Below are 144,179 nucleotides of genomic sequence, written 5' to 3' on the forward strand. Positions count from 1 at the left end.
GCTTTAAATTCCCAATAATATAAAACTGCTTTTCCTATCTCATTTCAAATAATGAATCAGCGTAGTTTCTTTCTCTCCTTCTGGCCCCATGTGGCCATTATTCCCAATGGACGACTCCTAAATTCCAACTTAGCCAGAGTTGAAGCTTTCAGAAAAGTCAGATTTCTTTTGTTACATACTTTACCTAATTAGAGGCCCATGACCTCTTTCAGGCAAGTTAACAGAACTTAACAAGCTATTGTTCCTTTAAGATCTTATACTTAAAGATAACCAATTCATTTCCCAAATTTAGAATCATCTTTAAATTCCTAATCAAATGTTTTCTCCAGCTGGAGTTCAGTATTGAAATAACCAATTCCCAAATTTGATCATTGTTCTTAAGTTTAACAGAGCTCTTAAATTAACAAAATAGACAAACAAATTACAAACAATTTAATACAGACAAAAATCACACAGAGCATAACTAGACTGTCTAATAACATACAAGCCATACAGAACGCTCATCACACTTAGATTGCACAATTATAACATTCAGTAGGACACTAACATTAAAACCAAGCCAAATGGCATTTTAAAATCCCTAGTCTTTGTAGGCAGCCCCCTGAGCATGCAAAAGCTTAATTCTGAGGCTTCTACAGTTAAAACTCTGTGATGGGAGGGGCATTACTGTAACACAGGATGACCAAATCAGGGAAACAAGAGTCCTGTTTTCAAATGTATATACTCCCCACTTAATGGAAGAAGTGGGAGTTAAGGCCAGAGCGAGGGTGGAGAAGGAAAAGATGCCATCTTACCCGCCTCTGTGCGTCCCAAATGGTGAGGGCTCCTCTGGCGGTTCCATGTTGGAACTTGAGGGTGGGATAGCCCACCTAAGCCCAGACACTTCCTCTCATGTCTCCAAGTCCCTGCCTGAGAGCAGGGCTTTCTGGCGATGAAAAAAAGATTAGAAATGCATTGAGATGCAAAGGAAGGGCCTTTGTCTCTGGAAAAGGATTTGGACAGAGGGAGTTTCCTCAAGCCAAGAATCTGTTCCAGGAAAGATTTTAGAGGCAGCACAGTAGAGTGTCTAGATTGTGGACAGGTAAAAACTTTGTTTTCCAAATCTTTGCAGCCTCCCTCGTATTTCTTAGAGACAGAGCCAGACAAAAGAAAGTCTTTTGTCAATCCGTAGCAATTCCTAAAGAATTGTGCCAGAGCTCCCAAGAGCTCCAATGACAACTGTAAGTCCCAATTCACTTGATGGCTGCAATGTCCACTGCAAGATAAGGAAAGAAAAAAATCTTTTACCTTGTCCAGAGTTCTGGATTTCTCAAGGACACCCCAATAGTGACTACCACATCCAGTTAGACACTAATCAAGAATCAATGGCGTCTCAAGGACACCCCAACAGTGACAACCACATCTGATTATTCACACACAAGGCTAAGCCAATAGTATCTTTAAAAGACACCCAGGTAGAGTCCCCTGCGTCCAGAAGACCCTACTCCCAGAATCTATAATTCTGGGAATCCAGATGCTAGCATACCAAACAACCAAACAAAACAAGTCTTAAGACATAACAAGATGATACCCCAAAAGGTACCCAGAGAGACTTATTCTCCTGTGGCCAAATGGGGGTGTCTACCATCAGGCTATTGTGGCTGGAAACTGCTCTTTCCCAGAGGCTCTGGGAAAAAAAATCCAGGAGGGCCCAATCTCTCCAGGCCAAGAATTCAGATCCGCAGCCACCCTGCCCAAGCAGAGACCCAAAAGTTTCTTATCTCTAATCCTGCTCATTTTCTAATTATCTCACTGGGGAGCTCCAAAATGTAATGCCAAAGAAACTGAGCAAGACAGAGATTAGAGACCAATTCAATAGTTTATTAAATGGAGAGAGATACTAGGACCAATGGATCCATGGTTGGTCTCAGGGCTGGACGAGACCATCATCTCAAAGAGTCCAGCCCTGAAGTACTCAGAGGGCAAGTCTTTTATGGGATAACAAGAACAAGGACACAATGGGGGAGGTACCTGGGTGGGGATAACCTAATGTGGGGAGGCCCCTAGGATGACACAATGGACGAGGTTACTGATATTCTAATGACATCTAAAATGGATAAACCTTTATCCTGTCAAACATTAAGAAGGAATGTTTATAACCTAAAGATATAAAACCTTTATCTCATCAACCATTTAAGAGAGAATGATTATAGCCTGGGGTTTTGGAGCAGAGCAACTGAGATAGATCTTTATCTCATCAAACATTAAGAAGGAAAGGTTATAACCTGAGGCAGAATAACTGAATAGGACAATTGGAGAAACTGGGTCACAACATTAAAAGAAACTGGGTCATGATATTAAAAGGGAACTGATACAACAAGATCATCAGGATTTGAATGTTATTTCTTCTGTTGAGTACCTGAGAAATCATTAAAGATTGGTGTCACCACTTTCCTCTCTTTTGCTTCTAAACCTTTTGCACCTTGACTTCTAATCATTTAATTGAAATTGCTTTCTCCAAAGTTACCAATCATCTCTTAATTGCCAAATCTGTTGACCTTTTAAAAATTCTCATCTACCCTGATTTCTCTGTGATCTTTGACACTATCACCCTTTTCTTTTGGAGATTTTCTTTTTTTTTGGGTTTTGTGACACTTCCTTATTTATCTCCTTTGTCTGATTTTCATGTCCATCAACTGAATATTCTCCAAAGTTTTGTCATGAGCCTTGTTCTCTTCTTCCTTAATCTCACTTCGAGATATTAGTTTTGTTGTGCCATAGTTCTCTTTTAATGTCCTGACCCAGTTTCCCTGATTGTCCTATTCAGTTATTCTGCCTCAGGTTATAACCATTCCCTCTTAATGTTAGGATAAAGGTCTTATATCTTAGACATTAAGCTATAATTATTCCCTCTTAATGTTTGATGGGAAAAAGGTCTTTATTCATTTTAGATGTCATTAGAATATCAGGAGCCTCTCCAGTACCACCCAGTCATCCTAGGTCCCTCCCCCCATTAGGTCATCCCCATCCAGGTACCTCCCCCATTATGTCATTGTTCTTGTTACCCTATAAAAGAATCTTGTATCTGAAATTGTTGCTGGATTCTTTGAGACAAGAGTCTCATTCAGTCCTGGGGCCAAACCATGGATCCATTTAGTCCTGGCAAATCTCTCCCATTTAATAAATTATTGAATTGTTCTCTAATCTCTATCTTGTTCAGTTTCTCCGGCATTAAAGTTTCCATGATTTTAATAATCATCTCTACCCAAATAATTCTCAGATCTATACAGGGTTCCCCAAAGTTTTCTGTTAATAAAAGCTTATGACTGCACTGAGGCTTTGGCAGTTGTATTCTCTCCACTGAGCTCCATCATCTTCTTCTTAGACATCTGAATTATATATCCTATAGTGATCTTAAATGAAACATGCCCTTTTCCTTTAAACTCTTTCCTCTTTCATATATACCTACTATTGATGGAATATAGCTTCTAAAGGAGAATGTAGTTGGGAGGTCCCCCTGAGTGCTTCTGTTCTAACAATGTCAATGATTCTAAAGTCTTCTGACCTTGGGATAGTCCTATGATAACCAAATTCCTGAGACCACTACTCAGTTCTGTCTCTAGGCCATAAAAATAGCATATCAAAGATATCAAGAACTGAATAAATGTGTCTCCTTTCTCTTGGTCCTTTGCTAAATATTTCTGAAACAGTCTGCTTCAAGCCTGCAGGTCCTTTTGAGACACCTGGCAACGTTGGTCTGCTATCCTCAACCTTTTGGAGGTCTCTTCTGTCATTATCAAGGTCATTACTGTACGCCTAGTTTCTATTTGCCATCTCAACCTCTCATTCCCGTTCACCCCACATTTCCAAAGTGTTACTAAATCTTGTTTCTACCTTCACAACATCTCTCCATTTATGTTCTCTTCTTTTCATGCACACAGATACCTCTATCCTAGTGTAGGCCCTCATCACCTGGACTACTGCAATAATCTTCTGTTTAGTTTCCCCAATTCAAGTTTCTCTCCACTACAATCCATCTTCTACTAGGTAATCAAAGATTTTTTAAAAAGAGCAGCTCTGACCATATTACCTCAAGAACTAACTGGATGGAGGAATTTCACATGTGGTTAAAGTGGTTAAGTAAACAAAGTCAATGCTAGAGTAAAGAGCAATGAGAACTTTTACATCTTACATAGAAGGTGTAAAATCATTGATAATGAAACAAAATACTGTGAGAGTTGGATAAGAAAGTATATTTGGGAGCACACACAAACTTCAAACAAATCTTCCTCTGCGAACAAAGTCAAAATCCAGCCAAATAAACTCACTCCAATGAAACTTTGAATACATAACTCATTCACTTCAGGTTTCATCAAAGTTTGGGTCCCTAGGTGGTGTCAGTCCCTTGGTGCTGGACATGACTCAGAAAGGCCCAAGTTCAAATCCTTCACTTGATCTTTCTCAGCTGCAGTTTCTTTTTCTGTAAAATGGAAATAATAGTAATTGCCTCAAGTTGTTGTTGTGAGGGGAAAAAACTCACAACATATACTTTGATATATAACACATATAAAATGCTTTGTAAAACACAATGTATTATGTAAATGCTAGTTATTATTATTAGCTATAATCATAAATATAAAATCTTATAAAGAAAAATTGGCACCATAATGGGTTACATGATTAAAATTCTTGATAAATGAACCCAATTTTTTTTTTCCTGAGGCAATTGAAGTTAAGTGACTGGCCCAGGATCACATAGCCAGGAAGTCTTAAGTGTCTGAGGCTAAATTTGAATTCAGGTTCTCCTGACTTCAGGGCTGGTGCCCTATCCACTGTGCCACCAAGCTGCCCCATGAACCCCACATTTATACAAATCTTTCTCTGATGTGAAAACACTTCAGGATTTCATGCAAGATCATTTTTTGTTTAGTTGGGATTTTCCAGACCTAATGATTTAGTGGCATTTCACATATGTCACTATTTCGTCTTGATAGTTTAATTTGTAAAATTGCTGTTTTTCATATTTTATAAATGCCAAAGTGCTTGTCTAAACAATATATTGAGGAACTAAAAACAAAATTTTTTTGGGGGGGTTATTAAAGCTTTTTATTTTCAAAACATATACATGGATAATTTTTCAATATTAATCCTTGCAAAACCTTGTGTGCCAATTCCCCTTCCCTTCCTCCACTCCCTCCCTTAGATGGCAAATAATCCAATATATGTTTAATGTGGTAAAAATATGTGTTATATCCAATATATGCATACATATTTATAGTTATCTTGCTGCACAAGAAAAATTAAATCAAAAAGGGAAAAAATGAAAAAGAAAATAAAATGCGAGCAAATAATAACAAACACACAAAAAAAGAGCGAAAATGCTGTGTTGTGATCCACATTAAGTTCCCATAGTCTCTATCTGGGTGTAGATGACTCTCTTCATCACAAGATCATTGGAAATGGCCTGAATCATCTCATTGTTGAAAAGAGCCACATCTATCAGAATTGATCATTGTATATCTTGTTAAAACAAATATTTGAAATATGTTATTGCTATAACTGAGAATGGGGACATAAGAGTATAAAGAAAAATCAGTAAATTGTACACATTTTCAAAGGTGGCCAGTTTTTTTAAACAATAGAAAAAATATTCTTCCTGTAAGAATGTAAACTAATATTTTTATAAGTATATGGGCGTAGCAACCATTGCAAAGATGCAATTATTTCTTGATAAAAACCACTCTGTAGGGGACTGTCCTACAGAGATATAGAGAAGACTTAGAAGGAAATCAATGTAATTTTGAAATATTGCTGGAAGATGACAAATTAGAGTAATGTACAGAGAAATGGCAACTTTAGTTTAACAAAATCTTAGAAAATATTCTCTGAACATTCTTCTGCTGATGCAATGGATAGAACAAAATCTAATTAAAATTCAGCCTCAGACTGACTAACAGTGTGTCCTTTGGTAATATTTGCGTCAGTTGGATTGTTAGGCTCAAATGAGACAACTGAAAAAAATGCTTGGCACAATGCCTGGCACATTGTAAGTACTATATATATATATGTTTTTTCTCTCATAAGTATCCCATGCTTCAAAGCTCAGAAGTTTTTGATGTTGCTCAAAGAAACTGTAAGTTCTATTACCACTACTAGACAGAAATTCTGGGATACTGGAGACATACCTGCTTGTTCCCATTGTGCTACTCCTTGGGAAGCAGGGCTCACTTCCACTGTCCCCAGAAACAAGAGGAAACTAATTTGAAGACTGACCACCCTTTAGAGTGATGCTGATGGGTCTTTTTTTTTTTTTTTTTTTTTTTTTTTTTAATAGCTGTTGCATGGGAAAGCAAGTAACTAATACATGGAACAGAGAGGCCTATAAAAGAGAATATGAAAAGGATTACAGAAGAGTATCTTTTATTAGAAAGGATAACAAAGAATTTTGTATATAAGTCTGTGTAACAAATAGTTTGGACAACTAACACATTCTGGTAAAGAATTAATATGGCAATTTTGTAATAAGAACCATCAGTCCTGATATGAGTATTCTGGCTGTTCAAAGTTATTTTTAAAAATGTTTGGCAGATGAAAGCTTACTGGGACACACTGTAAGATAAGTAACTTTAAAAAGTATCCCTTAAATAACATCTGTGACTGTTATTCTCCTTGAAATAAGTGTTACTAGAAGATCATTATACACAGCAACAGCAAGATTATAGTGATCAATTCTGATGGATGTGGCTCTTTTCAACAATGAAATGATTCAAGCCAGTTCCAATGGTCTTGTGTTGAAGAGAGTCATTTGCACCCAGAGAGAGGATTATGGGAAATGAATGTGGATCACAACATAGTATTTTCACTCTTTTTGTTGTTGTTTGCTTCCATTTTGTTTTCTTTCTCATTTTTTCCCTTTTTGATATAGAAAAATGCACAAGAAAATGTGCAGCCTGATATTTGTGGAAATATTTATAGAATAATTGCACATATTTACCATATATTGAATTAATTGCTGTCTAGGCAAGGGAGCCAGAGGAAGGGAGGGAAAAATTTGGAACATAAGGTTTTGCAAGGGTAAATATTGAAAATTATTCATGCATATATTTTGAAAATAAAAAGTTTTAATAGAAAATAAAAAAGAATTAAAGGTAGCTCTGCTAAGAAAAAAAATAAGTGTTACAAGTGTTGAAACATTTAATATGAACTGCCAGGTGGATTTCCCCCTAAAATATGCAACAATGTGGTAGCAAAATTATGAGGAAATATGTAGCTGTCACTTCTATTAACTAAGTCAACAAGACTCTTAAATGGCAACCCGTAGCCTAGTACACTCATCTTCTGCAAAGTAAAAGTAACTTTTGAGCCATAAAATTTTAATGTATAAAACAACTTTGAGCTAATGGGTTCCAGGGAAAGCATCAATAAATGATGGAGGGTAGATGATCACTTGTCAGGAATATTAAAGACAAGATTCACATCAGACAGTAAGCCAGGGAATTTGATTAATTCCCTATGGAATCCTAGCTCTAGGATTCTATGATGACAAGTCTAGAGATGTACCCCTGGCCTTGTTTTATGAATTAATTTCTTTCTTTCAGAGTAAAGCTTTTATTAGGGATATAATACAAGAATGAAATAGCCTCATTTGAGCTTTACCTTTTTCCTCTTTTTTCCCTAGCTAAAGTTCTATGGGAACTGAGGACTGCAGATAATCTGCAAACTGGATAATTAGTTCTCAATAATAGCAGTGATTGATTATTCAAGAGGCTTCCTACATAATTACTTGGGTTAAGAATCTTCTTCCTAACAATATTGTTAATAGTTGGTTTATCCCATAGGAGGATGTCCCTTGGGGATGTGCAGCATTTCTAAAAGATAATCAGACTGAAACAAACTAGTTAGTGTATAAGCAGGCTGGAATGGCATTCTCCAATCCAAACACTTGGGCCAAAAGCAGTATGATGACTCTCTCTCTCTCTCTCTCTCTCTCTCTCTCTCTCTCTTTCTCTCTCTCTCTCTCTCTCTCTCTATATATATATATATGGAATAAATGCAGGAGTATGGGCAGATAGACCCTGAGAGCATCCTGGGTCTTTTCCCATACTTTTAAAATGATTTCTCCCCCTCTCCAACAATGAAAAAATACCAGTAAAAGCCAGAAAATGGATTCTATATCACTGAAAATAAAGTATGGCTATATTTATTATATAAAGGTTCTTAACTTATTTTTTGCATCATGGACTCCTTTGAAAATCCTAGAATACTACTTTTAATATAATATTTTATATTCATGGAATAAAATATATATCATTACAGAGGAAACCAATTTATTGAAGTACAGTTATCAAAATATATCACTTTTCATGGACCAAAGATTAAGAACCTCTATAGTGATATATTATGGACCAGAACTCTGAAACAAGGATTCTTATAAGGTGTTATGTCAGTGGAATTGATAAAGACAAAGGTTATCTAATTTAGCATGGTGCTTAATAGTTCTCTAATTCAGTACATATACTTAGTACTTAATATAATTTTATAAGATTCACACCTATGATAATGTAATTATAAGAGAGTATATAAACTGGGACAAACTCAGCCAGAGTGAGAGCCAGAGAAGATAAGAGGACTGGAGGCTGAAACCAAGATTCTGGAAGGCCTCTAAGAAAGCTAATCCCGGGCCTCAGGAAAGGAGGAGACAAGATTGTGAAGGAGATAATAAAGGATTTGGACTTTAACACCTGACTACTTTTGTGGTGATTACAGAACTGAAATGAAGGCTGGTCCTAAGGCCTCCAGAAAACCAAAGAAGAACATTACAGTGGTAGATATCAGAGAAACATTTATGACTTGCTTATGACATACTTATGACTGATTAGAAATAATACAAAATAAACAAAATGCCCAGTTATGCCTGATATTTTATTGAAAAGAAGACAGATTTATTCATCCAGGTCAGTCAGTTGGACTACATTTGATATGAGATATATATCTTATTTCCTAAAACCTCCTTTTAAAAACTGAGGACTAATAATATGGGTAAATTATATGGTGATTATTATACATCTTATTCACATATAACACCAGTTCTTTGTATTAGTTACATTTCTGAGTATGTGATTCAATAACCATTTTTATCTAACCAATTTATTTCACAACCAAACAAGGTTATAGGATTTTTTTTATCTAGGGAAATGCATATAATCTGCATTCCAACACTTTCTAGGGGCAACATATTATTATCTACATTAAATAAGCTACTAGCTACTCCTCCCCCCCTCCCTCTTTGAGAATACTTGATGGTATGCTATGGTAAGTGGTAAAGGAGATAGCAAAATGCCTGCTTACTTTTCATAATTGGATACGCACACATATCTCATCAGTATAACAGGGCAATGTATAGTGCTGATAGGATATTAAATAATTTATAACAAAAATGACTGAAAAATAGATTCACCATTAGGCACTGGTGGGACCAGAGCTATTTTTAAGATTTAAGCTGTTACATTTCAAAAATTCAAACTCTCAGCAGTATTTCAAAAGAATGTAGCTATTAATATTTTACAAGTTCTCATATTCTCTGTTGTTTTTTAAACTGTACTTGTGTATAAGTGAAAATATTTTTTTATATGGTTTATACTTCTAGTAATGTAGAAGGGTATACCTGTTAGTATAAAAATATTTGCAAACTCAATGTAAGCACACAATAGAGTACAAAGACCTCTTGTAAAAATAAAAAAGTCATAAATTTAAAAAAGTAAATATTTAAACAAATACATTGTATTTTTTTTAACACCCTATGGCTAAGATAGTCTGATTTAGCATTATGTGCTCTTATATTTTCCATTACTTTTGTTTCCCCAATTAGAGGATTTACAGATTTGATCTTGTTGCATGTATAAGATTGATGATTAAACTCCAAATTTAACTGTTTCTTTAATATTATACATCTATTACACACACACACACACACATACACATATACACACACACAACTTTAGTCTTTTTTTTTGTAACAAGTTAGGGAAAAAAATACTCCACTGTTCATCTAAGAAACAGATTTTGATTTGTATCTTAAAGTAAGCAGTTAAAAAAAGAATTATAAAACTGTAAAAGTTGTGAAAAATACAATGAAAGTGCCCCATGGAAAATTTAAAAAAAAATCAAGCTTGTTGGATAGAAAAAAAATACCACTTTAGGCATGTGGTATTAGGCATGTCACAGGATAGGTATGTAGCCACCTGAGTATCTACTACCAGACTCTTGTGGCTCGTGGATTATCAAAGAATTCACCAGCACCAAAATTCCTAAAACTTTCAATGACATACTGAAGTGGTTTCTGGACCTAATGAAGTTTCATTCCACTTGGGCAGTTTCTCTATTAATAGTATATGTCTCTGTCTCTGTTTTTATCTCTGTCATCTCTTTCTCTCTTTTTGACATTTGGAAAATGAGCTAGAATGATTAATTTCTATCATAAGAGAAAGATAAGTCAATAAAACCAACTCTCATTTATACATGGGAATAGGAATGGCAAAGATAACTGAAATCCAACAATTGCCAAATGAAAATGGGAATATCTGGGAAATGATCTTCAAGTAAAATAGCTCTTTAGCTTTTTTCTCCCTAAATGATTTAGAAGGAATAAAACTGATAGCTTTAAATGTGATAACCTTTGTTGCAGTTTTGGGTAATAGTGTTAGTCATTAGTGAGAAACAAAGGGTTTGGATTACTTGAAAATTAACCCCTAAATAATGAAAAGCTGACTTTATTTTCTATTTTCAAAGAACATTCATTTATAAATTTAGTTAGAAAATGGCTGACATAATTTGTAACAAAGCAGATTTCTGTAGCTCTCATTTTCTTAAATATTCATCAACATATAACATGGCTTCCATATGCCATGCCAAACCAAGCCATGGGTTAGCTATGTTTTACTCTTGTACATAAATAATGACAATGCAAAGAACAGCAACTAGTCCGAGGGCTTGTAGGCCAAGAAACCAGAGCATAAACCAAAAAAAAATGACTATTACTGGTTCCACAATCCGTTCCCCGAAATACATCCTTGTGAAGCCCATGCTGATTAGGCTTTTGTTTAGTTCACCAAAAAGAGTTCCCATCTTTTTGCAGTCATCTATAACAGGTTCCACACTATGATTTTGTGATTCTTCTATGTCCTGTAAATAAGAAAAAGGGAAAATGAAAACAGGGTGTCTTAAAATAGTTTAATGTAATTATGTTTTATATATAATCTTTTAGCATGGTTCTAAGCACACTCAATAAACACTAAATGAATGATAGTAAATGTGTCTATATATTTTTTTATATTCAACTAGAATTATTAATATAGTTGCTTTTCAAAAGGTAGAAAACAACCACATTTCCAATCCAACATTCCAGTTGTTATGCCACAGTTCTCTTTTATTGTCCTGACTCAATTTCCCTGATTATCCTGACCCAGTTCTGCCTTGGTTTTCCTAATTGTTCTTCTTCAGTTTATAATTGCTCAATCCTGCAAAACCTCCCCTCCCTCTTTATCAGAATATTTGATAAGGATAAAAAATCTTATGTTTTAGAACAGGGGTCCTCAAACTTTTTAAATAGGGAGTCAGTTCACTGTCCTTCAGACTGTTGGAGGGCCGGAATATAGTAAAAACAAAAACTTTGTTTTGTGGGCCTTTAAATAAAGAAACTTCATAGCCTTGGATGAGGGGGATAAACGTCCTCAGCTGCTGCATCTAATGGGCCATAGTTTGAGGACCCCTAAAATTTAGAATATCAGAATGCCTCTCCCCATCCCAAGCTGTCAGAATATCAGATACCATCTTATCAAGATGCCTCCCCCTATCTCTGGTGGCTCACTCCATCTTGTCAGAGTTCCGATCCTACTCTCAGCACCCAGACTCCTCCCCTGTCTCAGTCTATCTCCTGAGTCTGAGCCATGTGTGTGTGTATGTATGTATATTTATGTATGTATATATATATATATATATATATATATATATATATATATATATATATACACATGTCATTGAGAACTTACATTGTTTGCTGATTCTTGGAGGCGATAGTCTCATTCAACCCTGAGACCAAACCATGGATCCATTTAGTCCCCGTAAATCTCTCCCTTTTAATAAATTATTAAATACTCTCTAATTTCTATCTTTCTTCAGTTTCTCCAGTATTACACAATAAATATTTATTAAGCACCTACTACCATGAGCCAACCACTATGTTAAATTCTGGGAATATAGTTAATAAAGAGAAAGATAGTCCCTGCCATCAAGGAACTTATACTCTATATAGGCATGATGACTTTGGAGAAGTAATCTATCTCCTTCTCATAGTTAATCTTTTTTATGCTAGATAAGCATTGACTCACTTATTTCACTAAGGAGTTTTGCTTGACAATGACCAAGGAATGGGCCAGAGCTCAATTATCACACAGATTGTTAAAACAATTCAATTCAATTCAATAAGCATTTATTCAGCAACTACTAAGTTCAAGGCACCCAACTAACACTGGAAAGACAAATTCTTTTATAGTCCCTGCTCTCAAGGAACTTATATTCTAGTGAGAAAAAACAACTATGTTTAAGTAGCAAAATGGAAACAGAGTTTGTTGATGAGTAGAAGAAATCACAACAATGGCATCTCAGCTTCCCTTTGCATTGGTGGCAACAGATTTATTTAGAAGATAACATCTCACCTCTTTTTTGGTAGATAGAGTAATTCCTAAGAATTTTTGAAAAATAAAATCAACCTTTTGATGAACACATTACTAAGTAGGTTTTTATATAACTACAAAATAAGATTTGGTGATTTTCTTTTTTTTTTTTAATTAAAGTTTTTTATTTTAAAAAATATGCATAATTCACCCTTGCAAAAACCTTGTATTATGAATTTTTTCCTCCCTTTCCCCCGACCCCCTCCCCTAGATGGCAGGTAATCCAATATATGTTAAACATGTGCAATCCTTCTATACATATTTCCACAATTATCATGCTGCACAAGAAAAATCAGATCAAAAAGGGGAAAAAAATGAGAAAGAAAACAAAATGCAAGCAAACAATAACAAAAAGAGTGAAAATACTATGTTGTGATCCACAATCAGTTCTCATAGTCTTCTCTCTGGGTACAGATGACTCTTTTCATCACATGACCTTTGGAACTGACCTGAATCATCTCAATTGCTGAAAAGAGCCACATCCATCAGAACTGATCATTGTCAAATCTTGCTATTGCTGTATACAATGATCTTCTAGTTCTGCTCATTTCACTTAGCATCAGCTCATGTAAGTCTCTCCAGGCCTCTCTGGAATCATTATGCTGATTGTTTCTTATAGAACAATAACATTTCATTACATTCATATACCAGAACTTATTTATCCATTCTCCAACTGATGGGCATCCACTTAGTTTCCAGTTTCTTGCCACTACAAAGGGAGTTGCCACAAACATTTTTGCACATTTTGCTTTCCCTTTCCCTTCTTTATGATCCCTTTGGGATACAAATTCAATAAAGACACCACTGGATCAAAGAATATGAAGTTTGATAGCCCTTTGGGCATAGTTCCAAATTGCTCTCCAGAATGGTTTAATCAATTCACAACTCAACCACCAATGTATTAGTGTCTCAGTTTTCCCACATCCACTCCAACATTTGTCATTATCCTTTCCAGTCATCTTAGTTCACTTCCATTTGTTCAATTCTAATTTTTAGTGAATTATTTTCTTTAGTTAGCTTTTTTTTTTTTAATATTTCCTTTTGTATTTGGCCAATTGAACTTTTAAATGAGATGTTATTTCATTGGAATTTTTTTTCCATTTTACAAATTCTGCTTTTCAGTGAGTTGATTTCTATTTCAAATCTATTTTGTAAGGAGTTGCATGACTTTTCCATTTCACTAAATCTATTTTTAAAGGAGTTTTCTTCAGATAATTTCTGTGTTTCAGTCCCTCCTGCAAAGTTCTCATTTCCTTTCCTCATTTTTCTTCTAACTTTCTTTTCAGATCCTTTTTGAATTCTTCCAAGAGAACCTTTTGAGATTGGGACCAACTAATATCACCCTTTGGGGCTTCATCTGGAGATTATGTGCCTTTAGGATACTCAGGGTTTGAGATATGCTCTCTTTTCCTATATACACTATTTATGGTCAGAGTTCTTTGAGGTCTGCTCTTAGGTCAAAGGGGAGATTGTCTCAAGCTTCTGACACAGGCAACAGTGGCTTTATGTTGCCCTGAGCTGGTGCTGCTGACTTTCTTCCAGTGCTGGGTGGCTGTGGCCAAGTCTCAGGTTATTCTGGGATTCAGAGAATTGCAATTATAGGGAATCCACTATCTCTCAAGACAATCTATTTCAATTGATTAGTTCTGATTATTAACAAATTTTTCTTTATATTTAGCTAATATGTGCCATCTTTAGTGTATATATTTGCTTCTTGGGACCAAGTGAAACAAGTTGAAATCCTCTTTAAATTAACATTCCTATATATAAGAAGATATATATGAGCAGATAGCTGTCATGGTTCTGTTCTCCAGGCTAAACATCTTCAGTTCTTTCAAATTAACTTTGGTAGTATGGTTTTGAGTACATTTATAACACTGATAGCTCTTCTCTGGAACCATTCCAGTTTGTCAATATCCTTATCAAAATGTTGTAATCTGAATTTAATATTTTAGATGTGGTTTGAGTTGAGTAGCAAATAATGAACTATACTCTCCTATTTTCTGGACATTAAACTATATGGTCACTTTTTTTTTTTTTGATTTTCTCATTAAACTGCTGATTCATATTGAATTGGTATTAAATGAAACTCCCCTAAATCTTGTTAAAATGAATAATCTATCCACAGTTTCCCTTCTTCCCTCTATATATACACATACATACAGTTGAATTTTTGAACCCATTTGTAAAACTTTTCAATTATATTTATTCAATTATATTTGTGCTTTTCTACAACATCTTTATCCAATGCCTCATTATGCTGTGGAAATTTTTCTGGTTCTTAAAGTTGTTTAGATAAATTTAACTAGGCAGGAAAGGTTTCAAGTACAGTCTCAGCAACTGGTTATCTGCTTTCCAAGGAACATTTTGGCTAAGCATGGAAAGAATCACCAGAAGTGGGCTAGGCACATAATTATAATTTTTTGGACATGACTATCGTGAAATAAAGAAAAATAGAAACTACTAATCATTTCTTTAGCCTCTAAGCTAATGATGGCAGTGACAGAAAATGGAGTACACTATGCTAAGAATCACATTTTTTTAGACTATAAAAATTAATAATAAATGTGATTATCTTTTCCAGTGATGGATGAGTGAACATACAACTAGAATAATTGAATTACAGGGGATGGAGCCAAGACTGAAGAAAGCAGATACAACTTTCTGTGACCTCCTCTGACTTTCTCTCAAACCAACAGCAGATTAAACTTCTAAACTGGTTTTGGAGTCAAAGAATCCACAAATATTTGAAGTACAACACATTTCTAGAAGCAATTACCTTGAAAGAACTTCAGAACAGGTTTATTTCAAACAAGCAGGGAGACAGTCTGCCAAGCCCAGGCACAGGGAGACCAGAGCAAGAAACAGGGGCCGGGAGTGAGAGCTTTGTAGCTTCCACGCATCTGAGAATTTTCTGTCAGCCTCTTAGGCCACCTGTCCTGGTTGCATGCAGGTGGTTTGGCAGATTTGCCTTTTGTAAAAGGCAAATTGTAAACCACTGAGCCCTGGAAGAACATTGGACCTAGCTGCCATTACCGAGCACTGTAAATCAATCAGTAGAACTAGCCCAGGGCAAATTAAAGCAGCCATCATTTCTCAAGGCTTAAAAAAATGAATAAAAAACAAAAAAAGAACTCTCACCATAGACAGATTTTATGGAGAGAGAGAACAGACCTCAAATCCTGAGGTTCCTAAAAACAAAAACAACTTCAGATGAAGCCAAAAGGGAGAGATGAGCTGCTTCCCATTTCATAAGGCTTTCTTGGAAATTTGCATAAAGGATTTTAGAGAGAAGAAAAATGGGAAAATGAAATGAGATCATTGCAAGAAGGAATGGAAAAAGCACATAATGCCCTACAAAAGAGATATGAAAAAGACACCAATTCAGTGAAAACAAAATTTGTGAAACAGAAAAAGAATGCAATGAACAAAAATTTTCAATTGGCCAATTACAAAAGGAGCTAAAAAAGGTAAATGAAGAAAATAATACACTAAAAATTAGAATTGAACAAGTGGAAGTGAATGATTCAATAAGACTTCAAGAATCAAAACAAAAAAAAAAAAAAGAAAAAAAATAGAAGAATATATGAAATACCTCCTAGGAAAAACAACTGACCTGGAAAATACATCTAAGAAAGACAATCTAAGGATTATTGGACTTCCTGAAAGCCATGATGAAAAAAAGAACCTAGACATTACAGGAAATAGTAAAAGAAAACTGCCCTGATACTTTAGAATCAGAAGGTAAAATAACCATTGAAAAACAGCTGACCTGGAAAATAAATGTGGGAGATAATCTAAGTATTATTGGACTTCCTGAAAGCTATGATGAAAAAAAAGAACCTAAACATTATCTTACAGGAAATCATAAAAGAAAACTGCCCTGATGTTTTAGAATCATAAGGTAAAATAACCATCAAAATAATTCACCAATCACCTCCTGAAACACATCCCAAAATTAAATACCTAAGAAACCATTTAAATACCGAGGAGCCACAATTAGGATTAACCAGAATTTTAGCAGCTTCCACCTTAAAGGATCAAAGGGCCTGAAATCTGATATTCTGAAAGGCAAAGGAACTTGGATTTCAGCCAAGAATAAGCTATCCAGCTAACATGAGCATTATCTTTCAATGATATAGGTGAGTTTCACCTATTTCTAATGAAAAGACCAGAATTTGATCTCTAAACACAGAACTCAAGAGAACTGTATTTCTGTTATGGGTATAATTTGATTTTATTATATAATATGAAAAATAAATTAGAGGTGGATCATACTGGAAAAGAGGAATAAAGAGGTAAAATAAGGGAAATTACATCTCAGGAAGAGGCAAAGAAAACCTATTATAATCGAGGGAAAGAAGGGAGGGAGATGAGCATTGTGGGAATCTTGCTCTCATCAGATTTTGCTCTAAGAGAGAATATCAGACATATTTGGTTTCACCGAGAAACTTGTCTCACCTTATAGGGAAGTAGGACAGAAAGGGGGAAAAGGAAGGGAAAGATCAATAGAAGGGAAGAAAGAAAATTTGGGGGAAAGGTGTAAAAAAGGAGGAGGGACTCTAAAGGGGAAGACTTTTTGAGGGAGGAAGTCATCAAAAGCAAAATACTGGGGAGGAGGGAATGGGGAAAGAAAAGAGAAAAGCATAACAGGGTAAATAAGGTGGCAGGAAATACAGAATTAGTTATTTTAATTGTGATGAACTCTCCCCTAAAATGGAAGCAGATAGCAAACTGGATTAAAAGCCAGAATCTTACAATATATTGTTTACAAGAAACACATTTAAAGCATAGTGATACATACACAATGAAGGTAAAGGGCTAGAGCAGAATCTATTATGTTTCAGGGAAGGAAAAAAAAAAGGGTAGCAATCCTGATCTCAGATCAAGTAAAAGCAAAGATAGATCTAATTTAAAAAGATAAAGGCGGAAACTATATTTTACTAAAGAGTACCATAGATAATGAAAAAATTTCAATGCTAAACATAAATGCACAAAGTGGTATAGTATGGAAATTTCTAGACGAGAAGTTGAGAGATGCAAAAAGAAATAGCAAAATTATTATAGTGGGGAGATCTCAACCTTGCTCTCTCAGAACTAGATAAATTGAACCACAGAATAAATAAGAAAGAAGTTAAGGAGGTAAACAAAATGTTAGAAAAGTGAGGTATTATAGATTTTTGGAGAAAACTGAATGGAGATGGAAAGGAGTTTATTTTTTTTCTCAGTGGTTCATGGAACTTACACAAAATTTGTCTGTGTATTAGGGCATAAAAACCCTTAAAATCAGTTGCAGAAAGATAGAAATAGTAAATGGATTTTTTTCAGATCATGATTCAATAAAAATCACATGTAACATAAGGCCAGGAGAAAACAGAACAAAAAGTAATTGGAAATTAAATAATCTAATCCTAAAGAATGAATGGATGAAACAGTAAATGATAGACACAATAAATTTCATCCAAGAGAATTGACAATAATGAGACAACACACCAAAATTTGTGGGATACAGCCAAAACAGTAATAAGAGGAAATTATTTTTAGGTGCTTACTTGAATAAAATAGAGAAAGAGAAGATCAGTGAATTGGGCTTACAACTGAAAAAGCTAGAAAAAGAGCAAAATAAAAACCCTCAATCAAATATCAAATTTGAAATTCTGAAAATAAAAGGGGAGATTAATAAAAACTGAAAATAAGAAAACTATGGAATTAATAAACAAAACTAAGAGTTGGTTTTATGAAAAAAATAAAATAGATAAACTTTTAGTTAATTTTATTAAATAAAGGAAAGAAGAAAATCAAATTGTTAGTCTCAAAAATGAAAAGGGACAACTTTCCACCAATGAAGAAGAAATTAGAGCAATAATTAGGAGTTATTTTGCCCAACTATATGCTAATAAATTTGATAACCTAAGTGAAATGGAAGAATATCTACAAAAATATAGATTGCCCAGGTTATCAGGAGAGGAAATAAATTATTTAAATAGTCCCATTTTAGAAAAAGAAATAGAAAAACCGATTAATCCCCTCTCTAAGAAAAAATCTTCAAGGTCAGATGGATTTACATTCCAGTACTATAGAAACTATTCGAAAAAATAGAGAATGAAAGAGTCCTAGCAAATTCCTTTTATGACACAGATATGGTGCTGATAGCTAAACCAGGTAAGATGAAAACAGAGAAAGAAAATTGTAGACTAATTTTCCTAATGAATATTGATGCAAAAATCTTAAATATAAAATATTAGCAATAAGATTACAAAAAGTTATCCCCAGGATAATACACTATGACCAAGTAGGATTTATAATAGGCATGCAAGGCTGGTTCAATATTAGGAAAATAGCAGCATAATCAATTATATAAATAACCAAACTAACAAAAATAGATGCAGAAAAAGCATTTGATAAAATCCAACAACCATTCCTATTTAAAAAAATAAACCAGAGAATATAGAAATAAATGGACTTTTCTTTAAAATGATAGCATCTATTTAAAACCATCAGCAGGCATCACATGTAATGGAGGCAAACTAGAACCACTCCCAATAAGATCAGGAGTGAAACAAGGTTGCCCACTATCACCATTACTATTCAATATTGTATTAGAAATGTTAGCTTTGGCAATAAGAAAAAGAGATTAAAGGAATTAGAGTAGATCACGAGGAAGCCAAATTATCACTCGTTGCAGATGATATGATGGTATACTTAGAGAACCCTAGAGAATCAACTAAAAAACTCCTAGAAACAATTCACAATTTTAGCAAAGTTGCAAGATACAAAATAAATCCACATTAATTGTAAAGGGCTGAGGCTTGAGTTGATGCACTCAGGTCCCAAGCACGTGAGGCTAAATAGTAATTGGACTATACCTTATTAATATACATGATTGGATAAAGAATGGCCCCCGCCCACTCTCTGTGCAAGTCCTGATATGTTGTATAGGAGATGACGATTTTGGTGGGTGGAGGCAGAGAGACAGGAAGAGAGGTTGGGAGAGATTGGGCCTGGGTTCGATGCTCCTAGCTGCTGGTCATGTGGCTGCTGGTCTAGCTAGCTTCTTGACTCAGCTGCACACATTGCTATTGCCCATTCTCTTCCACCTCCGATCCTTCTTCACTGAGAATAAAGACTGACGATTTTCCCCTAACCTGAATTCCTGATTCCGGCTGATTTAAAATATGTGGTCTTCACATTTGGTGCCCAATGGTGGGAACCAAGGACTGAAGAAGTCTCCAGTGACCAGGAACTTGGGTGAGTATTGTTAATAGACAAACAGGGAACTTATTTTCTTAAAAGCTAAACAAGTAATCTTTTTTTGGCTGAAATGGGACAAATGCTAGCTAAAGACTCTCCATCCCCGTCCCCAACCCCTTCAACCCCACCCACAAGTGGCGCTATAGAAAGCATGCTTAAGCTGATAGAAGGACAAGGGCTACTTATAACTTGGGAACAGGTAGCTAGACTTCTGGGTACATTAAAACACATCTCCCCTTGGTTTGTAGAGCAGAAGCAGCTCTCTCGAGCTAACTGGTCCCTGGCTGGACAATAAATGTCTGCATATTACAGTGAAAACGGTCCTCATTCAATTTCCATCGAGGCATTCTATTTATACAATATAATTCAGTTAGCACTAAGAAACCCTATCCCTAGAAGAAAGAAAAAAGTTGCTGCTTAGAGTAGCCAAATAGGGAAGCCTGATATTAAGGAGGAAGACAACGAAGAGATTAATGACCTATCCCCACAGGGCATGGAGACTTAAGTGAGCAAGGCTGTGGTGACTTTCCACCTCAGGAGGCAGCTTCAGCTCCACCTCAGGAGCAAGTGATTGACTTTCCTCCATCAACTCCATCCTCTGGGATGGAGGGAGAAGAGGCAGTGGGGGGGGGGTGACAGCACCAGCACTTCCCCCTCAACATCCAACTACTCCTATGAATAGATTGCAACAAGGCTTAATGAAGGCCAAAGAAAAGGGTATAGATGTGGGAGAACTACAGCCCCATATTTTTCCTGTAATTTCCCAGTTTAATTCCTCTGGTCAAGAAAGTCAAAGATAAGCTCCTTTTAACATAGAAATCCTCAAAGACCTGAAAAAGGCTTGCATTCTTTATGGGGCTACATCAGCTTATGTTAAGATGCTATTACAGAATTTGGCTTTTGAAATCTTGACTCCTAACGACTGGAAATCTATAGCAAGGGTATGCCTAGAATCTGGACAAAATTACATGTGGCTTTCTGAATATAGTGAGGTCTGTACGATACAAGCCCAACAAAATAGTCAAAATGCAGTTCATGCTGCAATCACCTATGACCTACTAACAGGTGTAGGTCCCTATGCAGATGTCACAGTACAGATTAATTATTCAGTAGCAGCATATGAGCAAATTGCTGCGAATGCTATCAAAGTGTGGGCTTCGATTCACAATAAAAATGACAAAGGTGAGGCCTTCACAAAAATAACACAAGGACCAAATGAACCCTTTGCTGACTTTGTGGGACGTTTGCAGACTGCTATCACAAGAACTAATGGGGAAAATGCATCAACAAATGTTTTAATAAGGCAACTTGCTAAGGAAAATGCTAATGAGGTCTGCAGAAGAATTATACTAGGACTGGGCAAGGATGCTCCTTTAGAGGAGTTCATAAGATGCTGTGCCACAGTGGGCACAAATGCCTTTTATAGTCAGACTATGATGCAGACTTCCCAAGATCCCAAAATGGGTAGACAGGGTCCCTTCTGGCAAGGGACTTCCAGAGAGACTCGTCAATGCTTTCAGTGTGGTAAAGTAGGGCATCTGAAAGCTCAATGTTGGTATAGAGGAAGAGTGAGAAAACAGGGTGGGAGAACAAGACCCAGTACCCCATGTCCAAAATGCAACAGAGGCTTCCATTGGGCCTCAGAATGTAAACAGGTTCAGGGAAACAGGATGAGGGGCCCAGCCCCAAGGCCCCAGGCAAAAAATACTTGAGGCATGATGGCAGCCAATGGTGCACCCAGAGAGTGCCTAGAAGTCCAATACCCCAATATGATCAATCAGCTAGGAAGCCAAATGATGGGAGAAAGGGATTACATAATCAACAGCCGGAAGCAACCTGATGGGGAGAAAGGGAACAATGAAGAATAGAGTTGTATGCAGGAGACAATGAGATACCCGAGAGGGTGAAATTTTCCTCTTCAGCCTATGGATCCCTTGCCTCCAGGCACAGTAGGTTTTGACCATTTTTCCCCTGAGAGTACGATAAAGCAGTGTCCATCCACACATGATGGGGAAACTGGGGAATGTAGATAAATCCCAGCACCAATAAGGCAGACAATGTGTGACTTATCACCCAGGAGAAATAGTAGCATCAGGTTTACCCTACAGAATCCGAATAAGCCATTGGTGATAGTCACCCAGATTCTGATTCCATATCACAAAATCCAAAATATACTGGACAGACCTGTAAACTGGACCGATTTGCTCAATCTATATAACAGCCTTCCATTGGAAGGACTGGTGACACTGGTGCAGATGGAATATTAGAGGAAAAGTTGGCCCAGTCATCAAAAAGATTAAATCAGACATACATGTTGAGGAGGATCAAAGGAAGTTAGTGCTGCCAGAGATGGACTTTTGAAGGCACAACAGGAGTTTTTACCCTTTATAGTTGAAAAACCCACAATCTGTGGGGAAGAGACGCTTTACAGCAATTAGGGTTAAAATGAGTACTTTTTTTTAAGCAGGGCTGTTGGGCTGCCAACCTTTTTACCTGTTCCTATCCAATGGAAAACTGATACACCAGTGTGGATAGAACAGTTTCTTAGGTAAAAAAAATTCAGGCCTTATTAGATATAGTACAGGACAGCTTGACCAAGGACACTTTCAACCTTCTAAGTCCTTAATTCTAGTGTTTGTTGTAAAAAGAAATCTGGAAATGGAGGATGTTAAAGATTTGAGAAAGGTGAATAAATAGATGGAAACTATGGGAACTCTTCAGCCTGGACTTCCATTCCTACCATTGCCTAGAGAATGGCCCTTGGGTTAGATATTAAGATTGTTTCATTCTATCCCTCTGGATAAGGAGGATATAATTTGCCTTTCAATGCCCGCATTAACTTATGAGCCTTATAAAGATATAATGGACAGTTTTCCAAGGAATGAAAAACCCACATGTGTCAAATGTATGTTCTGTTTATCTAAAAGAAAAGCATTCCAAAAGTTACTATTAAATTATATGGATGAATTGAAATGGTCAAAGGAATGAAAGACAATTTAGATGAAGAAAGAAACTATTTCTAGTCATAGAAAAGATGCTCCAAGTCATTATTAATCAGAGAAACAAATTAAGACAACCTCTAAGATACCACCACACCTTGTCAGATTGGCCAAGATGACAGGAAAAAATAATGGTGATTGTTGAGGATGGGGAAAACTGGGACATTGATCCATTGTTGTGGAGTTTAAAATCCAACCATTTTGAAGTAGTTTGAACTGTGCTCAAAAAGTTATCAAACTGGATACCCTTTGATCCAAATGTTACTACTGGGATTATATCCCAAAGAATTAAAAGAAGGGAAAGGGGACCGTAGTGCACGAATGTTTGGGCAGCCCTTTTGTAGTAGCTAGAAACTGAAACTGAATGGATGTCCATCAGTTGGAGAATGGAAAAATTGTGTATATGAATATTATGGAATATTACTTTCATTAAGAAATGACCAACAGGATGATTTCAGAAAGGCCTGGAGAGACTTAACAACTGATGCTGAGGAAATGAGCAGGACCAGGAGACTTATACTTCAGCAAAATACTATTGATGACCAGTTCTGATGGACTGGCCATCCTCAGCAAATAGATCAACCAAATCATTTCCAATGGAGCAGTAATGAACTGAACAGCTATGCCCAGAAAAAGAACTCTGGGAGATGACTAAAACCACTACTTGAACTCCCAACCCTATATTTATGCCCCAATGCATTTTTGATTTCCTTCAAAGCTAATTGTACAATATTTCAGAGTCTGATTTTTTGTACAGAAAAAACGTTTTGGTCATGTATATTATTGTGTATCTAATTTATATTTTATATTTAAATCTACTGGTCATCCTGCCATCTGGGGGAGGGGGTGGGGGGTAAGAGGTGAAAAAATGGAACAAGAGGTTTGGCAATTGTTAATGCTGTAAAGTTATCCATGCATATATCCTGTAAATAAAAGGCTATTAAAAAAATAAATAAATTATATGGATGATATATTGTGATGTGCACCTGAGGAACAAATGTTAGAAGCATGTCTACAAAAGACCATAGAAACACTAAGGAATTATAAATTATAATAGACGAAAAATTAAGAATGTTTCTTCAATATTTAGGATATGAAGTAAACTGGTGTTAAGTTCAAAAACTGTCCAAGAACAGAGGTAAACACATTGAATGATTTTCAGAAATTGATAGGAGATTCCAATGGATGCACCAGGTTAGGGCTTTACCTACGTTAAAACTGTATATGACATTTTAAGGGGAGACAGTGTTTTAAATTCACCCCTAGCTACAAAAGAAGCTCAAGAGGCTTTGAGAAGTTGAACTGGCTTATCCAATGTGGTTGAATGAGTCACCAAAAACCCTTGAAATATCAGTTTTTGCCCCACAAGAGGCACCCAGCAGTCCTTCATCAAGGAGAAGGGATAGAGGGGTGAACCTCCTGCACAACCAGAAAAAGTTTTCCTTTACCCAATGCTTGTGGTAGAATTTTATTAAAGGCCACTTTAGCAGTACAATTATCTGGGGACAAGACCTGACAAGATATACATTTTTATACAATATAAATTAATTTGTGTTGTGAGACATCCCGAGTGAAAATTTTATTAGCCATGGCTCCAAATTTTATACATGGGTCTCCATTAAAGATAACCAGACTATTAATAATTCAATTCTTAAAGAAAAATTTCAAAGTTCCTCTTAAAGGAAAACTATTTCATGGATGCATCCAAACATAAATTTGTGCTTGTATCTCATGATTAACTATAAAGAGAGACAGAACTCCTTTTCATCACTGCAGAATGAATTGTAAATTTTAGTTTTATTATCCAGGAGAATAAATAAATCTGATTTGGCCTATTAGTGGTGTGGTACAAAGAATTGCCACACCCAAATAAAATTTTTGGCCTCTAAATATATCAGCTCTTAAGAAACTTAAAGAGCAAGAGAAAAATCCAGGACATGTCCACTCAGTGGACTGGTCCCATTTTTGATGGCAATTCAAAGGCAGATAGCCTTCTAACTATGTTTGGCCCTTTATTCCAAGAAGCCCAGGCATCCATTCTAAATATCATCAGGCTGTTTTTACGAAATTTGAATAAAAAGAGGAAGTAGAAAGTGCCTGTAGGGCTTGCTTTTCCTTTCCACGCCCACACTGCCCCAGGGAAGAACCCTTTGGTTTGAGACCCAATGAAATCTGACAAATGGATGTGACCATTATAAATCTTTTTTGTCTATCTTTTATCCACGTTGGTAGACATTTTCAGGGATTACTTTGCAATACAGCAGAAAAGAGACAGTCGAGTGGTCACTGAATTCCTACAAACATTTGCCATTATGGGGTGCCAAAGCAATAAAGACAGACAATGGTCCTTTTATATTTGAAACATTTTGCAATTTTGTACAGTATAAGATTTTACAACCACAGGATACCTTTAATCCTCAAGGACAGGACAGAGGAGGAGAAACAGAGATAAAAGATGTTCCTCCAAAACAAAAAGAAAGGGGGGAGCCAGGTAACCCTAGAAATTTCTAAATTAACCCTTTATACTATTAACTTTTGAAAAGATGCATGGCTTCGAGACAGGTTTTATAACCCACCGAAGGTGTGTCCAGTGTGAGCAGCTCCCTATCTTTAGATAATTGCCAGGTGATTGGAGAGACCCAGAAAGTGTGTGGAAAGGACCAGATAGACTAACTGCTTGGGGAGAGGGTTTATTGATTCACAGGTGGAGAAGGAACGATGGTGCCTACGAGCCATATTTGCTTTGTCCATCGCAGACCCTTGAAACAAAGGAGAAGACCCAAGAAATATCGGGTGGTTCTGTTGCTGATTGTGCTCACCATTGAAAGAGTGTGGCAGTATTTTTGATTTCCTTCACAAGCTAATTGTACAATATTTCAGAGTCTGATTCTTTTTTGTACAGGAAAATAACGGTTTGGTCATGTATACTTATTGTGTATCTAATTTATTAATTTTAATATATTTAACATCTACTTGGTCATCCTGCCATCTGGGGAAGGGGGTGGGGGGTAAGAGGTGAAAAATTGGAACAAAAGGTTTGGCAATTGTTAATGCTGTAAAGTTACCCATGCATATAACCTGTAAATAAAAGGCTATTAAAAAAAAAAAAAAGAAAGTGTGGCAGTTATGGCGTTTGACTCATGGACATCAAAGATTGTTGGACTTCAAAACCCTCAGGAATCATTGGATTCTCTGAGACATAGGACTTGAAAACTCTCAGGAATCATTGGATTCTCTGAGAAATGATAAGACTGTTACAGGACTTCAAAATCTGCTGGAATCATTGGATTCCCTAACACATAAAAAGACTTTTGCAGGACTTCAAAAATTCAGGGGGTCATTGGATTCCCTGACATGTGAAGCAATGGACAATAGATTGGTTTTGGACTATCTCTTGGCTGCTGAAGAAGGTGTATGTATGACTGTTGTTTACATACCCTCCTTCTAGGACTTCTGGTGATCTTTTCCAGCACCATGTTGATTTATATTGTTTGTTATTCTGCTACTTGTGTGTACAATTCATGTTTGTTACACTACATCGAGCCTGCACTGACTGTGGGGAGAGTCATCCCTAATAGCCTCTGCGTTATTGCTATGTGCTTGTGTAATACCTCGCATGCTGATGGGTTTGTGCATAATAAGACCCTTCAGCCCAGAAACCCACTAGCAACCCCCACTTCCCTTTGGTGCTTTTCATCTCTCTTCCTGAGATGTCAGGGAGGGTGTGATTATCTCCTTTTTAGTGCTTTCACCTCCTTCCCTGAGAAGTTAGGGAGAGTGTGATCACCTCCCCTTGGGGGCTCTGACCTCCCTGAGGAATCAGGGATGGCATGACCACCTGTGTTCTAAAACAAAAGAAAGCAGGAGATGTAATGGGCTGAGGCTTGAGTTTATGCACTGATGTCCCAAGCACGTGAGGTTAAATAGTAATTGGACTATACCCTCTTAATATACATGATTGGATAAAGAATGGTCCCCTCCCCACTCTCTGTGCAAGTCCTGATATGCTGTATAGGAAATGACAATTTTGGTGGGTGGAGGCAGAGAGACAGAAAGAGAGGTTGGGAGAGATTGGGCCTGGGTTCGATGCTCCTAGCTGCTGGTCGAGCTAGCTTCTTGACTCAGCTGCACACTTTGCTATTGCTCATTCTCTTTCACCTCCGATCTTTCTTCACTGAGAATAAAGACTGACGATTTTCCCCTAACCTGAATTTCTGACTCTGGCTGATTTTAAAATATGCGGTCTTCACAATTAATCATCAGCATTTTTATACATTACTAACAAAATCCAACTGCAAGAGCTACAAAGAGAAATTCCATTTAAAATAAGTGTCAATAATATAAAAGATTTGGGAGTCTATCTGCTAAGGGGAAGACAGGAACTAGGAACTATATGAGCAAAAGTATAAAACACTTTCCACAAAAATAAAATCAGATCTAAATAACTGGAAAATATCAAGTACTCTTGGATAGGTTGAGTGAATATAATAAAGATGACAATACTACCTAAATTAATCTACTTCTTTAATGCTCTATCAGTCAAACCCCCAAGAAGCTATTTTACTGACAGAAAAAATAATAACAAAATTCATTCGGAAGAACCAAAGGTCAAGAATTTCAAAGGAAGTTAAAAAAAAAAAAAAAAAAAAAAAGCAAATGAAAGTGGCCTAGCTGTACCAGATCTAAAACTATATTATAAAGCAGGGTCATCAAAACAATTTAGTACTGGCTAATAAACAGAGTGGTTGATCAGTGGAATAGGTTAGGTTCACAGGACAAAATAGTTAATGACTCAGAGAATCTAGTGTTTGACAAACCCAAAGACCCCAGCTTTTGGCATAAGAATACACTATTTGACAAAAAACTGCTATGAAAATTGGAAACTAATATGGCAGAAACTAGGCATTGATCCCACCTAACACTGTATACCAAGATAAAGTCAAAATGGGTTCATGATGTAGACATAAACAATGATATTATAAACAAATTAGGGCAACATAGGATAGTTTACCTCTCAGATCTGTGGAGAAGGAAAGAATTTGTGACCAAAAAGAACTAGAGGTCCTTATTGATCACAAAATAAATAATTTTGATTATATTAAGTTTTTATACAAACAAAACTATTGCAGACAAGGGAAGCAATAAACTGGGAAAACATTTTTATATTCAAAGGCTCTGTTAAAGGCTTCATTCCTAAAATACTTAGAGAATTGACTCAAATTTATAATAGCTCAAGCCATTCTCCAACTGATAAATGGTTAAAAGATATGAACAGACAATTTTCAGATGAAGAAATTGAAACAATTTCTAGTCATATGAAAACATGCTCCAAATCACTATTCATCAGAGAAATGCAAATTAAGACAACTCTGAGATACCACTACACACCTGTCAGATTGGCTAAGATGACAGAAAAACATAACAAATGTTGTAGGGGATGTGGGAAAACTGGGACACTGATATATTGTTGGCGGAACTGTGAATGGATCCAGAACCAAGTGTTCTGGAGAACACTTTGGAACTATGCTCAAAAAGTTATCAAACTATGCATACCCTTTGATCCAACAGTGTTTCTACTGGGCTTATGTCCCAAAGATCTTAAAGGAGGGAAAGGGACTTACATTTTTAAAAATGTTTGTGGCAGTCCTCTTTGTAGTGGCTAGAAACTGGAAACTGAATGGGTGCCCATCAATTGGAGAATGGCTGAATAAATTATGGTATATGAATGTTATGGAATATTGTTCTGTAAGAAACAATAAGCAGGATGATTTCAGAGAAGCCTGAAGAACCTTACATGAACTGATGCTACACAGTAACAAGACTATACGATGATCAATTCTGATGGACATGGCTCTCTTAAAAAATGAGATGATTCAAACCAGTTCCAATTGTTTAGTGATGAAGACAGCCATAAACACCCCAGAGAGAGGACTGCAGGAACTGAGTGTGGACCACAACATAGCATTTTCTCTCTTTCTGTTGACATTAGCTTGCATTTTGTTTTCTTTCTCAGGTTTTTTTTCCTTCTTGATCTATTTTTTTTTTGTCCAGGAAGATAAACATGTATACATATATTGGATTTAACATATATTTTAACATATTTAACATGTATTGGACTACCTGTCATCTAGGGGAAGAAGAGGGGAACGTAAGGGAAAATTTGGAACAGCAAGTTTTGTAAGGGTCAGTGTTACCCATGCATATGTTTTGTAAATAAAAAGCTTTAATAAAATTTTTAAAAGCCCCAAGAATTGAATTGCATTAAACATAAGAAAATACTTTGGTATTTAGTACTTCAATATAACAGAAATGGGCAAGGATGCCAAAAAGAAAAGTTAGAAAATATGGTTTCATTAGTCAGACCCTTTCAGTATTATGCTCATTGTTCGTCATTTTTCCTGATTTTCTGGGTGTGACACAGGTGAAAATGAGTTGTTTTAACTGAGAGAAGTGAAACTGGTCAGATGAGGCAAGAGGGAATCATAACAGCTGTCTTAAAGCACTTGAAGGACTATTATTATGGTGGAAAAATTAGTCTTTCTCTGTTTTGCCCCAGAAAGCAGAATAAATGGACATAAGTTACAAAAAAGGTAAATTTAGGTTTGATGCCCTTAACAATGAGAGTTACCCAAGTGTAGAGTGACTAGTTTGGAGAGGTGGTTTCCTGCTCCTTAGAAATCATCAGGTAATGTTTGAATTTAACTAATTGTCAGGTGTATTATAGTGAGGATCTTTTCCTGTCTACGTTATACTATAGAGTTGCTAAAGTCTTTTCCAATTCTCAACTTCAATAATGAATTTTCTTTCTATTCATTAGTGATTTGGATCACAATTTCTTAGAGGGGCATTGATAATTTGTAATTCTTTTGAAAATTGTTCATCATTTAGGAATGGCTCAGTCTAATATACTTGTGTTAATTGTCTATATCTTGAATATTAGACTTTTATCAGAGATACCTCACGCAAATTCATCAGTTTAATTAGTTGTTCACTTCACATGCTACCTCTTTTTTCTTTAGCTCCTGCCTTCAACTAATATTGGTAATAAAAATAGTACATGTGTTCCAAAGTACTTGTGCTTCCATACCCAGAACTTTACAAATAATTACACCTCCATTACTTCTACTAATATCACCAGGAGTATCACCAGAAAGAAGATCTGAGTTTAAATGCAGCTTCAGATATTTATTTGCATTGGACAAGTCTTGATTTTTTTTTTTTTTTTTTTTTGCTGCAATCTCCCTATATGTAAAAATAAGGATAACTAATAGTACCTACCTACAAGTAGGATTCTTGTGAGGATCAGTAAGTAAAATTATTACTGTGAAACACTTAGTACAGTGCCTGGAACATAGAAACACTAAACAAATATTAGCTATCATTATCATATGTCTCAAGGTGGCATGTCTCAGGTGACTCTTTACATGTTTGAGATATATTCCCGGAGGCTGGGAGACACTTTCTCTTCACTCCTTTGCAGAAGTAGGAGGTCCATGAGGCTAGAACACATTTCAAACTTTTTTATGTAAGTTTGCATTTGTTGATTTTTTTCTGATTCCTCTTTTTCTTTTCTTTAAAAAGTTATTTGTTATGTAGATTGACTCTCTGGGAAGGGAAGGTAGAGGGATCCTGGGAGAATTTCTGGTGATGTAAACAACAAATGCTAGCAATACAATATTATTTTAAAAAGGCAAAGAATTGTCACCTACTATGATCTATCCTTTCCTTCTGTGACACATACTAAATGTGTTCTTTATTCACCATCAGTACAAAAGAGGAAGACTTCTATAAGAACCTTAAACTTACTGTAGAGTTACAGCAGTCCAGGGGCCATTCTTTTCTTCCTTTGTTCTACTGACCAAACTAAACTTTTGGGGGTGAGTCTGGATTCCCTTCTGTGCCTCTTCAGTTATTTTCCCCCTCATTTCTCTCTTATAGTGCTTCTTCTTTTTTTTTCCAAAGAACATTTCATTCACTCTGATAAACCAACAACACACAGGGAACAAAGAGGCATCCCTTCTCAACCTTTCCTTCTTTAAGAAAGTAACCTGCATTTTATGTACATGTAGTTATTGTTTAACACTATAAGAAATACAAACAATGCAATCTCTTCTCCCTCCTCCCCACTTTATTTTTTTACAATTACATATAAAGATAGTTTTCTACATTTATTTTTGTAACATTTTGAGTTCCAATTTTTTTTCTCCCTCCCTCCTTCACCTCCCCCTTCCCAAGACAGCAAGCACTCTGATGTAGGTTATATATATGTACAATCAATTTGAACATATTTCCACATTAGTTATGTTGTGAAAGAAAAATCAGAACAAAAAAGGAAAAAAAACACAAGGAAAGAAAAACAAAAAGAAGGTGAAAATAGTAAGCATCGATCTGCATTCAGTCTCTGTTTGACATACAGGCCCACCTGACAGTGGCTGCTGGAGATCCAACCCAGACATGCAGAATGGATCTCCTCGTGTGAGAGGATGATACAAGGACCCTGAGAGGCCATTGTGTTGTCTGACCTCTCTCTTGTTTCCTCTGCCTCCAAATTATTTCACTCCCAGTCCACAGCACTTGTGTCAGCAAAAACTGCTTTGCAACTTCTTCAGATGTTATGATCCACAGCTGTGGAACTCTCGATAATTGACCTGTCCCTTAACAATTCCCTGTTATTGTTTTTGTTTTTGTTTTTCTGTTATTTCCCCCCCACAGCATAGTGCGCACTGTGAGGAATGCAAGCAGCACTATCACCTCTGAATGGTTGTAGCAGGTATTGATCTTCTGAGATATCATGGAGGCAAACTTTCAAACTGAGAAGAGGACTAGAGTCAGAAAAGCATTATCAGTCACCTTATCAGTCTCTCTTATCAGTCTCCTGGCTCAGCCCTTTGATGTGTTGGCCCATTTAATTACCCTGACTAAAAAAGTCTTACTGAGGCTCTTCTTCCTTTCCTTCCCCATAGATTACTGAAGGAACTCCAGAAGGATCCTACTCATGAACAGCTCTCGAATGCTGCTGCTTCTTCTTGTATGCCCCACATTCAGGAGCCAAGTCTCCATAGTTTTTCCTCTGGATAGAGATGGCATTTTCCATGCTAAATCTATTAGAATTATCTTGGATCATTGTATTGCTGAGAAGAGCTAAATTTATCAGTTGATCTTCAAACAAGTTTGCTGTTACTGTGTACAATGTTTTGGTTCTGCTCACTTCCCTCAGCAACAGTTCATGTAAATCTTTCCAGGCTTTTTTTGAAATCAGTCTGATCATTATTTCTTATAGAACAATAGCATTCCATTACATTCATATGCCACAACTCATTCAGTCATTTCTCGTTGATGGCATTGGAAACTGAGTGGATGTCCATGTGGAATGCCTGAATGCAATCTCTTATGTCATAGGAAAATTCTATATTTGTAGAAATTTGTAGAAAATGAAAGGTTCAGCAGTTCTTCATGACTTTACAATTACATATAAAGATAGTTTTCTACATTTATTTTTGTAACATTTTGAGTTCCAATTTTTTTTCTCCCTCCCTCTTTCACCTCCCCTCTTCCCAAGACAGCAAGCACTCTGATGTAGGTGATATATGTACAATCATTTTAAACATATTTCCACACTAGTTATGTTGTGAAAGAAAAATCAGAACAAAAAAGGAAAAAAAACACAAGCTAACTAACTAACTAAAGCTGACCTCTTTTTGTTGTTGTTGATCAGTTATTTCAGTCATGTGACTTTTTTGGATTCCATTTGTTAAAGATACTGGAAATGGTTTGCCATTTCTTTTTCTAGCTCATTTTACAGATGAGGAAACTAAAGTTTGAGTGACTTGCTCAGGTCACACAGCTACCAAGTGTCTAAGGCCAAATTTGAATCAGGAAGATGAGTTTTCCCGATTCCATGCCCAGTGTCTTATCTACTACGCCACCTAACTGTCCCCCTTTTTTTTTTTACTGTGCCCTTTTTGGGAACAAGGTTGGTTGGTAGAAGGAGGGGTGAAGGAAATTCTTGAGAAATTTTTTAATGAAATCAAATTTCCATCCACTTCCTTTCTTTTCTGTTATCACTGGTCAAATATCAGATGTAATCAACTTATAATTTTTGCCTTTTCATTTTATCTTTTGTGCCTTTGCTGTCAGTATAGTCCTGTACCCCTCTTCTTTTGATCCCCATTATTTTTAAGGCATAAATCTAGTCTCACTTCTTCCATTAGGCTTTTTTTTGGACTATGCTAATCTTAGGTCTTTCTTCCTCAAGCTTAAGCATATTGCCCTTATTCCTTTAATAAATATTTCTTGAACACTTGTTCAGTTCAAGGAAGTATAAGAACCACTGTATTCTCAGGAAATAAAGACCAAGATACCTTGGTCCCTTCTCCTCAAGGAAACCATAGTCTGCTAGGGAAAGTTGAAATGATTACATAATATATTAGCACAGAAGGAACATCTCTATTTTGCTGCATGGCTTTACCTAAGTGGGTTCTAAGCCTCTTCTTATATCAAAATTCTACAATATCCCTTGATAAGAATAATTCTTGCTATATATAGTTCAGTTTCTTTATCATTAATTTTTATAATTCATTATTAGAAATATAGTTAATCCCACAAGAGTTATTCAATGTTTAAGAGCTTGATAAAGTCCATAATATGTTTAAGAATAAAGATTTTCTTTTGTTTGGTGTTTAAAATGGAGAATCTTGCTTAATACACTTTTCTAATACTAGCAGAAAAAGTTTAATGCCTCTTCACACATAAACCAGGAGGGTAAAATTTATCAAAAAATATATTTTTTTTAGTTCTTGGGATTAAACTCTTATCCTGTAGTCTGACTAGGAAAAATAAGCAATTTAAACTGCTGAATTTGGTCTTAAAGGAAAAAAAAAACTTAAAAGGTGGCAGCAAAACACACAAATGCTACCCTAAAGGTTTCCATTTTGGCTTATATTGACTAGCATGTCTATGGTATGGCTTTTTTAAAGGCTTAATCAATCAATATTCAGTCTGTTCATAAACTTTTAGAATTTCCAGCAGGCTTCAGTAGAGACCAGAAATTCTGGGAACTATCCAGGATATAGAGAATGTTTGAATTTAATTGACTGTAATTTGATTGATTATGCCATTTGATCCAAAATAGCCTGGCTCATGATACTTATGCTTACATTCTTATGAAGTCTTTCATAAATTCAATCTTCTACCTCTGACTTTCCCCAAGATATTAGCTATTAAAATGAAACACTTTTAAATGGGCATCCAATATTTCTAATTTTTCTTCCTCTGAGAATCATAGCATCAGGGACTCGAGAGGTCATTCTGTCCAACATATTTTTGAACAACAACAACAACAACAACAACAACAACAACAACAACAACAACCCTCTACATCATCTCTAATATGAAGCAATCATAATCTTTTTCAGGACTGCAGAAAATCAATTGCTAGTCTAAACTCTCTCTCTTCTGTGACCTTCCAACTTTATTCCCACTCTGCTACCAATTCCTGGAACTGCCCCCAGTCCTGTTTAGTAGGGCAGTCCTCAATCTCCTGACAACCCCACAAATGTCTTGAAAGACTTAAAAGGGTGGTTTTATCAATCAGAGTACAAAAGGAAGGCCTCTCAAAGAACAGATTCTGAATTGGTTTGGATTTCAAAGATATTTGAGCCTGAAACCTATTTGGGGTCTTACTGGACCAGGACAGTAAGAAGAAATGTGGGTGTCAAGGACCTAGGCTCAAGTCCTGTATCTTCTACTTACTCTTTGTGTAACTGAGGGCAATTAGCTGGATTTCTGTGAACATCAGTGAGGGAGCTGAATCCCTAAATTTTCTTCCAACTCTAAATCTATGATAATCCTATGAATATTTCTATTTGTGGTCCATAAGATTTATGAATTTAGGAACATGGCATTATCTATCTTCATGGCTAAACTCTGGATTCTGCAATAATGCCTAGAAAGAAAAGCAACAATTAATCAGGATGTTTTCAGTGTGAATAATTTATTCATTTTTTTATACATCTTATCACAGTGCCTTGTGCATAGCTGACACTTAATGCATACTTGAATGAATAAACGAAGGATCAACCTTCTCTTAGGTAGGGTTAGGATTAATTAAGTAGGTTAATGTTTTAGGCTAAATTATTAGGTTTAACTGCAAATGTTAAAAAACAACAACCATCGTCCAACAATTCTTCTTGGTTAAGAATCAACAACACTAAACTCAAGCAATGCCTACAGGGCAGTCAGTAAGTCAACTAGCATTTGTTTAGTACTTACTATGTAGCATGTGGGCAGTTAGGTGGTACAGTGGATAGAGTGCCAGGTTTGGAGTCAGGAAGACTCATTTTTATGAACTCAAATTTCAACCTGTGAACTTAATTGTGTGTCACTTAACCCTGTTTGCCTCAGTTTCTTCATCTGTCAAATGAGCTGGAGAAGGAAATGGCAAATCACTCTAGTACTTTTGCCAAGAAAATTCCAAATGAGGTCAAGAAGAGTTGGACATGACTTAAATGGCTCAACAATAACAAAATGTACCAGGTGCTATGCTAAGATAATGTAGATACAAAGAAAGACAAAACAGTTTTTACTCTCCAGAAGTTTAGTTTGATGGCAGAGATAATATTAATAACTATGTACAAACTATAAATAACACAAACTAGGGGTAGTTTCAGAGAAATGGTACTAAAATTAAGGGGGATAAAAGATAAGATTTTAGCTGAGATATAAAGGAAGCTAGAAAAACCTGGAGGCTAAGAGAAAAGCCAGTGAAAATGCCTAAGTCAGATATTGAGTGTCTTGTCTGAGGAACAGTAAGGAGGCCAGTGTCACTGGATTGCAAAGTACATGGAGGGGATTTGTTGGAGAGGGAATATTATGAGGTATAAGAAGGCTGGAAAAGTAGAAAGTTTTATAAATCAAACAGAGGAATTGCTTCTATAATCAGAATCCCAGAAGTTCTAGATTGAAACTATTCTATGTGAATAGCTTCTTCTCAGTAAAATGGTCTGATTCTGAGTAAAAAAAAAAATCATATTTAAATTTGAGAGATAAACTAAAATATAAAAAAAACTTCCATTAAAATTTTTTTAGATTATGTTCTTTACATGTACCAACATTAAAGAGAGTTTCTTCCTCCACATAGAGAATTACACAAATGATATTCTAACTAGTTAATCTAAGTGTAGCCTATCTGTAAATCAAATTTCAAAACAGTTTGGCTTTAGGACTAGTTGCAAAATAATAACTATTATGACTAAAATTCATCATTTAAAATCATTTTAATCTGATATAAACTTCTTATTCACATTTACTTAAATCATACCAGGTGACTTTTTTTTTTTTTCAGAAACATAAGCAAATTCTGACTTTAATTACATTATATGAATGGCAATCATCTTTCTTGTTCTTCTTCTCCTCTTCTTCTTTCTTCTTCTACCTTTTCCTTCTCCCCCTTCTCTTTCTCCTTCTCCTCCTCTTCCTCCTTCTCCTCTTCTTCTTTCTTTCTTTCTCCTCCTCTTCTTCTTTCTTTCTTTTTTTTTTAAATAACTTTTTATTGACAGAATCCATGCCAGGGTAATTTTTTACAACATTATCCCTTGCACTCACTTCTGTTCCGATTTTTCCCCTCCCTCCCTCCACCCCCTCCCCCAGATGGCAAGCAGTCCTGTCCATGTTAAATAGGTTACAGTATATCCTAGATACAATATATGTGTGCAGAACTGAATAGTTCTCTTGTTGCACAGGGAGAATTGGATTCAGGAGGTATAAATAACCCGGGAAGAAAAACAAAAATGAAAGCAGTTTACATTCATTTCCCAGTGTTCTTTCTTTGGGTGTAGCTGCTTCTGTCCATCCTTGATCAATTGAAACTGAGTTAGATCTCTTTGTTGAAGAAATCCACTTCCATCAGAATACATCCTCATACAGTATCGTTGTTGAGGTATATAATGATCTCCTGATTCTGCTCATTTCACTTGGCATCAGTTCATGTAAGTCTCGCCAATCCTTTCTGTATTCATCCTGCTGGTCATTTCTTATACAACAATAATATTCCATAACATTCATATACCACAATTTACTCAACCATTCTCCAATTGATGGGCATCCATTCATTTTCCAGCTTCTAGTCACTACAAACAGGGCTGCCACAAATATTTTGGCACATACAGGTCCCTTTCCCTTTTTTAGTATCTCTTTGTGGTATAAGCCCAGTAGAAACACTGCTGGATCAAAGGGTATGCACAGTTTGATAACTTTTTGAGCATAGTTCCAAATTGCTCTCCAGAATGGCTGGATATGTCCACAATTCCACCAACAATGTATCAGTTTCCCTGTTTTCCCACATCCCCTCCAACATTCTGTGTTATCTTTTCCTGTCATTCTAGCCAATCTGACAGGTTGTAGTGGTATCTCAGAGTTGTCTTAATTTGCATTTCTTTGATTGATAATGATTTGGAGCATATTTTCATATGGCTAGAAATAGTTTCAATTTCTTGTTTGAGAATTGTCTGTTCATATCCTTTGACTATTTATCAATTGGAGAATATACCAGGTGACTCTTGAAAATCTCACAGAGTCTAAAAAGTAGACCAACTAATGCTATAATAAAAAGAATACACAGTTTTCTTTCTTATTTCTCACTTTGTCATGAATAATAGGACAGAAGAAAACATGGGAGGAAAAACAAACTTTTAACATTTTTTTGAAATTTTATTTGTCACAAATTTTATAATCTTCTTTTAACTTTTTTATTTTATAGAATCATATTCAAAAAACTAGCTGACTTTGCCATCATCTAAAAATAATACTAAAAGAACTCCATCCCCCAAGTATTATCAGGAGACATTCAAACTCATTAAGAAGCAGTTGTTATTTAGAAAAAAAAATGTTTAATGTTGTATGGGATATGTTTAACTTGCTCTCTTCTCATTACTAATAGGATCAGTGTTTATAACTAAAATATCACAGACTGATTTGCAGTTATCAAAGATATCTTTGTTTTATTATTTAGTCATCTGTAGAGACTCATTTCTTTTCCTCTTATCCCTCATAACTACACAATCTAAGACATGTCATTTAAAAACAATGGCTTCCCAGGGTATACATACAGCTAGAAAACAACGATTAGACAATGACAAAATTAAATATTTGACTTTGGAAATATCACATCAACATGTTTTAAATAAAGATAAAACTTTCTGCATCTTAACTGCAATGTCAGGGATAAAACAGTTGTGACTGTTTCAATTCATTTGTTTCCTGAATCTTTTCTTTGCAAGGCTTTTAAAATTAAGGTTCTTGGAGGAACCATCCAATCTGAGGATTAGGCCCCAGAAGTGGAGAGTACTTTAGTATGAGAATTGTAGGGGTGGTGTGAACTTCCAGGATAGAGGTTTCATGATAGGGAAAGCCTGGACAGCCAGGAGAATATAATAGAATATTTATTAAGTGCTTAACCACTACTGTGTTAAGCCCTGAAGAGACAAATGCAAGCAATTAGGACATTCCTTGCCCAAACATGGAAAGAGGAGCTACAAATGATGGTGGAAAGGTTTCTGATTAGGACAAGATGGTTGGTGAAGAAAGGTTCTGAGTTCAAATCTAAGTCCTATTTCTTACTACAAATGTGATTTTGGAAGGATCAGGAGGTCTAGGATCTATGTTGGCCTAAACCATCCCCTAGATATCTTGGGTAAATAATTTATCATCTACCCATAAATTGGAGAATGGCTGAATAAATTATGCTCTATGAATGTTATGGAATATTACTGTTCTGTAAGAAACGACCAGCAGGATGATTTCAGAGAGGCCTGGAGAGACTTACAAATGATGCTAAGTGAAATGAGCTGAACCAGTAGATCTTTATACATGGCTGTAGAGAGCCAGAATTCTAGAGAAGCATTACAAGGTGTTAACTCAGAGGAATTGATAAGACAATGAGTATCTAGTTTAGCATGATGATTAATCGTTCTCTAGTTCAGTATATGTACTTAGTACTTAATATGGTTCAACAAGATTGACACCTATTCTACAAGATTGATACCTATGATGATGTAATTATAATAGAGTATATAAGAGCCAATAAGGACTGGATGAGAGACACTCTATCTTTGATTAGGCTCCTGGTGGCTCTCCTTCATTTCTCCACTGAACCCAACTTCCATATGAAGGCCCTCCAGAAACCTAGCCAGGCTCCTAGTGAAGGAGACAGACTATGAAGAAGACATTAAAGATTTTTGAAATTTATCATCTGACTATTCTTGTGGTGATTATTCAGCTGAAATGAAGGCTGGTCCAAAGACCTCCAGAAAGCTAACCACAACATTATATTTTGGTGTCCAAATGCAGGACTAAGGATTTACACTCAGCATTCCAGACTGACATGATCCTGAGTTCAGTGGGAAAGTCTCTGATCCCAAGTACAGTGGGAAAGTCTCCGATCCTGAATTCAGTGGAAAAGTCTCCGTGACCCAGAAATTAGGGTGAGTACAAAAACAGACAAGAAGGAAACTTTGTTAAGGGCTAAACTAGTGTTTCAGCTGAAATGGGACAAATGCTTAGAAAAGAGCCTTCTCCACCCCAAGGAAAGTGTGTAGAAAGCATAGTTAAATTAATAATAATAATAATAAAAAAACAAGGTTTGATTGTAACTCGGAAGCAGATCATTGAACTTGTCAAAACATTAAAATACACATCTCCTTGGTTCTCTAAGGAAGAAGAATTAGAGCCACACAAGTGGAAACTAGTAGGAAACTAGAATGCAACTAATTGAATATTACAATGATAATGGTTCTGATTCAATTCCTAAAGAAACATTCTATATATATATAACTTAATATAATTGGTTTTAAGGAATTACATAAGTATTAGAATAAAGAAAAAGAAGAAAGCAGGAGGAAGAGGGTACTGATTAAAACAATTAGAAAGTATGAAGAATTAGACAAGAAAGGAGTTAAGTACAATGCTGATGAAATTAAGGAATGTGGTGCTTCACAGCAGGAGCCAATAGGGCATTTTCCCATCCCCTGACCTATCCCCCTCAATTAACCCTTCATGAGTGGAGGGAGAAGGAGGGGGAGGGGCAGTGACACAATTAGCACTACCCATGAAGCAGCTTTGTCCACCCCCTCTGACAAGATTACGAAAGATACTAGTTAAAGGTAAAAAAGGACAGGATATATCTGATTTAAGAATAGAAGCATACCCTGTTATTCAAAAGTTTGACTCTTCAGGTCAACAGAGGAGAAGATAACACTCCTTTTGATCTGGAAATTATCAAAGATCTGAAAAAGGGTTGCACTCTTTATGGGGCTACACTTTTTTATATTAAGATGATATTAGAGAATTTGGCTTATGAAATTTTAATCCCAAGTGATTGGAAATCTATAGCAAGGACATGTTTTGGAAATCTATAGCAAGGACATGTTTAGAACCTGGACAAAACTTGTTATGGCTTTCAGAGTACAGTGAACTATGTAGAATACAAGACCAATGAAGTAGGCAAACTGGAGTTAATATACAAATCACCTTTGATGAACTAGCAGGTAAAGGCCAATATGCAGACTCTTTAGCTCAGATTAATTAGCATTTGATAGCATATGAGCAAATTGCTGCTGCTGCTGTCAAAGCATGGGGCATTCCTCCCAGGAAAACAAGACAGAGGGGAAGCCTTCACGAAAATGGAGCAAGGTCCAAACAAACCCTTTGCTGATTTTGTGGGACATCTGCAGACAGCTGTCATAAGAACTGTTGGTGACAATGCAGCAACAGTAATAATGGTAAGACAACTTGCTAGAGAAAATGCTAATGAAGTTTGTAGAAGAATTATACTAGGACTACACAAGGATCCTTCTTTAGAGGAGCTCTAAGACACTGTGCCACAGTGGGCACAAATGCATTTTATACCCAGGCTATGATGCAGAACATGGGAAGACAGGGGCCTTTGTGGCAAGGAACTTCCAGAGAGACTCGTTGATGCTTTCAATGTGGTAAACCAGGGCATCTAAAAGTTTGATGTTGGCATAAAGATAGAGTGAGAAAACAGGGTGAGAGAACAAGACCCAAAACCCGATGTCCAAAATGCAACAGAGGTTTCCATTGGGCATCAGAATGTAGATTGACTCAGGGAAACGGAAAGCGAGGCCCAGCTCCAGGACCGCCAAGCAACAAACAGGTGGGACATGATGGCAACCTAGTTTACACCCAGAGAGTCTTTGAAAGTTTAATACTCTGATATAATCAATCAGCCAAAAAATCAATTAGATGGAAGAAAGGGATTACATTGGGGAGAATACAGGTTTTATAACTCGACAGGAGGACAGTGTCCAGTGCGAGCAGCTCCAATATAATTGCCAGGTGATGTGGTGAGATCCAGAAAGTGGTGAATGGAAGGAACCAAATAGATTCACTGTTTAGGGGAGAGGGTTAGCTTGTATCTCTACAGATGGAGAAGGAATCAGATTGGTGGCAATTAGCTGTATTCACCTTGTCCACTGGAGAGAGACAGAAAAAGAGAAAAAGGTCTTCTTAGGACTGAAAGAGCATGGCTAATAATAAGACTGTTACAGAACTTCAAAATCCAGGAGAATCATTGGATTCCCTGAGATGGAAAAATTGTTGATAAGACTGTTGCAGAACTTCAAAATCTGCAGGAATGATTGGATTCCCTGACACATGATGACACTATTGTAGGACTTCAAAATCTGCAGGAATCATTGGATTCCCTGACACATGACATAATGGACAATAGTTTTGGACTATTTCTAGGACTTATGGATATGTATAATTCCTCATGTTGATGTGCTTATGTAATACCTCCCATGTTGATGGATTTATGTATACCTGTTTCAAGTGAGACCCTTCAGAAACCTGCTAACAAAATCTGGTTTGACTCCCCATTTCCCCTTGGTGTTTTCATCATATGGTGTTTACTTTCATACTAGTTTTCATATGGTGTTTAACTACTTTCATTTGATTTTTCTTGTGCAACATGATAATTGTATAAATATATGAAACACCATGAAATTCAATATATTGAATTTAACATATATTTTTACCATGTTTAACATATATTGGATTACTTGCCATCTAGGGGAGGGTGTGGGGGAAGGGGAGCGAAATTGAAATACAAGGTTTTGCAAGGGCTAATGTTGAAGAACTGTCCATATATATGTTTTGAAAAATAAAAAGTTTTAATAAAAAAAATTATCATCTTTGAGCCTGTTTTTCACTAAAATGAAGGAATTAAAAATAACATTGAAGTCCCTTCCTTACTCTAAAATTCTATTCCTAAGTTCATTTGTGGATTTTATCTTTTTTGAGTACTTAGAACTAAGAAGTTATGTGATATGTCATGGTCTCCTACTACCTCCAGCTCTCAGGCTGGAAACCTTTCCACCACTACCTTTTTTAGCTCCTCTTTCCCCATTTGGGCAGGGATTGTCCTGTTTGCTTACATTTGTCTCTTCAGTGCTTAACATAGTGGTGGGTTAAGCACTCACAATTCTTTTGACAAGACTGTGCTGCTGTTGTACTAAAACTTATTAATAAGTGTAGCTCTATGAATTCAGATATTGTTTCTCTACAAAATCAGTGAGACCTAATTTCCTTGTGGGGCAGCTAGGTGATGCAGTGCATAGAATGTTGGGCCTAGAATCTGATAGACCTGAATTCAATTTTACTAGCTTATGTGATTCTGGTGCAAGTTACTTTTAACCATGTTTGCCTCAATTTCCACCACTGTAAAATAAAAGCTAAGAGAAGGAAATGCTAAACTGCTTTAGTATCTTTGCCAAGAAAATCCCAAATAAGGTCTTGAAGAGTTGAAATGAATGAATGAATGAATGGCAACAAGTGAAATGAGTGACTATCAACTTCCTTATTCTAATGAATGGACTTAACTATGAAATAATTTAATAGCTCACATTTATATAGCATGTGGTATGAGTAACAACTATTTTGTATGGGTTAGGCTGGTTCTTTAAGGAAATAGGGAGGTTTTTGGCTTCTTCGAAGCCTTAAGTACAAGTCCCAGCTTAGGGGAGCTGGTATCAGGAGCTTCAAATCTAGTTGTCTGCTATGCTAGGTAATACTTTATTTCAATTTTTCAGTATTTTTAAAATGATTATTTTAGCCTATTAAGTAAAATTGGTTTTATTTATAACTAACAGTTTCATTTTAAACCTTGGCCTAATTGTTTTAGCATTCATTTTTTTAAAATTCTGAGTTCCAAATTCTCTCCTTCCTTCCAGCCTGCTGGGAAGGCAAGCTATGCAATATGTATTACACATGCAAAATCGTGCAAAATATATTTCCATATTATTCTTTTTTTCCCCATATTATTCTTGATGCAAAAAGCAAGAAAAACAATTAAGTTAAAAAATATGCTTTAATCTACACTCAGAATTCATTAGTTCTCTCTCTCTAGAAGCATTTTTCATTTTTGGACATAATATAGGTTTGTCATGGATCTTTATATCCAAGGAGTAGCTAAGATTTTCACAGTCGATCATCTCTGTACTATTGCTATCAAAGTTACATTGTTATACTAGCCTGATTTTGTCTATAATAGTGTTAAAAGACTTATCAAGCATTTTTGTGTCAGAGGCAATGCATTAAAAATCTGCCTTTGATTTTTAGCCAAGTCATATGAGTCCTAGTTTTCTCAACTGAAAATGAAGGGATTGGACAACATAGTCTCTGAAGTTCCTTCCAGCTCTAGATTTTCTATGATATTCAATCAAGCAAAATTAAAAGAATGAAAAAAAAATAGAAGAAAATATGGAATACTTCATTGGAAAAAAAACTGATTTGAAAAGTAGATCAAGCATTACATACAACAAGATTATATGATGATCAATTCTGATGGATGTGACTTTCCAACAATGAGATGATTGAGGCTAGTTCCAATGATTTTGTGATGAAGAGAGCCATCTACACCCAGAGGAGATCTGTGGAAACTGAGTGTGGACCACAACATAGCATTTTCATTCTTTTTATTGCTGTTTGCTTGCCTTTTGTTTTCTTTCTCATTTTCCCCCCTTTTTGATCTGATTTTTCTTGTGCAGCAAGATTATTTTGTGTGTGTGTATATATATATATACACACACACATACATATACATATACATATATTGGATTTAATATATATTTTAACATGTTTAACATATATTGGATTACTTGCCATCTAGGTGAGGGAGTGGGGGGAAGGAGGGGAAAATCTGGAACACAAGGTTTTAGAACGGTCAATGTTGAAAAATTATCCATGCATCTTTTGAAAATAAAAAAACTTTAATAAAAAAATTAAATAAATTTGAGAAAAAACAATAAAGAAAAGTAGATCAAGGAGAGGTACTTTTAAGAATTACTTGGATTACCTGGAAGCCATGAGCAGAAAAAAGAGCTTAGATATTTTGTTTCCAAAACCTCATGGAAAACTGACCTGGTATCTGAGAACCAGAGGGTAAAATAGAAATCAAAACTACCAGTCACCTCCTAAAAAAGATCCCAAAATGAAAACAACAAAAAATATTAAATCCAAATTCCAGAGCTCCCAGATCAAGGAAAAAATATTGCAAGCAACTAGAAAGAAACAATTCAAACATCATGGAACTATAATCAGGATAAGACAAGATTCATCAGATTCTACACTTGGGATCTTGGAAAGGTATGACATGTTAACTAAAATGTTCTTAAAATATCTAATAAGAAAAACCATCCATTTTTCCAAATCTAAGACAATCACCATGGGGGATCACATTTACAAATTAATCTGTGGCTTGGTGACCTACTTTCAAGTTTGTTTAATAATAGATCAAGCAATCCCACACAAGTGTATTTACAAGTTAGGTAAGCAAATTATGCACATTCCATTTGCATTCTCAATTGCAAGAGAATTGTTTGGTTCTGCACACATATATTCTATCTAGGATATACTGCGACATATTTAACATATATAGGACTGCTTGCCATCTAGGAGAGTATGTGGAGGGAGGGAGGGGAAAAATCGGAACAGAAGTGAGTGCAAAGGAAAATGTTGTAAAAAATTACCCTGGCATGGGTTCTATCAATAAAAAGTTGTAATAAAAAAATTTAATTTAATTTAAAAAAATGCTCAAGAGGGAATAATGCAATGCTTTAGAAAGAATGCTTGACTTAAAGCCAGGAGAAATGGGTTTCAATTTCACCTCTCTTATTTGTTAGTAGGATGATCACGAACAAATTGACATTTAAAAATAAGTTTTTCATTTGTAACACTGGGATAATAAAACTGTATTCTACCCCGCCCCCCCAAAAAAAGTGTTTTGAAAGTAGCTTTATGATTGGTACTATGATAACATTTTTTAGTAAAAATTTAGTAAAACAATCAAGCTGATTGTTTCCGTCTCCCACATATCTAAATTCCTGCCCATTCTGAAACCAAATCCTCTTTGAAAATAAGAATACATAGTATACATAGAGGGTATAGGTGTAAGTGGACTATTATGGGATGATATTTACAAAAATAAAATAAAAGTATGAGAAAGAAGCATGCACAGGGAAAAGGGGGAGTTATGTCAACACAAAAGATGCACTAAAGTGCTTATATAGTGAAGGGGAAATTGGGGCAGTTGGCAGACAATGTTTGAACATTAAATTATATCAAAATTAACTTGGAGAGGAAATAATATGCATACTCAGTTAAGTATAGAAATCTATTTTACCCTGCAGAGAAACAGGAGGAAAACAGGATGAAAGAACTTATAGAGAGCCAGAGACAGAGGGATGGGGGAAGGGATAGGATGGAAACATAATTAGTATTCATAATTGCAAAAAAAATTTTACAGAATTTTTTTTAAAGGGCCTCATTTCTCAGATATATAGACAACTGAGTCAAACTTATAAGAATACAATTATTCCCCAGTTGATAAATGGTCAAAGGATATGAATAGGCAATTTTAAAAGAAAGTAATCAAAACTATCTATTCATATGAAAAAATGCTTTAAATCACTAATGATTAGGGAAATACAGATTAAAACAACTCTGAGTTACCATCTCATGCTCATCAAATTTGCTAATATGGCAGAAAAGGAAAATGGCAAATGCTGGAGGAGATGTAAGATAATTGGAACAATAATATATTAGTGGAGTTGTGAACTTATTCATTCATTCTGGAGAGCAATTTGGAACTACGTATACCCGAAGGGCTTTAAAATTGTGATTTCTTTTGATCTAGCAATATCATTATTAGGTCTGCATCCCAGAGAGAGAAAAAGAAAAAGAAAAGGACCTATGTATATGAAATATCCATAGAACCTTTGTATGTGTGTGTCTGTGAGATGACAATTGAAAACCTAGGGGTTGCTCATCAATTGGGGAATAGTTAAGTTGTGGCATTTATTTTCGATGGAATACTATTATGTTATAGGAAATGATGAGGAGCATGCTCTCAGAAATGCATGGAAAGATTTACATGAATGGTGAATGTAAAATGAGCAGAACCATGAGAACAGTGTGAATGGTCTATTGAGGATAGCTTAGCTATTTCTCAGCAATACAATGATCCAAAATAATTCTGAAAGACTTATGATGAAAAATGCTATCCACAATCAAATAAAGAACTAAAGTAGTTGGAATGCAGATTGAAGAATATTTTTTTTAAATCTGTGTTTTTCTTTTACAACATGAACTAATATGGATATATACTTTCTATAACTGCACCCCAACGAGGAAGGAGAAGAAAAAGGGAGGGAAAGAATTTTCCTTTTTTGAGGCAATTCAAAATTTGAGGGGGAATTCAAAATTTGAGGAGAAACTAAAAATTGTAAAAGATAAATGTTAAATATTGTTTTTACATGTAATTGGAGAAAATAAAATATTAAAAAAAAGAAATAGTATGATAGAGAATTCCTGCTGCCAAAATGAGCATTCATTCTACCATTACTAACAGGAGAAAACTACTGTGTATGTCTATGTATATGTATGTATATGTGCGATACACACATGTACATATATGCATACATATATACACACATGCAAACACACACACACACGTGTGTGTGTATAGTCCTTTGGCCTTCTCTGCTTTTAACACTACTGACAAAGAATAGACATACCAACAATTCCTGAAAGAGTACATAACACAACTTCATATCTGTGGCAAAGGTTGAAAATTCTGATCACAATCAGAACATAACCTCTATTTCCCTGAAGATGAAGTTTTTTGAGTACAGAATAGATATGAACAAATGGCAGAAATGTTGCAACACTGGAGGCTAAATCTAGTCTCTAATGAGGACTGTCACATAGTGACAGAAATAATCTGTCACTAATAAGAAAATTCATCCATTTTTCCAAATCTAAGACAATCACCATGGGGGATCACATTTACAAATTAATCTGTGGCTTGGTGACCTACTTTCAAGTTTGTTTAATAATAGATCAAGCAAACCCACACAAGTGTATTTACAAGTTAGGTAAGCATATTATGCACATTCTATTTGCATGTGCAAATAATTCTTTTTAACATATGTACAAAAATTTAAGAGAGATTCAGCTGGCAGGATCTAGCAACTCTAAGGATCACTAAAAGCTGCCATTTAAACATCTAAAGGATAACTTATTGCCTCCATGTTAATTTTTTATTTACAAGATTTAGAATGCTGTATTTATATCAATGTAGCAAGTTGCACAATTTCTTAACAAATTAATAAATATTAATAAGTACCTAATGCTAGCAACGACTACTATGCTAAGCGTTAGGAACACAAAAGAAGCAAGACAGTCTCTGCCCTCAAACAGAAAATGGTAGGATTAGATTAAGAGGAACTGGGGAAGCCTGTAAAACTTGGGACTTAAAGGAAGCCTGGAAAATCTGTAGGCAGAGTTGAGTAGAGAGAATATTCTAAGCTTGGAGAATAGCCAGAGAAAATACCCAGAGATCACAGATAGAGTGTTTTGCAGGTAGAATTGGCAGCAGGCCAATGTCACTGGGCTGAAGTGTACATGTCAGACAATTAAGGTGCAAGAAAACAGAAAAGGGGAGGGGCAGGGAAGAAGGTTATATAAAGGTTATATAAAGAACTATGAATCCCAACCAGAACATTCTATATTTGCTCCTGGAGGTAAATGGAAGGCAGTGAAATTTACTGAATATATATGCATTGGGGGCTGAAGAAAGAAGGGTGTGACATGTTAACTAAAATATTCTTAAAATAGTATTTTGAAGGTGGCTTTATGATTGTATTATAATAACATTTTTTAGTAAAAATCTAGTAAAACAATCAAGTTGATTGTTTCCATCTCCCACACATCTAAATTCCTGCCCATTCTGAAACCAAATCCTCTTTGAAAGTAAGAAAATGACTCTGGAGATCTTCTAGTATAGGGGTTCTTAACCTGGAAGTCTGATCCTGTCTAAAAAAATTTTTTTTTGGATTAACTGTTTCAAAATAGTTGATGTCCTTTGCATTGTCTTATGCTTTATTTTTTCATGTAAATAAATTATTCTGAGGAGTCTACATACTTGGTCAGAGAGTGAAAGGGGTTCATGACACCAAAACAGTCAAGAACCCCTAATCTAGTCCAAATCACTCATTTTCCAGAGAAGAAATTGATATTCAAAAAAATGAAATGATCCCTGTAAAGTCACTTTAGTATGGTGTTAGTCCATCATTCAAAACAGAGGTATCAACCACACTTGACACAGCTCATCACATTCCTGTGTCCTAAATGATTTAAAATGTAATTGAGAAATAATTAACAAAATAAATGAAAACTAAGTCAACATGTAGCTACATGTAAGCTACACTTACTATTTAGTGACCACATTTCTATTTGAGTTTGACTCCAGTGATTTAGAATACTTTAAAGATGAAGGGATTCAATTGTTTTTCACTAAATAGTGTGCAAGAACTAAGTTTAGTGGATTTTTAAAAAAACATGTAGAGTTATGACATCATTAAGCAGAAAGTACCTTTTTACAATAAGATTCTTAAAAGTTACCTTCTTTCAAATGTGTTAAAATTGGTAGAGTGGAAGGTTAGTTGCCTTAAGGTTTTCATTTTAATAATATATTCCAGAGTGCTGACAGCTTAGAAATGTTTGCACCTGCATGTGGTACAATCTAAACAATGCCCCATTTGTGGCAAATTTGCAAAGAACTCATTGAATTGCTGTCTATTTTCAGGAAACCACACTAAAAGTTTTGAGGTATATGACAAGTTCTCCTCAAGAGCATTCATCTTTGACTGGGTTTCACAATTCATGGCCTCTCTGATTCACAAAATATGACATGCTAAAATACTGTATGTAATAAAACTTCCAATCAATCTCTTGTGACAAATGGTTGTAAAGTCCTAACTCTAACCAATAACAGGTTATAGTTTGATCAAAAAGCCAAAAATATGCAATTAAAATAAAATGGTGGGGGAAATAAAAATGATAGCTCCTAAAAAATCTCTAACTGCAAAATGGGATGGCATGCTAGCAACAAATGCTAACAAGCTACCACCAACTGAGAATATCACAGGGTAAATAAATTTGAAGTCTTTTCATGTATTTCAAAGTATACTGATTAATGGATATCACGATTTGATCACCTTCAGAAACAATAATGAAAAAAGTCTTTTATATCAAGTTATAAAAAGAGACAGAGAGAGACCCAAGTCCTCAATTATAATCTGGTTGAGTTTACAAAATTTATATGTAAACCACTTGTTTGCCTCCTTTTCCAGCAGATGGTGAACTCTAGGTACAGAATGAGGCACAGACATGACCAAGGTTTTGGTTTGTTTTGTCTTGCTCAAAGATTCCTAACCTTTTTTTTGCCTTTCATCCCATTAGCAGTCTTGGTGAAGTCTGTGGGCTGGGCTTCTTCTTAGAGTGTTTTTAAATTCATAAAATAAAATCCATAGGATTATACTGACTATATGTAAATAAAGATATAATTTTTCCCCACCTAAATTTTGGATCCCTGAAATAAAATTCATGATCTCTAATTTAATTATACTATTTTGTTTTTAGAGATAGTGGTGTTGAGGGGGCCAACAAAAGGACTGCTGGGTGACACTGATGGAAAAAAAAACATTTATTTTTTAAATCAATTGTTTAGAGCTTCCCATTTTCTCATAGAAATAATGTTACAAATGGCAATTCTCTAGGTCAGTTCTGTACAAGCTTATTAAATGTAGTTAAAGAAATGTGCTAATATAATTCTGATTAGTAGGGAACATATGAATAGAAGAGAGGATGAAATGGAAGAGCAGGAAAGGGACTTACTCTCTTATTCATGGCATAGGGAAGGTGCCAGGAAAAATTTCAAATAGGCAGTTAATCTTTGGTAGTCTCCACCATCTTTTCTGCATCTATCTCATCACTTTGAACCTAGCTCCCCTTCCCCCCAGATTATTGTTCCCCTCATGTTAACAGTTAGAATCACCACTGCAATGACCAAGATCAAAATGATTTGAATTTATCTAATCAACTCATCTTAGCCAAATTTTCCATGGTCTGGTTAATGCTCAACTCAGTTAAATATTAAGAGGACAAACTAAAAAAAGAAAATTAACCCTGGGAGGATTCTAGGAAGATGGCTGAGAAGGTTTTCCCCACAAATAGAACAAATTTGCACCTCAGGGCAAATGTAGATTCCTGAAAAATCAAAAAGAAGAGCAGAACAGGAGTCTTCCTAATACAAGCCAAGAAAATCTGAAGATCCCAGGACTGGGGATTAAGTTGTATGAAATACAAATACCTCAGGTCTAGCTCTGTGTGTATGAATGTATAGATCTATATATGTATACATAAATAAATCTTTTCTTAACTGTAGATTGCTTGGGAGTGGTGGGAGAATGAAAAGGAGGAAAAGAATAAATAAAGTGCACAGAAGAAACACAAACAACAATTTACAAGTAAAGAAAAAGTGAACATTTCATGAATATAATTTCTATGTAATTTCTTCTACTAATACACACACACACACACACGCGCATACTTTCTTGATTTTGAATCCTCCCTGATGTTCTGCTGGGCACATGACAACATCCTCTTTTGTTTTGCTTTATTTTGTTTCACATTTCATTTTTGTTTTTCTTTTTTTCTTACTCTATTTTTTCAAATAAAATAAATTTAATTTAAAAAAGAAAATTAATCCTAAGGTATGTAATTATTTATCTTTTCTTAATTTCCACAATAGCATCTATTATATAAATTGTATGTTATTATTATGTTTAATATTTATATTTATATTTTAATATTTTGCATTTATATCACGGATACTTCTAGGAAAAAAATGCCCTTAATGTGATGCAGATTGAAAACACTTTGGTGACAGATAAGAACAGAACAAAAATGACCTATGTAGTGACTTGTCTCTTATGATACTTACAAGATTCTTTTCTGGCTGTCTTCCTCCTTTATTATCTGTTCATTGGAATCATCATTATTTGTTTTACCCAATTACTTAGATACTGGATGCTTTTCCTTATAGCATCCCCAAAATTGTGCTGGAGATCCAGGGTCTTTGGAAGTCAGATTAGTGAAATATGGAGATAGTAGAAAATTAATAGGAATGCAAAAACATATTAAATTAAATTTGGTAGTCTAAACAGCATGTAAATACATCTAAAGAGCTGAAGAGTTCTTTGCAATACAAACATTATTGGGAATCTGGAGCAGACTATGTCTTCACTGTGAGAAGTCAGGGTTGTTAAGAATAATGTTTAGAATTAGGGAATGAGGTGAAAGGGAGATAAACCGTGGTAAAGCTTATTCAACCTATTCAATGTAAATTGAACCAAATTCAAATTCAACCCAACAGTTCAAAGATAAGTTAAGGCAGAAGTCATTTATCTTTTTGTGTGTGTATGATGGACCTTTGGTAATATGACATATGGACCACTTCTCAGGATCATGTTTGTATTTGCAGACACAAAATAAAATATCCATGTTACAAATGCAACAAATTATACTGAAATACAATTATCAAAATATTAATAAACAAGTTTACAGATTTTTAAAAAACCTCCCCTTTAGGGCTAGCAGAAGGCAGATAGAAGTAATATTGGGATTCAAAGATGATGGGAATCATTTTTGAGGGATTTGAGCAGGCACAAAAAAATTTCTTTTCAGAGCTTGTGGTTAAGATAGTTACATTTTTTATGCAAATGAAAGCAGACCAGAGACCAACAGACAGTCTAAAACAACTAGGGAGTCATATATTTACAGTTTGCTGGGATCCTAAAGGTCAATTCTAATGCCTTCATCTTAAAGATGAGGAAACTGAGGCCTGGTGACTTGTCCAGTGTCACACAGGTAATTAAGTAGTAAAGCTAGGATTAAAAAAGAGATCTTCTGATTTTAAGCCCAGAGAAAAGATTTTATATTGGGAGAAATGATAATACTGCATGCTTCCAAGTCAGAGGGGAGAGTGGAAGTGAGGCTAGAGTGAAAATGCTATCTTGTGGCCCACAATCATTTCCCATAGTCTTCTCTCTGGGTGTAGATGGCTCTCTTCATTACTGAACAATTGGAACTGGTGTGAATCATCACACTGTCGAAGAGAGTTCTACCCAGCAAAATTATCCATAATATTAAATTTTATTTTTATTTTTTTATTATAGCTTTTAATTTACAAGATATATGTAGTTTTTCAGCATCGACAACTGCAAAATCTTTTGTTCTAATTTTTCTCTTCCTTCCTCCCACCCCCTCCACCAGATGGCAGATAGACCAATACATGTTAAACAGGTTAAAGTATATGTTAAATACAATATATGTATACATATCCATACAGTTATTTTGCTGCACAAGATGAATTGGACTTTGAAATAATGTACAATTAACCTATGAAGGAAATCAAAAATGCAAGGAGACAAAAACAGAGGGATTAGAAATGCTATGTAGTGGTTCACACTCATTTCCCAGAGTTCTTTTGCTGGGTGTAGTTGGTTTTATTCGTTATTGAACAAACGAAACTGATTTGGTTCATCTCATTGTTGAAGAGAGACACGTCCATCAGAATTGATAATCATATAGTATAGTTGTTGAAGTCAATAATGATCTACTAGTCCTGCTCATTTCACTCAGCATCAGTTCATGTAAGTCTCTCCAGGGCTTTCTGAACTCATCCTGTGGGTCATTTGTTACAGAACAATAATATTCCATAACATTCATATACCACAATATATTCAGCCATTCTCCAATTGATGAGTATCCATTCAGTTTCCAGTTTCTAGCCACTACAAAGAGTGCTGCCACAAACATTTTTGCACATACAGGTCCATTTCCCTTCTTTAAGATTTCCTTGGGATATAAGCCCAGTAGTAACACTGCTGGATCAAAGGGTATGCACAGTTTGATAAAATTTTTGAGCTCAGTTCCAAATCACTCTCCAGAATGGCAGGATGTATTCACAATTCCACCAACAATGCATCAGTGTCCCAGTTTTCCTACATCCCCTACAACATTTGTTATGTTTTCCTGTCATCCAAGCCAATCTGATAGGTTGGTAGTGGTATCTCAAGAGTTGTCTTAATTTGCATTTCTCTAATTAATAATGACTTGGAGAATCTTTTCATATGGCTAGAAATAGTTTCAGTTTCTTTATCTGAAAATTATCTCTTCAAATCTTTTGATCATTTATCAATTAGAGAATGGCTTGATTTCTTATAAATTAGAGTCAATTCTCTATATATTTTGGAAATGAGAACTTTGTCAGAACCTTTGACTGTAAAAATGTTTTCCCAGTTTATTGTTTCCCTTCTAATCTTGTCTGCATTAGTTTTGATCGTACAAAACCTTTCCAATTTGATATTATCAAAATTTTCTATTTTGTGATCAATAATAATCTTTAGTTCTTCTTTGGTCAATTTTTCCCTCCTCCAAGGTTGAAGGTAAATATCTTGTTTTTAATTTTTTAAAATCATTTTTGCCTAGATCCCTGAATCTTTTGACCTTATTTGGTTTGCGGTGTTAGGGTGGTTAATGCCTGTTTTAATATTAATTTTGTTTCCCCAGTTTTGCCAAAAGAAATTCTTATCCCAAAAAGTGGGGTTTTGGGTTTAAAAACTGATTATTAAAGTTATTACTTTTGTCCTTTGAACCTAATTTCCATGATCAATAGTTATTTTTTTGCCAAAAACCAAATGGTTTTGAATCCCTCTTTATAATATAGTTTTAGATTTGGTACAGTAGGGACCTTATTTTTTTTCCATTAGTTCCTTTGAAATTTTGATTTTGTTCTTCAGATGAATTTTTGTTATTTTTTTTAGGTTTAAAATACTTTTTTTGGTTTGTTGGTAAGATAAATAAATAGATTAATTTAGGATATTTTTTTAATTTTTTTGACCTATCCAAAATAATATTTTCAATTGTTGCTTAATTTTATTTGTTGGAAAGTGTTTTTGTTTTTTTTTATTTTACTTTCCATGGGAGATAGATTCCCTTTTTATAGTATATTATTTAAAATAATTTCTCTTTGAATCTTTATTTTTTAGTGATATAAAAATTGATGACTTATGTGGGTTATTTTGTATCCTGCAAATTTTGTAAAGGTGTGGATTTTTCTAATAGCTCTGGGGTTTCTAAGCCCATCAACCATCTGAAAAGGTAATTAATTTTTAATTTTTCTCAATATTACCCAAATAACATTTCAATACAATATTGAATAGTAATGGTGAAGTGGGGAAACCTTTTTCCCCTGTCTTACGGGAATGGTTTTTGTTTTCCCCCATAATTCTTACGATGGTTTTAAATAGATGCTACTGATTATTTTAAGGAAAAATCCATTTACTCTCAAGTGTTTTTTAATAGGAATGGATGCTGGATTTTATCAAATGCTTTTTCTCCATCTATTGAGATGCTCATATGGTTTTTTGTTAATTTGGTTATTGATATAGTCAATTATGCTAATAGTTTTCCTAATATTGAACCAGCCCTGCATTCCTGGCATAAATCCTACTTGGTCATAGTGTATTATCTTAGGGATGATTTTCTGTAATCTTTTTGCTAATATCTTATTTAAGATTTTAGCATCAATATTCATTAGGGAGATTGGTCTCTAATTTTCTTTCTCTGTTTTCAACCTACCTGGTTTAGGTATCAATACCATGTCTGCATCATAAAAGGAATTTGGTAGGAGTCCTTCATTCCCTATTTTTTCAAATAGTTTATATAAGACTGGAGTTAATTGTTCTTTAAATGTTTGGTAGAATTCACATGTAAATTCATCTGGTCCTGGAGATTTTTTCTTAGGGAATTGATTAATAGCTTGTTCTATTTCTTTTTCTAAAATGGAACTATTTAAGCAATTTATGTTAATCTAGGAAGCCTATATTTTTTAAGGTAGTCATCCATTTCACTTAGGTTATCAAATTTATTGGCATAAAGTTGAACAAAGTAACTCCTAATTAATGCTCTAATTTCCTCTTCATTGGTGGAAAGTTCTCCCTTTTCATTTTTAAAACTAACAATTTGATTTTGCCCTTTCCTTTTTCTAATCATATTTACCAAATGTTTATCTATTTTATTGTTTTTTTTTACAAAACCAACTCTTAGTTTTATTTATTAATTCAAAAGTTTTTTTTTTTACTTTCAATTTTATCAATTTCATCAATTTCTCCTTTTAATTTTAGAATTTCAAGTTTAGTATTTGATTGGGGGTTTTTAATTTGGTCTTTTTCTAGTTTTTTAGTTGCAAGCCCAATTCATTGATCTTCTTTTTCTCTATTTTATTCAAGTAAGCCTCTAGAGCTATACAATTTCCCCTTATTACCGCTTTGGTTGTATCCCACAAATTTTGGTATGTGTCTCATTGTTGTCATTCTCTTGGGTAGAATTATTAATTGTGTCTATGATCTGCTGTTTCACCCCTTCATTCTTTAGGATAAGATTATTTAGTTTCTAATTACTTTTTCGCCTGTTTATTCCCTAGCTTTTTGTTGAAGGTAGTTTTTATTGCATCATGATCTGAAAAGAATGCATTTACTATTTCTGCCTTTCTGCATTTAATATTGAGGTCTTTGTGTCCTAATATATGGTCAATTTTTGTATACGTTCCATGAACTCCTGAGAAGAACGTATACTCCTTTCTATCTCCATTCAGTTTTCTCCAAAGATCTATCATACCTAACTTTTCCAATAAATTTTCTTTTTTTTTTAATTATAGCTTTTTATTTACAAGATATATGCATAGGTAATTTTTCAGAATTGACAGTTGCAAATCCTTTTCTTCCAACTTTTTCCCTCCTTCCCTCCATCTCTCCCCCCAGATGGCAGGTTGATCAATACATCTTAAATATGTTAAAGTGTAAGTTAAATATGATATATGTATACACAGCCAAACAGTTAATTTGCTGTATAAAAAACGTCGGACTTTGAAATGGTGTACAATTAGCTTGTGAAGGAAATCAAAAATGCAGGCAGACAAAAATAGAGGGATTGGGAATTCTATGTAGTGGTTCATAGTCATCTCTCAGAGTTCTTTCCCTGGGTGTAGCTGGTTCAGTTCATTACTGCTCTATTGGAAATGATTTGGTTCATATTCATTGTTGAAGAGAGTCACGTCCATCAGAATTGATCATCATATAGTACTGTTGTTGAAGTATATAATGGTCCTGCTCATTTCACTCAGCATCAGTTCATGTAAGTCTCTCCAGGCCTTTCTGAAATCATCCTGCTGGTCATTTCTTATAGAACAATAATATTCCATAATATTCCTATACCACAATTTATTCAACCATTCTCCAATTGATGGGTATCCACTCAGTTTCCAGTTTCTGGCCACTACAAAGAGCGTTGCCACATCCAATAAACTTTCTAATAAAATTTATAATATCATACCTAACTTCTTTAACTTCATTCTTATTTGTTTTGTGGTTTGATTTATCTGGTTCTGAGAGTGCAAGGTTGAGATCTCCTACTATTATAGTTTTGCTATCTATTTCTTCTTGAAACTCTCTTAATTTCTCCTTTAGGAAGTTAGATGCTATACCACTTGGTCCATACATATTGATATTGTTTCATTGTCTATGCTACCCTTTAGCAAGCTGTAATTTCCTTCCTTATTTCTTTTAATTAGATCTTGATCTGAGATAAGGATGGCTACCCCTGCTTTTTTGATTTCACCTGTAGCATAATAGATTCTGCTCCAGCCTTTTACCTTTACTCTGTATGTATCTCCCTGCTTTAAATGTGTTTCCTGTAAACAACATATTGTAGGGTTCTGGCTTTTGATCCAGTCTGCTATCCGCCTCTGCCTTATGGGAGAATTCATCCCATTCACATTTATGGTTAAAATTACTAATTCTGTATTTCCTGCCATCTTCTTAGCCCCAGATTATGCTTTTTTCTTGCCTCCACTTACCTCCTTTCCCAGTATTAAACTTGTGGGCTCCACTCATGTCACGCAGCTCTCTCTCTTTAGGGTCCCTGCCTACCCCCTTTGAATTGCTTCTCCTTTCTTATACCTTTCCCTTATTACTCTTTTCTTTTTCCCTTTTCTTCTCCCACTTTTTAATGAGGTGAGAGAAGTTTCTTTGTAAACGTAAACCAAATATATCAATTATTTTCTTTTTGAGCCAAATCTGATGAGAGTAAAGTTCACACAATGTTCCTTCCCCTCCCTAAATTCCTTCAGATATGATAGGTTTCTTTTGCCTCTTTGTGGGATGTAATTTTCCTCCTTTTATCTCCCCTTTTCCTTTTTTCTGATACTATCCCCTTTCCATTTCTACTTCCCTTTTTAATGTTATATCAGTAAAATCAAATTATACATGTAGTCTTTATGTATATCCACAACAGAAATACAGTTCTCAAGAGTTCTTTTACCTTTTTCTGCTTCTCTTGAATCCTATAGTTGGAGGTCAAATTTTGTATTTAGTTCTGATTTTTTCATTAGAAACAAATGGAATTCACCTGTTTCATTAGAAGTCTATCTTCTTCCCTGGCAGAAAATGCTCAGCTTCGCTGGGTAGTTTATTTTTGGCTGCATTCCAAGTTCTTTTGCCTTTTGGCATATCATATTCCAGGCCCTTTCATCCTTTAATGTGGAGACAGCCAGATCTTGGGTGATCCTTATTGTGGCACCTCGGTATTTGAATTGTTTTGTTTTTTTTCTTTTCTGGCTGTCTGTAATATTTTTTCCTTAATCTCATAGTTCTGAAATTTGGCCACAATATTCCTTGGAGTTTTTATTTTAGGATCTCTTTCAGAAGAATTTTTTCTTGTTCAATGAATTCTTTCAGTGCCTATTTTACTTTCTGATTCTATTATATCTGGGTAGTTATCTTTGATGATTTCCTATAAAATAGTGTCTAAGCTCTTTTTTTCATCATAATTTTCAGGACATGCAATAATCCTCAGATTATCTGTTTTAGATCTATTTTCCAGATCTGTTGTTTTTCCAAAGTAGATATTTAACCTTTTTCCCTCTTTTTTCATTTTTTTTTGTTTTTACTTGATTCTTTATTTGTCAACAAATCATTTTTATTTGTTCAGTTCTAGTTTTTAATGAGTTATTTTCTTCATTTGCTTTTTTACTTCTTTTTGTATATGTCCAATTGAGTTTTTAAATGAGTTGCTTTGTTGTATGTAATGTTTTTCCATTTCACTAATTTTTTTTTTTTTTACTGAGTTATTTTTTTTTTCCAATTCACAAATCCCACTTTCCTGGGAGTTCTTTTTTTTTTTTTCCCAATTCACAAATTCTGTTTCCCTGCATTCCCTGGGATTTCTTTACCTTTTTCAATTCACATTTCAGGAAGTTGTTTCTTTTTCCACTTTATTAAATTTTTCTTTCAGTGAATTATAAGTCTTTTTCATACTCTCTTTCAGAACTTCTCTTTCCTTTCCCCATTTTTCTTCTAGCTCTCTTTTAAGATCTTTTACAAATTTTTCTAGGAGAATCTTGTGTGATGGGGATCAAGTTACATCCCCCTTTGGAGTTTTATCTGGAGAATATCTGCTATTAGTCTCCTAATCTGCTATTAGCAGAAAACCTGCTCTCTTTCTATATAGAAACTAGCTTAAACTTGGCTTTTTTACTCATTTTTTAAAAGTCCTTAGGGTCTGCCTTCAGGGCAAGGAGATTACCAGCTTCCTCTGCAGAGCAGGAATAGATATATGGACAGTAGCTGTCCTGCAAACAGGCTGCTAAGAGCAGCGGAGCTGCAGAAATGCCCTGGGAAAAGCCCTACATCAGAAGTGACTCTGCCCTGGGAAGCGCAGCCAAACTTCGGAAGTTCTGTTGCCCTAGGCAGAGCCCTCCTGCTGTGAAGATTTGTGATTGCCCCAGCAGAGGCACTCCCTCCCCACTCCTGCAGATTTGTGGGTGTTCCAGGCAGATCCTCCTGGTCATCAGAAGTGTGACTGCCTTGGGCAAAAGCCCTGGCACTGCCGAATGGAACTGCACAGCTGTGTTGTAATTTGTGGTGAGTCATTTCCAGTGTTGGGTGGGTGTAGTCAGATCCTGTTAGTCTCTGGCATTTTTTGGAGTATTCTCTACTTTTGGCTTTAATTTCTCTGCTGATCTACTGCTTTGCAACCAAAGCAGAGCAGCCAACCTGTGGTAGAATCCTCCCTGCAAATTTTCCACCCATGGAGAGACTGCCCCGCCTCAGTCTGCTCAGTGTGCTAGCTTTTGATTCTACTTCCCTGCCTGTGCTGGCCTGCTCCCGCAGATCAGGACAAACCTTTTCTGGTGAGCTACCAGATTATCTTCGGCTAGTAATCTGTTGTACTCCCAATATTCATGGATTTTACCAGTCAAGCACTATTTCTGAGGCTGTAATTTGTAGTGAGAGGAGAAAGAGAGCTTAGAATGACGCATATGTCTTCTCTGCCATCTTGGTTCTGCCCCCATAATATTAAATTTTTAAAAAGGAAATTCATTGAATTTGCTTATTTTCAGGACTTTCTTGTTAACATAGACAAATTTTTTACATTTTTTTACATAGAAATGTATACCATAAGTTTAAGATTGACATTAGCAATTGAGTAGTTCAAAAGAAAGATTGGGACAGAGTTGAGTATGACCTGACTCTAAAATGCAAAACCATCCAGAAAAAAGGTAAAAATAGGAATTATGTTATACAAATAAGGTACAGAGGAAGAACAGACACAGAAGCATTAGAGAGAAGAGAAGGCCTCATAGTTCTGAAAACATTCTCTCATAGGGAATGGATTAAGTAGGCAACACTACATATATACCTTGAAATATGGAATAGCACCTTATAAAATCTATAAAGAAATAAAGGAGGGCAGATTGGCAGAGGGGAAAGCAAAGGGTGGGGAAAGAAGACAAGGGAAGGATCCATAGATGAGGGAAGGACAAGTTAAAGAGCAGAATTAAAGCAGAGGAGTTAGCAGAAGATAGTAAAGAATATACACAATACTACAACAAGGATGAAGAGTAGAATTTATTAGGAAAAAAAGCATGACTACTAATCACTCATCTTAGACAAAGTCAAACTTAAAGATTCCATCAAGAGATAAATCCATATTATATGTTAGCCATACTAATATTGTTTTAGATGCATATTTACATATGAGTGTTTGTATATATATATATATGTGTGTGTGTGTGTGTGTGTGTGTTTGTGTGTGTATGAGTGTGTGTGTGTCTGAGTATACATACATAATAAGATAAATATGTATGTTGCTTTATGTATGTATATATGTAGACATGTATATGTGAGTAGATCTGTGGATGGGTATGAATGTGTGTGTGTGTGTGTGTGTGTGTGTGTGTGTACATCTGTGCTTTATTATTGTCAGCTAGGGTGAGGTGAGGGGATGAAAAGAGTGAAAAAAGAATAAAGTCTAAAAAATGTGCAGAATAATGCTGCATGCCTGATTGTGCATAAGATTACTGTTAAATGAGACATTGATATGGCTATGCAGGATAAGGAGGAGAGAGGCTGCAGACTTTGGATTCCAGAATCCAGGATACATCTTTGGCAAGCCACATGGCAGCTTGCCTGCCCCCTTCCCTTCTCCTCCTAAAGACCAAGAACTTTGATTGATCCTGACTCTGACTGATCCCGAGGCCCTCCAGAGAGCTAGCTTGGACATTATAGTATACAGTATTTTCTGTGTGATGGGACACTGGCAATAAAGAAAGAAATGCTTTTTATTTCAATTTCTCCCTTTTTAATTTCTAACACTTTCCTGAAAAGTCCTACTCAAAATGGTGGATCCCTACCACATGCTCTAATACCTTTAACAACTAGTGTGCTATAGGAAAAAGAAAAATCATATATAAAATATTCATTATGTGCTTACTATGTGTCAACCATTGTACTAAAATCTGGGATACAAACATATGCAAATAGGACCTACTCTGCCCTCCTTACATTGCATAACAGAAGATGTTAAAGGGGAATTGGAAACCATAAGTAGAAGAGAAAAAGAATGTGGAAAAATGTAGGTAATAGGGAGATATAGAAGTCTATAGAGTTAGTCATCTGAGAGTAAAATGAATATGGATGGGTCCTCTCAAGAAATGGTGTTCCAGGTGAAGGAGTTACCAGTCATGAGAATGGGCTTTAGGGTAGATAATTTTCCACTCTGATGGAGAAGGTAACTGAGAAGTAGGTGGAAAACTCCAGAGTTTAAGTATAAGTAGGTCAGGTAAACATAACACATAAGAGTGAGGAAGAATGACTGGGCCAAAATAAATAGAACAAATCTGATGAAGGTAACACAATTTTGAAGTCAAAAGATTTTCAATGTCTCAAAGAGGGGAAAAATAAAGAATGGGGGAGGAGAAATGACAGACAATATTATTGCTACTGAAAAAAAAAAACATCAACAACTATCAATCAATATGTCAATTATGTAACATTTTTTATGAGAACATGAACATATTCTTGATGAAAATATGAGAAGGGATGAAGGCAGATGATTTTTCCATAGGAAGCCACATGTTCATAGTTATGTAACTGATAGAAAGATGTAGAGAATATAAAAGCCAATTACTGATAAGGATAACAAAACCTGCTTGACTCATTTAAACAAAATAACCTTAAAGTCTCTTTTCCCAGAAGGTTCTTTTATGCACTCATTAAAATTGTTGGAGATTCTTTAATAGATACAACCACGAAGATGTCATTCAATAGTATTATGATTATTAATATGAAGACAGAAAAGAATCAGCAACTGGTCCAACCCTTAAGGAAAAAACCCTCTTCAAAGCATATTGCTCCACATCCTAAAACCTGGAGGAGTAGCGTCAGTGCTTCACTTTCTATCATTTTGTGGTTGGCCTATTCTATCTTCTGTCCTAATACTAGGGGACTTTTATACACTAATGTTCCTTCAAACACCTTGGTTTCCCAGTTTTCAACTTACTCATCTTTCATTATTCCTTGATCTGTTTTAGCTCTATATGAAGCATGTTTACACCTTTCAGTTCACTGTCACCCCTAAGTATTTCTCTTCCATAATGAACAATTTTGAAATTCTGAATATATTTTCTTTTTTAATTAAAGCTTTTTATTTTCAAAACATATGCATAGATAATTTTCAACATTCACCCTTGCAAAACCTTGTGTTCCAATTTTTCTCCCTTTCTTCTCCCCATCCCCTTCCCCAGAAGGCAAGTAATCCGATATGTTAAACATATGCAATTCTTCCATACATATTTCCATAATTATCATGATAAAAAAAATCAGATCAAAAGGGGAAAAAATGACAAAGAAAAACAAAGTGCAAGCAAACAACAAAAAGAGTGAAAATACTATGCTGTGATCCACAATGAGTCCCCACAGTCCTTTCTCTGGGTGCAGATGGTTCTCTTCATCACAAGACCATTGCAACTGGTAGGAATCATCTCATTGTTGAAAAGAGCCACATCCATCAGAATTGATCATCATATAATCTTGCTGTTGCCGTGTACAATAATCTCCTGGTTCTACTTCACTTAGCATGATTTCATGTAAGTCTCTCCAGGCCTCTGTGAAATCATCCTGCTGATTGTTTCTTATAGAACAATAATATTTCATAACATTCATATATCATAATTTATTCATTCTCCAATTAATGGGCATCTAGTCAGTTTCCAGTTTCTTGCCATTACAAAGAGAGCGGCCACAAATATTTTTGCACATGTGGGTCCCTTTCCCTCCTTTATGATCTCTTTGGGATACAGGCCCAGTAGAGATGCTGCTGGATCACATGGTATGCATAGTGTAATCGCTCCTGGGGCATGGTTCCAAATTGCTCTCCAGAATGGTTGGGTCAATTCACAACTCCACTACCAATTAGTATTCCAGTTTTCCCACATCCCTTTCAACATGCCATTAGTGTTTTCTAAATTTGCATTTCTCTGATCAATTGTGATTTAGAGCACCTTTTCACTTGACTAGAAATGGTTTCAATTTCTTCATTGGAAAATTATCTGTTCATATACTTTGACCATTTATCAATTGGAGAATGGCTTGAATTCTTATAAATGAGTCAATTCTTTATATATTTTAGAAATGAAGCTTTTATTAAAACTTTTGAATGTAAACATTTTCTCCAGTTTATTGCTTCCCTTCTAATCTTGTCTGCATTGGTTTTGTTTGTACAAAAAACTTTAACTTATCCATTTTGTATTCCATAAGATACTCTAGTTCTTCTTTGGCCACAGATTCTTTCTTTGGCCTCAGATTCTTTCTTCGTCCACAGATCTGAGGGGTAGACTACCCTTTGTTTTTCTAATCTGCTTATAATATCACTCTTTATGTCTAAATCATGAACCTATTTCAACTTTATCCTGGTATAGGGTGTTAGATGTGGGTAACTGCCTAGTTTCTGCCATACTAATTTCCAATTTTCCCAGCAATTTTTGTCAAATAGTAAGTTCTTATCTCAGAAGCTGGGGTTTGGGGATTTATCAAATACTAGATTACTATGGTCATTGACCATTGTGTCTTGTGAACCTAATCTATTCCACTCATAAACTACTCTTATTTCTTAGCCAGTACCAAATATGAATATATTTTTCTATCATTCATTTTTTCCTGTGGCCTATTCCTCTTTTCCCTGGTACTACAATCATTATACTATTCAGTACTCATTCTATTCTTCCAGGCTACTCCCACTCTTCTGGTCTTAATTTCTTCCCTGCCTAAAGCTGACAACAGTACCTTTATGCTGTTTTCTATTCATGAATCTTTGGCTCCCTTGTCCTATCACCATTCACACCTTCCCAAGCAACACACTTTATTTTTCCTAATGAATGAATGAAAATGAACTTAGTTAGCATTTAATTTATTACACACAAAATAAGTGGAGCAGTAGATAGAGTACTAGCCTGGAGTTGGGAAGACTGGGTTCAAATATGGCCTCAGACACACTGTTGTGTAATCCTATTTGCTTCATTTTCCTCATCAGTAAAATGAACTGGAGAAGGAAATGGCAAACAACTATGGTATCTTGGCATAGAAAACCCCAAATGGGATCACAAAACATTAGATATGACCGAAACAACTCAATAAGCAACATGCAAAATGCAGTGGTGTTAGAAGATAAAGACAGCACTCTTGCTTTCAAGGAGCTTGTCTACTAAATGGAAGGGCAGGGAAGATTTCAGCTCAAAGTCAGATGGATAAACTTAGTGGTTCTTAGGATAAAGCAACAAAGTGGATGGTAATGGAGCTTCTTTAATGTTATTTTCATTGATAAAACTCCATTTCTGACCGTTGAGGGTGAAAACTTGCTTCCCTAAACGTGTTCATGAATTGTGGTTGCTGAGAAAGGGAGCATAGGGGGTAGGGTGTGGTTGGGATGGTGGTGTGACTCCTGTGGAATTTGTTACCACATTCCATCTCTACAAGGGTTGAGAATTTCCTTTGTTTTTTTGTTTTTGTTTTTGTTGTTGTTCCTTATGCTGCTGTAAGATCCTACAGACTGTCACACAAGGGAAGGATGTGGAGGTGGGGAAAAGGGAACGAGAATTTCTTGTATTTCTTCTGTGCCAGGACTAAATTCACTATCAATTTTTAAATTTCAACTAGGTCCTCCTTATGACAAGAAAATTCTTTTATTTATCTTTAATTGGTCCTCTATCATACTCTGCAGCAGCTTTCTCATATTCCTCTTTTCAAGACTCCCAGCTTCTTAGCAGTGGTTCTTATCTAAGAATCAGTTAAGAAAACAGATGTCATTTGATTGGAGTATTATCGTCTTCACCCCCACTATGATTGTCAAACCTCTTGAAACTGTCCCCAGAATTCTCCTCCTTTACTTTTTTGGGGGGTGGGGTGGGGGTGGGGCTGAGGCAATTGGGGTTAAGTGATTTGCCCAGGGTCATACAGTTAGGAAGTGTTAAGTATGAGGCCAAATTTGAACTCAGGTCCTCCTGACTTCAGGACTGGTGCTCTATCCACTGTGCCACCTAGCTGCCCCCTCCTCCTCTACTTTAAACAGATGAAGAAGTGGTCCTTCTCCCTGCCAAGACAATATTCCCTCCATATCCTGCTCTGTGTTCATTCAGCCACTATTCTAGTTCAGAACCTCATAAGTTCTCACTCTCAATCATGTAATGACCTCTTATCTGGTCCTCTTCTATCAAGTGTCAAGTGTCTGTGTTGCCTCCAATCTCCATTATACATGCAACTAAGAGATAATCCTAAAACAAGAGTATGATAAAGTCACTTTCCTACTCAACAAATTTCTCTCTTCTGTAGTTTAAAATTCTTCATATCCTGGCTCTAAGCTACCTTTTTTAGCCTTATTACATATCATTCCCTTTTACACAAACAACAGTTAAGCAAAACTGGCCTTCCTGCTGTAACTCAGCAAGACTGACATTCACACCTAGAATTCCTCTTTTTTCTCATCTCCACTTCCAAGAACCTCTTAGCTAAGATGCTACTTACTACATAAATCTTTTCCTAATCCTCCTAGTACTGCCCCCCCCCCCCAATTACCTTGCTCACATTTGTTACATACTTATGTATGTTTCAGGCCAAACGTCTCCCATTGCATCCAGGACCATCGTGTCCAGTTGTCTTTATCTATAGCTTGCCACTGGACCCAGAGGGCTCTAGAGGGGAAAGCAGGGCACCATCTTGCACAAATCTTTCCTCACTTAAATACATTCACTTGCATGTCTTGGCATCACTTTCCTGATGTCAAAGTCCTCTTCAGGAATGAAGGACAAACAACAAACTGATAGACAATCAATTCCTTGAGGGCAGGGGCTAATTCATTTTTGTTTTTGTATTGCTTGGAACATAGTAGGTACTTAATAAATGCTTGGTTTTTGAAAAACACTTTCCTAAAAATCAGGTAAACTCTATCCATTTCATTTCCCTCATCTCTTAATAATCCCTTCAAAAAAGGAAATAAGGTTAATCTGAATCAATACTGCTTTCTGATAAAGCCATATCGTTAGCCGGATTACTGAGACTGAGAGTTTTTATTGTTATTATTGTTGTTTTTGAAACTAATGCCTGTTATGTTTGTGTTTCTTCTTTTGAAAACTAGGTCTGCTCAAAGTACTTATTCACTGTGGATTGGGAATTATTTCACTGATTTTGAATAGTTCCTCATTTATTCTGTATGTTTTTTATCATTATTTCACAAAAAATCTTTTCATAATCTATTTTTTCCATTTCTAATAATCTTTTTTTGTACAATTTAAATTTTTTTCCCCATGTGGATGACTTGCTATTTTAATACGTGCCCCAAATTCTGCTTCATTCTGTCTTTATTCTGAGGGATGGTGATTTTAGTTTCCTTCTCTCCTTCCTTAGGCTTTTTTCATGGACATCTTCTTTATTTCCCCAAAGCTCTAAAATCACATTTTTTCCCTTTTGTAAGAAGTTGTTAACTATATACATTTATGTACTACTTTATAGCTTAAAAAGTATTTTCCCTGCCTCAAAATAATTTCTCTAACAGGAAAAACATTACATATCTCATAAAGGCCTAAGGCTAGTAGAAATTTTTTTTTTAATGCAATAAGTTGTATAACAAAGGATATAAATAAATATCTACTTAGTAACAGATTTTTCCTGTGTAGAAATAATGCCAAAACTCATTAATGTTGTGGGAGCTACTCTCCTTATACAGAAGTGCCTGAATTTAACCTGAGTAGGATGAGGAAATTATCCTGGGATGGTAAGCAAACCAGAATCCCCAGTGCATAATTTTCATTATAATTTATAATTTGTTGAAAAACATATCTTTTCATGGACAAGGGAGAAAAGATGTCAGTCACATGTGTAAAAGAACAGTACTGCTTGGCAGAGAAGATGACTCCCTGCTGAGAACTATGTATGTGGAGCTGACTTGGCAAATTGGGAAGTGTGCTATCTTCCTGTGCTATGTATCTGGGACGTGATGGAGAGCCTGCCAAGGCACATAAATGCCAAAAACTATATCCCATTCTGCCCTAATTTTTCTAAACTGCTAAACTGATGTTTTTGAACTAATATTCTTTTTTTCTATAATTTTTCATTTTTATTATAGCTTTTTATTTATAAGATATATGCATGGGGAATTTTTCAGCATTGACAATTGCAAAACCTTTTGTTCCAACTTTTCGTCTCCTTTCCCCCACCCCTTCCCCCAGATGGCAGGTTGACCAATACATGTTAAATATGTTAAAGTATAAGTTAAATACAACATATGTATACATGTCCAAACAGTTATTTTGCTGTACAAAAAGAACTGGACTTTTAAATAGTATACAATTGGCCTGTGAAGGAAATAAAAAATGCAGGCAAAAACAGAGGGATTGGGTTTCTATGTAGTGGTTCATAGTCATCTCCCACAGTTCACTGGGTGTAGCTGGTTCAATTCATTACTGCTCTATTGGGACTGATTTGGTTCATCTCATTGTTGAAGAAGGCCATGTGTTGGAATCTTTACAAAATGTTAAGCCATTGGAGTTAATTTAATCTTAGAGTTATTTTGGGCCAGAACTTGAACGAGGTACTAAGTACAACTGATGGAAACAATGCTTGTGTTCACACCTTTAGAGAGCTCATAAGTATCTAAGTACTCAATGGAGTTCACACGTGTAGGGCTTAGTCCGAATTCACACTTCCCTTGAAGTTCTTAGGGCTAGAGAGCACTCTGGGAGATAACCCAGAATCCCTCTCCCTCCAGAAGGTGGAGTTAACCTTTGGGAGATCACATAAATATAGGGAGCTTTTGAAGCTTGAAGATACTTCTTCTCATGGAATTGACTGGAGATACAGAGAGATTCATTTCAACTGAGACTAAGGCTGCCTCCCAGAAAACCTTCACAGCCATGTCCATCAGAATTGATCTTCATACAATATTGTTGTTGAAGTATATAATGATTTCCTGGTCCTACTCATTTCACTTAACATCAGTTCATTTAAGTCTCTCCAGGCCTTTCTGAAATCATCCTGCTGATCATTTCTTACAGAACAAAAATATTCCATAAAATTCATATATCACAATTATTCAGCTAATTCTCCAATTGTTGGGCATCCACTCAGTTTCCAATTTCTGGCCACTACAAAGAAGGCTGCCACAAACATTTTTGCACATGTGGGTCCCTTTCCTTCTTATAAGATCTCTTTGGGAGATAGGCCTAATAGAAACATTGCTAGGTCAAAAGGTATGCACAGTTTGATAACTTTTTGAACATAGTTCCAAATTGCTCTCCAGAATGGGTAGATCTGTTCACAACTCCCCTCCAACAATCATCATTATTTTTTCCTGTAATCTTAGCCAATCTGACAGTGTGTAGTGGTATCTCAGAGTTGTCTTAATTTGCATTTCTCTGATTAATAATGATTTGGAGCATCTTTTCATATGGCTAGAAATAGATTCACTTTCTTTATCTTAGATTTGTCTGTTCATATCCTTTGACCATTTATCAATTGGAGAATGGATTGATTTCTTATAAATTAGAGTCAATTCTCCATATAATTTGGAAATGAGGCCTTTATCAGAAGCTTTCACTGTAAAAATGTTTTCCCAGTTTATTGCTTCCCTTCTAATCTTGTCTGTATTAGCTTTGTTTGTACAAAAACTTTTTAGTTTGAGATAATGAAAATTTTCTATTTTGTGATCAATAATGACCTCTAGTTCTTCTTTGGTCACAAATTCCTTCCTCCTCCATGGATGTGAGAGGTAAACTATCCTATGTTTTTCTAATTTATTTATAATCTCATTCTTTATGCCTAGATCATGAACCCATTTTGACCTTAATTTGGCGTATGATATTAAGTGTGGGTCAATGCCTAGTATCTGACGTGCCTAGTTTCTGACATACTAATTTCCAATTTTCCCAGCAGTTTTTGCCAAACAGCAAATTCTTATCCCAAAAGTTGGGGTCTTTGGGTTTGTCAAACACTAGATTATTAAAGTTATTGACTGTTTTGTCCTTTGAACCTAACCTTTTCCACTGATTAACTAGTTAGTCTATTTCTTAGCCAAAACCAAATGGTTTTGGTAATTGCTGCTTTATAATATAATTTTAGATCTGCTACAGCTAGGCCACTTTCATTTGATTTTTTTTTCATTAATTCCCTTGAAATTCCTGATCTTTTGTTTTTCCATATGAATTTTGTTGTTATTTTCTCTAGGCCATTAAAATACTTTTTTGGGATCTGATTGGTATAGCACTAAATAAATAGATTAGTTTAGGGAGTATTATCTTTATATTTGCTCTCCCTATCCAAGAGCATTTAATATTTTTCCAATTGGTTAGATCAGACTTAATTTTTATGGAGAGTGTTTTGTAGTTTTGCTCATATAATTTCTGATTTCCTCTTGGCAGATAGATTCCTAAATATTTTATACTATCGGCCGTTGCTTTAAATGGAATTTCTCTTTGTAACTCTAACTGTTGGATTTCATTAGTGATATATAAGAATGCTGATGACTTATGTGGATTTATTTGTATCCTGCAACTTTGCTAAAATGTGGATTATTTCTAATAGTTTTTTAATAGAATCTTTGGGGTTCTCTAAGTATACCATCATATCATCAGCAAAAAGTGATCATTTGGTTTCCTCATTACCTACTCTAATTTCTTTAATCTCTTTCTCAGTTCTTATTGCCAAAGCTAGCATTTCTAATACAATATTGAATAGTAATAGTGATAGTGGGCAATCTTGTTTCACTCCTGATCTTATCAGGAATGGTTGCTGTTTATCCCCATTACATATGATGCTCCTAACTATTTTAAGGAAAAGTCCATTTATTCTTATACTCTCAAGTGTTTTTGATAAGAATGGATGTTGAATTTTATCAAATGCTTTTTCTGCATCTATTTAGATGATCATATGGTTTTTGTTAATTTGGTTATTGATATAGTCAATTATGCTAATAGTTTTCCTAATATTGAACCAGCCCTGCATTCCTGGTATAAATCCTACTTAGTCATGGTGCATTATCCTAGGGATGATTTTCTGTAATCTTTTTGCTAATATCTTATTTAAGATTTTAGCATCAATATTCATTAGGGAGATTGGTCTCTAATTTTCTTTCTCTGTTTTCAACCTATCTGGTTTAGGTATCAGTACCATGTCTGTGTCATAAAAGGAATTTGGTAGGACTCCTTCATTCCCTATTTTATCAAATTGTTTATATAGCATTGGGGTTGATTGTTCTTTAAATGTTTGGTAGAATTCACATGTAAATCCATCTGGTCCTGGGGATTTTTTCTTAGGGAGTTGATTAATAGCTTGTTCTATTTCTTTTTCTGAAATGGGACTATTTAAGCAATTTACTTCCTCCTCTGTTAATCTAGGAAGCCTATATTTTTGGAGGTAGTCATCCATTTCACTTAGGTTATCAAATTTATTGGCATAAAGTTGGGCAAAGTAACTCCTTATTATTGCCCTAATTTCCTCTTCATTGGTGGAAAGTTCTCCCTTTTCATTTTTAAAACTAACAAGTTGATTTTCCTCTTTCCTTTTTCTAATCAGATTGGCCAAAGGTTTGTGTATTTTATTGGTTTTTTCATAAAACCAACTCTTAGTTTTATTTATTAATTCAATAGTAGTTGTTTTTTTTTTACTTTCAATATTATTAATTTCTCCTTTTAATTTTAGAATTTCAAGTTTAGTATTTAATTGGGAGTTTTTAATTTGGTCTTTTTCTAGCTTTTTAAGTTGTAAGCTCAATTCATTGATATTCTTTTTCTCTATTTTATTCAAGTAAGCCTCTATAGATATAAAATTTCCCCTTATTATCACTTTGGCTGCATCCCACAATTTTGGTATGATGTCTCATCATTGTCATTATCTAGAGTGAAATTATTAATTGTGTCTATAATTTGCTGTTTCACCCAATCATTTTTTAAGATGACATTATTTAGTTTCCAATTATTTTTTGGTCTATTTACCCCTAACTTTTTGTTGAATGTAATTTTTATTGCATTGTGATCTGAAAAGAAAGCATTTACTATTTCCACCTTCCTTCATTTAATTTTGAGGTTTTTATGTCCTAATATATGGTCAGTTTTTGTATAGGTTCCATGAACTGCTGAGAAGAAAGTATACTTTTTTCTGTCACTATTCAGTTTTCTCCAAAGATCTATTATAACTAATTTTTTCTAATATTCTATTTACCTCTTTAATTTCTTTATTTGTTTTGTGATTTAATTTGTCTAATTCTGAGAGTGCAAGGCTGAAATCTCTCACTATTATAGTTTTGCTATCTATTTCTTCTTGCAACTCTCTTAACTTCTTTAGGAAGTTAGATGCTACACCACTTGGTCCATATATGTTTAGTATTGATATTGTTTCATTGTCTATGCTACCCTTTAATAAGATATAGTTTCCTTCCTTATCTCTTTTAATTAGATCAATTTTTGCCTTTGCTTGATCTGAGATAAGGATGGCTACTCCTGCTTTTTTTACTTCACCTGAAGCATAATAGATTCTGTTCCAGCCTTTTACCTTTACTCTGTATGTATCGCCCTGCTTTAAATGTATTTCCTGTAAAGAACATATTGTAGGGTTCTGACCTTTGATCTAGTCTGCTATCCACCTCTGCCTTATGGGAGAGTTCATCCCATTCACATTTATGGTTAAAATTACTAATTCTGTATTTCCTGCCATCTTTTTATCCCCAGATTATACTTTTCTTTTTCTTGCCCCCACTTATCCCCTTTCCCAGTATTAAACTTATGGGCTCCACTCATGTCACGCAGCTCTCTCTCTATAGGATCCCTCCCTACCCCCTTTGAATCACTTCCCCTTTCTTGTACCCTTCCCTTATTATTCTTTTCCTTTTCCCTTTTCCTTTCCCACTTTTTAATGAGGTGAGAGAAGATTTTGTGTAAAACAAATGTCAATTATTTTCTCTTTGAGCCAACTCTGATGAGAGTAAAATTCACACAATGTTCCTTCCCCTCTCTAAATTCCCTCAGATATGATAGGTTTCCTTTGCCTCTTCGTGGGATGTAGTTTCCCTCTTTTTATCTCTCCTTTTCCCTTTTTCTGACACTATCCCCTTTCCATTTTTACTTCCCTTTTTTATGTTATATCAGCAAAATCAAATTATGCATGTAGTCTTTATGTATAGTCACAACAGAAATACAGTTCTCAAGAGTGCCTTTTATCTTTTTCTGCTTCTCTTGAGTCCTATAGTTGGAGATCAAATTTTTTGTTTAGATCTGGTTTTTTCGTTAGAAACAAATGGAATTCATCTGTTTCATTAAATTTCCATTTTCTTCTATGGAAGAAAATGCTCAACTTAACTGGGTAGTTTATTCTTGGCTGCATTCCAGGTTCTTTTGCCTTTTGGCATATCAGATTCCAGCCCTTTGATCCTTTAATGTGGAGGCAGCCAGATCCTTATTGTGGCACCTCGGTATTTGAATTGTTTTTTTTTTTTTTTTTTTTTCTGGCTGCTTTTAATATTTTTCCTTAGTCTGATAGTTCTGAAATTTGGCCACAATATTCCTTGGAGTTTTTATTTTAGGGTCTGAAAAAGGTGTTCAATGAATTCTTTCAATGCCTATTTTACCTTCTGATTCTATTACATCTGGATAGTTCTCTTTGATGATTTCCTGTAAAATAGTATCTAGGCTCTTTTTTCATCATAATTTTCAGGAAGTCCAATAATCTTCAGATTATCTCTCTTAGATCTATTTTCTAGGTCTGTTGTTTTTCCAAATAGATATTTACAATTTTTTCTTCTAATTTTTCATTTTTTTGTTTTGCTTGACTTATTCTTGATGTCTCAATGAATCATTCATTTCTATTTGTTCAGTTCTGATTTTTAATGAGTTATTTTCTTCATTAGCTTTTTTTTTTTTTTTTTTTTTTACTTCTGTTTGTATATGTCCAATTGAATTTTTAAATGAGTTGCTTTGTTGTATGGAATTTTTTTCTATTTCACTAAATTTTTTTTTTAGTGAGTTATTTTCTTTTTCCAATTCACAAATCCTACTTTCTTAGGAGTTCTTTATCTTTTCCTATTCACAAATCCTACTTTCCTGGGAGTTCTTTGCCTTTTCCAATTCACAAATTCTGTTTCCCTGTGCTTTCTGGGAGTTCTTTACCTTTTCCAATTCACATTTCAGGAAGTTGTTACTTTCTTGCATAGGTTCTCTTTCCTTTCCTTTCTTCTAGCTCTCTTTTAAGATTTTTAATAGTCTCTTCTAGGAGGGATTTATGTGATGAGAGCCAGATTACATTCCCCTTTGGGGTATTGTCTGGAGACTGTTTGCTATTAGTCTCCTCAGAGTTGAAAACTTGCTCTCTTTCTGTATAGAAGCTATCGATTATGTTTTTGATTTTTTTACTCATTTTTTTTTTAAGTCTTCAGAGTCTGTCTTAGGGCAAGGAGGTTACCAGCTTCCTCTGCAGAGCAGGGATAGATATACGGACAGTAGCTGTCCGGCAGTCTGCAAAGAGCCTCGAGGTACAGGAGTGCTCTGGGAAAAAATTCCCCACCGGAAGTGATTCAGGCCTGGGTAGCTCAGGCTGAGCTGCAGAATGCCCAGTGAAGTACTTTGCTGTGCAGATTAGCAACTGCCCTGGAGCTAGAGTCTGAGCAGTGAAGTTTTACTATCCCAAGCCAAAGTCTCCTGTGGGACTGTGGGTATTAGCAGCTGACCAAAGAATAGCCCCGCACAGACCGAAAGTGTCTCTGTCCAGAGAATCTGCCCAGAGTTGCAATGTGGAAGTTCTATTGCCCCAGGCCGAGCCCAGCACTGTGCAATAGATTAGAGGCTGCCCCGGGCTGAGCCGACCTACTGTGCAGATTTGTGACTGCCCCAGCTGGAGCTGCATAATGCAGCTGCACAGCTGTGCTGTGGTCTCTGCGGAATCACTTCTGGTTTTAGGTGGGTATAGCCAGATCTTGTTAGGTTCTGGTGTTTTTTAGAGATCCTCTACCTTTGGCTTTAATTTCTCTGCTGGTCTACTATTAGAATCTTTACAAAGTGGTAAGTCAGCTGCCTAATTTAGCATGGTACTTAGCAAATTCTCTAGCTCACTAATGTATTTAAGTACTCATTGGAGTTCACACTTTTGGGAGATTCACAAGTCAGTATTCAGTCTGAGATTCACAAGTCAGAAACCCATAATCCCACTCTTGGGTCCCATAATCCCACTCTCGGAGGAGGAGTCAACCTTTTACACTGGGCATAAAAAGAGCTTCAGTGAGAGAGCTAGAAGTCACTTCAAAAGATTGACAGTTCAGTTCAGAAAACTGCCAAGAGTCAGAGGTGAGCTAGAAGAAGAAGCTGCTAGAGGCAAAAGATTAGCAACGAGAGCTCTTGGAACCAAAGAAAGCTCAAGTTCAGTTGAGTTCAGTTAAGGAGATTGACAAGCTAGAGACTTCAGTTGAAGCTGCAAGAGCTCTTGGAACCAAGCAGAGAGATAGGCCTCTAAGAAAGCTACCCGGGCCCAAGGAAAGAGACAAGACTTGGAAGGAGAAAATAAACGTTTGGATTTTATCAGCTGGCTGTATTTGAGGTAATTATTACTCTGAACCGAAACTAAGGCTGCCTCCAAAAAATCTCCCCAAGAAACCTGCTCTCATAGAGAACCATCATATATTATATAAAGGAAGAGAACAATGCCAGAGTCATCTCTGTAAATTTTCTAACCATGGAGGCCACCCCCACCCAGTCTGCTCAATATTATCTAGCTTCTAGTCCTATCCCTGTTTGCACTGGTCTGTTCCCACCACTCAGGACAAACCTTTTCTGGAGATCTTCCAGATTATCTTTGGCTGGTAAATTGTTATACTTCTAATCTTCATGAATTTTACCAGTCAAGCGTTAGTTTTGATGCTGAATTTAATTATTGATCATGAGGGTATGAGAGGAGCTTAGAAAGTCGCATGTGCCTTCTCAATCATTTTGGCTCTGCCACCCCAAACTAATATTCTTTAATGGATTTTCATGTATGTATGTATGTATGTATGTGTCTGTTAGTGGAATAGATAAAAATCTTTTAAAAAGAATATCATGCAGTCTAAGGTTAGAAATTAATATGCCAATAACACATTAAAATATTAAGTTAGAATCATTAGTGATTAAGACATATTATAGTGTCAACTTTACCATCTTGTCTGACTTATCATCTCTATTATTATGGACCAATTTCTTTGTACTCTTAAAGCAAATGGTAGTATAACTGTTAAGATGGATGAAATATCTGAAGTTGCTCTAACAAGAATAAAGTTAAAAGTATAAACTAAGTAATTAAACAAGGGGAAACAGAGAGAGACCCAAAGGGACCTCTCTTTAATAAAGGAGAAAGGGAAAACAATATTCAGGAACTGTTTTCTAAGTACAACATCTTTGAAAGTAGAAGATCATGATAAAAGAAAACTGAGTAAATGAAAATTATAGCAATCAGATAATTGTTTAAATTAATTTGAATTTACACAACAAATTTTTCTCTTAATAAATTATAATGGAAGATTAATTATATATTATAATAACAAAATAGGAATAAAGGCAATTAAAACAATCTTTTTTTAAAGTAAGAAACAGGATTCAAAAAGGAAATATGGATCAGAGAAAGTATGAATGTTAACCAACTAACTAACTAAGAAGCTATATGAACCAGGCACTAATTTAGGAACTAGGAAATCAGAGACAAAGAGCTTACTGTTTAAAGATGTATGCAAAAATAGATAACTACAAAGTTGATGTAAGGTATCTTTAGAGGAGAAATCACAAGAGTTGGGAATTTGCAGAAGAAGGCAACTTAAGCTGAGGCTTGAAGGAGGACCTGGTTCTAAGAAGCAAAGGTGAGTTCATTTATGAAATCATGGAGATGGGAGATAGAAACATTGGACAAAAAATAAATAGGCCAGTTTCGATTGACTGTAGCATATTCAAAGTAGAATAATGTGTAAGAAGACTAGAAAGATCAAAAAGGAATAGTTTGTGAAAGATTCTAAATTTCAAACAGAGAAATATGTTAAAAGATATGGTAAAAATTCTTGTCTTATAATGTTATAAAAAAGAAAATAATTAAGTTTCTTATGAGGACAATTTAATGGTCATTCTGAAAAAAAAATATTTTCCCTAATGAGTAAATAATAGCACCTAATTATATAGCATTGAAATTTACAAATTTCTCTCTTCCTCCTTCTCACACTGTGAAGTTTTAACCCCAATTTACAGATTAGTTCAATCAAAAGCTTAAGTGACTTGCCCAGCATAAATAACTTGTTAGTGGCAGACCAAGGGCTCAAACCCCAATAAATGTTCTTTGTATTGTGACAAGCTGCCTTTTCATGAAATGTTTCATGTGAAGCAACTATAACAAAAGGAGGACAGAGGAGATAACTTATTCAAAATCAAACAAGTTCTCTGCCTATGGATAAGATTTAATGAAATATGATGATTTAATGTATAATAAAATGTGAAAATGGTCTAAGCATGGAATGAGGGCAACACTGATTAATACATGAGAAATAAACAGGCTAAGTTTTTTTTGGCAGAAATTAAATACACACATACATATATCACATTACATCTGTGTTTGTTAATTACAAATAACAACAAAATAAAAATGTCCTAAGCAAATGTTGAGATTATTCAAGATTCCTTGTGTACCCAGTGCTATGGAGGATACAAAATTCAAATACAGAGCAATTCTTCTAAGGATGACAAAATTCTCCCAGTATATACACAATGTGTTTCTGTCACATTGTACTGGCTAGTCATAAAGTCCTAGAATAAAACAGCTATTCAAAAGAGTAAATATATTAATTTACACATTAAAAAGTCAAGTAGACGAACAATGCAGACTATTAAGATTACAACATGCAGTGGTAGAGAAGCAGTCTATTGAATTAGCCCATACTACAGCATTTCAGTTGGAAAATGAGAACTGAACAGAAAGAGGAAAGTAGGTTGAACCTCACAGTAGGGGAAGGTTGCACACTTTCTCTTCACCAGAGATTTAAATAAACTGGCTGACCATTTGTTTGGGATGCATTCATGTTCAGGTAAAACTCAGAATAGACTGGGGACACTTTCAAATGACATCCTGTAGAAAACGGCATAGTGTTTGAAATGATCCAAGATGCTCTCTGCTGCAAAACCTTATTATTTTTAAAAGAACAATATTCTTCCAATGATGTTGTGAATCACAGAACACCATTGTAATGCCAGAGAAACCGAGGCAAGATAGAGAGTAGAGAGTATTTAATAATTTATTTAAAGGGAGAGATTTATTGGGACCAAATGGATCTATGGTTTGGTCCCAGGGCTGAATGAGACTATCTTCTCCAAGAATCTAGCAAACAATGTGAATTCTCAATGACCTATATACACATGCTCAGACTCAGGGGGTAGATTTGAGGCAGGGGTGGAGTCTGGGTGCTTTGAGTAGGAATGGGACTCTGACAGGGTGGGGTGAGCCACTGGAGATGGGGCGAGGCATCTTGATAAGACAGTATCTGACATTCTGATAGCTTGGGATGGGGAGAGGCATTCTGATATTCTAAAATATAAGATCTTTTATCCTTATCAAATATTCTGATAAAGAGGGAGGGGAGGTTTTGTAGGACTGAGCTTTGAGCTGATAATTATAAACTGAAGCAGAACAATTAGAGAAACTGAGGACTGGGTCAGGATAATTAGGGAAACTGAGTCAGGACAATAAAAAAGAACTGTGGCATAACACCATGATCTTAAAAAAATTAAAATTACAATTGACTAAAGGGCATTAAAAAGGTTCATGGTGAGGTTAAAGCTTTTTGAATAATCTCAACTAGTGTATGTATCCCAAGCCTGTTTTCAGACTCTTTCTTTTCTCTCTCACTACACTCTCACTTAGTGACTTCATTAACTCTCAGAGATTTAATTTTCATTTCTAAACAGGTGATGCATAGATTCATATTTCTACTCCTAATCAATTTCCTGAACTCTAGTACTACATCACCAGCCTACATCACTAGACTAGTATGTTTTGTGGGTTCTAGAGTGCTCTACTCTGTCATCCATTACAACTCCTTCAATTTGATCCTGATGGGGAAAAAAAAAGTTGATAAAACATCTGCATAGTGTGAAGTGATACAAAACTGTTTGTTGTAGCACATATTGTAAATTTCAAATAGGCATTTCCAATTAACATGTTCAAAATATAACAAAAACAATAATTTGCCTCCTTCCCCCTCAAAAACTATCCCTTTCTGAATTTCCTATTTCTGTAGAAAGTACAGCTATCCTAGCAGTTTGTCAAACTCAGTGTACTCCTCAATTGCCTACTCTTCCTCACCCAATTTATCCAAACATTCTTTCTCCACACACAATTCTTGTATAAATATCCTTCTATCCTTCCACACAGATCCTACCTTAATTCAGGCTATTATCACCTCGTCTGAACTGTTATTACAATCATTTCCTAATCAGTCTCCCTGATTGAAGACCTTCTCTACTTAATCCATTACTGACACAGCTGCCAAAATAATTCTCCTTAAATGCAGATCCAAACATGTCACTACTCTTCTCAATAAAATCCAAATGGTTCTTCTTTTTCTTTAGGATCAAATATAAAGTATTCTGGCTCAGCATTTTAAATCTCTCACAACCTGTCTCTAGTAAAGAGACTTCTTATTGATCGTCATATATGACTACATTTTTGATCCCTGGGCATTCCTGGCAGCTGTCCATGTTTGAAATGCCCTGTCTCCTCACCTATTCCTCTTAAAATTCTCAAGTCTCCTTCAAAAATAATTAAAAAGAGAAAGGATTTTAAGAAGATAATGGAGTGGGTCAGAATATTCCAAGTTCTCCAATGATGTCCTTCTTTCTGCCATAGAAATGACTATATAAATCTGAAAAATGGAAAGAATTTCCTCTCACCTCCTCTTCTCCACCCTCCAGCCATGGCTACTTGCAAGAAGAAAACTAGTAGCTTCCAAATTAAAATGAAGGATGCTATGATAAAAAAGTTATATTCTTATATAAAAATTAAGAAAATTAATTCTTTTAACTGACAACTTAAAATAAAATGGATGAATATTTACAAAAATATAAAATGCTCATATTAACAAAAAGAGGATTTAACTAACAAAATCTCAGAAAAAGAAACTGAACAAGCTACAAATGAATAATCAATGGGGGAAAACAAAATTTTTTTAAAAAGGCAAAAACTTCCAGGACTAGGTAGCAAATAATAATAAGCAAATTCCATCAAATATTCAAGAAACAATTAATTTCAATATTATATAAACTTTAAAAATGGGGAAAGAGTACTATCAAATTCCTTTTATGATATAAATATGTTCTGGATACCTAAAACAGGGAGAGTAAAACAATGAAAGAAACTTACATAACAATATTCCCCAATGAATATTGATACAAAAATTTTATAGCAATAAATCATGATAAGGTTGGATTTATGCCAGATTAGGAAAACTATATGAAGACAACACATATATGATCATATCAAGATTAAAAAAAAAACTTTTGACAAAAAATCCTGTTCTTGTTAACAGCACAAGAAAATAGGAATGGTTCTTTCTTAATATGAATAGTATTTATCTAAACTCAAAAACCGGCATTATATGGAATATAGAAAAAATAGAGCCTTTCCAATAAAATCAGGTGTAAAGCAAAATCACTACTACTATTTGATATAGTATTAGAAATGCCAGACACAGGAATAGGATAAGCATTAGAAATCAGAAACAAAATTATCACTTTGTGTAGATGATATAATTCACTAAGACTTGGGTAAAGATCTGGACTCAGGATAAAGACTGTTACACATTCTTTGGACACAGACAATACAAGAGTTAGTTTTGTTTGTGTATATTTGTTAAAGGAGGTTTGTTGTTTTTTTTTTTTCCCAAGGGGGTGGTTGAATAAGAGAAACAATTGATTTTTATCAAATGAAAAAAGTTAAATTTTTAAAAAAAAGAAAATGATTTACTAAGGCTAGTTACAAATATAAGAAATAAGCCAATAACAACTTAATTATTATGACAAACTCAAGATGATGTTAATAATAAGCAAAAAATACAATAAGAAGAGATTACTGGTTATTAAAAATCTAAAATGAGAAACCAAGTACAGGATACCAAGCCCTTGAAGCTCATGTATTTAAGTCTCAGTAAAATATAATCCTTCTAATTTAAATGCAGAGGAAAGAGAAAGAAAGAGAGGGGTTATAATTAGGAAAAAAAAAAAAAACACCAAACCATTAGTAATATTTTTCATCATGTTCACTAACAAATCATGGAGAAAGAAAGATGGATGGATATGGGAACAACAGGAAGCCAAATGCCATGTTTTTACATTGTTGTGAGGATCAAATGATATTTGTAAAGTGCTTAGCACAGTCCTTGGCACATAATAGATTCTTAATAAATGCTTGTTTAAAAGCATTTTAAAATATTTAATTAGTCATTTTTATTTCCACTACTGGTGATTGTTCTATATACCTAAGAATTCCTTGTGAAAAATCAACTTTGTAGTCTTCTTTAAAATTACTGTGCTTCTCTACTCCCCTGTGTTTTTTTGTTTTGCTTTTTCTGAGCAAGCATGGGCATATATATAGACAACCTCTGAGGTTCTTTCTGTATTTGACAGACTCTGATTTATAAATATGTTGAGGTATAGGGGTAAGGCTGGGAATGAAGCTAAACAAAAACTAACCTCAAATACATTTGGTGCAGCTGTTACTTTAGAATGTTTTTCTCTACAGCAGAAAGAAGTCATTGTATTAATTGTATTCCCAGAACTCAAGTAAAAGACTTTGAGATAGAGAAACCAAAACATATTCTCACACACATTCATAAATGTCAAATGAGCATTCTCCAAATTATAGGATGTTAGCATTAGAAGGATCTAAGAAATTATCTAATCTAAGTCCTTCATTTTACACATCAAGAAATGGAAGTCAACTGAGGTGCAGTGATTCTCTCAGTCATATAACTGGTAAGTGCCAGAGCTGTATTAGACTAGTATGTTTTGTGGGTTCTAGAGTGCTCTACTCTGTCATCCATTACAACTCCTTCAATTTGATCCTGATGGGGAAAAAAAAAAAGTTGATAAAACATCTGCATAGTGTGAAGTGATACAAAACTGTTTGTTGTAGCACAGCACAAAATTTCTATTAGATTAACATTTGTACCAGATCACTTACCCTAGGTAAATGGTGATTCTTTACTGTAAAAGAAAGCAGAGGTCTTTCCTACAAAACCTGTGTTCTTTATGAGGCGGTGATTACTCAAAAAAGTTGCTAATGAAAGGACAGAAACAGAAATATGTTATTCAGTTATTCCTACCACTGCTTTTCCCCCTGGAGTACTTCCTTTTACTTGCCTGAAATAATTGGTGCTATAGTTTAATCAGATGCCAAGAGATACCTGAATACTCATTTACTCATTCTTGGAATATTTATTTAATTCCTAGTCTGCCAAGGCAGATGATAAAAAATCACAGTCTTGATTTAACACTATGAGTCTCATTTACCTACCTATAAAAAGAGCATAGTAATAGCATTTACTTTACAACTGTAAGAACCAAATAACACATGAAGCATTTTATAGACTTTAATGTGCTATGAAAATGTTAGTTGCTATTGCTATTAGGTTAATAAGACATGCACAAATAGCTACAATAGGAGGTAGAATAGGAATAAGTACAGTAAAAGACATGCAGAAAAAAGGGATGGGCCATACTTATGCCAGAGATTTCTAGGCAGAGGCAGGTCGAGAACAGAAGGTGAGGAGAGTGAGCTGAGGGTATCAATATTCTAGAGAAAAGAGGGAAATGTAGCAAATTTGGATACGTTTTGGATATGTTGAGTTCAAGGTATCTATGGGACACATCCAGATGTAGATATTCAGATGGTGGTTTATAATTTGGGATGGATATTCAGGAGCAAGATTGGGAATATATTCATCTGGGAATCATTTTTATTTAGATAAATGAATGCATAAGAGCTGATGAAATCAAGGAAGGAAAGAGTATATAGTGAAAAAAGCTGAGGGACCAGAAAAAAACCCAAGGGAAGCTGATATTTAATGGGCAGGAGAAGTAGGATAATCCTAAAAGGAAAGAAAGAGAAAGATCACTCAGGAGGAAAACCAAAACATCATATAAACCAAAAGTTGTGCATTTTCATAGGTAGTCCACAATCTTAAAATGTGGAAGACAAAGGTGAGAATGCCATTAGACTGAAATCATAGAAAGACAATTAGCTTAACTTTTATCTTGCAGATAACCAAAAGGAGAGACATAATTCAAGTTTTGCTTTAGGGATTTTTAATCTGGTGGAGGCTGGAGACTACTAAGAGTCTGAGTGACAGAGAATAGGCAACTGAACTGGGGTGATCTTCAGGGATTAGGCCATTATACTGTGAGCTCTTTGGGGGCAGGGATTATTTTTTGGTCTTTTTCATATCCTTAGTGTTTAGCACAGTGCCTGGCATATAATAGGCCCTTAATAACTATTTATTGACTGGCTGAGGTTATAGGAAATGTTATAGAGATAGCAAGGCCAGAAACTGTTGGCTTATTGAATATGGCTAATGAAGAAGAAGCAAAAAAGCAATTCAACTTTCGCATTGGTGTCTAGGAAAATAACCATAACATTAACAAAAAGAGAGAAATTTGGGAGAAGAAAGCTTGTAGTCCAGGGGAAGCAAGATAAAGGTTATAAATTCAGTTCTGAAAGTGTTGAATTGAGAACATTGTGATCTTGTAGGCCTAAAAACACCTGAGAAACCCAATACAAGCAGTAACAGGACTTTACCACAGGCAGTAAGAGTTGCTGCATTGTTGAGATCGAAAGCTCTCTACCCTCAGAAGTGTTCAGACTGAAAGTAGATAACCATTTGCCAAGGAAGTTATAGTGGGTTTTCTTTTTTTCATAAAATCTTTTTATTTTCAAAACTTATGCATGGATTATTTTTCAACATTGATTCTTGCAAAACCTTGTGTTCCAAATTTCTTTCCCCTTTACCTTTCCTCTTATCCCCTTCCCTAAATGGCAAATAATCCAATATATGTTAAACATGTGCAATTCTTCTATACATATTTCTACAATTTTCGTGTACAGTGTTTTCAATGGAAGATAAGGTTGAAATAGATGACCTCTAAAATTCTCTAATAATAACTGTTAAGATTATATATTCCTGAAGATAAACTCATGACAGAAACTCAGAAGAGAGAAAAACTAATTCCAAGTAACCCCCCACCCTTAACGCATAAATATGCACCTTTCACCTTTTACTATGACTATTTAAATATTTGCTCTGAAATTTAAAACTTGAATGAAAACTCTCCTTTCCAATCCATAAGCCTCTACAAAGCAATAGCCCAACTGTATATACGTATTTATTAAGAAGAATTGTTTTTTTTTTTCTTATAAATTTTGAAAAGAAGTGAGATAAGCAGGACTTTTGGGAAAGAGCATAAGTGTTTGTTAGTTAAAAATAAAATTTTTTTAAAGTACTGAATTTATAAAATGCTTAAGGTTTTCAAAGTTCTTTTTTTTTTTTTTTAACAATTATAAAGTTTTTATTTTTAAGTTAATTCCAAACTTTAAAATACAAATATCTACAGGGAGGATTAAGTGTTAACTTGAGACTATTTAGTAGAAATTTTTTTTATCAGCTTGCTTACCTGATAGCTGTCTGAAATCAGTACTAGTCATTAGATATGTTTTTTGCGGGGATAGGGGAAAGATAGAAAGGGATATTTTTAAACTGGAGCATTTCTGGGATAACAACCATCCAAACAGCAAAATGAAGACTCTGAGTGTCTGGAGGTAGAATGAGATCGGAGTGGTTCTTGATGTTGGTACATTAGCACTGGAAGCCTTTTGATACTTGTCACAAATTACTAAAACCAGTTTTTCAATTTCAAAAAAGGATTGAATTATAGCAGAAATGTTTACAAAGAGAACATTCAAATGGAGAGAGAATAGAAACCAAGGCAGAAGATCCCTAGAATTTTAGGACTCTTTAACAACTGTGCTGAAGGAACTATTTGAGGGAGTTCTTGGGCCTCTCAATGGGGGACCAATTGTCAGTAGATTGTTATTCCCTGGATTGGAGGTGACCACTGACCAGATGGGGAACACAAGAGCTGGCATAACTAGTCAGAACTGTTTGGAGTTGCCTCATCCAACAGCAACAAAGGAAAAATTCATTTGCCATTTCTTAGAAGGTCTTAATGTCCAACTTGGGCAAATTAGTATCATGGAAAAGAACAGTGAACTTGAAGTTCAGAGACCCAGGCGATATTTTATAAGCAACTTAACTACTTTCATCTTTGCCTGGGCAAGATGAACAACTATATCCTTGAGCCTGCTCATCTCCACAACTGTAGTCCTGTTCACCAGCTAATTTTCTCTTGAATCCATAAAAGGCTCTCTTCTTTGATGCCAAGAATCACACACCTTGTTAACCTCCTTCACTAATTTTTCCTTTATTGATTAGACCTGTACTATTGTGGATAGAGTGCATAAGGCCTGATGAAGGAGAAAGAGTGAAATAACTTTTTCCCCATTGCCCTCTGATATAAGGGGAAATCTTTATTATTCATAGATCTTGTCATGTTACTACTTCTCTAAAAATCTTAAATGCTATTTACTGAGGAAATTCCTGGCTATAAAACTGCATGCCCATCAGTGCCATTATTGGGTCTGTATCCCAAGAAAATCATAAAAGAAGGAAAAGAACCCAAATGTGCAAAAATGCTTGTAGCAACTCTATGTGGTAAAATGAATTGGAAAATGAGTATTAGCCCATCAGCCGAGAAATAGCTGAATAAGCTGTGTTATATGAAGATATTGGAATATTACTGTTTATAAAAAATGATGAACAAGCTGATTTTAGAAAGGCCTGGAAAGATTTACACGAGCTAAGTGAAACAAGCAGAGTCAGGCTGTAGGCCTCCTTCCTTTCTCCTGATATTGAGAGAGGACCAATTAAAGACTCTAGTTGTCCACTCCTGATCTAGGGGTGTCTTGCCACATGACTAGCTTAAACTCTCTTTATATCATATAATTCCATGGTGACATATTTTACTATTACTTCTGTTTGTCTTGAAGTTCCTGGTTAGTTATATGTCAGCCTATTCACAAGTATCACATATTGCTCTTATTTTAGCCCTTCAGAGGCAGCAGAATACCATTATCTTACTTATCACATAGCAACCACTCTATTTTAACAAGTGAATGTTAGTGTAAGATATTGGGGCTACAAAAACAAATTTTAAAATAATCCTTTTCCTTGGAAGTTTTGTCTCTGATTCCCCCTTCCTTCTCTTTGTCTCTCTCCCTCTCCCTCTATTCCCCCTTCTCTATATCACCCCTCCCCCCAACTCATTATTTACAGAGTATCCCAAAAACTTAGTATGGTTTCACACCATATTAAGTAGGTTTCACAACCTATCTTCAAACATCATCAAAACTTCTGGGATACTGTGGGTGTGGGTATGTGTACACATGCATGCCACATAACACATATGTACACATGTGCATGTGTGCATATATGAACATGCATTTGTATATATACATATATCTCTTTATACACACACACACACACACACACACACACACACACACGCATTGCCAGTCAGACAGAGCTGGTTGGTTTATTAAGCAAAATGACGAAGCAAGTCCTGTATGTCTGATCTGACCCTATCCCTCTTTCCCTTTGGAGCTCTGTGTCTTCATATCACAGGCCACAGCAACATTAGTAGGCCTGCTTCATGGTGACTGAGAGGCAGGACTGGCTTGGAGGAGAGAGCCCTAGTCTTAAATAGGGAAGTCTGGGTCTGAAGCTTTAAGCTTCAAATATCAGGAACTATAATATTTCCATACACACCCCTTTCCTTGTTTACTCCATAGGGCTATTAGTGCTAAAATGCTATTATTATTCATCACCTCAGGTTCAGGTTAGCTATCTGTATTTCAAGGTGTTAATTAAAATGATGCTAAGGTACCTCTTAAACCCTAGATCTCCAGAGAGAGAGCACAACTGTGATCTCAAGGAAAGATTATCATAGCAATTTCAGGCCTCAAATACCTTATCTTAGGGGTGGGGCAGAAACTCAGAGGTGTCCTTTAAATGACATCTAATCTCTTTAATAAAAAAAGGAGGGGGGGTATCTACAGCTCTCCTTCCAAAGTTTATTTATGTTAACTACCTAGCCTCCTACTTCAAAAGGCAGCAAAGTCTATCAATCCCCTTTTCTAAAAAAATTAAGAAAGAAGAGACAAGGGGGATGAAGGAAGGTTTACATAAATTTTCAGCCACAGGAAGGCTCTGTGTTTTCAGCAATATTAGAAATTCCCTATATAGAGAAATATGAGAACCTTCCTTCTACCTACAGTGATGGCAAACCCCTATGTTTTAGTAGATAAACAGGCACTTGGGGGTTATTTGCCTAGGGTCATACAATATCAAAATTATATGGATTGGTTAAAAAAAAGTCCTCATACAATACCACAATACCTAGTTTCTTTGTACTGCAGGTTAATCAGTATAAACTGACAAACTTAAAAGTTGCAGTTGAATACACTGATATGTGTGATATGAAAAACTGATATGTCTTACCTAAATCTGACAAAGATACACACACACGCACACACACACACACACACACACGATAAATATTTGAAATCAGGAAGAACTAAATCTCACTTCAGTACTACCTGGCAATATTAACATGGACAAATCAGTTCACCTTTCTGACTCTAGGTATTTAATCTGTAAAATGGTGATAATATATCAGTAGTTCAGACTTTAGAGAGTTATGGCAAGACTTGAATGAGATAATTCATGTGAAGAGGTTTTCAAACTTTAAGGCAAATTATAAAATTCAAAAACAATAAGTTGTGGATACCCTGTGCAGTTTGTCATCATTATCTTTAAATGATACAGTGAAAACAGCAGCTGAATACACTAACTTGAGAATTCATGGGAAATACAAAATTCATTTAGAAAAGCAAAGTAGATAATTTTTTGAAAGCTGAAAATTGATTTTTAAAACATTTTACCTGAAACTTTAGCCATATAAATGCATTTCTTTTGTTTTAGAACTAGATGTCACATCTTTCTTTAGAAAAGGGAAAGGAGAGGGGAAAAGAGTAAGAGAAGGAAATGGAGAAGAGAGGGAAGAAATGGAAGTTAGAGGAGAGAGAGGAAGAGGAGGAGAAAAAAGAGAAAAAGAGAAAGTCAAAGAGAAGGAAAGGAAAAGGGGGTAAACAAGAGGGAGAAAAAAGAGAGAAGAAAAGGAAAGCTAGAGTAATAAAGGGTTAACTTTCAAATTAAAAAGACTGGATTCAAGCTCCTCCTCTGATATACACTGATATAATTTCCTGGGCAAGTACTTAACCATTCAATATACACAGACTACTCTCTAGACTACATTACAGATGAATTATTCAATTGAATTAATGCAGAGAGTTCCCTACACAAATAAAATCACTCAACTGGGTCAAAAAAACACTCTCAAAACAACAGCAGCAACAAAGGAAAAATATCAACAGTTAAAAAACAAATCTCCATCCCCTAATATGTTGCATATGAATTTCATACATTTTAAAATGTAATTTTTTTAAAAGTAAGTCTTGGTTTTGCTTTATCATAGTAAACATTCTGTTAACACATTTGCAGCTTGTAGTCTAGAGAGTCTAAGATAATAGAAAGCCCTTTCCTACAGAAAATGCCCTAAACCAAACTCATTACCTTCATTACAAAAACTGCTTCTAATTACAAGGTCTGAAACCCAATAACAGCACCTTTTTCTCTCTGTCACTAAGACTTAAATATTGTCATTATTGATTCCCTCCCTTAAGAATCAGGATACTGATCCTATCCAAATATTCCATAATTAAGATTACAAAATAGTGATGTTTAATAGGTGGCATAAGGAGGTAGATTCCTGGGCAAGTACTTGACCATTCAATACACACAGATCACTCTCTAGACTACATGCTACAGATGAATTATTCAACTGAATTAGTGGAGAGAGTTCCCTACACAAATAAAATAGGAATCTACCTCTTACCTGCAGATAAATCACCTAGTATTCCACTTAAATTTTATATTTGTAAATAAGTCACAAATGTGTTTTTAATGGATTGGAGGTAGGCAGAAGAGTTTGCTGTACAATGATTCATCTGAAAAAGATTTGGGGGTTTTAGTGGACCACAAGCTCAAAGCATTATATGATATGGTAGTGAAAAAACTTACTATGATTCTGGGCTGCATTAATAATGGCATGGGTTGTAGGACATGGGATATTAGACTCCTGCTATAGTATCCTCTAGTCTGAAGTGCTAGACTTATTTTGAGGTGCTACATTTGGGGGAAGAGTACTGAGAAGCCAGATAGTATCCTAAAGAAGGCAATCAGAATGATGATGGGATCACAACATATAAGGACTAAGTAAAAAAGTTAGAAATGCTTAATCTGGACAAAAGAAAATTTAAGGAAAGCAAGGAATATGATGGTTCTTTTCCAAGTATTGAAGAGCTATGGTGGACAGAAATAAGACTTGCATTGCATAGAAGATGAAAGGAAGGACATTTGAATTTGATATAAAAGAAAATTTCCTAGTGATAAGACCTATTCTGAAGTGGAATGGGCAATACATTGGACATCTTTAAGCAAAAGTTGATAAGCTGTGTAAGAGGGAAATCTGGTTCAGGTATGGGTTGTACTGGGTCCTATCTGAGGTTCCTTCCAGATCTGTGATGAAAAGAGGTTATATATAATAATGTGAAAAAGATGCTTATAAAATCTACTTATCTACTTATAAAATGGTGTATCTTCACCATAGCTTATTAGAAGCAATTTTTGTAACATTCTGCTTACAGCATTCTGTGAAGCTTAAAATTTTTTTCTCTGCTTTTTTTTCTGTGTGTGTCAAATCCAGATTTACTTGCTTCCATAGAGAAAACACACACATGCATGTGCGTGCACACACACACACACACACTCACTCACACAGCCACAATTTCCCTTTTTGATGCTAGGACATACTGCCAATAAGGGGAAGGATAGGCAAGAAGAAATAAGTGAAAAGACTCCTAGAAAACAAAACAGCTTTATTAAATTATTAAGTAATTAGAAATTCAAATTCCTCCATTTGCTTGGAGGAACTAAAGTTCCTGTTACTGTAGCGATAAGAAACTTGTTATAAGCAGGAAAGATAAAAGTATGGTCCTTGGCTGATGAATGACAAAAACAAAGAAATAGAACTTTTAATTATTCCTCCTGGAACAATCTTTACTTGGTATTGATTTTTTTCTTTTCCGTGTAACCTAATTTTGTCATTATGAGTTCCCCTGAACTTTGCAAATCAAGAATAACTTCTAAAGAACAGGTGGGAACCATTTTTCTATTGTTGAATAGAACTTGTTTTCTCTTTTTCTATTGTGAGAGGAAGGGAGGAGGTGAACAATCAATGCTCACATAATCAAAAGCATTTAAATTATGTAAAAAAATGAACTTATCTTAATTAAGAAGAGGAAACATATGACTGTAATGTCCTTTCCTACTATTCTCTAAATGTTGACATCAATTTATCAAGAAGTCTATCTCAAATTAATTGCACGTTGTGGTTCCATACTCATAAAAAATCAAAAAAGATCAAGAGCTCTTCTTTTGATAGATAACTGAATGCATAATTACCCTAACAGAAAGCCATTTACTAAAATAATAGCACAGTGAGAAAAAAAAAAAGACACCCACCCTTCCCATAGACTTGAGATCTATTCCTTCCCATAGTATAGGCTGTATCAGTGGAAAGTTATATCTATCCAAAAATCACAAATAGAGAAGAATATGCTAGGAGTAGAAAGAGGGATAGAGCTAATAAGTGAAAACAAACCATACATAAAATAAGGGAAGAAAGCACTTACAACTTGAGGAATTTAGGTATCATAAAAAAGGTCTAGAAGAGTTACCTCTTTACCTCTTTTATTACAATTTCCACAGAGATTTCATCCAAGGTGCTAGATTTCTTTTCTGTGGTTCTGCATCTTTTTCACATTATTATCACATATAACTTCTTTTCACAGGCTTTTTATCATAGAATCTGAGTTGGAAGGGACCTTAGAGATGATCCTGTCCAACTCATACCTGAACTAGAATTTCTTCACTTAATAAAATCTTTGTTTAAAGATGTCCAGTGTAGGGGAACACATAATCATTTACCAATGCCCATTCCACTTTGGAATCCAAATGAACATCTTTCCATCATCTATGTAATACTAATCAGCATTCTTCCACATAGCACTTCAACACTTCTAGTTCTCTTGGTATTGCTCAAATACCAATTGGCAGGAGTAGTCTCTCTCTTTCTTCTTTGTAATTTTTTATTGGAAATATATTGCAGCATCTTACTCCCATCATTCTTCTACCCACAGACTTTAATGTGACCCATGATACTAATTCTTCAGAGAAATGGTATTAGATGACTCACAAGAACACTGCTTAAAAGATAGATCTTTAGGTATTAAGGAAAATCTTGGTTTCAGTTTTTTTTTAAAATTCATACAATTTTTCAAGTTATTTAGCCTAATTCTTATTTAGTTTCTTCTTCAATTCTAGGCATGGCTAATTTGTAGATATGGGGAAGCTAAATGGTACAGCAGATGGAGAGCTGAGCCTAGAGTCAGAAAAATCTGAATTCCCATTGGGCATCAGACACTTCCTCGCTGTGTGACCTAGGAAAGTCACTCAACCTTAACTGCCATCTAACGCCACCTGTAAAATGAACTGGAGAAGAAACTGGCAAACCACTCTAGGATCTCTGACAAGAAAAGCCCAAATGAGTAAGAATAATTTCTTATTCATTAGTTCATTGTTGAACTAAACAACAATTTGTAAAGGTCAGTTTGCATTTTCATACATATACATAGATCCAGTCACATATGGCATATGAACCAATATTAAAGGCAGAAAGACCTGAATTTAAGTCCTACATGTAATACATTGTGGCAATGTGATGCTGGGCAAGTTACTTAACTCTTGGTAACTTGGACTGTATGAATTATAGAAAAGATACCAACTTGCACTGGTAGAGAGGGTTTTATTATCTGGAAACTTCCTATAATAATGAAATTGAGTGTCAAGTTTTTATAGTAATTTTATGGTTTATCTACTTCCATGAGTTATTTGTCTAAATGAATATCAGTCTATAGACTACATACTTTCTCCATTTCCATTTTTTCCTGATCTATAATTAGGCTGAACATTGGGGTGGTTATGGACTTCATTTATGAGGCTATTTTAAAGTTTAATGCAATCAGTATACTCATCTATATAGAAGTATCTGGAGAAACTTGACATTTATATGGAATTCTTCTTTGATTTGAACTCTGCAATTAACATCTTCTATTAATTATTCCCAAATATTCAATAAGCACTTATTATGTGCTAGTAGGTACTATGATAGGAGATAGGCACACAAGGACAAAAATATTAACTATTTCTGCTCCTGTTTGTATTTGAGAGGGCAAGGATATGTACATATATAACCACACATTTAAAAATTGGGCACAGAGAATTTATATAGAAGTTATGTTTAAACTTTGAAAAAAACTAGTAATTTTAAGAGGTGGTGATGAGAAGTGCATTCTGTGAGTAACAAGGGATAGGTTGCGTGGAATTCATTGGGCAGAGGAGTGATATAGAAATGAATGAAACACTTCAGGCAGGAAGATCAATCAGGAAACTTTTAATAATTCAGGCAAGAAATAATGAAAGCCTAAACTGGAGTAGTAACATTATGAGTATAGGAGGCAGCTTCAAGAGATGGTGTGGAGGTAGAACTGACAAAACATATCCACTGAGGGAGAGTGAGGATGACTGCTACTAAGGACAGTAAATATAGGACAGAAAGAGAATGATTTCTGTTTGATACCACAACACTAATAAACACTTATTGTTGGTGGTTTTTCTTGGGAGCCAGTCTTAGTCTTAGTTGAAATAAATAATTACTTCGAAATCTCAGCCAGCTGGTAAAATGCAAACGTTTATTTCTCCTTACAAATTCGCTCGGTTAGTTGAGGCCTATCTCTCTGCCTGGCTCCAAGAGATCTTGCAGCTTTGTCCTTGGCCTCTGCCTCTGCTTTCTTCAGCCTCCAGCCAGCTCCGACTCGTGGCTTCTCAATCTCTGTGGCGAGTAGTCTTTTCTTCCAGAGTGTTCTGTCTCGGAGCCCTGTTGATGTTCTGGAGAAATTCCTCCTTCGCTCCAAGAGCTTCCTTCATTTATATGATCTCCCAAAGGTTAACTCCGCCTTCTCAAGGCAGGGATTATAGGTAATCTCCCAGAGTGCTCTCTGGTCCTAAGGGTCCTAAGAGTCCTAAGGGACTCTCATACTAGCCCTGAACTCTCATGTGAACTCCACTGAGTACTTAGATACTTGAGCTCTCTAAAGGTGTGAACACAAGCATTGTTCAATCAGTTCCACCTAATACCTTGTTTCAAGTTCTGGCCCAAAAGCAGATCAAATCAACTCCAATGTCTTCACATTTTGTAAAAAAATGTCTTAACACTTTGTAAAAGATTCCAACAACTTATCATGAGTCTTCCTATTTTATTTCTTTCTTGATGTTAATAACTTAAGGCACACAGAGATTTTACCACTTTGTAACCCAAGGAAGTCAGAGTTTAAAAAAAAATAATAAGATACTATGTACACCAAAATATTTATAGTAGCCCTTTTTGTTGTAGTAGAGTAAATGCTCATAATTTGAGTAATGGGTGAACAAACTGTGGTACACAAACAATGGATTGTTTCTGTGTTGAAGCAAACAATGAATATGAAGTATTGAGAAAAGCATGGAAAGACTTTGTAATACGGGGATGTCCCAAAGTCTTGTAAGCTTTAAAAGCTTATCTATTGATGCAGAGTCAAATTAGCAAATCCAGGGGGAAAATTACTGCATATACAATAACTATAATGATATAAATGGAAAGAACAAAAACAAAATCAAAACTGAATGTTCTGAAATTATAATGATCAAATTTGGGCCTCAAAGAAGAAAGGAGAAAATGTGTCTCTATCCCTCCCTTTCATTTATTTCTTCCTTCTTTTTTTGAACATATTTCCACATTCATCATGTTATGAAAAAAGAATAAGAATAAAAGGTAAAAATGACTAAAAAGTAAAAAAGTAAAATACTATGCTTCAATCTGTTCTTTATCTGGATGTGGCTGGCATTTTCCCATCATAAGTTTTTTGGAATTGTCTTAGATCATTGTATTTCTGAGAAGAGCTAAGTCAATCATAGATGATCATCCCATAATGTTGCTTTTACTATGTACAACATTCTGGTTCTGCTAATTTCACTCAGCATCAGTTCATGTAATAGCATTCCATTACATTTATATGCCACAATTTGTTCACCCATTTCCCAAATGATGAGCCACTATAAAACCATTTCTAATTCTTCGCCACCATAAAACAGTTGTTATAAATATTTTTTGTACATGTGGATCCTTTTCCTTCTTATAATCTTTTTGGGATATAGACTTAGTAGTGTATTGCTGGATCAAAGGGTAAAGTACGTTTTATAGTCCTTTAGGCATGGTTCCAAGTTGGTCTTCAGAATAGTTGAATCAGTTCCAACTCTACCAACAATGCATTAGTATCCCAGTTTTCCCACATCCCCTCCAACATTTATCATTTTTCTTTTCTGTCATTTAGCCAATCTGATAGTTGTGAGGTGATACCTCATTGTTATTTTAATGTGCATTTCTCTAATGAATAATGACTTAGAGAATTTTTTCATATGACTATAGAAAGCTTTAATATCTTCATCTGAAAACTGCCTATTCATATCCTTTGACTATCAATTGGGAACTCTTTTTTTTTTTTTTTTTTAAATCAGGAATGGGTCTCTAAGTATGGAAAGTAAATAAGGTGCACAGCAGAGAACCAAAAAACAATTTATAGGAAGTAAAGAAAAAATGGATACACATGAATATAATTTCTTCTATCAATATATATATTTTCTTGATCTAGTAATCTGTTGTTATATATTTTGAGCTCTCCCTGATGTTCTGTTGGACACGTGACAATGTTCTTTTTTGTTTTATTTTGTTTTGTATTCCTTTGTTTTTCTTGTTCTTTTTTTTCAAATAAAAATTTTCTAAAATCAGTAGAACAGAGTAAATAAACAAATGAATAAACAAACAAACAAATAAGTAAATAAATACAAGAAGGAATAAAAGTAGCAGCTAAGTTTTTATAAAGACAAGAACATAAACTATAGGGAAAAGAGCTCCTAATTTTAAAAAATCACAAAGGAAAACTGAACAACAGTTGGAAGTAATTAGATTTGGCTAGCATCTTATAACATAAACCATTATTCAAACAAAACACAAAAATCTCTCTCCCCCTTTTTAAAAAAGAACATGTAAAAAGATATGTTTAACACTTATGATTACAGGTAGAATTATTAGCCAAATGACAGACAGGGGAGATTATAAAAAATAAGATAAACTTAAAACATGATTACATAAAATTAAGTTTTTGCACAAACAAAATTGGTACATGTATATGTATACATATTGTCTAAGTGACCAAGCAAAACTTTGGCCAGAGCCAGATTCAAATTCAGTAAGGAGATGTTTAATAACATAAATAAAAATACAATACAATGTTGCTGTTCAGTCATGTCTGATTCTCTGTGACTCCATAAACCATATTGTCCATGAAGTTTTCTTGGCAAAGATAATGGAATGGTTTGCCATTTCCTTCTTCAATGGATTAAGAAAAACAGGTGAAATGACTTGCCAGGGTCACATGGCTAGGAAGTGTTTGAGGCCAAATTTGAACTCTTGACTATAGTTTCAGCATTTTTTCTACTGAGACATTTAGTTGAGTCCTATAACATAACATAGCTAATACAAATATGTGGTTTCTAAGTCAATATATATCCTTGGAGATTCATTTTTATTTTAATCTGACATTATCCTAAAATATAAAGAAGTGACTTAGGTAGGGTTATGGATCCAGTATATCTCAAAAATCTGAACTCCAATCTTCCTGAGCCCAAATCAGCTCTACCTGCTCTACCCTGTTGTCTCCTAGTATTTTTATTACTGATTACAAAATTTATGGAATAAAAAATTATATAATAGAAAGGTATTTACTCACCTCTCTGTCCCAGTTCCTCTTCCTCTACCATTAATGAGCACCCTATGTTATATAGAATATGTTAAGAAGTGGAGATTAGGAAGATGGAGGCAAGACACCCAACATCTATTTTGGGATCTGCCACTAAACAGCTATGTGCTGTTAGGCATATAGGATCTCTCATTTATTTTCAGTTATAAAAATCCCATGCTTTTATTTGGGCCAGGAAGAATTCTTTTCTCTTAATACCCCTGATATCAACTCACATAGAACTTTTTTTTTTAATTTAAAAGAAATATAAAAATGTTTTTCTTTTGTTACTGTTGTTGATCTAATATTAAACTTCCACAACTGAGGGATTGACAGATATAGAATTTAAAATGATTTTGTGATGGTCCCTGTGGTGGTGGAGTGCTGAGGCCTGTGCAGGGGTAAAATTTACCTCCAGAAATCGTAAAGTAGTGACCCAAAACAAATCCTGGAACAGCAGAATTAGCAAATGGAGTGAAATAATCTTTGAACTCAAGAAACCTTAAAGATCAGCAGAAAGGTTTTATTCAAGTAAAAGGGGAATGCAATTTAGGACAGAAAGCATTCTAGCAAGCCCCAACTCAGCAAACCAGGGATAGATCCTGAGCCCTACTATGGTGGCCAAGTGCCTCACCATAGCCAAGGGAATGGGAAAACTCCAGCTCTGAGAACCATCATGTGCTTCAGCATAGCTCTAGGCAAACAGGCAACCTCCAGCTGCTAGTCCTCCACCTGCTTCAGTGTACTCGTGGGTAAATTAGTAAACACCAACTCTATAGGGGGCCTAAGCAAATATGTTCCTGGGCAAACAGGCCCTAGCAGTCAGACCAGACCTCCACATGTTTCAGTGTATCCCCAGGGAAATGCAGAAACTTCAGTATATACCAGAACCTAGAACCCTGATTCGGATCAGGTAAACTGCCAGATACCTAAGTCTTTCAGCAATGCCAGTTATCACACTCATCCTACCCCCTCAACACAGTGTTAGGTAAATAGCCAGGGCCTGGCACAAAAGGACTGAGAGAGTACCCCCCTTCACTTCAGGAGCAGAGCTGACATTTAAAAGAAAGGAAAAAGGCTAAGAGATGAGCAAAAAACAAAAAATAATATGACCATAAGAAGTTACGGTAAAAGATCAAGATACAAACTGTGAAGAAGACAACAATTTCAAAACCCCAAACAAACATGGTCAAAACCCCAAAGAAAAATGTTAAGTAGTCTCAAACCCAGAAAGACCTCATGGAAGAGCTCAAAAAAGAGCTTAAAATCATATAAGAGAGATAGTAGAAAAAGCAGGAAAAATGAAAGTGATGCAAGAGAATTATATAAAAAGAGTCAATAGGGTAGAGGGGGAATGGCTTAGAAAAGTAGAATTAGTCAAATGGGAAAGAGAAAAATCTACTAAGGAAAATAATTCATTAAAAAGTACAATTGGCCAAATAGAAAAGAAAGCATGAAAGCTAATTGAGAAAAAACATCTTAAAAGTTCAAACTGGGCAACTAGAAGGTAATGACTCTGTGAGACATCAAGAATCAATCAAACAAATTCAAAAGAATAAAGGAAAATGAAAGAAAATATAAAATACCTTGTGGGGAAAAAAAACAAAAACAACAACAACTAACATGGAACATAGATCCAGGAGAGACAATGTCAAAATCATTGTACTGTATGAAAGCCATAATCTAAAGGAAGACATGGATAGCATCTTTTTTTTTTTTTTTTTAAATCAAGGAAAAATACGTTGATGTACTAGAACAAGAGAGCAAAACAGCCATTGAAAGAATCCACCAATCATCTCAGGAAAGAGATACCAAAATAAAAACTCCAAGGAACATTATGGTCAAATTACAGAACAATGGGATCAAAGGAAAAAAAAAATACTGCAAGTGGCCAGAAAGAAACAAGTCAAATATCAGGGAGCCAAAATTAGGATTACCCAGGACTTAGCATCTATAACATCAAAAGACAGAGGTCATGGAACATGATATTCAGGAAGGCAAAAGAGCTAGGCTATAATTAAGAATCATTTACCTAGTGAAATTAAGCATAATACATTGAGGGGGAGAAAGTCTCCTATTAAATAGAAGTGGACAGAAGAGTGGATCAAGCTTTCATAAGGAAAAATACAAAATTAACCAAAACTTTGATTTCTAGTATCAAGTATAAAAAGGCAAAAAAAAGTTACAAAGAAAACATAAGGGATACAATATAGCTAAATTGTTTAAATCCCTACATAGGAAGAATGTTTGTAATTCCTAAAAATGTTACCACCAATAGTATAGCTTAAAGAAATATACATAGACAGAGGGTATGATTATAAGATGAATTTGAAGGAATGATATAAGAAAAGAATTAAAGGATGAGAAAAAGGAATGCACTGGGTACAGAAGGAAGGAAGAAATGGAATGGGGTAAATTATTTCTTTTTTTAATTTTAATTTTTATTAAAGCTTTTTATTTAAAAATTTTTCAACATTGACCCTTGCAAAGCCTTCTATGTCTAGTTCAATGTCTAGTCAATGTTGAAGGTCAATTGTTCCAAATTATCCCCTCCTTCCCCCACATCCTCCTCCTATCATCCTCTAGATGGTAGGTAGTCCAATATATGTTAAATCCAATATATGTATTAATATTTATACAATAATATAGTATTATACAGTATACAAGATACAGTTATCTTGATGCACAAGAAAAATTGGATCAAGAAGGAAGAAAAAAACTGGGAAAGAAAACAAAATGCAAGCAAACAACAAGAGAAAGAATGAGAATACTATGTTGTGGTCCTACTAAGTTCCCACAGTCTTCTTTCTTCATCACTAAACAATTGGAATTGGTTTAAATATATGATTGTTGAAGAGAAACACGATCATCATCTTGTCTTGTTGCTGTGTATAGGGATCTCCTGGTTCTGCTCACTTAGCATCAGTTCATGTAAGTCTCTCCAGGCCTCTCTGAAATCATCCTACAGGTTGTTTCTTATAGAACAATAATCTTCCATAACATTCATATACCATAAGTTATTCAGCCATTCTGCAATTAATGGGTTTGCAGTTTCCGGTTTCTTGCCACTACAATAAGGGATGCCACAAACATTTTTACACATGTGGGTCCCTTTCCCTCATTTAAGATCTCTTTGGGATATAAGCCCAGTAGAAACACTGCTGGGTCAAAGGGTATGCAAGTTTGATAAGTTTTTGAGCATAGTTCTAAATTGTTCTCCAGAATGGTTGGATCCGTTCACATTTCCACCAACAATGTTATCAGTGTACCAGTTTTCCCACGTCCCCTCCAATATTCGTCATTATATTTTCCTGTTATCTTAACCTATCTGAGAGGTATGTAGTAGTATCTCAGAGTTGTCTTAATTTGCATTTTTCTGATCAATAGTGATTTGGAGCAGATTTTCATATGGCAACAAATAGTTTCAATTTCTTCATCTGAAAATTGTCTGTTCATATCCTTTGACCATTTATCAATTGATAAATGCCTTGAATTATTATATATTTGAGGCAATTCTCAATATATTTTAGAAATGAGCCCTTCATCAGAACCTCTGTATGTAAAAATGTTTTTTCCAGTTTACTGCTTCCCTTCTAATCTTGTCTATATTAGTTTTGTTTGTACAAAAACTTTTTAACTTAATATAATCAAAATTATCTATTTTGTGATCAATAATGATCTCTAGTTCTTCTTTGGTCACAAATTCCTTCTTCCTCCACAGATCTCAGAGGTAAACTATCCTATATTCTTCTAATTGGTTTATAATATCATTCTTTATTCTAAATCATAAACACATTTCGACCTTATTATCTTGGTATACGATGTTAGGTGTGAGTCAATGCCTAGTTTCTGCCATACTAGTTTCCAATTTTCCTCAGCAGTTTTTGTCAAATAGTGAATTCTTATCCCAAAATCTGTGATCTTTGGGTTTGTCAAACACTAGATTACTATAGTCATTGACTATTTTGTTCTGTGAGCCTAACCTATTCCACTGATCAACTGTTCTTTTTTTTAGCCAGTACTAAATGGTTTTGATAACTGCTTCTTTATAATATAGTTTTGGATCTAGTACAGCTAGGCCACTTTCATTTGCTTTTTTTTTTTTTCATTAATTCCCTTGAAATTCTTGACCTTTTGTTCTTCCAGATGAATTCTGTTGTTATTTTTTTCTAGGTAAGTAAAATAGTTTCTTGGGAATTTGATTGGAATAGCACTAAATAAATAGATTAGTTTAGGTATTGTTGTCATCTTTATTATATTCACTCAATCTATCCAAGGGCACTTGATATTTTTCTAATTGTTTAGCTCTGACTATTTGTGTGTCAAGTGTTTTGTAGTTTTGCTCGTATAGTTCCTTACTCTCTCTTGGCGGATAGATTACCAAATGTTTTATATTATCTACTATAATTTTAATGGAATTTCTCTTTGTATCTCTTGTTGTTGGATTTTCTTAGTGATGTAAAAAATGCTGATGATTTATGTGGATTTATTTTGTATCCTGCAACTTTGCTAAAGGTGTGGATTATTTCTAATAGTTTTTTAGTTGATTCTCTAGGGTTTTCTAAGTATACCATCATATCATTTGCAAAGAGTGATAATTTGGTTTCCTCATAATCTCTTTTTCTTTAATTCCTTTAATCTCTTTTTCTTTTTATATTGCTAAAGCTAACATTTCTAATACAATATTGAATAGTAATGGTGATAGCGGATAACTTTGTTTCACTCCTGATCTTACTGGGAGTGGTTCCAGATTATCCCATTGCATATCTTACTGATGCTGCTGACAAATTATTTTAAGGAAAAGTCCATTTATTCCTATACTCTCTAGTGTTTTTAATAGGAATGGATGTAGGATTTTATCAAATGCTTTTTCTGCATCTATAGAGATAATCATAATAGTTTTTGCTAATTTGGTTATTGATAAAGTCAATTATGATAATAGTTTTCCTAATATTGAACCAGCCCTGCATTCCTGATATTAATCCCTACTTGGTCACGGTGTATTATCCTGGGGATGATTTTCTCTTTGCTAATATTTTATTTAAGATTTTTGCATCAATATTCATTAAGGAGATTGGTCTATACTTTTCTTTCTCTGTTTTCATTCTACCTAGTTTAGGTCTCAGTACTATGTGTCATAAAAGGAATTTGGTAGGAGTCCTTCATTCCCTATTTTTTTCCAATAGTTTATATGGTATTGGAGTTAAATATTTGGTAGAATTCACATGTAAATCCATCTGGTCCTGGGGATTTTTTCTTAGAGAGTTGATTAATAACTTGTTCTATTTCTTTTTTCTAAAATGGGACTATTTAAGTAATTTATTTCCTCTTCTGTTAATCTGGGCAATCTATATTTTTGTAGGTATTCCTTCACTTCACTTAGGTTGTCAAATTTATTGACATAAAGTTGGGCAAATTAACTCCTATTAACTGCTCTAGATTTCTCTTCATTGGTGCATAATTCTCCCTTTTCATTTTTGAGACTAACAATTTGATTTTCCTCTTTCAGCTTTTCTAATGAAATTAACTAAAAATTCATCTATTTTGTTGTTTTTTTTCATAAAACCAACTTTTAGTTTTATTTATAATAGTTTTTTTTAACTTTCATTTTATTGATCTCTCCTTTTATTTTTAGAATTTCAAGTTTGGTATTTGATTGGGTTTTTTTTTTTAATTTGTTCTTTTTCTAGATTTTTTTTAGTTGCAAGTCCAATTTATTGATCTTCTCTTTCTCTATTTTATGCAAGTAAGCATCTAGAGATATAAAATTTCCCCTTATTATCGCTTTGGCTGCATCCCACAAATTTTGGTATGTTGTCTCATTATTATTATTCCCTTCGATGAAATTATTTTTTGTGCCTATGAATTGCTGTTTCACCCATTCATTTTTTAGGATGAGGTTATTTAGTTTCCAATTACATTTTGCTCTATTTTTCCCTGGCCTGATTAATGTAATTTTTATTGCATCATGATCTGGAAAAAATGCATTTACTATTTCTATCTTTCTGCATTTGGTTTTGAGGTCTTTATGTTGTAATATATGTTCAATTTTTGTATAGGTTCCATGAACTGCCAAGAAGAATGTGTACTCCTTTCTGTCTCCATTCAATTTTCTCCAAAAATCTATCACACCTAACTTTTCTAGTATTTTATTTGTCTCTTTAACTTCACTCTTTATTTATTTTGTGGTTCTAGTTATCTAGTTTTGAGAGAGCAAGTTTGAGATCTCCCACTGTTATAGTTTTGCTGTCTGTTTCTTCTTCCAGCTCTCTTAACTTCTCCTTTAAGAATTTCCATGCTATACCACTTGGTGCATAGAAGTTTAGTACTGATATTACTTCATTATCTGTGGTACCTTTTAACAAGATATATCTTTATTTGTTTAATCAGATTAGTTTTTGCTTTTGCTTGATCTGAGATCAGGATGGCTACCTCTGCTTTTTTTACTTCACTTGATGCACAATAGATTCTGCTTCAGCCTTTTATCTTCACACTCTGCTTTAAATGTGTGTCTTGTAAACAATATATTGTAGGATTCTAGCTTTTAATCCAGTCTGGTATCTGGTTAAGCTTTATGGGAGAGATCACCCCATTCACATTTACGGTTAAAACTACTAATTCTGTATTTCCTACCATCTTATTAACTCCAAATTATACTTCTCTCTTTCCTTTTCCCCTTTCCCTCTTCTCCAGTATTTTACTTATGAGCTCTACTTGACTAAAGTAGCCTTCCCTCCCCTTTTCTTATACCTTTCCCCTACTTGTTTTCCCTTTTATTTAGCCTATCACTTCCCTTTCCCCTTTCTTTCCCCTCCCACTTTTCTATAACGGGAGAGAAGTTTCAGGGTGAAATCAAATATGTCTAATATTTCCTCTTTGAGCCAAATCTAATGAGACTAAGATTTACGCAATGTTCATCCCTCTCCCTTCTTTTCCTCAATTATAATAGATTTTTTTTTGCTTCTTCCTGATATGTAATTTCCCTCATTTTACCTCTGCTTTCCCCTTCTTCCAGTACAATCCCCTTTCCACTTCTAGTTTCTTTTTTATATTATAATAGTAAATTCAAATTATTTACTCTCTATGTATACCCATAACAGAAATATAGTAGTAATCAAGAGTTCTTTTCTTTTTACCTTTTTATGCTTCTCTTGAGTTGTATATTTGGAGATCAAATTTTTTGTTCAGTTCTGGTCTTTTCATCAGAAATAAATGGAATTCACCTGTTTCATTGAATATCCATCTTCTTCCCTAAAAGAAAATGCTCAATTTAGCAGGGTAATTTATTTTTGGCTGCATTCCAAATTCCCTTGCCTTTCGGAATATCAGATTCCAGGCCCTTTGATCTTTTAATGTGGAAGCTGCTAGGTCCTGGGTAATCCTTACTGTGACTTCTCGATATTTGAACTGTTTATTTGTGACTGCTTGTACTATTGTTTTCCTTGGTCCAATAGTTCTGAAATTTAGCCATGATATTCCTTGGAGTTTTAATTTTGGGGTCTCTTTCAGGTGTTTGGTGAATTCTTTCAATGGCTACTTTATCGTCTGATTCTATGACATCTGGGCAGTTCTCTGATGATTTCCTGAAAAATAGCATCTAGGCTCTTTTTTTTTTCATCATGGTTTTCAGAGAGTCCAATAATCCTTAAATTATCTCTCCTAGATCTATTTCCTGGTCAGTTGTTTTCCCAATTAGATATTTTACATTTTTTCTATTTTTCATTTTTTGGTTTTACTTGACTGATTTTTGTTGTTTTATTTTGTCATTCATTTCCATTTGTTCAGTTCTGATTTTTTGTGAATTATTTTCTTCATTTACTTTTTTTTTTTTACTTTTCTTTGTATTTGTACAATTGAATTTTTTAAATGAGTTGTTTGTTCTATGGAATTTTTTTCCATTTCACAAATTGTTTTTTAACAAGTTATTTTCTTTTTCCATTTCACAAATTTGTTTTTCTGGCAGTTGTTTTCTTTTTTCCATTTTATCAAATTTATCTTTTAATGAGCTATATACTTTTTCCATTTCACTAAGTCTATTTTGTGTGGTTTTTCCAAACCCTCTTGCAAAGTTTTCATTTCCTTTTCCCATTTTTCTTCTAGCTCTATTTTAAGATTCTTTTTACTTTTGTATAGGAGAGCCTTGTATGATGGGGACCAGTTTATATCACCTTTTGGGGCCTCATCTGGAGACAATCTACATTTAGTCTCCTCAGCGTTTGAAATCTGTTCTCTCTCACCATAAACACTGTCTATGATCAGAGTTCTTTTTGCTTTTTTATTCTTTTTTTTTTTTTTTTTTAAAGTTTAGGTCTGTTTTTAGAAGGGTAGTTTGTCCAAGTTTCCTCCACAAGCAGCTGCGGCTGCACTGAGTCCATACTGACTCACTCCCAGTGCTGGGTGGTCATGGCAAAGACCCATGGGATTCTGGCATTTCAGGGTTCATTATTTACTTTTTTGTGTTTGTGTTGGACGTTTTCTAATTCTCTGTTGATCTACTGGCTTGCAACCAGGGCAGAGTAGCCAATACTGCCGTAGACTTTTCCCCATAGATTCTATGCAGCTTGGAACTTCCACTGCCCCAGGTCTGCGCTGCCTGCACTCAGTGTCTGTACTAGGCCTGCTTACGTTTGGACCCCTCCCTCCCTGCCCAATTGAAACAGACCTTTTCTGACAATCTTTGAAGTTATCTTCTGCTAGTAATTTGTTGCACTCCCAACATTTGTGGATTCTGCTAGTCCAGAAATAATTCAGAGGCTGGATTTGCTAATTAGTCTGAAGGTTGTAGATGAAGATCAGAAAGAAGCATGCATCCTCTCTGCCATCTTCAGGTTAAATTATTTCACATGAAGAGATGTGAAAGACATTACAATGGAGGGAAAAGATGAGAGAATGGGTGATGGGCATTGTTTGAATCTTACTCTCACCAGTACTGGCTCAAAGAAGAAATAATATACGCAATTAGTTGAATATAATCAGTCTTACATGACAGAGAAGTAGGAGGGAAGAAGATTAAGTAAAAGGGAGAAAGAATTAGTAGAAGGAAAGTAGATAGGGAAAGTAGTAGATATTAGGAAACTATTGTTCAGGAAAGAAAAGGGTGATAGGAGAGAGAGAACAAACAGAAGGAAAAATGGAATGGAGAGAAATACACAGTTAGGAATCATAACCATGAATGTGAATAGCCTAAACTCTTCCATAAAACAGATAATGACAAAACAGTAGATCAAAAACCAGAATCCTATAACTTGTTATTTACAACAAACACACCTGAAGAGCCACACATAAAATTAAGGTAAGGTCCTGTGCTTCAGCTGAAGGTAAAAAAACAAAATGGAGTAGTAATCCTGATCTCAGACAGAAGAAAAAAAAAAAAAGGAATCATAACCATGAATGTGAATGGAATAAACTCTTCCATAAAACAAAAAGGAGTAGTAATCCTGATCTCAGACAGAATAAAAGAAAAAAAAGATAAGGAAACTACATCATCATCATTATAGCTTTTTATTTACAAAACATATGCATGGGTAATTTTTCAACATTGACCCTTGCAAAATCTTCTGTTCCAACTTTTGCCCTCCTTCCTCCCACACCCTCCCCTAGATGGCAGGTAGTCCAATACATGTTAAATATATTAAAGTATATGTTAAATCCAATATGTGTGTGTGTGTGTGTGTGTGTGTGTGTGAGTGTATACACACAATTATCTTGCTGCACAAGAAGAATCAGATCTAGAAAGAAAGAAAAAACCTGAGAAGGAAAACAAAAATGCAAGCAAACAATAACAGAAAGAGTGAAAATGATATATTTTGGTCTACACCCATTTCTCATAGTTCTCTCTCTGGATGTAGCTGACTTTCTTCATTGCTGAACAACTGGAACTGGTTTGAATCATCTCATTGTTGAAGAGAGCCACATCCATTAGAATTGATCATAGTATAATTTTGTTGTTGCCGTGTATAATGATCTCCTGATTCTGTTCATTTCACTTAGCATCATGTAAGTCTCTCCAGGCCTTTCTGAAATCATCCTGTTGGTCATTTCTTACAGAACAATAATATTCTATAATATTAATATACCACAATTTATTCAGCCATTCTCCAATTGATGAGCATCCATTCAGTTTCCATCCATTCGGTTCTAGCCACTACAAAAAGGGCTGCCACAAACATTTTTGCCCATGTGGGTCCCTTTCCCTTCTTTAAGATCTCTTTGGAATATAAGCCAGTAGTAACACTGCTGGGTCAAAAGGTATGTATGCACAGTTTGATAACTTTTTGAGTAGAGTTCCAAATTGTTCTCCAGAATGGCTGGATCTGCTCACAATTCCACCAATGATGTATCAGTGTCCCAGTTTTCCCACACCCCCTCCAACATTCCGCATTACCTTTTTCTGTCATCCTAACCAATCTGACAGGTGTGTAGTGGTATCTCAGAGTTGCCTTAAATTTGCATTTTTCTGATCAATAGTGATTTGGAGACCTTTTCATATGACTAGAAATAGTTTCAATTTCTTCATCTGAAAATTTTCTATTCATAACCTTTGACCATTTATCAACTGGAGAATGGCTTGATTTCTTATAAATTTGAGTCAGTTCTCTATATAATTTGGAAATGAGGCCTTTATCAGAACCTTTGAATGTAAAAATGTTTTCCCAGTTTATTGCTTCCCTTCTAATCTTGTCTGCATTAGTGTTGTTTATACAAAAACTTTTTAACTTAATATAATCAAAATTATCTATTTTGTGATCAATAATGATCTCTAGTTCTTCTTTGGTCACAAATTCCTTCCTCCTTCATCGGTCTGAGAGGTAAACTATCCTATGTTCTTCTAATTTATTTATAATCTCATTCTTTATGTCTAGATCATGAACCCATTTTGACCTTATCTTGGTATATGGTGTTAAGTGTGGGTCAATGCCTAGTTTCTGCCATAGTAGTAGGAAACCATGTCTTAGAAAAGATACCTAAAAAATGAAGCAATATCAATATAAAACATAGCATCCACAATCTTAAAGAAATGAATTACAATTAGAAATAGACAACAAAACTGTACAAGTGGAAGACCTTAACTATCCCTTCTCAGAACTTGATAAATCCAACTAAAAAATAAATAACAGAGAAACTAAGGAGGTAAATAGAATATTAGAAAAATTAGATATGATAGCTCTTTGGAGAAAATTTAATGGGAAAAGAAAGGAACATATTTCTTTTTCTCTGGAACATATGGTACCCCCTACAAAAGCTTAAATATGTAGAAAGGCAGAAATATTCAATGAATTGTTTTTCGATCATAATGAAATAAAATTACATTTAACAAAGGACAGTGGAAAGATAGATTAAAAGTAATAGGAAACTAAATAATCTAACGTTAAAGAATAATGGGTCAAAGTACAAGTCATTAGAAACAACCAATAATTTCATTAAAGAGAATGACAATAATGAAGTAACACACCAAAATTTATAGGATATAGCCAAATCAGTACTTAGGGGAAATTTTATTTCTCTAAATTCTTATATCAATAACATAGAAAAAGAAGAGATCAGGGATTTGGGCACACAACTAAAAAAAAAAAACAGAAAAAGAACAAATTAAAAATCCTCAGTTGAGCACTAAATTGAAAATCCTGAAAATCAAAAGTGAGATTAATAAGATTGAGAATAAAGACAATGCTTGGGTTTTTTTTTTCTCATTTTTTTTTCACCTTTTCATTTTGATATTTCTTGCACAGCATGATGGATATGGAAATATGTTTAAAAGAACTGCACCATGTTTAACCTATATTGATTGGATTGTTTGCTATTTGTGGGAGGGGGTAAGAAAAGGGAGGGAGAACGATTTGGAACACAAGGTTTTGCAAAAGTGAATATTGAAAACTATCATATCTTTGCGTGTATTTAGAAAAATAAAAAGCTATAAAAAGTTAAAAAAAAATACTATTCTACTCCAGAAAAAGAAATAATGAAATCTGAATCCAGATTAAGCCATACTTTTTTTAAACTGTATTTTTCCTAGCTTTGTCTTTTATTCTGTTTTGTTCTGTATTTTCTTTCACAACATGGCTAATAAGAATTATGTTTTGCATGACAGCACATATGTAACCTACAGCAAATTGCTTGTCTTTTTAAGGAAAGGGAAGGGAAAGAGAATTTAGAATTAAAAATTTTTTAAAAGTGTTAAAAATCATTTTTACATGTAATCAGAAAAAAAAACATTAAAAAATTTTAAAGAAAAGAAAGTTAAAAAACTATTGCCCTAAATAAATAAATCTAGGAGCTGCTTTTATGAATAAACAATAAGATAAAGAAACCAAATACTCAGTATCAAAGATGTAGATGATGAAATCACCACCAATGAAAAAAAATTAAAGCTATCATTAGGAAATATTTTTTGCCCAAATATATGGCAATAAATCTGACAATCTGAGTGAAATCAATGGATATTTAAAATATATATAATAACCCAGATTAACAGATTGGGAACTAGAATTCCTAAATAATCCCATTTTAGAAAAGTAAGTTGAACAAATCATTATTGAGCTACCTAAGAAAAAAATCCCCAGGAACAGATGGCTTAACAAATGAATTCTACCAAACATTCACAGAATAATTAATTCCAATGCTATGTAGACTATTTGGAAAAGTAGGAAAAGAAGGAGTCCTATCAAATTTCTTTTATGATATAAATATGGTGCTGATAACTAAACTAGGGAGAGCTAAAACAGAAAAAGAAAATTATAGCCCACTTTCCCTAATGAATATTGACATAAAAACTTTTTAACAAAAAGCTAGCAAGGTGATTACAGCAATCTATTACAAGGATTATACATTATGACCAAGTAGAATTTGTACCAGGAATGTAGAGTTGATTCAAGGTTAGAAAAACTATCAGCACAATTGATCATATCAATAACAAAATCAACAAAACTGAAATTATCACAATGGTTGCACATAAAAAGCTTTTGACAAAATACAGCACCCATTCCCATTAAAAACACATAGAGCATAGGAATAAAGAGAGCATTTCTTAAAATGATGAGCAGTATCTATCTAAAACCATCAGCAAGCATGGTCTACAATGGGGATAAACTTTTCCAAGAAGATCAAGAGGGAAGCAAGGTTGCCCATTATCACAACTATTATTCAATATAGTACTAGAAATGTTAGCTATAGCAAAAAGAAAAGAAAAATAATCAAGGAATTCTATACAATAGGGAATGAAGTAACAAAAATGTTACTCTTTGAAGATGATATGATGGTACACTTAGAGAATCCAAGAAAATAAATTTTAAAACTACTTGAAATAACTAACGACTCTGGCAAAGTTACAGGATATAAGATAAACCCGCATTAATCATCAGCATTTCTTTATATAACCACCAAAGGAAAAGATAGAGAAATTCCATTTAAACACGTGTAAACAATATGAAATATTTGGGAATCTACATATCAAGAAATTACAAAACACTATTCACACAAATAAAATCATATCTAAACAACTGAAATAATATCAATTGCTGAAGTAGACTGAGGCAATATAATAAAATGACAATTCTGACTAAATAAATTTACTCATGCCATACCAAACTACCAAAAAATAATTTGTAGAACTAGAAAAAAACAAACAAACAAACAAACAAGATTCATCTGGAAGAACAAAAGATCAAGAACATCAAGGGAATTCATAGGAAGAAAAATTCACATCCCCAACTCCCTTCCCCCTACACACAGAGGAAAAGTGGCCCAGTAGAAGTTAAACTATATTATCAAACAGTTATCATCAAAACTATGTGGTAATGGTTAAGAAATAGAATGATGGATTAATAGAATAGATTAAGTATATAAAACACACTAGTCAATGACCATATTAACTTACTGTTAGATAAACTCAAAGATTACAGCCTTTAATATAGGAACTCACTATCTGACAAAAACTGCCAGGAAAATGAGAAAACAATAGGACACAAACTAGTGTGGATACATGATCTATATATAAAGGTGACACCATAAACAAATTATTAAGCCAGATCTATAGGAAAGGGAAGAATTCATTAGCAAACCAGAGATAGCATTATAAAATGTAAAATAGATAATTTTGATTATATTAAAATAAAAAGCTTTTGTACAAACAAAACCAATACAATTGAGATAAGAAGGAACACATAAAGCTGGGAAACAATCTCTATAGCAAGTATCTTTAATAAAGGCCTCATTTCTCAAATATATATAGAACTGAGTCACATTTATTAGAATATAAGATATTCCCCAATTGAAAAATAGCCTAAGGATATGACTAGGCAATATTTAGTTGAAGAACTCAAAACTATTTATAGGCATATGAAGATGTGCTCTAGATCACTTTTGATTAGAGAAATGTAATTAAAACAACTCTGAGGTACTACAATACATTGATCAGACTGACTAGTGTGACAAAAAAGGAAAATGATAATTGTCAGGGAGGATGTAGGAAAATTGGGACACTAATGTGTCATAATTGATCAAGTTGTAAACTGATCTAACCATTCTGGAAAGCAATTTGGAACTATGCCCAAAGGACAAACAAACTATGAGGATCTTTTGATCTGGCAATATCATTATTAGGTCTCTTTTCCAAAGAGATCATAAAAAAGAGAAAAGGATCTACATGTGCCAAAACATTTATAGCAAATCTTTTCATGGTGACAAGATATTAGAAAATGAGATGTTCATCAGTTGGGGAATGGCTGAACAAGCTATGGTATATTAATGTAATAGAATACTATTATTCAATAAGAGATGAAAAACAGGCAGATTTCAGAAAAAACCTAGAAAGATTTATACAAACTGATGCAAAGTGAAATGAGCAGAACCAGGAAGCATTGTCCACAGTATCATCAACACTGTGTGAAGATCAAACTCAGATCTCAGCAACACAGTGATCTAAGACAAGTACAAGGACTCATGAAAGAAAATGCTATCCACGTCCAGATAAAAAACTGATAGATTCTAAATGCAGATTGAAATATTTCCCTCCATTTTATTCTTTTTTGTGTTTTTCCCTCTTTTGATTTTTTCTTCTTTCATAACTGTAGTAAGTATGGAAATATATTTAACATAATAGCACATTTATAACATAAAATTGCCTATATTTTTGGGAGACAGGAAGGGAGGAAGGGAGAAAAATTTGGAATTCAACAAAAATGAATGCTAAAAATGGTCTTGACATGTAATTTGGAAAAAACACTATTACAAATAAAATAAATTGTAGCTAAGACTAAATATAAAATATAAATAAAAATAATATATACAAAATACATAGTTATCCCCAAAGAACTGACTGGCTTCTAGGTGGACTTCCAGGATAAAAGGCTAGCCCAGAAAGATTCAGTGATCCTGAGAGTTAGCCCTCTGAGTCATCACACCCAATATACACTGCTGATCAGACAGTTTTTGTATGGAGACAGGGGATGTGGGGGTGAGAGGAACCCGTCTCTACCTGAAGCAGTGTTGTATTCTTGTTGGATTATCTACGCCATGATATGGCTAAGGAAACATCCTGTCGAATAGTCTGCTATTTCATTCCATTCCAACTTCCATACAGACTGAATCAGATCCAGCCTAAGAGTGAGAACCCCACCGCCCCCAAAGAGATAAGAGATGGTTGGGTAATAAATGTGCTCTGCCCAAGCTTTTCAATTTACATAAAATTATAATTACTGCCCCTCTTAATTTACCTTAGAATCATGCCTATTTACAGAGGCTAATCTTAAGAATTATAAGTTAAAAATTTAAATTTAAATAGGAAGTTAGTAAACAAGGTAATTAAATTAATAACTATAGGTGTTACATAATTGATGATACCCTCTCTACCTTTCCACTGTAGATCCTGTCATATATGCTATTATGGGAAAACAAACCCTAAAAACTGTCATTCTAAAAAATCTATGGACTCAAAAGCAAAACTAGGATCATGAATTTAAATCTGAAAGGGACATTAGAGGTCATTATAGAGGAGGAAAGTGAGTTCCAATAAAGGTTGTTACTTGCTAAAGCTTCTTGTTATCCTTTGAAAGGCCCATTTCCTTTTCTTATGAACTGACTCTACATCCTAATATCGTAGTAGAATTGATTGAACCTTGGTCTTCAACTTCAAATCAGAGTTCTTTCCTCTGCCTGTCAGAATTTCAGAGCTGATTCTACTAATTAGAAATCTGAAGGTTTTTTCCAACATCTATTACTAATCTAATTTTTAAATTTTAAAAATAAGTCCTTCAACAAAATTGGTGCTCTTATACACACATTAGTATAAATTATTTTGAAGGCAGTCTAGGTGGCATAGTGGATACAGCACTGGGCTTGGAATCAGGAAAACTCATCTTTCTGAATTCAAATCTGGCTTCACATATTTACTAGCTTTGCAACCCTGGGAAAGTCACTTAACCCTGTTTGCCTCAGTTTCCTTATCTATAAAATGAGCTGGAGAAGGAACTGGCAAACCACTCCAACATTTTTGCCAAGAAAATCTTAAGAAGAGTTGGATGTGAAAGAAATGACGAACAACAAAAATGAATTAGTTCAATAAGACTGATTTCTTTCCAACAGCTAGTTCTAGCTACGGTGAAGTAAGAGGAGAATTCTGCTTTAGAAGAAGAAAAAGAAGATAAAGGGTATAAGTTGGAAGCATGGATTGTTTTGAGAGCACATTGTTGTTCTTCCATTTTAGTCATATCTAACTCTTTGTGATCCCATTTGGATTTTCTTGAGCAAAGGTACTGGAGTATTTTGCCATTTCCTTGCCAGACTTGAATTTAGGTCTTTCTGACTCCAAACCTGGTGCTCCAATCCGAAGCTCCTTAAACTGTGGTTGTGACCCCATATGACATCTCAAAACTGAATGTGGAGCCACAAAATTATTATCAGTAAATGTTTGATTTGTATATCTATTTTATATACCTATATGCCCGGGACCTCATAAAAACTTCTCAGTTGAAAAGACTGCTCTAATCCACTGTGCCAAAGCAATACCAAGAGCTAAGAAATCTCCTTGAAGGAGGTGTGATAAAATGAGTCTTGCAGGATTAATAGGTGAAAGCAGTTGGAAAAGGGTCTTGATTGCTCTCCTCCACCTCATTCAATACAACTAATTAGTAGGGCATAAAGGCATATTGGAAGATTTGGAGGAAGGAGAGCAGGCAGTAATTAGTAGGAAAGAGCCACACATAGGTATATTGTGTCATAAAATATCTTTTAGTTTTGCCTAGAGCTGGTCCCCCATCTGGAAGGGAAAGGCGAGCCTCTTCAGCCTTCTTTTTTAACCATGTGGCTCATTGTTTCTAACACCAATAATTTAGGCTAGTTATTAGTTCAGTGACATTATGGGTTAAATGTACCTCTGTGGGCTGGTTCAGTAACCTAATCACCATTTATAACATATTGTCTTTTACTAGAGGGACATCTTGACTTATAACCCACATCTTTAAGAGATGACATTTCGAATACTCCGATAACTAGGGTGGAGTTGTGATCTCTTGGATATGGGAGCTCTCCAGAACTGATGCATTTTCAGCTAATTTTATCCTGAGTCCTAAAGAAATGCAGGTACTAAGCATAGATTATACAGCAAACTCACCTTGTTTCCAAGTGTGCCTAATTTCCTAGTTATTCATCTCTTCCCTAAAACCTGCTCCACACCTTTAATTTCCCTTTCTCTAGATCTAGTCATCAAGGTTTGGTGTAATCTTTGTCTCTTCTAGTTCCTCATAACAAATTAGTTGCCAAGTTCTATGATTCTTTTTCCTTAATCTCTCTGTTTTCCTGTAAGCTTCCTTGCTGGCATCAATCACATCCTCATCTAGTCATCCAGATTATTATAATAGTTTCCTAAGTGGTCTTCTACCTCATTCTGCCCCCTTTTTCTGGTACACAGGAAAAGCTGGATTTGTGAAGTTAGAAGGAATTGAGAATAATTTAGCTTAAAAAAGCCAAAGTCCTCCCACTGCATCCAGGGCCAATAGTTTTCTTGACATATATCTTGCCATTGGATTCCAATTACTCTGAAGGAGAGAATAAGGCTAATGATTTTGATCGGCTTTGCTTCACTTAAATCCAATTGGCTTTCAAGTCAAGATATTACAACAATTTTCTAAGTCTCCCCACCCCCCCCAAAAAAAAATCTTTTATGGAAGATTTGCATAGCTAGGTGATTCCACTGAAACAGTGCTGGGCCTGGAGTTAGGAAGTCATCTGTGTTCAAATCTGACCTCATACACTTAACTGTGTTTCTCTAATTCTGGGCAAATCACTTAATCCTGTTTGCCTCAGCTTTCTCATCTGTAAAATGAACTAGAGAAGAAAATGATAAATCAATCCACTACCTTGGCAAGAAAACCACAAATCTGATCAGGAAGTTTGGACATAACTGAAAATAACTAAACAACAACCTCAAAAAAGAGATTTAATTACACAGCCAGACTACCTTTTCCCAAGTATTTTTACATTCCAGGTTAGCACCAAGGCTAATCTTTTTTTCATTGGTAATTTCCTGCTTCCACAGTCTACTTACAACCATCCACTGCCCTTTGCGTCACTCATAATTCTGATTCTTTAGAGATTTCATGATGTTGTTCCATATTTCACAGTCAAAAATTCATTGAGAGAGAATGTTTTTTTTTTTTTGTTTTTTGTTTTTTTTTTTAAAGTTGAGTTTTCCCTGTGAGGAAACAGCTTGGGATCCATGAAAATGCAATTCAGCTCATTCTTCTCAATAACTTGGTGCCCATTTGGGAGCTGAAAAAGAATACCACAAACTAATAGTTTTCTGGGTTGTTTTTGTTTTTTATTCACTGCTTTCCAAAGCTATGTCATTTCATAGATAACACTTTATGATGAAAACAGCTTGTAAAAAATGTTGCTTTTCGCCCAGAATTTATTTCTGATTGCTAAGAATGAATGCAGTCTCTAAGTGCAATGAATTGTAATGTTCTGACTTCAGACTAAGAAATATTGAACAGTATTGGTATAGGAATAAAGAAAGAGCTGTAATATTGATTGAGTAAATCAATCATAATTCCATCATAGTTTTCAAATACAGTATTATAAAATGCTAATGGGCGTGGCTAAACACTTTCAGCTGCCAAATGAAATGATGTATTTACATTCAAAAGCTTATAGTTAACTTTGCATTTATAAAGTGAAGGAAAGATAGGTATGTTTTATAGTGATATACAAAATCTCTAATACTACTAAGTATATTCCTCTACTCTCCTGCTCATTTTTTTCTTTTTTTGTTATAAATAAATGTTAATAACATAAGGGATACAAATGAGGATTCACCTATATGAGCAACAAATTGTCCTTTGTAAAAATTGCTAAGTGGAGTGGTACCTAGCCTATCAGGGTCACAAAGATCATAGTTTGGGACTTCTAGCCACATGATCCTGGGCAAATCCCTTAATCGCTTTCTGCCTCAGTTTATCTGTAAAATGGGGCTAAGAATAACAGCACTGGCCTCACAGAGTTATGAAGGGCTCATGAAAGAACATAAAACAAGTACTTTACTGCAAACATGATCCTTTATTAGGAATTCACAACCTGAATTTCCCTCTCAGATATCCACCTACTGGGAGGTCCATTCAATTACATTTCTGATTCCTATGCTTCATTTTTCCATTTCAGGATTTAAAGTATAAGAAAATCATTCTTTTTGTTACTGAGTTACTTCAACAGACTTAGAGAAGGTGCCAGGAAGAGGCTTAGAACAATCCTGGTTACCAGTTCTTGGCTTTAATCATTATCTCCTCCATAGTCAACAGTGATAAATAAATTGTAAAAGTTGAATATGGTGCTAAAATATATCTTTTTGGTTGCTTTTTTAAAAACATATTTTCTAAATTTTGTTTTCTATGCTAAAATAATTTATCTTGGTTGGAATATATCTTTTTTAATTTAAAAATGGAGTCTAATTTAGAAGTGTCTAAGGGAGGTTAGAAAACAGGTCTGTTAATTGGTAAATAAGCAATTAGTGGCTGTTATGTGCCAGGCAGTGACAAGTGCTGGTGATATAAAGAAAGGTAAAATAAACAAAGCTCATATATTATGTAGGGAAATCAAGTGTAATATACAACAAATTATATTCCTGCCAACTAATATAATTAGTAACTAAGCTATGTAGGTAATTTTTCATGCTAAAAATTATTGTATTTACTGGTCAAAATTCACTTCAACCTTTGCTCCATTCTCTTTGCATTGCTTTGATTATATACTGAGAATATTACAGGACGAAGCAGATTGGTAAGAATGTGAGCTGCCCACTTTCTCATTTTCCCTTATCTCAGTTCCCTTTCAACTTTGATACCAACATAAACCCAACGCATCTTTTTCTTTATCAGCTTGCAATTCTATTTGTTTTCAAAGACTAGAAATAACTTGCTCAATATTAAAAGGCAGCTGTTTGCAGTTTCAGTTCCTGAACATACCTTCACACACAAAACATAGTATTTGTGGGCATATGTATACAAGTGTGTAATAATACATAGAATTATAAAATGGCATGGCAGTTGGGACTTTTGAGATCATCATGCTCAATTCCCTCTTTTTACTCTGACGAAAGTGAGGCCTAGAGAAATTAAAGTGATTTGCACAAGTATGGAAATCCAGGATTCTCATCCAGATCTCCTGATTACACGGTAAAGTGAAAAGAACATTGGAGGGACAGCTATGTTGTGCAGTGGATAAAGCACCACCCCTGAAGTCAGGAGGACAACACTTCCTAGTTGTGTGACTCTGGGCAAGTCACTTAACCCCAAATGCCTGGAGGGGGAGGGGAAAGAACACTGGATTCGGTATAGATATACATGTGGATTAAAAAAACATTTATTAAGCACCTACTACATACCAAGTACTGGGCTAAGCATGGGACATACAAAGAAAGGCAAAAGACATACATATAAATGTGAAATAAAAGGTGATAACCAGTTGTTTGGGGTCTCTAAGAAAAAAGAAAAAAAGAATCTGGACTAGAAAGGACTTAAGACCAGATATAAGACCTTAGTCCTCTCTAGAACAGGGTAGGTGAAATATTCTGGTGGATAAGTATGAGAATGACCTATTTCTCAGGGTCTTTAAATTATCATTTTCTTCTTCACTTTTTTTTTTTAAAACTAAAATCACCTCTTCATTCTACCTTTCCTGCCTCCTTTGATGTTAGTTAGTGCCTTCCCATTAAGCTCACCTCCAATTTACTCTGTACATATCTTGTGTAATGCATTATTTGCACATTTTGTCTCCTCCATTAGAATGTAAGTTCCTTGAGAACAGGGACTGTTTTTGCCTTTCATTTCCCAAGAGCTTAGGTACAGCACCTGGCACACTGTATTAGTTTAATAAATGCTTACAAACTATACTGTACCACACATGCATATAGATATGATATATAGTATACGTTTCTATGTATACACATTATTCTTTGTATATATAACACACATATATATAGTGCATATATATACATATTTCTTAACTATCATTTTTTTGTATTTGCATTAGATATGTATTCTTTGCATAAACATATGTGACTCTTTATCTACCATATGTGTATTGTATATATATATAGAGAGAGAGACATGTATAAAATACATGTTTATAGTGTGTGTATAGTATACACCTATAAACCATACATATATGGTATGTATACAAAGAACCATAATTCAGAGATGGATTGTATGCAATGTATACTGGCACGTATAAAATCACGAAATGTGAGAGCTGGAAGGGACTTTTGAAATCACTTAGCTCAGTTTTCTTCTTTTTATCCTACGAGGAAATGGAGATTCAGAGAGGGTATAAGCGACAGGCCCAAGAAAACAGAAGTGGCAGAGCTGGGCTTCGAACTGAGTTCAGGGACTCCACTTTTTTCCATTCACTGCACCTCGCTGCAGGTGGCGATGGAAAGCAGGAATGCTGCACCCCCTCTAGGGTCTGGTCCACGCACACAACTTGACCCAGATGCTCACAAACTCCCCGCGTGACGCAGTCCCCGGGCGGACCCTGGACAAGGAACAGAGAGAGCGGCGTCCTTCCTTCCCCACCCCACCCCCAGACTCGCGGCGGGCACAGAGTCCGAGGCCGAGGGACCGGGGCTTGGAGTCCGCCAAGAGTGAAACTTCCCTGGCGTCTGGGTTGGAGCAATGTTGCGCTCCGCTCCGTCCCGCCCAGCGCCGGGCATGCGCTGGCACAGCCGGCGGGCAGCTCCTGAGGGCTCCCACCCAACTCGCCCATTTGCTCACAAGCTCACCTGCTCCGGCTGCTCCTGGCCGCCTCTTCCAAGACCACGCTGCTGTGGCTGTCGCGGCCGCCCGCGCTGCCAAGCCTGCTGCTGCTGCTGCTGCTGCTCTGGAAGGCAGGCAAGCAGGCTCTGGCTGCCGCCCTCCTGCTCCGTCGTCTTCCCGGGCGTTGGCCCCGGCCCCGGCTCCGGCTCCGGCCCCTCCAGCCCAGAGTCGGCTCCGTCCCCGTCCTCGTTCAGCTCCCCGTCCCCGCCCGCGCCGCGTAGCAGCTCCTCTGCGGAGCACATCCCGCCCCCTCCCTGGAGCCAAGTCTGGCAGTCCAGTTGGGAAGGGATCCGGGACGCACGCATGGCCTCGCCCGCTTCCTAAGCTTCCTTCCCGGACCCCCGCGACTGTTGACAAGTCGTTGAGCCGGAGGGCGCCGGCGGCTCGGCTCGGGGCGGGGGGTGGAGGAGAGCCTTACGGAATAGACGCTCCGCCCAGCCCCGCCCTGGCTGGCCGGCCCCCAGGGACAGAAGTGAGAGGCTCTGTCCCGCGCTCCTTCAGGCACTCACAAGCCCCGCCTCTGAAATCGGAAGCACTGCCCCTGGGGCGGAGTCCCAAGGAATTGAGGAAAGGAGGAGTCATGGAGGCGGGATTTAGGGTTACCCTAGCTCAGATAAAAGCCATTCCTGAGGCTGGCAGTGAGGCTCTTTCCACTTACCTTTCTATTCCCTCTCACTTTCTTCTCTTTACCTCTTCATGTCTTTCTTCCTTATACCCCTTTCTAATCTGTTCCTTCCATTCTTTATTCTGCTTTTCTCCTCCTTTCCCTCCACTGCTCCTCTTTTTTCTATCCCCTTTCTCTTTCTGTTTCTCTCCTGTTTTTTGCATCCCTGCTCTCTTTTTCTCTACCTCCCCGTTACTTCCCCTCTTATTTTTATTTTCACTTTTTAAAACTCAACAAAATTTTTTCTCATCTCTTTCACTCCTTCACTTTTCTTGTCTCCAATTTAACCTTTTTTTACTCTCTTCCCCCTTTCTCTTCTTTCTGCTTTTGACTTTTTCCCTCACCCTTTTTTTCTCATTTCCCTTCTTTTCCTCTCTCCCCTTTTTTCTCTTTCTTTTTCTTTCTTTCCCCATTTCCTTTTCTTTCTGTATCTTTCTATCTGTTTCTCCTCTCCCCTCATCCCTTCCCCCCATATCTACCCTTTTCCCTTTCCCAGATTTTCTTCATTTCTTTTCCTTTCTCCTTTTCCCTCTCTGGTCTCTCTATCTCTGTTTCTGTCTTTCTATCTCTTTTTCTATACCTTTTTTTCTTTTTCCTTTTCTCCAGTTTTTCTCCATTTGTCTTTCTTCCCTTTTCCGCTATTCTCTTGGTTTTTTTTCTCTCTCTATTACCCTCTTTTCCCCCATTTTTCCCTATTTCTCTTTCTGTCTCCTCCAGAATTTCCCTTTTTGTATTGGTTGCCCTTGTCCTCTTCCCTCCTCCCCCCATCCAACACACATTTCCCCTTTCTTTTTACTAACATTTAACTTCACTGGAATGCAGTTAGAAAATTAGCTCTGGAAATAAAGTCATGGAAAAGCACTGAACTGGCAGTTTAAAAGACCTGGAATTTGGCTGCATTTTGTCATTAAGCTAACTTGTGGGACCTCAAGCAAGTGAATTCACCTCTCCCCAACAAGCTTCTGTTTCTTTATCTATAAAATAAAGGACCATATCATCATAGAACTAAAGTAAAAGGACTTCAAAGGTTATTTAAGCCAATCCTCTTATTTTACAGGTTAGAAAATTAAATTCAATTTAAATTGCCCAAGTATACACAGTTATCAGAGGTTGTATTTGAATTATGATTCTCTGGCACCAGGATCAAGATTTAGACTAGGTGATCTTAAAGGTCTCTATCAGCTCTAAAATTCTTAAGTAGATGATTTAGTTTACTTCTGTTGGCAAAGAATAAAAACCATTGTTGAGAGATAGATTTACTTAGATTAGATTGCTAAATTCAAATTTCTCTTGGCCTCCAGCTCTTGTGCCTTAGAGCAATGGCCCTTTTAATTGAGAAGCCTCAAAATCTACACCAAAGCATTTTAGAATTCAAAGGGGGTCAGTGGCTTATTAGTAGGAGTCTTACCCTCAATAGCGCCCTGGAAGCTAAACCATTGCCCCCTAGGACTTCTACCCAGAAACTCATTGCCTTAATCAGAGCTTTGGAACTGGGCAAGAGAATGAGAGTGAACATCTATACTGACTCCAAATATGGTTTTCATATTTTGCATGCTCATGGGGCTATATAGAAAGAAAGGGAAATTTTGACAGTAAAAAATTCTATTAAATATGCAGGAGAAATTCTACAGCTACAAACCCAGAGAGGTTTCATCATATTTTATAAAGGACACCAGAAGGGAGATTCACTTCAAGCCAAGAGTAATAGGTTTGCAGATTTAGCTGCTGAAGTTGCTGCCCATTCCCCAGACTATGGAATCTTTAATCCCCCAGCAACCTGATTCTTGCATCCCTTCTTATAGCCCACAGGAACAAATCTTTGCAGAAGAAAGGGGATATACCCTTTCTGCTTCTGGCTGGTTTCAAACACCCTCAAACCAATTTTTAATCCCAGAGGCAAGTGTATACCTTTATATATATACCATTAGAAAAGACTTGTTCCTTCTCGGCAAGAGAGGGTTAGGAAATGTTATTGACTAGCATTGAATAAAAAGGAGGAAAAATGTTTTCTTCTCTTTCCAAAAGTCATTAAAGCATGAAGGAGTATATTCAAAATTCAATACATAGAATTTAATGCCACCATGAAGATAAAGTTTCTTTGGGACTTAATTCTTTTTTTTTTTTTTTTTCCGGATGTCAGTACATTTTATTGCTGAAAATTTGGCTTAAGTATTAATAGTATTTATAATAAGATCTGACTGATTCTGTTTTTGGAGAAAAAAAAATCAGAGTTCTGGAAAACTGTTACAACCCTAAGGAACATAGGAAGCATTATTGCATTTTGGGATGGCTAAGTAATATATACTCTCTCCAATGACATTTTGCATCAACCTATGGGTCGATACAGTTTTGAGACAGCATTAGTGTAAAATTCCTATATTATATATAATATATATGTATATACATATATAATATATGAGAGGTACAGAAGAGTTTCATTTCACTCTAGATCTTGAAATTAAAAAAAAATTCATATTTTTTTTACTTTTTATACCCTTTCATTTATTGGAGACTTCCTAATATAGTATTAAGAGTACTGGCTCTAGTAGTTACTACCTGGATGAGTTTGGGCAAATCACTTAACCTTGGGTCTCAGTTTCTTTTATTGTAAAAAAAGTGGGCACTAGATTAAGTAGCTTCAGGTCTTTTCCATCTTTGTTTCAATTATATATTGTGTGCCTACTTAAATATGTTCAAAGTTTGAGACATATCAAGCAGTAAATGAAATTCAAATCAGGAAACTGTTGTTCAGAGTATTAGGTGTGACATACCTTAAATAAATTTCAAATAATAGCTAAAGCCGGTGGTCCCCTTTTCAATCCTCATCTTCCTTGTGCTCTCTTTATCTTCACTACTTCCTACTCTCTTTATCTCTTTGCTCCAAAAACTGCTTATTCTCCAGGCTTGATTTTTAACCAAGAATTTTCTCCATAACACATTCTACTAGTGGTCTTGCTTTGAAGATCTCTTCCAAGGGGGATCCCACTATTTTCCAGCCCATTCCATTTTGGAAAATTGGCTCAGTTTCTAGATTTGCTTTTCCCCCCCTTGAAATCAAAACTCAATTTACCTCTGTGAAACTTATACACTTTGTTTTAAGTTTTGTTCAGTGATTAAGAAGAGCATATGTAATTTGTTTTTCACATGACAGTCCTGCATTTGCCTGAAGACACAAGAGTTAGTGTCCAAGTTAGAGTGAAAAAAATCTTACAGGTCATCTAATCCAACTTTTCCAGGTTTCTATAGATAATAAATAATAGAGTGAGGATTCATGTTCAAGTTGTAATTTCAAGTTCAATAATCCATTCACTGCACTGCATCTATTTTGGCCTTGCTCTGCTCCATGTATCCCCTCTCCAGATATTTTTTTCTCTAGGCTAAAGAGTTTCAATTACTTATGTGTTGTGATCTAGATGTCTTTAACTATTTTGTTTGCCCTTTTCTCAACATCTTCCATAGTTTTATGTTATATAAGACAGGGTAAATTAGCACCTAGAGGATTTGGTACATGGGGTTAAGTAGTATTTGAATTGGGTTTTGAAAGATATATAGAAAATTGACAAGAAAATAAGGGGACAGCTGAAGAATGAGTAAGATACAAAACAAGAAAGCTCAGACTGTATTCTAGAGAAAGGAGTTTAATTTGGCTGGAAGAAGTTTTCAAACTCTTTAGACTCAGGACTCCTTCAACATTTGTGAAAATTCTTGAGCCCTCAAGAGCTTTTGTTTATGTGGGTTATATATCAATATTTACTGTACTGCAAATTAAAAGATCTTAGTATTTTTAAAAATTGGTTTTGACTTCAAAGCTCCCGGAAAGGGTTTTAGAGTACTGAATCTCACTTTGAGAACCACTGAACTAGAATTTAGAATCTATAGAGGACCATTATAGGAGATAAGGCTTGAAAGGTCAATGAGTTACAATTTTGGAGGGATCTTGAATTTTAGGCAAAAGATTCAAACTTTGTTCAGTAAACAGTGAGAAACTATGGAAGATTTCTGAGCAGAGGAAAGTTTGAGGAAGATAAATATGAAGAATTTGATGAGAAGGCTAGATGAGAGAGTAGAATGGTAGTAGGAAGACCAGTAAAGAGGCTTCAGAGTTGTCTAGGCTGATAGTAATGAGATGTTGATCGTGGAAATGGAGTTGGGCATAATCAACATAAAAGTTGAGGTGGAATCAGCAGTAATCAGTAATGGGGTCCATATGATAGGCAGGGAAGAAGGAAGAATAAGAAATAACACCAAAGTTCTGAACATGAGAGTTTGGGTAAAAGTGTGGTATAATCCTCAGAAACAGTGAATTCTGAATTCATTGTCTTTCCCACCATGCCCTCCTATTCTTCCTAATTTTCCTGTTATTGGTGAGGGCACTACCAGTACTCTCAATCATCCATGCTTACTTTGTCATCTTTGATTGCTCACTCTTTCCCACTTCCATAGCCAATCTGTTTCCAACTCTTGTTGATTCTATTTAGCCAACATCTTTCATACAGTCTACTTTTTTTTTTTTTTTTTTTGATACTGTTGCTGCTCCAGTGCAGGCTCTCCTCACCTCATGAGTGAACTTTTGCTATAAACTTGTGACTGGTTTTCTTGCCTTAAGTGTCTATCCATTTTAATCTAGCCTTTATTCAATTGTCACATTAGGTCTTGACTATGTCATCATCATTTATTATTCAATGAATTCCAGTGCTTCACCATTACCTCCTTTGTTTGGTATTTAAAGTCCCTCATAATTTGGCACATCATTACCTTTATGGTCATCTAATACCTTACTCCCCTCGTGTATTCTGTAACATTATCTTGAGCTCAAGACAGTTTTTTAAGGGCGGTTCCCTGATATCTAGAATTCTCTCCCTACAAAATCCCACCTTATGCAAGAATCCTTTCCCCTAGCCCCCTTAACCTTCCCTCTATTAATTATCTCCAATTATTTTGCATATGTTTTCTTTGTGTATTGTTGTTTATATTTTGTCTCTTCCACTAGATAGTGAGTTTCTTGAGAGCAGGGAATGATTGTTTGATTTTGTATCTCTAGTATCTGTTATATAGTTAGTGTTTAATGTTTATTGACTGCTGATTGGACTTAATTCACAAGAAGAAATAGGTTCAGGTGGAAAGACAATTTTTTCTTCTGCATATATTAAATCTTCTGTGCTGATGGAAAAAGAAGTCAGGATTGAAATAGATTTATGAGTCATATGCTTAGAGATAGCAATTGAAGTATCGGAGTAAATGGGACTATCAAAGAAGAAAGTTGTACATGGTTAGGAGTAGAAGGTCAATGACAGAATCTTGGAGGATATCCACATAGAGGTTTTAAGGATATTATAAGAGAGCAAAGAGACAAGAACCATCAGTTAGTGGACTAGGAGGAAAACTAGAAGAGTATTCTGTTTCTAGAATCAGGACATTTTAAAAAAGTATCTAGGTAAGGTCATCAAAGAAGATGAGGACTGAAAAAAAAGTCAAAGAATTTAGCTATTAGAATGAGATCAATTTCAATACAGCGATGAGAACAGAAGCCAGATTGCATGGATTGGTAAGAGTGGGTGATAAGAAAATGTTGAGTGAAAACAACTTTTTCAAGAAGTTTAATGGTGAAAGAGAGAAGGAAAACAAGATAGGTTAGGTGGAGGGTATAAAAAGGTCACAGGAAGGCTTTTCTTTTTTTTAGGATTAGGGTGATTCCAGCTTCTATGGAGACAGATGACAAGAAATTAGTAAAAGAGAACAGAAGTGTAAAAGAGAACAAGGGAAATTGATGGGGGGGGGGAAGCATTTATTAAATGCTTGCTATATTAAACAACAACAAAATATATTTTACAAAGCTTCCAGAATACCACTAGAAAAACAGCATAATTTCTGCTCTTCATATTCTGCTAAAGAGAGATAGCTCATATGGAAGTTTAAATTTCAAATCACATGGAAAAGCCCCACAGTTCTTGGGGGTTCAGGGAAAAAGAAAATAGTGATACATCTTCTTTAATGTAATTTCTATTAATAAAGCCATATCTATTTCTGATATTGAATCATTTGACAGTGACACAGCCTTTGGTGTCAAGAATATTCTTTTCTAGGTTTTTGCTGAGGAGACAGGAGTTATATATCTGCAGAGGACCATTGCCAGGTCACATATCTACAAGGGTTACTTCTCTAACTGTGGCTGCTGAACAGATTGGAAGTAAAGTGAAGGAGTGATCTTGACAAATCAAGGGTACTGCTATTCTTCTCAAGGCTATTGTTTGGTTGGTGGTAAGCATATTAGGCCCTTTCTTCATAAAGATTGTTCCATTTAATTTTCACCATAAAGGTTGAGCTCAAAACAGTGTGTTTGTGGTTTGAGGGCACAGAAGTTCCTAGAGTTCTTGGACTTAATGAGAATTACATAATAAATCAAATAAATAAAAACATATCTTTTTTTTTTTTAGTATAAAAGAAGCTACCTTAATATAGGTAGTGAGAATTTATTAGACTTGTTGAATAGGGTTCCATGTAATTTTGAGAGAGATTTTTATATTGTAGTTGCTTTGTCCAGGAATGTGCTAGAGCCAGCTTTAACTAGCATTTGAAGACTGATTATTAAAATTTTGTGTGAGAAATCAGCAATAGATACAGATTAGTGCTTGAATTATTGTTTTGTCTAGACTTAGGAAAGTATAAGTAATTCAGATTAAACTTAAAAGTATATGTGGATATATTTCCCTCCCACTCAACCTTCTCTGAAAGCCACATTACTAAACATTTACCAACATACTCCTTTTAAAAAATAATAGCTTTTTATTTTTCAAAATATCTTTTTGCAAAGATAGTTTTCAACATTCATTCCTGAAAAATCTTGTGTTCCAAATTTTTCTCCCTCCCTCTAGCCCCTAATAATCCAATATAAGTTAACCATGCAGTTCTTCTAAACATATTTCCACATTTATCATGCTGCACAAGAAAAATCAGATCAAAAAGGGAAAAAAATGATAAAGAAAAAACAAGCAAGGAAACAACAAAAAAAGTGAAAATACTATGTTGTAATCCACATTCAGTCCCCATAGTTCTCTCTCTGGATGCAACTGGCTCTCTCCATCACAAATATATTGGAATTGGCTTGAATCAACATACTCCTGTACTGTATTCTTCTGTAAACTCTGAGTTCAGCAAAAGTATAATAGGAATGAAGTAATCATTAGCATGGAGGTCTAGGGACTAGAGGCTAATAAAGACAATAACAGCAATAATAATGAACGGCATTTATATGGCACTTTAAAGTTTGCAAAGTGCTTTACATCTGTTATTTCACCCCTGTTTTTGTCTTCCAAATTGAGATTATTTCTGGACTATAGTTGTTCTTTTTGGCAGAGCCATAACTAGATTAAGACAAATGTGACTTTTCTCCAGAGTGCTGACATTTCAGGGGTTTAGTGCCTGGGACACTGCTACCCTCAAATCTTAAATTCCTCTATCTATCTGTGCTACCCATCAAGGCACCATTGCCTTACTCAGCTTTATCCCTTATGCCGTTGCCATGGTACCCATATTCCTCCTTTTCCTCAGACTTTTATGTGTTATTCACTGACTTTGATGAGGGGCAGAGAAGGGAGGGGGGAAGGGGGAAAGGGGGATCAGAGAATGGGGGTGAGTGGGAGGGGAGACAGGGTAGCCTCTCTTGTAAATTCATAATTGCTACATCCCCTTTCCAGTAACCTTTATGGCATCTCAACTCCTAATCTATCCTTCTTCTCCTCAACCTGATATGAAAGAATTCCAAATTATGTCTCTACTTTTTGTCTCTTTAAAAAATCAGCTTTCTTTATAGTATTGTCTTAGATCAGACCAAGAAACTTTCTCCTAACTAGTTTAGTAAAGACTTCCTTTTTTTTTCTTTAGATTTTACTATACTAAGATACTCCTATTTCTTTTTCCCAAGTCTCTTCTGCCTTGTGCTTTATATACCTTGCTTTATTATTCTCTTAACCAAAGCAATATATATATATATATATATATATATATATATATACACACATATATATATATAATTTAGTTTTTTTCAAAATTTTTATGAAAGAGTAAATATTTCTTGTTGATCATTAAAAATGATTATAATTAAGGAAGAAACTAAGCATAAGGGTTCTAGGTTAAATGATTTGTCCCAAATCATACAACATTTTAAAAATCATACAAGGTCCATGGATTGATTTAAGGGAGTCCTTAAAGGTCTTTAGGAAAGAAAATTACATGTTTATTTTTATTCATCTTTAACTGAAATTTAGCATTTCCTTCAATTACTTAAAAACATTATTTTGAGAAGAAATTCACATGCTTTACCAGAGTGTCAAAGAGTTCCTTGGCAAAAAACACATGAAAAACTCCTGAAATAGTTAGCAGATCTAGAATTAGAACTCAGGTCTCCTAATTCTCACTGTAGCACTCTATACTTGTTTTTCCTCCTGAGCCATGTATCTCTCACCAAATCTCCCCAAACTCACATATATAGGCATGCACATACATATGTACACATATGTGCACACATACTGATTTTAAGCATCTTTCCTATTAGATTGTAAACTTTTTGAAAGCAGGGACTAGCTTTCTCCTCCATTTCTTTGTATCTCCAGTCTTAGCACAGTGTCTGATGCATAGTAGACATTTTTTTGGTTGTTCGGTGGTGTCCAACTCTTTGTGGGGTTTTCTTGACAAAGATTTGCTATTTTCTTCTTCACTCCGTTTTTACAGATGAGGAAACTGAGGCAAACAGGATTAAATGATTTGCCCAGTCATACATCTTTTTAAGTGTATGAGTCTGCATTTGAACTCAGATCTCCCTCACTGCAGGGTTAGCTCTTTATCCATTGTGCCCCCTACCTAGAAATACGTCTGTAGTGTGTATTTAAACATTTATTGATCTGACTATATACTACCTCTTGCTGTTTACCACTATTAACCATCTTTAGAGAAGATATCCTCAACACAATTACATGTTACAGATATCAAAAACACATGAAGTTGGGAAGATTCATCACCATGTCCAATGTGAATGTCTAAAACATAAAAATATAGCAAAACCAAACTTCAGCCCATGTAGGTTAATGGAATGGGAAGTGCAAGGTTTTGTTACCTTGGTAACAGTGATATGTTAGTCTCCTAATATATGAAGTTGAGTATTGATTCTTATTAGAATATTTGCTTTGGCTTTGCCCAGGAATTGATATGTGATCTAGCACAGATAAATAGTGTAAATAGCTGCTAAAATAATATTTCTCTAGAAAGTATAAAAATTCCATTTGTGCAGTTTCAGTGAGAATACATTATTGGCAATCATTGGTTACCTTTTCAGGAGAAAGGAGAAATTATATAATTTGAGAGTAACCTTAAGACCAAAGAAATTATTCATGTTAGCTGCTGTCCCATTTTCAGCCCTTCCTTGCTGACATTGGTAGCTCTTCTTTCTATTGGAATTTTCCCTACTTTTGCAAATGTGGCTTGTCAAATTATAATCCACCAACCTAGAACTAGAAGGAGGCTGTTCCAATCCTCACATTTTATAGATGAGGAAATTGAAATCCATAGAGGTTAATAAAAGTAGGAAGCATCAAAACTACATCATCTTACCTCAAAATGAAACATTCCACTAAGCTCTTTGGCTTCTCTACAGTATATGTAAACTTAAAGGGGAAAACAAAGAATTGACTCATTTGAAGGGCTGTTAGTAAAGTATCCACAGAACTAAAGATATTGAACTTCTTTCTTTTTTTCCATATGACCTATCCTTTTTCAAAGCTATACTTGACTAGATGAGAGAGAAACCTACACTAAATCTTCAAACATTTGTGAATAACTTCTATCTTCTCTGTTCTTTTTAGTGTCACTGATTACTTTTATTGAAGCACACTTTACATTAGTTTTCTCTCTCCAAGAGATGAGAGAAGGTAAGAATATAGATTAAGACCTGTGCTTTCTTTGTTTTTATTGTAAAATAAGATTATTCACAAATTTTAATCATATACTTTATAAAAAGTTCTAGCTTTTCTCTAGGAGCCTCTGACTGATGAGACATCAAAGAGAATCTGCAGAAGTGGGTGTTTGAATACTTTTAAGTATGTGAGTGGTATCGTTAAATGAGCAGACAGTGGAAGGTGTTCATCATACAGGAAATAGAAACTAAATGGGAGGTCCAAAAGAGGACATGGGTTTTGAAAGAGAAAAAGAAAGGGAGTCTGCTTTTTACTATATCAAGAGGAAGAAGCCATATAGAAAGCTTCATCACTAATCATTATAATTGAGTGATGACTAGAAAAAACCCCAGACACCAGTTTAAAACAATAAAAAATGTTAAACTTCACCAAAGGGTAGAACCAGCCTGAAATGGGTATTTAATATGTTTCAAGCAAACTGGACAGCATAAAAAAGTTAAATCTTATTTTAAATTCTATTTTTAAAAAGATGCATTTCCAGGAAAGTTTTCTGATATCAAGACTTCAGGTAGTTAACCAGACTGTTTTCTGTGCTCAAAACCCTCCTGGTGATAAGCATTTTCAGTAAGCCATTTAAGCTGCTCTTATAGTGTGCTGCCAGTCAGGTATACACTAACTTTAGGGATTGTAACGATTCAGAGAAAAATTGTGGTTAGAAAGTGTTTATTCAGCAAGGCATCTTTTCCCCAGGCACATATCATTGGACTTATTAGTGGATGTCATATTGCAGTTGTGACTGGCAAAGATAAAAAACACTGTCCATTGAGTTTCCCCATGAAAGATGAACAGGTATGGCTACAGGTATAAGAACTCTTTTGACAATAACCTTCCCTTATTTGTGGGAGGCATGATTGTTCAGAGGGAGCACAAGAGGGCCTGGATATTGGTGTATTTCATTTTAATGACAATTTAACTTTATTATCTTAAGTCAGTGTTTATGCTCTGTAGAGAGGATTATTCCATTGGGTGGTTAAATTCAATATTTGATTATAGCTAGTTAGCTATAATCTATAATAATAATATTAACAATTTATAAGATTCTGATGTCCAGGAACAAAGTTGAGAATATGTAGTTTTATATGTTTTATTCTTTGTATTCGTATCCCCATCACTTAGTATAGTTCCTAATGCTTAGTAGGCACTTAATAAATATTTGTTTTTTGATTAAATGATTGATCAGTTGACTAGTTACTAGCTGTGTGACTCTGAGAAAGTCATTTAATTTTAGCCTCTTCTTTTGTAAAATGGAGATAATAGCACATTCCTTCCAGGTCTGTTGTAAGGATCAAATTGAAATACTTTGTGACCCTTAAAGCACTACTAGTTGCTATTATTACTGAAAAACAAAGGCCAAGAGATTTACCCAGGATTCAAGTGTTAATTAATCTGAAGAGGTATGATTCTTGTGGTCAATATCCCTCAATATCCTATTTTCTTTAATTGCATCTTTGAGTGCAAGCAGCTCCTGGTCCTTGATAGAATTGTAACATATAGATCATCTCAGGAGGTATCCATATAAGGCTAAAGTTGGGAGACGGCTGGTGCAATATGTGAGATGTTCCTTATTTTTCCTCCCAGCCCCCATAACAAAATTACAAATATCATATCTTTCTGATGCATTATTTCAGCAGACCTGTTTTTAAATCTCCATTTTTTTGATGAGCAGCCAGATTTTTTATTAGTTAATTTTGATTTTTCAACTTTGTGGCATTTTTCTCAATTTTTTTATTATAGCTTTTTATTTACAAGTTATATGCATAGGTAATTTTATAGCTTTAACAATTGTCAAACCTTTTGTTCCAATTTTTCCCCTCCTTCCCCCCACCCCTTCCCCCAGATGGCAGGTTGACCAATACATGTTAAATATGTTACAGTATAAATTAAATATAATATTAGTATACATGTCCAAACAGTTATTTTGCTGTACAAAAAGAATCGGACTTTGAAATGTTGTACAATTAGCCTGTGAAGGAAATCAAAAATGCAGGCTGACAAAGGTAGAGGGATTGGGAATTCTTTGTAGTGGTTCATAGTCATCTCCCAGAGTTCTTTTGCTGGGTGTAGCTGGTTCTAAAATACTGCTCTATTGGAACTGATATGGTTCATCTCATTGTTGGAGATGGTCACGTCCATCAGAACTGATCATCATATAGTATTGTTGTTGAAGTATATAATGATCTCCTGGTCCTGCTCATTTCACTTACCATCAGTTCATGTAAGTTTCTCCAGGACTTTTTGAAATCATCCTGTTGGTCATTTCTTACAGAACAATAATATTCCATAATATTCATATACCACAATTTATTCAGCCCTTTTCCAATTGATGGGCATCCACTCAGTTTCCAATTTCTGGCCATTACAAAGAGGGCTGCCACAAACATTCTTGCACATACAGATCTCTTTCCCTTCTTTAAAATCTCTTTGGGGTGCACAGTTTGATAACTTTTTGAGCATAGTTCCAAATTGCTCTCCAGAATGGCTGGATGTAGTCACAATTCCACCAGCAATGTGTCAGTATCCCTGTTTTCCCACATCCCCTCCAGCATTGTGCATTATCTTTCCCTGTCATTCTAACTAATCTGACAGTGTGTAGTGGTATCTCAGAGTTGTCTTAATTTGCATTTCTCTGATTAATAATGACTTGGAGCATCTTTTCATATGCATAGAAATAGTTTCAATTTCTTCGTCTGAGAATTGTCTGTTCTTATCCTTTGACCATTTATCAATTGGAGAATGGTTTGATTCCTTATAAATTAGAGTAAATTCTCTCTATATAAAATCTCCATTTTAAAGGAGTCTGTAAGGAAGATGATTTTAATTTCAATTTATTGTAAACCAGGAGTCAGGAAGACATGGGTTCAAATCTAGACTCCAACATTTTCTATTTCTATGATCCTGTGTAAATCACTTAAGTCTCTATCCATCTTAATTTCCTGATTTCTAAAGAGAGAATAATAATGACACCTATTTCCCATGGTTGCAAGGAGCAAATAGAATTTGTAAACTGCTTTGCAAATCTTAAAGCATTACATGAATGTTATTATGTTATCATTTTTTATTAGGTATTTTTGCAAATGGGTCCAATAAGATGTATCACTGGGGGATAGCACAGTAGCAGTGGCTAGAGAGCTAGCTGACTCCATAGTCTCTCCATATGCACTCGGCTCCTCATGATTCATCAGGAAACAGGACTCATAAGCAGAGTAGAGAGCAGGAAGACAGCCATTGTGTGGGTGACTTTGAAGAAACCTCCCTCTGTTTTCCTGTGCCCAGAAGGACTTAAGTTTGATGGATGTTAGTGATTTTTAAAAATCCTTAAAGCATATCACTGGGATGGTTACTGAGGATCATCTGAATCATGGCAAGAAAGGAAAAAATGTGTTTTTGACAGGCATCTGGTATAGTAGAAAGAGTTTAGTTAGTGTATACCAGACTGGCAGCACACTATAATACAATATAATCTTTCCTCTGGAGCCAAAAATTCACGTGTTCAAATATTTCCTTATATACTTATTAGCTGTATGACCCTAAATAAATCATTTAAGCTCTCAAAGCTCTGGTTTGTTTGGGAATTAGTAGTAGCATTTTACCCATTGACATAACATAAGAGAAATGCTTTGCAAATATTGTTATCCATTACTGCTATTGCCTCTGATGGGTTGTTACATCTATACACTAATGGGTAAAACTTGGCCTCAATTTCTTCATCTGTCAAATGGGAGGGGTTGGAGTAATTGGTTTCAGATATCCCTTCTAGATTCTCCTTGGGGACCTATCCCTATAAAAAAACAAACTATTATATGTAGTTTTGGCTTCATTGATCAATAGGACTTTTAAAAAGTTTATTATTTGTTTTAGTGAGCAGTTACATTCACGTTGATTACTTATTTAAGTACTTAAAGTTTTGTTTGCTTGGTGGTGGTTTTTTAAAAATCCAACAAAAACCAAGAAAAGAATATGATTTTTTTCTGATTTCTAAAGATAAATGTTAGGAGTAATTTTAGGTGAAATTACAATTTACTAAAATAGAAATGTTTATATTCTCCATGGAGTCCTACTTATTGTGACATAGAAAATTAAAGAAAGTTCTTGAAGATTATACCAAATCTTGATTGTTTCTCTGAATTAGGACTTCAGTCTGGTGTAGACATCTGTGTGATATCTATCTGAACTTGGAAAAGTTCATTGCTTCTCTTCATGGTGATCAGTTTCTGGTTGACAGCAACTCTTGAAATATGACTGACTAATTATAGAGGGGCTGTAATTAGCATTGGTATGACTGTTTTTAAAGATCTGTTTGTTACATATTTTTCACTTTTTTGGAATATGAAAGTTGAGCACTTTCTAGTGACTTCATTTTTGTCTCCTGAAAGCTGATGGGTACAGTAGATAACTTCATTCTTCTGTGATGAAAAGTACAAAACTAAGCCACTAAAACACAAAACTCAATATAATGAAAATGTTTTCTGAAATTCCTATTATACCAGGCTCTATAGAATAGGACAAGGGTAAATTTTGCATTATCTTTGCTAACTATCAAAATATATGCTTAATATATGTGTAGTGAAATTGGAAAACATACCAGAATCTATTATGAGTAAAAAATGACTAGGTTCATTGTGGCACAGAGATCATTATCTTAACTGTTTGATATAATAAAGGCAAGGAACAGTCAAATGGATAAATTATCAGTCTTTGACACTTGAAAAGTGGGTGCAGTATACTAATAAGTATATTTGTATACAGAGAAATACACACACACATATGCTTACACCCATACACATATGTACCCACTACACACTATATAAATGCAGACTCACTCATTCACACTTCTGTAAAGAGAATGGAATTAGCTCACACAAGTATGTATATATGTATACATATACTTTTGTATATTTGGAGTCATGAAGATCTGAGTTCAAGATCTGCAAATTATTTGACTTCTCAATACTCCAGGGGATAGTCTAAGATTATAACTTGTAGAATAGTTCCTGATGTAGTGAAAGCATGGATCTGGCATATATACACATATCCATACATATATAATACACATATATGTCTCTGTATGTATGTGTATATATTGCATATATGTGTATTTGCAATATATACATACATACATATAGGATATACCAAATGTCTTAGTGTAGTTTTAAACTACTAATGCTTAAAACTGCCTTAAAACTTTTGGGATATTGTGTGTGTGTGTGTGTGTGTGTGTGTGTGTGTGCACTTAAGCAAGCATTTCCTGGGTCCTCTTGGACTTATTTGTTGTGTGGTGTCATATGGCTTCATAGTTTTTTGGAGGCTAATCCCAAAATATGAGAATTTAAGTAAAATGGAAAAGAAAAATAAAGAAGAAAGATTAGAATATGGACCAAGAGGACTTAAATATGTGCATGTGTATGTCTTGTCCTTATTTGGATTGTTTTTGTTATTTCTTTGGTTCAGTGTACTCTTAATGAGGAAAGTCTTTCCAATGCAAATACATTATGTATGTATGTATGTGTGTGTGTGTGTGTGTGTGTGTGTGTGTTTACACTAAACATATGTGGGACTTAAGAGGAGAAGAAAAGACAGAGACAGAAAGAGTTAAAGAGAGAAAGAAGTGAAACTGGATTTTTGCTCCCATAAGGACTTACAGTCTAATATGAGGAAATGACATACATGCAGATGCCATCAGCTCTGCTTCCAACAAGTGAGCAAATGCTTTTGTAGGTGCTGTAGCTACCAATTCCTCATTAGCAACAGCTATAAACCTAGAAAAGATAGTTTCTACCACCAAACATCCTTTGACATATGTCAAATTACTTAAATCAGAAACTCATATGGTTTTATTCGTTAAAACCACAATATAGAAGAGACATTAACTTGCTTTACTTAAAGGACCATGAGTTTTTTTTAACTGACTTGCAGATGAAACCTCCTAAATGTGTTATCTCTTCCCCATCAGAATGTGAATTATAAGTGCTAGCTCCTGAGGAGTGAATTAATGCTTACTTAATTTTTGTTGAATTGATTGAATGGGGTTTGGGTCAGATAAACATAGATGGGACTTAGTCAAGAAGAAACATTTGTGTTTCACTAGAGATATCCAGAGAAGTAATGACCATCTTTTTTTTGTATGTGGAAGGAGAAACCACATACCAGGGACATACTGCTAGCACTGGACAGGGAGCCTGATTGCAGAGGGATGAGAAGTAATTAGATGGTGAACAAATTGTGGTAGCAAGATTAAATGACTTCTAAGAGTCTAGTACCACGTATCTGATTAGTTTAGAAGTCCTGTAGACTGTATCTTGTTGATTCTGACAGTGAATTTGAATGGAAAGAAAGATCAAGTATAGGTTGTTAAAGGGGGGAGGGAGTCATGGGTGTATTGTAGAAGGTAAGGAATTAGTAAGTAGATTCTCTAGTCAATCCAAGTTCTAACATGTGAGATATTTATCTCTGAACTCTATCTGTATGGAGTCAGCTCATCCTTTACTCTTGTTTTGGGGGTCTGAGATATGTTGAGATATGAGACAAGAAAATTTGGGTAAATATTTCAGAGATCCATGTATTTCTTGAAACCAGACTTCAAAATGTTTTGAAATGAATAAGAGAAGTAAAGGCAGAAAATGTGGATAGATTATTTTTTCTAGGATCCTATGAAGAAGAGAAGAAATATAGAATGATAGTTTGAGAAGATGAATATAATGAAGATTCTACTGTTTACTGCAGTCTATCACAATGGACCTATATGACTGCCTTTCCTTAATATAGTGTCACTGTAACTTCCTTCTTAAAAAATTAAAGGTAGAGCCATTCTTGCTTCTTTGCAGTTGCTATAGGAGGAATGGAGGAAGAAAAGAGGGGAATAATGGTTTTATTGGGATTCTTTTTTGGGCTCCAAACTTTGACCTCATTCTGAATAAATAGGACACTTTAGACTAAGAAAAAATGGAAAATAATAATGGTTGTGATGTTTCATTAAATTTCAGGCTTGCTTATAGCATAAAGAGACAAGCATAATGAAGAGAGTACTAATTTGGAATGATAACAGCTCAAATTTGAATGTTGTCCCAGGTACTGACTAGCCCTATGACCCTGGAAAAGTCACTTAACTTGCCTCAAGTTTTAATATTCTCATTTGTAAAATGAGGATAATAATAGAACCTACCTCATAGGTTGTGAATCTATGAGAATATATATGTAGATACATATATATGTGTGTACATACATATATCCTTGTGAACTTTATGCACTCTATAAAATTTGTATAATTATTATATCTTTAGAGCTGAAAGAGACCTTGGAGATCATGAAGTCCAACTCCTTTTTTTTTTACAGATGAGAAAATTGTGGTCTAAGGAGGTTAAGTTACTTGTCAAGAATCACACAATTAAGGATTTGGGAAGTCACATTGATAGATTTGAATCCTAGTCTTCCTGACTGATTTATTACACAATTACACAATTATTATACATATTTTAAACAATGTTTTCTCTTCTAAAAGTAAATTAAATTCATAAGGTTTGCCTCACTTTTTCTTGGAATCTCTAGGGCAACCACTCATAGGAATAAATACCTTTTTACTCCTATGTTTTGAAGAATTTTAAATTCCGAGAGCCTAGCAGTGACTTTTCTGGAATTTGCCTTTACAAAATATGAACAATTGGATTTGGGACATTAAACATAAGCAGAGGTCAATAATGATGCCTCTCTCTAGTTCTAGAAGGACTTTTTAAGGTGCTGTTCAAACTGTAGTTCTAGAGCATCCCTCTTCTCAGCAGGTGTGTGAAGACTTCCATCATCCTTTAGCACCTCATCCCCAAACTTCCAGTAAAAATTTACTTTCTCTAAGAAATAAAGAAGGACCTCAAATTCCTTCTTGTGCACAATCCAGATATGTTTGTCTCATCTGTATGCTCAGTCCATCACAAGAGTGTGTGAGTCCACTCAAAGGGCTATGTACTCCTAAAACCTTCTTTGTCTCCCAGAAATTGACTTTCAGTCTTCCTGGGCATGCTTAAAGGAGGCATAGTCTGCTATAAATCTAGCTTGCTGCACTCCTTGAACCCCAGACTGTCTGAAATTAACATTAACTATAAGTAATTGTGGACAATGAATTTATTCAGGTTTTGTTAATCAGTTGAGGTAATCAATAAAGGATACAATTTGACTTTACAACAATAAAAGGGGAAAATCTGTAGAGGGCTGAAACTATGGAATCAATGCACTGAGGTCAGAACTACTGAGCGCTTGAGGCTAACTACTGATTGGACGATACTCTATTGGCATATGCTTGGAAAATGGTCCTTTCCACTATCCGTACTGGCTCAATGATTGGTGTATAGTGGATTGTAGGAGGGACTAGGGGGTGGAATAAAGCTAACCAAGGACACACTTTGGGGGTAGACAGGAGAAGGTGCTTGGGGAGATTCTACTTCCATCTTGTTCTATCCTGAGTCTAAGACCAAGAATAAAGAATAAGGACTTTTGGTTATCCTGACTCCGGCTGATTCTGGGGTGTCCTGGGTGCTAGTGCGGTCGTCACAAAAATCCAAATCAACTTTTATATGCTGACTTGAATCAGTTCCCTAAAACTTCAGGCTTGCTAAGTAGGGAAGCTAACAATATCCAACAAGACCTGGAACTCCTGCAAATGATCATAGACTTGGAGCTAGAAAGAACTTTAAAAGTCTTAATAAGAACCTCATTTTACAGATGAGATAACTGAGGAGGAGAGAGATAAAATATTTTCTCAAGGTCACATAGCAGAAAATAACAGATCCAGTATTTAAACCTGGGACAAAGGAGATAAAGAAAAAAAATCTGTCTATCAGACTTTGTATAGACCAGCTTGGTTGTGCCTGAAACTGCTACATTTCTACCCCTTGGAAGAGTAAAATTCCCATAGATTGACCATGTCCAAAAGTATTTGTTTCGTTTTGCATGCACCCTGAGTCCATAATCTCTCTTGTCAAGAGATAGGTCAATCCTCTGGGAATTGTGGTTTGGCATTGTAGTTCTCAAGCCTTTCAAAATTCTTTGTTCCTTTACAATGCTATTATTGTATAAATTATTCTAAATTCTTTTTTAAAAATGCTTTGGAATACAGTACAGATTTTAACTTAGACTATCATGCATAAAAATTTCTATTAATAAGTAACATCTAATATCTCCATATTACAAAAGTAATCAATTAATTGCTCCTATTTGATTGTTTCCTATTTTATTTAATTTGTACTTATTTATTTTCTTGTTCTCTCCACCATTAAAGTTCCTTGAGGAAATGAACTATATTTTGTTTCTTTTTGTATTCCCCGTGGTTAATACAGTGTCATGCACAAAAGAAATACTTTAATAAAATGGTTCTGTTCATTTCATTCTGTATCAGTTCATATAAGCATTCCTTAGTTTTTTTAAAATTACTTCTTACAGCTTTCCCTTTATTCTTTTCCCTTAATTTTTTCAGTAGTTTAAATGATTGTCGTTATTTGTCTTTCTTTTTTGAAGAGGACCATGACATCAGGAAGATGATGCCATGACTTGCATCATCTTTCCCTTAATTCACATATATTTGTTCCTATTCTTTGCTACTACAAAAATATCTGCCACAAACATTTTATATGTATGGATCCTTTTCCTCTTTCTTTGATCTTTTTGGGATTTAAATCTAGTAGTTTTACTGAGTCAAAGAGTAGGAACAATTCTGTTACTTTGGGGACATATTTCTAAATTCCTTTCTGGAATGGCCAGACCAATTCACAAGTCTACCAATAATGCACTTATATGTCTGTTTTCTACAGCCCTTCAAATATTTGTCATTTTTTTGGTCAGACTTGACTATCTGATGAAAGTATGTGGATCCTCAGAATTGTTTTAATTTTCATTTCTCTATTAAGTTATTTGGAGTGTTTTTTTCATATAGCCATTGATGATTTGGATCTTTTCCTTCCTCAAAAGTTGTTGAAACAATCACTTCTATGGCTGGTGTTGACAAAGCCTTAGTTTATTGCAGACTGTCAACTACATTTTAGTATGATGCTCCTGGCAGCTGGAGGCATGATAGTTATGTAAAAACTACTGCATTAGGGAATAAAGGTGTAGTTCTTTCTTTGGGCTACCTTCCCAACTTGACATCATAGGTTTGAAGGTTGAATCCTTAGGGAGTTGGAATATTCACTAGGTTTCTAAGAATAAGAGCTTATATTTAATAGTCAGTCAATAGATACTATTAGCTAAAAGAAAAGAATTTATTAAGATGGCATAGTAAGAACAGTAATTGTGAAATATTTCCCTCAAACCTCAGGTGCACTTACAGGTGTGTTGGTAAACATTTAATAACAGACTTTTAAAAAACATGACAAACTTTTAAGTTTAATCTGCATGGTTAATATTTTCTTTATCACTTTATTGAATATAGAAATACTAAGCCCTAATGTGTATTTTTTAATTTCTGAGGTATAAATAAATGTTCACATTGAGAATGAGAAGCATTAGTGGGAAGAGTGGACACAGAATACATTGGCAGTGAAATAAAGATGTAGGGAATATGTGGCCAAGGAGGGAATCATATTCTTCAAGTGCTCATGCTTCTTCTCAGTATTTTCTTAGCTATGATTTCTTCACGGTGATAAAGAAATTGATGGAGTTGGTTTTGTTGTGCTACTAAAGTCAGCAAAGAACAATTTCATGGTATATTTGCTCACCTCATATTTGAGTGCTCATTAAATCTACAAAAAGACCACCCTGAAAATAATAACTATGATAGAGAAATTCTACCAAAATTCAACAAGACTCTATTTGAGTATTATCTTTCCTGGTTTTTTCTTTTTTATAGCTGTTGCAGCATAATTAGCCTATCTCAGGCTATCTGACAGCTAAGCTGTACAAAGAATAGAGCACTGAAAGAATGAAGCATTTATTAAGCACTTATTAAGTAAAAGCATTATGTTAGGTAATGGGGACACAAATAGAAAAGACAGTCCCCTCCTCTCAAGAAGATATTTTAATGAGGAAAACAAAACCTATGGAAGGTTTTAGCTGCAAGTCAGATAAAAACATACTATGGTCCTTAGGGTATAGTAGCAATGCAGAATATAATGCTACTTCTAAAATCATATCAATTTCTAATACTGAATCACTTGACAGCACCGATGCCTTTGGTGAAAAGAACTTTCTTTTCTGGGTCTTCAATAGCTGTGACTGTTACATTTATATGAGAAATTGTCAGGTTGAAACATGGCTAGGTTTGCTTTCTGGGATAATGGCTGTGGGCACTGATCTGGTTGCATTGATTCTCCAAGGACTCTTGGGTTCAGAGATCCTGGGATGTCTCTAGCAAGATCTGAGGGAAGAGAGCAGTATGATTTATTTGATACATAGTGATTCCTGTCTTTTCCTCAGGGTGCCCCAGTGCTTTAGGTAAGCTGATCTATCTGCTCTGTGAATGATAATTGGTGAGGATAATTGGTCCCTTCTTACAGGATTTGTTGTCCAGAATGATGGTGACTGTGTTTGGAAGCAGGACAGGTGTTATTTCCAGAGTTCTTATGCTTTTTATTTTGTTGGTGGAAGTTGATCAGTAGCTTTTGCTGGTGGTGTTGAGGAATGTAGGGCCCTTGTCCATAATGATTTTTCCTTTTAATGAAGGCTATGGGGGATGAACTAGAAGCAAATGGTACTGCTATACTCTTGAGATCTGAGTCCTGGGTTATTTCTATCAAGATCTGAGGATCCACTGGTCTTGGAGTCAGGAAAACCTGATTCTCTGCCTCTCAATTTCCTCATCTATATAATTGTGATAACAATAGCATCTACTTCAAAGGGTTGTTGTATCAAATGAATTAACTTATGTAATGATCTTTTCTCAGTCCTCATTCTTCTTGACCTCTCTATATAAACATTGTTGATCACTCTATTCTATATGATACTCTCTTTTCTTTCCTGGGTTTCCTCTTATCTTTTTGACCACTCCTTCTGTGTCTCCTTTGCAGCATCTTCAATCACATCATGCTAGTTAACCATGCAGCTACCTCAAGGCTTTATCCTGGTCCTCTTCTTTTTTCCTTCCATACTTTTTTACTTCATGATCTCATCACCTCATATGGCTTAAAATTCAGGGGTCATCAAACTTTTTAAATAGGGGGCCAGTTCACTGTCCCTCAGACTGTTGGAGGGCCGGACTATAGTAAAAACAAAAACTTTGTTTTGTGGGCCTTTAAATAAAGAAACTTCATAGCATGACCAGTTCTGATGGACCTGGCCATCCTCAGCAACGAGATCAACCAAATCTTTTCCAATGGAGCAGTAATGAACTGAACCAGCTACTCCCAGAGAAAGAACTCTAGGAGATGACTAAAAACCATTACATTGAATTCCCAATCCTTATATTTATGCCCACCTGCATTTTTGATTTCCTTCACAAGCTAATTGTACAATATTTCAGAGTCTGATTCTTTTTGTACAGCAAAATAACGTTTTGGTCATGTATACTTATTGTGTATCTAATTTATATTTTAATGTATTTAACATCTACTGGTCATCCTGCCATCTAGGGGAGGGGATGGGGAGTAAGAGGTGAAAAATTGGAACAAGAGGTTTGGCAATTGTTAATGCTGTAAAGTTACCCATGCATATAACCTGTAAATAAAAGGCTATTAAAAAAAAAAGAAACTTCATAGCCCTGGATAAACGTCCTCAGCTGCCGCATCTGACCCACAGGAGTAGTTTAAGGACTCCTGGATGTCTCTGCAAATGACTCTCAGATCATCTACTTGTTTAGTCCTAATCTCTCTTCTAGCCTTCAGCCTCATATTTCCAAGTGTCAGTAAGAAATCTCAAACTGGATATATTGAATTGATCTTAGATTCAATTTGTTCAAAACTCAATTTATTATTCTTGCTCTTAAACCTTTTCCTTTGTTCAACTGTTTCAAGGTGCTTTTTACTATTTTTATGAGATACATTGCTCATATTCACCATCATTCCACATAAAATCTTATAAATCATTTTATATTCTAAACTGGAATTACTCTTAGCTGCTACTTCTCTCTGGTATAGATGTCAAATGTTTGCTGGCTAAGGAGATTTGAATTCTTTTGTTCTCTTCATTGTGGCAATTAATTTAAATTAGTCAAACTTCTTTAGAAAATGGTGATAGTCTGTGTTGATGTCCTTTTAAATCCATTTTTTAATTTTCTACAGCAAATAGGAGTTATAGAACTTATATCAATTATCTATTGTTATATCTTCTCATTTTATTCTTATTCAACCTTGATTTTTATATTTTCTCTTAATAAATAGTGGTCCAACTGTATACAAATAACTGATAAGTCAATGACTCCAGAATCTGTAATCAGAAATGTCCTGTCAAGATGATTTCAGAGAAGCCTGGAGAGACTTACTTGAACTGATGCTAAGTGAAATGAGTAGAATTAGGAGATTATTGTACAACGCAACAGCAAGATGATGAATTCTGATGGATGTGGCTCTTTTCAGAAATGAGATGATTCAGGCCAGTTCCAATGATCTTGTGATGAAGAGAGCCATCTGCACCCAGAGAGAGGACTGTGGGGACTGAGTATGCATCACAACATAGTATTTTCACTTTTTTGTTGTTATATACTTGCATTTTGTTTTCTTTCTCATTTTTTCCCCTTTTTGATCTGATTTTTCTTGTGCAGCATGATAATTGTGGAAATATGTACAGAAGAATTGCACATGTTTAACATATATTAGATTGCCTGTCATCTAAGTGATGGAAAAAATTGAAACACAAGGTTTTGAAAATTATCTATACATATGTTTTAAAAATAAAAAGCTTTAATAAAAAATGTCCTGTCAAAAATGATCATTCCTGAATAATTTGCTGCTTTGCCTACATAGTCTTCCAGCTCCCTTTTCCAAAGCACCCTTCATATACTGTAAGTTTGGATCTTCTTTATGAACTTTGGCCTACTTTTATTTTCATTCCTGAGCCATATTTTTCAACATATTTTTACTCTTCTTTACTGAGTATTAAAAGTATATGTGGATTTAACTTTAAAAATCTTAGTGAGTTCTTCATAGGAAACCCCTATTTCCTTGTCCTCCATAACTGATGTTAGGTATATAAATTGTGATCATATTGATGGTAATCTTTGGATAAATGCTTAGTATGAATATTGCCAAGTAAATCAAGAATGGCTGCCATTCAGCCTGTGATGTGCAGTTAACAAGGCAATCCATGGAGTTGCTTATATATTTTTATGTATAAATTCAAAACAATTTTTTCATTTGTTTTTAAAATTTTTGAATTTTAGGTTTTCTCTTTTATCCCCACAAGAAATCACATGTGAAATTATGTAAAACATTTCCGTAAAAATCAAGTTGTGAAAGAAAACATAGATCTCTCATCCTAATGAAAAAACCCTCAGGCAAAATTAAATTAAAAATGAAGAGAAAGATATAGAGAAAAATAGAGAATGCGTTGATCTGTATAGAGACTCAATCAGTTCCTTCTTTTTCGGGTTTTTCATTCATAGGATTTTTCATAATAAGTCCTTCAGAATAGTTGTGGATGATTGTACTACTGAAAATAACAAAGTAATTTACAGCTACTCATCCCAGAACATTGCTATTACTTTGTTATCAGTATATTTCATTTTGTTCATAGAGTATTTTCCAGGTTTTTATTTTTCTGAGAGCACCCCTGCTCATCATTTCCCAGAGAACAATAATATTTTATCAGAAAACTTGATTTGAAAAAAAGTTTTTTACAATTATTGTTGCTAATTGTATTTCCCCAATTATTCTCTCTTCTTTCACCCTATCCATCTCAAAAGTGTTTTGTTACTGATCACTCCCTCCCACAATATGCCTTTTCTTTTATCACCTATCCACCTTTCCATATCCCATTCCCTTCCTATTTTTCTACAGAATGAGATATATTTCTATGCCCCTATTGAGTTTGTATGTTATTTCCTATTTGAGCCAATTCTGATGAGAGTAAGGTTCACTCACTCCCCATCTCCTACCTATTTTCCCCTCCACTGTAAAAGCTTTTTCTTGCCTCTTTTTTTTATGGCAGAATTTGCCATAAAACTTGCACCCATTTCATTTCTTCCTTTCCCTTTCTACCAGTACATCCCCATCCCACCCTTTAATTTCATCATTAAAAAAAAGATATTATGCCTTCATATTCAACTTATACTTGTGCCCTCTGTCTAAATATACCCTTCTAACTGCCATACTAATAATAACGTTCTAATGAGTTACAAGTATCATCCTTCTATGTAGGAACATAAACGGATAAACTTTATTAAGTCCCTTATGATATCACTTTCCTTATTACCTCCTTATGCTTCTCTAGAATCCTGTATTTGAAAATCAAATTTTCCATTCAGTTCTGTCTTTTCATCACAAATCCTGTTTTATTGAATGACCTTTTCCTCTAAAGAGTATATTCAGTTTTGTTGGGTAGGTGATTCTTGGTTGCAATTCTAGCTCTACTGCTCTCTGGAATATCATATTCCAAGCCCTCTAGTCTTTAATGTAGAAACTGTTAGATTTTGTGTTATCCTGACTGTGGCTTTACTATACTTGAATTGTTTCTTTCAGGATGCTTGCAGTATTTTCTCCTTGACCTGGCAGTTGTGGAATTTGACTATAATATACCTGAGAATTTTTATTTGGGATCTCTTTCAGGAGGTGATTGGTATATTCTTTCAATTTCTATATTCTCTGGTTCTAGAATATTCTTGAAAGATGTTGTCCAGAGGGGCGGAGCCAAGATGGCGGA

The 144,179-nt window shown here is 35.0% G+C and overlaps 1 protein-coding gene across 2 annotated transcripts; it reads right to left on the reverse strand.

Moving 5' to 3' along the window:
- Nucleotides 1-8,882: 8,882 nt before the first annotated feature.
- On the reverse strand, nucleotides 8,883-118,555 carry FAM241A (family with sequence similarity 241 member A). 2 transcript variants are annotated; one of them, XM_031942872.1, is made up of 2 exons: nucleotides 117,752-118,294; nucleotides 8,883-11,160 (listed from the first exon to the last, which is right to left on the reverse strand). In XM_031942872.1, exons 1-2 carry the CDS (start codon nucleotides 118,088-118,090, stop codon nucleotides 10,915-10,917), a joined length of 585 nt encoding a protein of 194 aa, XP_031798732.1. In that variant the 5' UTR covers nucleotides 118,091-118,294; the 3' UTR covers nucleotides 8,883-10,914. The 2 variants fall into 2 exon arrangements, with proteins under 2 accessions (XP_031798732.1, XP_031798733.1); XM_031942873.1 differs by lacking the exon at nucleotides 8,883-11,160 and adding an exon at nucleotides 116,317-117,504 and having other exon boundaries at nucleotides 117,752-118,555.
- Between the last annotated feature and the right edge of the window lie 25,624 nt (nucleotides 118,556-144,179).

Source organism: Sarcophilus harrisii, chromosome 6 (genome assembly GCF_902635505.1).
Source record: "Sarcophilus harrisii chromosome 6, mSarHar1.11, whole genome shotgun sequence".
NCBI classification, from domain to species: domain Eukaryota; kingdom Metazoa; phylum Chordata; class Mammalia; order Dasyuromorphia; family Dasyuridae; genus Sarcophilus; species Sarcophilus harrisii.

Coding starts and splice junctions, on each gene's coding strand:
- FAM241A (XM_031942872.1), bottom strand. CDS start 118,090: ATGCGTGCGTCCCGGATCCCTTCCCAACTGGACTGCCAGACTTGGCTC. Junction 11,161..117,751: donor GCCAGGAGCAGCCGGAGCAG/GTGAGCTTGTGA, acceptor TCTTATTTACAG/GACATAGAAGAATCACAAAA.